Genomic DNA, 144,179 nt, shown 5'->3' with positions numbered 1-144,179 from the left:
AAAAAACGTACTTATTTACAAAAAAATTAACAGAAACAAAGAAAAAATAGTTTTTTTCTAAATTTAGGTCTTTTTTTATTTGTTGCACAAAAAATAAAAATCGCAGAGTTGATCATATACCACCAAAAGAAAGCTCTATTTGTGGGAACAAAATGGTAAAAAATTTGTTTGGGTACAGTGTAGCATGACCGCGCAATTGTCATTCAAATTGCGACAGTGCTGAAAGCTGAAAAATGGCCTGGGCAGGAAGGTGACTAAGTGCCTGGTATTGAAGTGGTTAAAAATCTAAAAATTGTGACAGTCCAGGTGTTGAGTAATTTCTCATATTCATAAGACAGCTCATGTCACTGAAGCGATGTTCCACCGTCAACACACCATGTGATTCCACTCCCTATAGGAATTTCACTCACCGGGCTCCTAATATTGAATCACCTTAGTAAATAAATCCGGCTTTAATCTCAGCAACTAAAGGACATCAGCATGCGATTTCAGTAACGATCAAACCGACAGATGAATGATGTCCTGATCCTGAACATTCCAGAGTGAACACACCCACAATCCTCTTATTCCACTCAAGCATATAGAAGGAAAAGGAATCCTCATAGTGTGAAACTGCAAACTTTTATTGCCCCAAAAACACCCGACCCTCAAGCTATTGCACCTACACAAAATTATATTTATATTTAAAACCGCATACAGGAAAATAATAGACTACTGGTGATAGCCCTGCCTTTGAGAGGTCTGTCCCAGGCACCTTCATTCCAGGACAATACAGTGTCCCGTTGTGGGTCTTGTAGTAGGTAGGATAGGCATGACTCCTGGGTATGCACAATGGCCCCTTCACGTCCGCATTGAGTCAGTGAGGTCACACGCCGACTCGATGGAGGAGACATAAAAGACTGCTACTCGCCGGAGGGTCACTTGTAAACGTGCAAAGATATTGATGGCAAGACTTTATTTCCCTGCTCCCATACATTTATTTTTATGATCCAGATTTTCACGCATCATTCAGTTTGTCTCTTCAACATACTATATTATCATTAACTATCCTTGTTACTAATTAGGTCTATCTTATTTGAGTCACTTTCATTTATTCCAATTTTTTTTCCCATAATATAATTTCCCTGTGTTTCTAACTTTTCATATTACTTTGAGACATAGTCCCATGCACCTATATTTAGGTGACATATCTAATATTGTTAGTTATAATTTAACCAAATTATCTATTGCAACATTTATTATTCTTTTCCTATTCAGATAGCATATATATAATATATTTTTATTCCCTATTACCTCTTTGTTTTTTTTCCCCTTTTTTCATCTTGTTTTATCTATATTTTCTCTTTCTCTGTCTATGTGATTTTTTTTACCCTTTTTTTTAACATTTCAAGTTTATTAACTCAAAAAAAAAAAAAAACTATCGAAAGTTAGCAGTTACAGCAATAGAAACGTAAACTCAGGAATTAGATATGATGGCCATTCCAGGATACATAGTAACATTAATACATTAGAGAAGTGTATTCTTCCTGTGAGCATTATTATCTAACGAATAACTGTGAAGCCTCGATTCAGAACTGCTAATTTCTTTGTGTAATATTGTCTATTTATTTCAGTATTGCTTTATCTCCCATAAGATGAGAGGATAGGTTTAGAGGGGTGATAGAGAGAAGGGGATAAGAAAGATAAAGATCTAGAAAAGTACGGACATATAAAGAAGACTAGGACTAGGCTAGTCCAGTCCAGTGGCTGCATCTTGTCATCCAGAGTAAATAGTTTAACAAGCAAGAGGTCAGGTGCAGTTCCCTTCCATCAGGTCTCGATAAGTTTGTGAGCTTCTGAAAGTAAATCACGGTGTCCACATTGTGTGGTATCTATTTACCAGGTCGTTAGATTGGGCCACCGTTTCCTCCATGTCACATACCTCCCTGATTTTGAGTAGCCATTCCCTGATTGAAGGAACCTTGTTAGATTTCCAGTATAGTGGTACCAGAGCTTTGGCCGCATTTAACAAGTGTCTAGTTAAGGATTTTTTGTATCGCCTTACAGAAAAGGAAGTGACCTGGAGCAAACAGCACGCTGCATCGAGTCTCATGGTTGTTTCAGTTATGGCACTGATCAGGTCTCGCACTGCGTTCCAGAATTGAGCTATCATGGGGCATTGCCACCAAATATGTAGAAGTGTACCGGTTTCTCTCCGGCAGCACCAGCAGATATAAGAAGTTTGAGGGAACCATCTGCGCAGCTTCGCTGGTGTGGTGTACCACTGCTTTAGTAATTTGTAGGAGGTTTCCTGCGTTCTGGTGCTCAGTGAGCATTTATGTGCCAGAATACATGCCTTCTCCCATTGTCTGTCGGAAAGTTCAACCCCAAGTGCCTCTGACCATTTTTCTCTGAGTCTCTCTGTTCGCCTTCCCTCCATACTCCGCAGCCAGGCATATGAAAGAGATGTGTTTTTTGGTATTTGGCTACCCTCCAAGCATACTCTTTCTATGTCTGTTAGATCTCTCACAAAGTGTCCTCTATGTGTTGTCCTGTTGGTGTAACTTCGGATTTGGAGGTAAGTCCAGTAGGTGAAATGAGGCAATGAGTTAACTAATTTGAAATTCGCGAAGTCCAGCATCTGTGCGTTTTGGAAGCAGTGTTTCGCAAGAAGGGGGGTGCGGGGGTTCGAGGACCTGAGGAGTGGTGTCTCCACCCCTGGTGGGAAATCGGGGTTATGGCACAAAGGTGTGAGTGGGCTCAGTGGGGTAGAAAATATTGAGTTTTGGGCCAGCTGGTGAAAAATTATAAGGGTAGTGTTGATTAGAGGGTGTTGTTTTAACGCTTTCGGATATCTGTAATCTGGCACCCAAGGTGAGAATCTCAATGGTATGGAGCTCAGTTCATTCTCCAGAGCTACCCAGTCCTTGATTCCCTCGTGGCAGTGCCAATCGATGACTCTTGCCATGTGTGCAGCTTGGTAGTATTGTTTGTAATCGGGCAAGCCCATCCCTCCATAGTCCTTGGGCTGGGTAAGGAGGGAATGTTTAATACGAGGCCTTTTATGCGGTGATTTTTTTTACCCTTTATCCATTTTCCAGAGTGACGTATTATCAGCCCATCACTCATTTTGTAATCTAAGTTGCCTTCCACCCCATGCTCTGAATACATAGCTTTTAAAGTAAGTATTTTTTTGTTTAGCTGTTTTTTACAGCAATCACCATCCTTATATTCTGATTGTACTCATACACCATTTTTTGTTTATTTAGGCTGGTCAATGTGTGTCCTCTGTGACCATGCAGGACTTCCTCCTATGTGAGACTTTGTTTGTTCCAAGTTGTGGCAGTGGTTAAGTTTTGGTGGACTATACGGCGTGGTAACCTTACCCCATGACCTACCTGACATTGATGGGATTTACAATCATTCCTAATGACGATACTTATAATTGTTATTTAGTTAAATTATTTTCTGTTTTTGTATAGTTTCATGAATTTTACGATTAATTTGTATACTCCCTGATGAAGCTACCAGGCGAAACATGTTGAGATAATATACAAATCTGAAAATATCGCAGTATACTTACAGGCTAATGGTCCTTGTTCCTATTTTTAACTTTATACTCATTAAAATGTATTTGAAATTTATCTTTCTCATCATTATCTATTAATGCACCATTAAAATCCCCTCTTCCCTCCCATCTGATCCAATTCATTTTTTTTGTGTTAAAGCTAAGATAAAATCTTTCCAGCAAAAAGATATAGAACACTTATTAGCCCATATATATATATATATATATATATATATATATATATATATATATATATATATATATATATAAAACAATGATGTTCCTCCTATAAAGCTGCCTTTTTTGCATGTTTTTTTTAGGTTTCAACATGCTAATTGAAATATTTGCATGAAGGGAACACGTATATGTATATATGAAAACATGAAAAAAGAAAGAAGAAAATTACAGGCTTAGTGAAGAGAGAAAAGAGGTGTCAGCATAAAAGGTGTATTTTGCATAGATTCTGTGTAGACACATACACACGCATATATGCATGTATAAATATATGTATATATATATATATATATATATATATATATATATATACGGTATATATATATACGGTATATATATATATATATATACATACACTCCTCTGTGTGAATAGATACCCATTAAAAAGAAAAAAATTTTTTATCTTGCAATATGAAAAGGGACTGGCACTAGCATGCGCACAGGGTGGATTGTGAGAAGAAAACAATCGTTGCTACTTTTTAAGTAAACAATTGTATGCTTTTAGGCTTTTTGTTGTTGTCAAAGAGACTGATGTCACTATGAGGAAAAGGGGGAAGGAAAAATAAGATAAAATACAAATGGGGATGAACATGAATGTCGTCACTCATAAAAATGAGTGACATCCCACTCAAAATTCATGCCCGCTGGTATCCTAGTATTAAAGAAAAAGATCCAATAAACCTCACGTTTGCGCAAGACGATGAATTTATCTCCTCCTCTGATTGGCAAGACGTTTTTTCTACACCTTGGATGGTGAAACATCTTTATGATGTATATTATTCCAGTGTCTGGCCATGTTGGTGTTGTGGTCTTTATGTATGTCGAATAGATGGTCCTTAAGCCGATCACGCAACCTGCGTGTTGTTCGACCTATGTACTGTATATGACATGGCTTACATGTGATAATGTATACCAAATATTTTGTGTTGCGATATATAAAAGGTGTAATTCTTGAGAATTTGTCTGAGGTCATTGCTTGTATAGTATCTCCCTTTTTTGTTTCACATAGTATATGCCTTTAGAACATGTTTACAGCATAGACACCCATTTGATCCACAACAAAAGGTGCCTTTAAATTGCAACCAATGTTGCTGTGGGTGCTTACTTGTATATAGGCTAGGTGACAAAGTTCTACCCAATGTGGGGGCACTGCGTGATACGGTTTTCACTCCTTTAGACAAAATTTCAGCGTAAATGGGGTCATTGGATAAGATTGGTAGGTATTTCAAAACTATATTTTTTATCTTGTTGTACTCACTACTATGGGGGGTAGAAAAAAACAGGGGTTTGGAGAGTAGAATTGGTACGCGATCGATTTCTTTTTCTATTGCTTGTTTTATCTTTCCGTAGATGTTCTCATGGGGTATTTGCAGCAATATTCATAGCTCTATGCAGAATTTTGCTAGGATAACCCCTATCTTTGAAACGTCTAAACATGACCTTTGCTTCATGTCTATAATCCTTGTCTTCACTACAAATCCTCTTTAATCCCAAAAATTGTCCTACAGAGGTTCCTCTTAGGGTATGTTTTGGGTGACTTGAATCACCCCGTGTGTTGCCTGTTATAGGTTTCCTAAAAATCTTTGATGTCACTTTACCATTTTTTCCTTCTAAATGAACATCTAAATAGTTGATGGACATAGAACTGCTGTCGCCAGTAAATTTTAGATTTAGATTGTTGTCATTCAAGTATGACAATCAATCATCCAAACTACCAGCCCTATCAGAGGCTATAAATAGCAGGTCATCTATATAGCGACAGTAAAATAGGGTATCAGTACGACGGGACTATCACATGAAAAGATATGGGACCTCTCTCACCATCCCATATAGAGATTGGCAAGGGAGAAGGTGAACTTAGCTCCCATTGAGGCCCCGCATTTTTGCAGGTAATAGTCACCGCCAAACATGAAGTAATTGTGCGTGAGAAGATATTCTAAACACTGTAAAATGAACTCCTGATAAGATAAAGAATAACCACTATAATTAGACAGGAACAATGACACAGGTATTAGTCCCAAGGAGTGGGGGATGCATGAATAAAGACTTGTAACATCGCATGTCACCCTTCTATATCAATCATCACACTTGAAATCCCTAAGTTTAATTAGGAGGTGTTTAGTGTCCCTCAAGTAACCTGGCAATGCAACCACTAAGGGCTGTAAATGATGATCAATCCATTGGCCTAAACATTTATTAAGTGAACCTATACTGGCTACAATTGGTCTGCCTGTTGGAGGACTACATTCTTTATGAACTTTAGGTAAAAAATGGAAAATAGGTTTGATGGGATGTTCTGGGATGAACATGTTTCTTTCTTTTTTTGAAAAAATGCCGTCTGTGACTCCTCTAACCAATAGTGATGATAATTCTTTGGTAAATGATTGTGTGGGCTCGCCTTTAAGACGTATGTATATTGCACGGTCGGATAACTGGCAAATGGACCCAATCCTATAAGCTTCGCTATCCATAATGACTACTGATCGCCACTTGTCTGCATTTTTAATGACTATGCTGTCATCATCTTTAAGAATTTTTAACGTTATTTTCTCATCTGCAGTGAGATTATCCTGCATGACCTGTGTTGCAGACTTTCGGGAAAGGTAAGTCAAATCCCTCTTGATTAATATCTTTAATAAATCCATATCCTTGCCACGCGAACCTACTGTATAGAAATCTGATTTCAGTTTAAACGGTATACATGATGAAAATCTAGGTTCAGTGTGGCAAGGATCGGATTCAAAAGCTAGTTCTGTTAAATCATTCAATGCACACATGTCAATGAACAAACGTGGAGAAGGAGGAGAGGGAGAAGGAAATTACTCACCGTTGGCCATTGCATCATATGGGGGTACTGACACTTCATAATAATGTTTCCTTAAAGTTAGGGAACGGACAAATTTGTTACCATCCAAAATAGTGCTGAAGGGATCAAAATGGTTATTTGGACAAAAATCAAGTCCTTTTGATAACAGAGTGGCTTCTGCATCTTTCATTTCTTGCTTGGATAAATTGAGAATGTTAGCAGGCTTTACAGCTGTCTGTTCCGCAGGTGATATTTGTTACCGTCGGTGCATTCGGTGGTTCCTGCCCCCTCTCCTTGTCTTCCTCCGCTCTGCTTTTTCTTTTTGCCATAACCTCGGGTTCCCTGTTTAAAGGCTGTGTGATTATTAGTTCCTTGGCGACTTGTTGTCTCAGGTGAGGAGTCAGATGCGGTCCTTGCCTGGTGTTATTGAAAGATTTGCTTTCTGGATCTGAAAAGCTAACCTGTTGCGTGGATGACCAAAGGTGGGTTTTTTCCATGTATAAACAGTGTTGCTGGCGTAATCAACGCAATCTCTATCCATCTTTTCACTTTTTCCAGCAATGACATTGTTTTCTAATTTATTATGTTTTATGCTCATTCTATCATCAAATTCTGAGTATTTGCTGTGGCCTTGTAATTTGGGTAATTCGTGCTGAATTGTAGATATGTCACTCTGTAGTTGTGTCCGTCCATTCTTTTTTCATGCAAAAATAGCTCTGATGTAGGGAATTTTTTGATCCTCAGTTCTCGAGGTATACACTCCATTGTGAGATATTCTTTGAGGGTTTTAATGTCCCAAAAAGTTCAAATTTAATTAGCCATCAGGCTTTCTGCTTTCCGAAAGGACTGTTGTAAAGACATACCTTCACTGTCAGGTGATTGTTGCATGTATGTAGACAGGTCCGATTGCAGGGGATTATCCGATTGGGCTGTAAGTGTCCTGCTAAAACCAACACTAGATGCTGTAGGAACTAGGGTGCATTGATGGGCAGTGAGGCTGCACTGATGGGCAGTGAGGCCGCATTGATGGGCAGTGAGGCTGCATTGATAGGTAGTGAGGCTGCATTGATGGGTAGTGAGGCTGCATTCATTGGCACAGTGAGGCTGCATTCATGGGCACAGTGAGGCTGCATTGATGGACACAGTAATGCTGCATTCACAGGCACAGTAATGCTGCATTCACAGGCACAGTAAAGCTGCATTTGATGGACAGAGGGAGGCTGCATTGATCCTCAGTGTCCTACTGCCTGTCCTACTGTCACTCTGCACCACACCCACTTTTGCTGCAGTGCACGCAGTGCACGCAGTGTGCCATTGGTCACTTCCTCCTTCAAGTGTCCCTCATTCTAAAGTTCAAAAGTTGGGAGTTATGCCTTCTCCACATAGGGACCATGCACTAGAGCTCAATCCCCAAGAGTTCCTCCACTCTTAGTGCCACTTTCGTAATGTACTGTGCTATAATTCCCTATTCAGTGGTGGAATATAAAGTGTTTCAGATCTGAATCCACAAGAATTGCCCATTCATACTTACCTAGGTGGATGCAGCATCGTTCCAATGTTGAATCTGTCCCCCAGCGCCTCTTCACTGAGAACCGAGCCACCTCCAGTGGCTCGGTTCTCACAGAACTCCGAGCGGAGAGCTGCTGATTGTCAATCAGCAGCTTTCCTCTCTGCACCTCGATGCTCACTGGAGCGCTGAGCTGTGGAGGGGCGGGGAGTGGCTGTCTCAGCCTCTCAGCAGCTCGCTGAGAGGCTGAGATGGGCATCAGTCAGATCCACACTTTATTGTCACAATGACACAGTGCCTGTACTGATTACTGTGACTTCAGTGCGCTTTCTGCTAAAAACGGGTCACAGGAGTGCAAAATTAATATAATCCTATATATTCAATACTATGGCCACAGTTGATCCAGGGGAAGGCAAAGAAAACAAGAAAGCTTGATCTAATTTGCTCCAGCAGGGGAACTTTTTTCTTTCTGATCCCGCAAGAAGCAATTGGATGTTCCCTGGATCAACTTTACCTATATATGTTAGTATCCAGTTGTATTATGTGTATCTAGGAACTAATCCAGGCCTTTCTTAAAACAATTTACTGAGCTGGCCAGAACCCCTTCTTGAGGGAGTCTATTCCCCATTTTCACAGTTCTTACTGTAAAGAAGCCTTTCCGTATTTGGAGATGAAATCTCTTTTGTAATACTCTGTAAATGTCCCCATTAGTGTTCCCCCTTACATCAGGTGCCCGCACCAGAGTAAATCATTATATTGTGTGCCCCCTTCAGATTACCCCCATAAATCAGTTGCCCCTGTCAGACTACCCCCTTATATCAGGTGTCCCCATCAGGGTGCACCCTTAAGTAATGTGTTCCCATCAGAGTGCCGTCTTAGGTTTGCCTATCAGAGTGCCCCTTTACATCAGTTGTCCCCATCACAGTGCCACCTTACATCAGGCTTTCCGTTAGAGTGCCCCCTTACATCAGATGTCCCCATCAGAATGGCCCTTAACATAAAATGTACTCATCAGCGTGCCCCTTAACATACAATATGCCCATCAGTGTGCCCCTTAACATAAAATAAGGGGGCATGCTGATGGGCACATTTTATGTTAAGGGGCACACTGGTGGGCACAACATAAACTGTGCACATCAGAGTGAACTGTGACATAAAATGTTCCCCTCAGCCTGCCCCTTAACATAAAATGTACCCATCAGCATGCCCCTTAACAGAAAGTGTGGCCATCAGCGTACTACTATAAATATCAATGAAGTACGCACCCTACATACCTTGAGGGCAGGCGAGGAGCGAGAGCCAGAAGCCGCGAGATAGTCACCAGCAACCAAGCTCAGTCTGAGTTCAGACCACGGACCGTAATTTAATGATGACTACTTTAGATTAACTGTACACTGGTATATGGCAATGCAACAATCATTAGCCCACATTATTACTGGGTTTGAGGCCTGCGGTACTGAAGAACGGCTTCCATTGGAGGGGTGGTGCTTTGCTGTGCACTGGGTTGCACTCTACGGCTACTAAAGGGTGCCCTGCGTGGCTTTTCTGGATACTGGGACGCAGCCATTCTTCAAACATAGTTCCTGTTCTGCCTCAGGAACCTCTCCCTGCACTAATCACTTTCCCTAGCCAGCGGGGCTCTATCCCTGGTCCCCCACCCCAGGCATGCCCTAATGACACAGGAGACCTTATATATAGGTTTCCTAGTCAAGATGGCCAACTGAGGTCTTCAGAGGCTGGAGCCTGTCAATAGGACAGCGGGCTTCTCTGAAACCCTGATGGACTCCACAAGGGGTCCTTTCCCCTTACAGACTCCACTCCATCTGTATTAATGACACAGTGTCCCCTACAGAATGGAGGGCGGAATCTTCACCTGCCTGCACACTGCTCGTCCATAGAAATAGTATGGTGAGTAAGTTTTACCACCCTGGGACAGGGCAGGATCACCAGATTACAGGCTGGATCACCAGGTGAAAACAAACAAAAAAGGACCTTCAAATAGAAAACAAATGCATCCACCACATCTGAGAACCAGTAAGCTGCAATATATTGAATTTTTATTCTGGGCTTTATATACACTTTAATACTTTGAAATCTTTTACTAAATTCCATGGTAACAGTTCATATTGATCCTGTGACATGTAAAAAAAACACCTCTTATCCCATCCCTCACATTCTAGACATTCAGAAGAAAAGGCTAACTATGTCATGTGAGAGTTATGTAGGACATCCCTCTAGAATTCCTGAGATAATTCAGCAGGCATGACCTCTTACTCATCTTTACTTTTATCTCCTTTAATGCATACAATCAGCCTATTGTCTCCTTGCTGGTAACATGAAAATTAGATAATAGACTTATTCTTTATAAGTACTGGATATACTTCATTCTATAGATATCATGCAGAAAAAAGGTGCCATGTATCTTACAAAAAGAAGTCTTTTTTTTTTATAGAAAATGTAAACCTGGCACAGGCACTGTCAATTAACATGATGAACCAAAGATGAAAACAACCAACTAAAGAAATATAAACTCTTCTGGTAAAAGTTAAAGCGTGCATAAAGCCAAAATATGTTTTGCTATTTTTGGATAGAATGTGGAAGTGCTGGGGGCTGCAAAAAAGAGAGAAGCAGAAAAAGAACCACCCTCACACAAACCCAAAGACCTTACAGGATCAAGAACAGAAATAATTCACAAATTCCTTACAGATAATGGCCTCCCCACTCTGAACGACATAGATACACAAGCTTTAAAGGAACCAAAAACAGAACTTGAACTGACTGAAGCTATTAAATCTCTAAAATCAGGGAAAAGCCCAGGACCATATGGCCTCACAGCCCATTACTACAAGACCTTCTCCAACATTCTGATACCACACCTTCTCAAGACACTGAACTCACTAAAGAACCCACATGCTATTACTGAAGACTTGCCCAAACCAAATAAAGAGCCAACAGACTGTACCAATTACAGACCAATCTCCCTGAAAATACATGCAAAAATAATAGCCAATCGACTTAGACCATTATTGAACCAACTAGTAGGACCAGAACAGGTGGGATTCATGCCTGGCAGAGAAGCCAAAGATAATGTAATAAAAGCCATGAATCTCATACATAAAACACACGTAGATAAAAACGAAGGCTTGTTACTATCAACCGATGCGGAGAAAGCCTTCAACCGAATGTCATGGGACTTGTAATTTGCCACATGCTCCCATATCGGACTAAAAACCCACATGATAACTTGGATAAAGACCTTGTACTACAACCCGACAGCACAAATTAAAATAAATGGAACATTATCTGACAAAGTAAAGATTCAAAATGGGACAAGACAGGGATGCCCACTATCGCCCCTACTATTCATTCTCACCTAGAAACCTCTAATTCGCACTGTAAATAAAATACCTGACATTCATGGATTCAATGTCAAAAACAAAATATACAAATGCGCAGCATACGCTGACGATTTATTATTCTTCATATCGCAACCATATATCACCATGCCCAATGTATGTAACGTATTCTCCAAATATAGCTGTATATCAAATTTCAAAATTAATTACCAATAATCCGAAGCACTGAATCTGACACTTCCGGAAACCACACTAAACAACAAAAAAAACAACTGCAAATTCAAATGGGAAACAACATCCCTCACATACTTGGGAGTACAATTAACCCAAAAACTAGATTCAATGTATAAAGCTAACTTTCAACCACTTTTACAAAATATTAACAAAGACATTGAGAAATGGACACTGAAATATTTATAATGGTTTGGTAGGGCGGCCATAATAAAAATGTCAATTCTACCCAGAATACTATACTTTTTTCCAAACAATACCCATACTACTACCCTCAAGTTTCTTTAAATCACTACATACTCTGTTAAGAAAATTCCTTTGGGCCTCCAAAAAACCCAGAATCAGTCTAAACCTACTTACCATGAATAAACAAAATGGAAGCATGGGTTTTCCTAATTTTAAAAATGATTATTTAGCCACACAACTAACTAGAATCATTGATTGGACTTGCCACAAAGAGAATAAAGATTGGGTGGGGCTGGAAAACAACATAGGACCTATCCCGACATCACACACTCCATGAATACCTTGGAAACTCTGCCCAAAACAATTAAAACAACACCCCCTCAAAGGGGCAACACTAAAAAACCTACAAACAATCACTCAGAGACACCCACTCACTTCCTCACTAGGGCCACTAACCCCACTGACATCAAATCCAGATTTTCCTTCGGGAATGGATGGCTCTATACCAGTGACGGCGAACCTTGGCACCCCAGATGTTTTGGAACTACATTTCCCATGATGCTCATTCACTCTGCAGTGTAGGTGAGCATCATGGGAAATGTAGTTCCAAAACATCTGGGGTGCCAAGGTTCGCCATCACTGCTCTATACAATCTCTTTGCAACAGAAGCACACCTCTTCTGGTCACACGCTGTTTAAAGAATAACGAAATTAAGTCTCAATCAGATTTACAAAAAGAGTTAGGACAAACACCCCTACACAACAGGGAATATCAACAAATACACAACTTTATCACAAACATTCAGAGACAAAAGCATTTTTACTAGACCCTTAACACCCTTCGAAACTATATGTTTCATGGCTACCACGACCAAGAACATTTCATTAACCTATACCTCCTATGATTTACAGGAACCGAACAGATACAAAACCTTCTGGGAAGCAACCCTAAACAGATCCTTTACAAGAGATCAATGGCTACAAGCTTGTGTATTTGCTCACAAATGTGCAATCAGTGTGAGTTTGCAAGAAACATCTTTTAAAATCTTAACAAATTGGTACATAACGCCAAACAAATTACACAAATGATTTTCGACAGTTCTTGGAAATTGCTGGCACTGCAACCAGGAAGAAGGTACTCTCTACCATATCTGGTGGGAATGTGGCTTGATTAAACCCTTTTGGATCCAAGTAATCAAGATTATAAAATACATTACAAAAATTTAAATCCATTTAGATGCCGCTTACTGTCTTATAAATATTACCAATTGCACCTTGAGAAAATACAAAAATTCCTTGACCAGATTCTTAAGCAGCAGCAAAAACAGTGATACCGATGCACTGGAGAGACACCACCGCACCCACAATCAAAGTGGCTGGAAGAGATACATCTCCTCAAAGGCATGGGGGAGGTTAGGGCAACAACACAAGGGAATACAGAAAAATTCAATACATTATGGCAGCCGTGGATCATCTTTAAATACTCTGACTCTTATGCCACTTTGACACAGAAATAGACCTTTAACCACTTAATAACCGCCCTATAGCCGAATGACGGCTTTAGGGCGGTTTCTTAACTGTGGGAGGCCGTCATATGACGTCCTCCCAGAATTCCGCTCTCGCGCGCCCCCTGGGGCGCGCACTCGAGAGCATCCGTGACCGCCGGGTCCTGTGGGAGGCCGTCATATGACGTCCTCCCAGAATTCCGCTCTCGCGCGCCCCCTGGGGCGCGCACTCGAGAGCATCCGTGACCGCCGGGTCCACAGGACCCGGCGCATCATGGATCACGGTAAACGGCCGCTCGTCGCGGCCGTTTACCACGTGATCGCTCCGTCAAATGACGGAGTGATCACTTGTAAACAAACCGGCGTCATGTTATGACGCCGGTTCCTCCCTCCCCCTCTCTGTACCGATCGGAACAGCGGAGGGGGAGGAGATCGGTGTCAGCAGCGATGTGGGCTGCATCTGCAGTGCCCACATCGCTGCTCACCGAAAATTAACCCCTCAATTCCCTGCAAATACTCTGCAATACCCTACCATTACTCTGCATTACTCTGCAATACCCTGCAATACCCTGCATTACTCTGCATTACCCTGCATTACCCTGCATTACCCTGCATTACTCTGCATTACTCTGCATTACCCTGCAATACTCTGCAATACTCTGCAATAGTCTGCAATACTCTGCAATACCCTGCCATTACTCTGCATTACTCTGCATTACCCTGCATTACTCTGCAATACCCTGCAATACCCTGCAACACTCTGCAATGCTCTGCAACACTCTGCAATGCTCTGCAACACCCACCAATACCCTGCAACACTCTGCAATGCTCTGCAACACCCGCCAATACCGTGCAACACTCTGCAATGCTCTGCAACACCCTCCAATATCCTGCAATGCTCTGCAACGCTCTGTAACACCCGCCAATACCCTGCAACACTCTGCAATGCTCTGCAACACCCACCAATACCCTGCAACACTCTGCAATGCTCTGCAACACCCGCCAATACCGTGCAACACTCTGCAATGCTCTGCAACACCCTCCAATATCCTGCAATGCTCTGCAACGCAATACTCTGCAACGCCATACTCTGAGATACCCAGCCATACTCTGATATACCCAGCCATACCCAGCCATAGTCGGTGATACCCTGCAATACCCAGCCATAGACACCCCCCCCCCCCTCCCGCCGCCCTCCGGTGCTTCTACCGACTCGCCAATACTATCAAATCCAGAATCTTTTTTTTTTTTTTTTTCAGGCTTCCCAGCTTAGAGGTGAGATGCGGGGTCTTATTGACCCCACATCTCACTGTAAAGAGGACCTGTCATGCCATATTCCTATTACAAGGGATGTTTACATTCCTTGTAATAGGAATAAAAGTGATCAAAAAATTTATTTTTGGGGAAAAAAATGTCAAACTAAAATAAATAAAGTAAAATGAACAATACATATTTTTTTTTTTTTTTAAAGCGCCCCTGTCCCCATGTGCTCGCATGCAGAAGCGAACGCATACGTAAGTCCCGCCCACATATGAAAACGGTGTTCAAACCACACATGTGAGGTATCGCTGCGTACGTTGGAGCGAGAGCAATAATTCTAGCCCTAGACCTCCTCTGTAACTCAAAACATATAACCAGTAAAAAAAAAATTTAATCGTCGCCTATGGGGATTTTTAAGTAGCGACGTTTGGCGCCATTCCACGAGCCTGTGCAATTTTGAAGAGTGACATGTTAGGTATCGATTTACTCGGTGTAACTTCATCTTTCACATTATGCAAAAATTGGGCTAACTTTACTGTGTTTTTTTTTTTTTTTAAGCACAAAACAGTTTTTTTTCCAAAAAAAAGCATTCGAAAAATTGCTGCGCAAATACGACCACCATTGTATTCTCCAGGGTGTTTGCTAAAAAAACATATATAATGTTTTGGGATTCGATGTAATTTTCTAGCAAATAAATGATGATTTTTACATGTAGGAGAGAAATGTCAGAATTGTCCTGGGTGCTCCAGAACGCCTGATGGCGCTCCCTGCATGTTGGGCCTCTGTATGTGGCCGCACTGTGTAAAAGTCTCACACATGTGGTATCGCCGTACACGGGAGTAATAGCAGAATGTGTTTTGGGGTGTAATTTGTGGTATGCATATGCTGTGTGAGAAATAAACTGATAATATGACAATTTTGTGAAAAAAAAAAAAAAAGTAAAAAAATCTTGATTTTGCAAAGAATTGTGGGAAAAAATTACAACTTCAAAAAACTCATCATGCCTCTTACTAAATACCTTGGAATGTCTTCTTTCCAAAAAGGGGTCATTTGGGGGGTATTTGTACTTTTCTGGCATGTTAGGGTCTCAAGAATTGAAATAGGCCGTCGGTACTTCAGGTGTAATCAATTTTCAGATATTGGCACCATAGCTTGTGGACTCTATAACTTTCACAAAGACCAAATAATATCCACCAATTTGTACTTATTTTTACCAAAGATATGTAGTGGTATAAATTTTGGCCAAAATTTATGAAGAAAAAATTACTAATCTGCTAAATTTTATAACAGAAATGAAGAAAAATTCATTTTTTTACAGAATTTTCAGTATTTTTTCTTTTATAGCACAAAAAATAAAAAACCCAGCGGTGATTAAATACCACCAAAAGAAAGCTCCATTTGTGTGAAAAAAAGGACAAAAATTTCATATAGGTCCAGTGTTGCATGACTGAGTAATTGTCATTCAAAATGTGAGAGCACCGAAAGCTGAAAATTGGTCTGGTTATTAAGGGTATTTAAGTGCCCAGTGGTCAAGTGGTTAAAGTATATCGTGAACAATCAATATTTTTCTCCCATTTTTATTTATTCTTCTCTTCTTCTCTTTTCTTTCATTTCTGTTCTATACTTTTAAGGGCACTTCTTAGAGGCACACAATTTAATTCTTCTTTTCAAACTAAAGAATAGATTTTTCTACACAAACCCAGAGTATTTCTAAATAGACCATCGATGTAATGATCGGCTTACCACAAAGCAATTTTGTTGGTTTTACTAGTAATATACTCTACCACTGAACTCAATTATACTTTGTTATATTTTAATATGATACTCCTGTACAAATGTTAGTAATATTGTACAATTGTTATATCTAAGATCCAATAAAAGCTTATTGTTTAAAAAAAAAACCTCTTTCAGGTTTTTTTTGCTGTTTTTTTCGATTGGGAAGATTAACCTTCTCCATTTCTCCTGGGGACCATTGTTTTCAGTACAGAAAATGATGGCAAATCCAACATTTACGGACTTGGAGAGAATATATTTTTTTTTTTGCAAGCTCTTTATTTTCAATTTCAATATCCACCAAACACAGAAAGGTAAAAAGAGATAAGCATATATGACAAAGATGGCAAGCTAAAACTAGCAACACCCCTATGCAACGGGTATACAAATTACAAATGGTAACAACAGGTATCATAGACACATCCAAAGAAGTCTTGGAGGGAATCTTATGCCGTGTACACACGGTCGGACTTTCTGGCAGAAAAAGTCAGATGGAATCATTTCATCGCATATTCCAATCATGTGTGGGCTTCATCTGACTTTTTTTTTCAAAAATTCTGATGGACCTAGAAATAGAACATGTTTTAAATCTTTCATACGGAATCAATTCCTATTGGGAAAACCATTCGTCTGTATGCTATTCCGACGGACCAAAAACTACGCAAGGGCAGCTATTGGCTACTGGCTATTGAACTTATATATGCTTTTTCAATAAATTTTGTACTTTTTCATACATCTGTATGGCCTGGTTTTACCTCCCATGCTCATAAAATCCCTGGGGCTACCTCCTTTTGCAAATCTTCGTATGTGGGATGTGGCATGAGTCTTCCAGACCCGTTTTTATTTGAGGTTTCTCTTAAATAATTTTCCTAGTTATGTAAACTTTAACCACTTGACCACCCTTCCCGACCAGTGGTGCCAACCTACCAGATTGAAATTTACTGACACGAAACCCAAAATTTTCTGGCACAGCCAAGTTTTTACTGGCATTTCCAAAAGTTACAAAATTTCAGCTTTAAGTGCAAATTTCAGTATTTAGGATACAAACAAGTACAATATGCAATTAGCAATGTGAGTTAAGGTAGATATTAAGGCAATAAAAATATTTATTTCTTTATTTACAATATAGTAAGTAGGTAGCTAAGGGACAGGACTCAGGAGGGTAAGAAATTTGAATGGACAGGCACACATACAGTACATGAAAGAGACTCTCACAGTAATGCCCTGTATACACAACCAGTTTTTCCGTCGGAATAAACTCTGAAGGTTTTGCAGAAGGAATTCCGCTGAAACTGTCTTGCATACACACGATCACACCAAAGTCCGATTTTCAAGAACACGGTGACGTACAGCACGTACGACGGGACTAGAAAAAGGAACTTCAATAGCCAGTAGCCAATAGCCTCCGTCTCTTACTTGTTTGGGAGCATGCGTTGTTTTTGGTCCGTCGGAACAGCATACAGACAAGCGGTTTTCCCGATAGGAATTGGTTCCATCGGAAATATTTAGAACATGTTCTATTTCTAGGTCCATCAGAATTTTGAAAAAAAAAAGTCCTATGAGGCATACACGCGATCGGAATATACGATGAAAAGTTCCCGTCTGACTTTTTCTGTCGGACATTCCGCTCATGTGTACAAGGCATGACACTGGCAGCAGTGTGCAGCAGCACATATAATGATGACACCTCAGCGACACGACACCTCAGCGACACGACACGTCCCCTCCTGAGTCACAGTGACAGTCTCTCTCCACGTCACATGGTTCCTTCAGTCCACTCCAGTCCAAACTGCACTGACAGTCCTGCTCCCGACTTGCCTGCAGACCCACACGCTCTGCTCCACTCTGCTTCCTTGCACCATGACATTACAAGACATGCTCAGGCACTGCCTCCATCAGACCCACTGGCACTGCCCAAACACACTGTAGCAGACATTCGGATGGACTTGGCCGGCTCTGGACCAGAACTGCGATTGTGCAGTTCTGAGCCAAGCATCACCGCCATGTTTTTTACTGGCAACCTTTTCCTGTTCTGTTTTTTACTGACGTCATATGATGTCCGGTCAGGATAACACAACCACTTTGCCGACATCATTTTGCTATATGGCGGGCGGCAAGTGTTTAACTGATAATTGCGCTGTACACAAATCAAATTTATGAAGTTTTTTCCCATAAATAGAGTTTTCTTTTGGTGGTATTTGATCTCCTCTGCAGTTTTTATTTTTTGTGCTATAAACAAAAAAGGTCTGACAGTTCAAAAATATTTTTTACTCTCTGCTATAAAATATATCTAGTAAAAATCGAATTGCTTCAAAAAAAAGGGCAATATGTATTCTGCTACATATTTTTGGTAAAAAATCACAATAAGTGCATATTGATTGGTTTGCACAAAACTTATGGCGTCTACAAACGGATGTATACTGGAATTTGTATTTATTTTATAGCGGTGATCAGCGACTTATAGCGGGACTGTGATATTGCGGTGGACATTCAGACACTGACACTTTTGACACTTTTTGGAAACCAGTGACACTAAGGTCTGGTTCACACCTATGCATTTTTTAGTGCGTTTTCAGTTTTGCAGAAAAACACTACAGTCCATTTAACATGGTTTCCTATGTGTCATGTTCACATCTGTGCTGTTCATGGAAAGCGCCAGGGACTTTTTCTGGTTTTTGTTTCCATAGACTTCAATGGATCAAAAATGTGTATTGAAAAAATGCAAAATGCACCTAGGATATGCAAACATGAGTTAACCCTTTGTAGTGGTGTTACTTTATATCCCATAGTGCTTTACAGACCCTCATTCTTTAGATACGCCAGAACCAACATGAACCCCTTTGAATAACTCAAGACCAGGCCGAAGAACGATTAATGTAACTTTACTGAACAAATTGCAGCAAAACAGTTCAATATGAACAATGTCCATTTCTTAACCCTAACTACAGTAGTTTGGCTGCCAAGGCATTCCTCCATGAGGTGAGAGTCCATCTTGGCATTCTCCATGGCTTGGTTCTCTCTGAAAGTCCTGATGTCTTCAGCAGACTGCAAAAGGTAGCAGTCCAGATACACGAGCAGAACAGGACCAACAAAATTGGCTAGGAACTGATCCCGGTTCAAGGTCCCACCAAAGAGTGATCCACTTCAGTGCAACACTACATCTCTCTATCTGTGGCCCCCATCTGTCCTTTGACCAGTCTCCAAAGAAGAGCTCTTGGGACGCACCCCCTCAAGCTTAAATATCCCACCTATGGGATGCTGCATGGGTCAAATGGCCAACGCACCACAGCAAGGTAACCCCAACTATTCCAAGAGCAACTTCCAAACACAGTGCACCATTAATGCAATTGATACCTGCCTACTTGCATGGTAGACATGTGCGCCATCAATAAATTTGTTTTGTTTCGTTCCGTTCTGTTTTCGTATTAGAATTAATTCGTATTTCGTAATGTCTGAAATTTTGTACGAAATACGAATTTTAGTTAGGTTCCTTAACTTTTCATAACAATTACAAATGTTCGTTATGATGAACCATCCCTGTGCTGACTTCCTGGGTTTTTAACTTTTAGGTTTGTTAACTTTTCGTAACAATTACGAATGTTCATTAGGAATTTGGAGCCAAAATTCGTAAACGAAATTTCGTATTTCGTACACAATTCGGAAGCATAGCAATTCGTATTTCGGATCCTTTCAAATGTACGAATTTACAGAAATTTGTACGAATTTTCATTTCGTACGAAACTAATCGCACATGTCTACTTGCTGGCTGAACACACACACAAAAAAAAATAATAATAATAACAGTGTATGGCCAGCTTTGTTCTCAGTCCTGGTCTGAGACATGCTGCTCTCTATGCTGTAGACTGCAGACCAGCTGAGCGTTAAAAATATAAAGTGATGATGGCTTTGAAAAAGCATTAAGAAAAGTTTTTTTTTGTAAATTGCTTGGTGTCCCTAAAGTACTACCCTTTAACTGTTGTCAACTATCCACAACTGTTCCTAAATCTTACCCATACAACAATTGTAGCCATGAAGCAAAACAGAACATTGATCATTTATGATGAGCACAGTCCAGTAACCCATAGCAGCAGGTTTTAGATATCAGTAAACAACCAAGCACTGATGGTAGCAGGTTACTGAACTTACTCTTTGACTTACTAAATGTATCACGTTTCAGTTTCAGGCAACCAATACAATCATTATTTCAGGTACTTGGATACACAGGACCCTGCACCCTTTACACTTGTTTATCTTGAAAGAAGAAGGGTTTCCATATTCTGAAGGTTATTCCTAAGGTTGGGTGATGGATTATAGATATATAGTTCTTTATCTATATAGATAATGCACAGGAATGCATAAAAGCATGATATGGATTGAAAGGCTTGCAAATATCGGGGGAATTTCCGGAATGAGGCTGATCCCTTGGGTGGTGAATTCAGAATAGGTGGAATGAAAGGAAGTTAAGGGTCAATTCACACTGGTCTTTCTTTGTGCGTTGCAATAATACTGAGGTGCTCATGTGCCCTGTGTTAAGGTCATCAATTCATTTGAATGGGCTGCCAATGCACCAAAAATCAAACATGCAATATTTTTTGAAGGCAATGCACCGTAAAGCATGTGTAGCACTACCCCCGCAGGAGCCGCTGAATAGCTGCCTAGGGGTTTTTTCCTAGTAATTGCCAGGTACACGGTTCTGGTCACTCATCAGACTCATTGGGGGGGGGGGGGGGGGGGGGTCTAGGGGTATCTGTATGCTTTTTGATGCTTTAATGAAAACTTGAATTTGAAAAGGTGGAGGGTAATTCTAGGATAATCCAGTAACTTCTAGCAACAAACTTTCCTCTTTGGGATGATGTGAGCATGAATTCTTGCTTGCAGTAAATAATGGACTGAGCTTATCAGGAACACTATAATGGGGCATTCCCTTTAGGTAGAACTGGCACTATTAAAAGAGATTTAGCAGCTGCAGTAATGTGAGCAAAAGTCTTTGTACAAGTAGTTAATGAACTGAGCTCTTCAGGACACCACAGACAATGTCCCCTGTGAATAACACTGGCTCTTGCATCAGAGGGATGGCAACAGCAGAGAGTCTCGAGGATCTCTCACACCAGTACTCACTACTGTCCGTGGATAATCGGTTGCCTCCTTCCAACATCTTCCAGACACTTTCTCAGTGGTACCAGACTAGATCTCCTGATGAAAAAAATCCCTCAGTTTCAACAACTTTCAGTAGAAATGGCCCCAGCTAGCCTAGCTGGATCTCTGATAAATCGCAGACATGTGACAGGCTTTCCTAGGGGAAAAACAGCCCCCATCACCCCCCTCAGGATGTGATTTCCTCCTCAGGGACAAGACCCCCTCTGCTCTAAGTCTCAGAGTATTTATACACACTCCCAGCCCCCATCTGGGCACTGTCCGGGCTGGCTCAGCGCTTCCTTCTCTGAGCTGGCCTCTCAGCTGTCGGCTAATTGACAGCTCTCATCTCTCTCCACAGTTACCCAGCTGTTCCTGATCCTGCTCGTCTGACTTGCCTACTTAAAGCGGTCCAGCTCACTTCATCTCTGCCTTCGCCTTGGTCACATCACAAGAAACCATCTCCTGCGTTCCTGTTTAAGACTGGCTTTGCTGACATCCCTTCTGAATCCTTATCCTGCTTGCTGTTCCTCTACTTGGTTCTCTGACTTCTGGCCTGGCTGATTACCCAATCTGGTTACTGAACTCTGGCTATGCTTTGACTATGCTTACTCTATTTACCTTTTTATCTTTATTAATAAACAAGTGTGATTTTATTGTACTTCTTTCTCAGTCTGCAAAAATCTACACGGGTGCCACGGGTTACATGCTTGACGGCCATCAGAAGGTTCATTCAGTGGGCAGTAAAAGTGATATACCTTCCATGCCTGTGTTTGCTAGACCACGTGTCTGTGGTCAGATGTATCTTGGCACCGACACTGTGTGCCAGAGATACATTCACTTGCCACTGAACATGGCCATATAGCTCTGGGATGCCCTTCTGTGAGAAATACTTCCTTCCTGGGACCTTCCATTGTGGTGTTCCAATGGCCACAAATGTTCGAAAGGCCTCCGAGTCCACCAGTTTATATGGCAGTAGTTGGCGGGCTATCAGTTCTGACAAGCCAGCCATCAACCGTTGGGCAAGAGTGTTATCCAGCGTCATAATTTTTTTATGCTCGAAGATTTGGCCCACGGAAGCCTGCCTTTTTGAAGAAAAACATGAGGACGGCATGTTGGAAGGTAGAGTGAAGGACAATTGTGAGGAGAGAGGAGAAGGAGAAGTAGAAGATGAGGCTGGACGGTGAGAGCCTGGAGTGTGGCTTTGTGGGTTCCGTTGCTCCCACTGGGCTCGGTGTTGGCAGCTCATGTGCCTTCTTAAAGCGGTCATCCCTAGGTGAGTGTTGGGCTTACCGTGACTTATGCTTTGACTGCAAAGATTGCAGAAGGCAACACTATTGTCAGCAGCGGACACGTTAAAAAAAAGCCCACACTGCGGAGCCATGTGCTGGCGTCCTGGGAGCACCAGATGTGACCGTACATGGTTGATGCCTCGCTCCTGATACATTAGCAGTCTGCTTTGTCCCTCCTGTGCAATGTAAGTTCTTCCTGCTTCTCCTCCCTATCTGCTGGTCCATGTCTCCCTCTGAACTCCCCTCCTCTTCCTCTCTTGTGAGCACCCACGTGACATCACTAGACACGTTATCATCGATGTCACCTTCCCCACCGCTATAATTAGAGATCTCGGAGTAGGTACCTCCTCTTCCTGATCCAATGCCAAGAGTGGCTGCGCATCGGAAATGTCTTGATATGGATCGGAAAATAGTTCCTGTGACTCAAGCAGAAGGTATATGGTGGTGGTGGTGGTGGTAGTGTCTTTGGGGGTGCACACAGCAGAGAGGGAAGAAGAGGGTGCAGATCGAGAGGATGATGAGGGTGCAGAAGAGTAAGGCTGAGTGAGCCACTCAACCAAGTCTGGTGTGTCCTTTGACGTAATCGCACGCACCTTCTGCAAGTTGCCACTTTGGCTCAAGCCTGTTGATCCTGCCCTACCCCTACCACCCCTGCGGAAGGGCCTGCCTCTTCCTCTGCCTGTCATTTTTTAAATGACCCTGTGACAAAAGTCTCTAGAGAAGTGCAATATGTATGTGGAAGAAGGTATATAACACCCCGCTTCAATCTGTCGTTTTGGGGGCCACTGGTCTATCACACCAGTTATAATACTTTTTTTTTATTGTGTTTGTCACTCTTTGTAGTATCGCTGCAGAACCGCTCAGCAGTCACAATGCTGCACAGTGGAAATGCACTATACTATGCTTTCTATATGTGCAAGTATTTTATACGTGTATTACACACCTATATACTGCTCACCAAATAGTACACCTATGCCTGTCCTTAAAAGGACCTTTGTGGACCTAGTAGCTAGTGATTTGCAGACTGTCCCTCAGTCCCTACACTGATAGAAGACTGCTGCAGAATAGGGCAGCAGTCAGCAGCAGTGCAACACAACCCTATATATTGTACACCTATACCAGTCCTTACAAGGACCTTTGTGGACCTAGTAGCTAGTGATTTGCAGACTGTACCTCAGTCCCTACACTGATAAAAGACTGCTGCAGAATAGGGCAGCAGTCAGCAGCAGTGCAACACAACCCTATATATTGTACACCTATACCAGTCCTTACAAGGACCTTTGTGGACCTAGTAGCTAGTGATTTGCAGACTGTACCTCAGTCCCTACACTGATAAAAGACTGCTGCAGAAACCAGCAGTTATCTGCAGCACAGCCCTGCACCAGCAACCTATATATTGTACACCTATACCAGTCCTTGAAATGACCTTTGTGGACCTAATAGTAATAGCTAGCTAGTGATTAAACTGACTGTCCCTGCTGCACACAGCATCCTTTCCCTACACTGACAAAAGAAAGCTGCAATCACCAGCACAGCAATGCACTGAACCCTATATACTGTACTACACCTATACCAGTCCTTAAAAGGACTTTTGTGGACCTAATAGCTAGCGATTTGTGTCACTACATTCTGTCCCTGCTCCATATAGCGTCCTGTCCCTACACTGACATAAGACAGAATGTAAAACGGCTGCCAGATCAGGTCTATTTATAAGGTAGGGGGTATGTCCAATTGTCCATGTGCTGAAATGTCTCAATGGGCTGTCCTATACCCCATGATGGATGTGTCATCATGGGTCAAAGTTCTTTCACACTGTAAATACATATGTCCGCGGGGCGAACAGCGTTAATAGTCCCCCAATCGGATGAATCGCGAATACGCAAAATTTGCCGCGAACCGACCGCCGGGCAAACAGTTCGGCCATCCCTACAGGTGTATACTGTGCAGAAGGCACACAAAACCCACTTTAACTACGGCGGATGCCTGTATTACAGAAACAGAACAACACCAGCAATAAGGGGTAGCTTCAGGTGTATACTGTGCAGGAGGCACACAACACCCACTTTAACTGCTGCAGATGCCTGTATTACAGAAACAGAACAACACCAGCAATAAGGGGTAGCTTCAGGTGTATACTGTGGAGGAGGCACACTTCACCCACTTTAACTGCTGCAGATGCCTGTATTACAGAAACAGAACAACACCAGCAATAAGGGGTAGCTTCAGGTGTATACTGTGTAGGAGGCACAAAACACCCACTGTAACTGCTGCAGATGCCTGTATTACAGAAACAGAACAACATCAGCAATAAGGGGTAACTTCGGGTGTATACTGTGCAGGAGGCACACAACACCTACTTTAACTGCTGCAGATGCCTGTATTACAGAAACAGAACAACACGAGCAATAAGGGGTAGCTTCAGGTGTATACTGTGCAGAAGGCACACAACACCCACTTTAACTGCTGCAGATGCCTGTATTACAGAAACAGAACAACACAAGCAATAAGGAGTAGCTTCAGGTGTATACTGTGCAGGAGACACACAACACCCACTTTAACTGCTGCAGATGCCTGCATTACAGAAACAGAACAACACCAGCAATAAGGGGTAGCTTCAGGTGTATACTGTGCAGGAGGCACATAACACCCACTTTAAATGCTGTAGATGCCTGTATTACAGAAACAGAACAACACCAGCAATAAGGGATTATTTCAGGTGTATACTGTGCAGGAGGCACACAACACCCACTTTAACTGCTGCAGATGCCTGTATTACAGAAACAGAACACCAGCAATAAGGGGTATCTTGAGGTGTATACTGTGCAGAAGGCACACAATACCCACTCTAACTTCTGAAGATGTCTGTATTACAGAAACAGAACACCAGCAATAAAGGGTAGCTTCAGGTTTATACTGTGCAGGAGGCACACAACACCCACTGAACAAGCGCTTGGTTCCCAAGCAGCAAAGACACTGTCCCTGCCTATCGTGCTCTTTCACTGACTGCCGCAACACACTACACAAGGCTGCCGTGCTGGCGGACTTATATAGTGTGGGGCGTGTACTAAACCCCCCTGAACTATAATTGGCCACAGGCATCCTGCCTGTGGCCAATTATGGCTCTCCTCGCTGCCGGCGCTGTGATTGGCCAAGCATGCGGGGTCACAGTGCATGCTTGGCCAATCATGAGCGATGGCGCAGTGCATTTTGGGCCGTGAGCGCCACACGAATATGGCGCGAACGGCCCACAAAGTTCTGGATTCGCCGAACAAGCGAACACCGGGCTCATCCCTACTTATGGGTATCATTTTAACCTCTCTCTGTAGTCCTGGATGAAGGGGTACATGTTGACTTTTCTATATTATCTTGTTGCCATTATTTGAATCATTAAAGACTTCGGACTTTCAAGACTTTTGTTTGGCGCTCTCATTGAACTGACTACAAGTATAATAATAGCCAGCACACTCAGGACACTTCTGATTCCAAAATACATTTCTCAAGAGACAAGAAATCAAATCAGCACACATAATGAAAATCATCACTGAAAAGACAGTGCAGCAGAACTGCACTCTTGTCACTTGGGTTAACGCAATCTCTCTTAGGTCATCATATACTGAAAGTCAGTCAGCCACATGACAAATACTCACAATTTGCAATACTACATTATGAAACACAGTGTGACCCTACTACTGGTTAAAGTTCACACACAGTATGCCTTTTCATGTGTTATCAATGATCATGGATTTTCCTACGCTGCCATTGTCGTGAATGGAACATAGAATGTGTGTCAATGCCTCTCAAAAATGGACAATGCCCCATAATGCAGTGCAGTGTTGGGGCGCCATAGAAAAATCATAAATAAGCACATGTCAATAAGCCCAAAAAACATGCGCATAGGTCTGAATTGGTTCTAACTGTTGCTGCATGTAAACTGCTGAAGTATTGCTTTCAAACATACACTATAATGTCAAAGGTATTGGGATGCCTGCTTTTACACGCACATGAACTTACAGTAAATGGTATCCCAGTCGTATGCCGCATACAGACGATTTTTACATTCCGACAACAAAACCGTGGATTTTTTTCTGACGGATGTTGGCTCAAACTTGTCTTGTATACACACAGTCACACAAATGTTTTTGGAAATTCCGATCGCCAACAGCCCGCTTACATTCAACACGTATGACGAGCCAAGAAAAATTAAGTTCAATAGCCAGTGCGGCTCTTCTGCTTGATTCCTAACATGCATGGACTTTTGTATGGTCGAAATTGTGTACACATGATCGGAATTTCCGACAACAATTTTGTTGTTGGAAAATTTGAGAGCCAGCTCTCAAAGATTCGTTGTCGGAAATTCTAACAGAAAATGTCCGATGGAGCATACACACGGTCAGAATTTCCGACAACAAGCTCACATCGAACACTTATTGTCGGAAATTCTGATTGTGTGTATGCGACATTCGTCCGTAGGGTTCAGTATTAAGTTGGCCCACTCTCTGCAGCTATAACAGCTTCAAATCTTCTGGGAAGGCCGTCCACAAGGTTTAGGAGTGTGTCTATGGGAATGTTTGACCATTCTTCCAGAAGCACCTTTTTTGAGGTCAGGCACTGATGTTGGAGGAGAAGGCAATCTCCACTCTAATTCATCCCAAAGGTGTTCTATCAGGTTTAGGTCAGGACTCTGTGTAGGCCAGTCAAGTTCCTCCACCCCAAACTCGCTCGTCCATGTCTTTATGGACCTTGCTTTGTGCACTGGTCCAAATTATTTGGTGGAGGGGGGATTATGGTGTGGGGTTGTTTTTCAGGGGTTGGGTTTGGCCCCTTAGTTCCAGTGAAGGGAACTCTTAAGGCGTCAATATATCAAGGTATTTTGGGCAATTTCATGCTCCTAACTTTGTGGGAACAGTTTGGGGATGGCCCCTTCCTGTTCCAACATGACTGCAGACCAGTGCACAAAGTAAGGTCCATAAAGACACGGATGAGTGAGTTTCAGATGGAACATAGGCGTGCACAGCCTATTGCATTAGGGTGTGCACCTCAAAGCTTAAACACGCGCAGGATTATATATACTGATGGTGTCAACAGAGCAGTGAATGGTGTCAGGGCAGAGATTGGTGTCAGTAGAGCCGTGAACTCTATCAGTAGTTTTTATTTTTATTATTAAATTTTTTACTATTTTTACATTGTTATCTTTTTTTATTATTTAAAAAAAAAATTTTTTTAGCAGCTGTTAGGGGTTCTTTGCTGAAATGTAGCTGCTGATTTTTAATATTAGGGTCCGACCAATTCTTCAATCGGCTATCGGGTGCTGGCGTCGCCATCTTGACTAAGGGAAACTGGCAGTGAAGCCTTGTGGCTTCACAGCTGGTTTCCTACTGGTCATGTCCGATTCGTGCTGCACTTGTGAATGGGCCAGCTGGGGGGGGGGGGGGGGGGAGACAAGCGGAGCTTACCCTTACCCTTACGTAAAGCTCCACTTTAAGTAGGTAAGATAAAAAAAAATTGAGATAAAATTTCAACTGATGAGCAATATTAACAGAAATAATTTTAGGAAAAAAAACATTATTTCTAAAACCAAGGCTGAAATTACGTTTCTGTAGCTAAATGTTAAATCTGTAAATAGAAAAAAAAATCCAGTTTCATAGTCAAATTTACTCACATTGGTTCATTTGTTTAATTTGTTCCTTGAACTGTCACAAAACTATGTCCTGGAGATCATCCTGAATAGTCATAGCTGATAGGCCACCAAAACTAAGTAGAAAGGCCAAGCAGATAATAAGAGGAGTTACTTATTAATCTCACTCATCCAATAAAACTGGATTGTAAGATTTCCCTACAGACAAAGCAGCAAACGCCTAGACGGACTACATTACCCTGACCAACATGGGCAACTTCCATGTAAGACCTTTAAATACATATACATTTTGTTATTGCTATTGTTGTGGTCACTATCTTTATATTTTACCATTATATGTACTTTTAACCTCTGAAAAATCTTAGTGTCTCTTTATATGTGAATGATTTAAATTTCTGTTTGGTTATGTATCATATTCATTACTTAATTGGGTAGCACTCTTGCCTTTGTGCAGATGTGTTTTAGGACCATGGCATATTTGAAGTTAGCTGTCATGTCTCTCCTCTACTCATCATTATGATATGGCCTATTGATGGTATGAGGACCACTCTCTATCTTATATTATAAGCATTTATTTATATATTTTTTCCATCATTTTTATTGTTTTCTGGATAATTTGTACAAGCAAGAGGTTATTATATAGCATGTGTCAAATAACACTTATATTGCCATTTGGTTGTTAACTTCAAAGGGGTGTCTGCAGGGTCTACAGAGTGCCCACGGATTTACTTTTACCCAATTAAGCTGTTATATGGCAGATGGGTTGTGCTTGGATAGTCTTAGCCCTTGTACACACGATCGGAGATTCCGACGGAATGTGTCCTATCGGACCGCTTTGTCGGATATTCCGACTGTATGTGGTCTGCATCGGACTGTTTCCGTCGGAATATCCGATGGACCAAGTTTTCCAACTTGCCGGTAAAATTTTCAGACAAAATGCTCCTATCGGACATACTCCGATCATGTGTAGAGAATTCCGATCGGACAAAGTGCCACGCATGCTCAGATCAAATTCCTAGACCAAAGCTATTGGCTACTAGCCTGAACGTAGTCCCGTCGTAACGAAATAACGTCATCACATTATGTACAATCGGATTTTCCGACAACTTAGTCCGACCGTGTGTATGCAATATCACTTCCGGACCTCTTCCGGAATTAATCAGTCGGAATTACTCAGATGGATTTTGTTGTCGGAATCTCCGACCGTGTGTACAAGGCTTACAGGCCAAAATATTAATGTATACCCACTTGAGATACTATTGTGAAAGTGAAATCTCTCCTTTATCCTTCCTCTGTCTATCTATACAATCCATATATGATATCATAAGCAAAGTTCATACAAAGCAACAATGGCTTTTCATGGAATTTTTTTATGTTTAATCTATGTTTATAGATAAGTTTTAACATATAATGTAAGAGACCGGAGCAAGACATATCCAAAAAAAAAAGACCAATATCTATGCATTGACAAAAGCATGTCATTTTTGCAAAACATAGAAATTGAACATGTAAAAAAATTCTATCCAGTTCAACTATTTCAATGTGCAGTGCCTTGAAAAAGTATTCATACCCCTTGAAATGTTCGACATATTATGTTACAACAAAAAACTGTGTTTTATTGGGATTTTATGTGATAGACAAAAACAAAGTGGCACATAATTGTGAAGTGGAAGGAAAATGATAAATGGTTTTCAAAATATTTTACAAATAAATATCTGAAAAGTGGGGCATGCATTTGTATTCAGCCCCCTTTACTCCGATACCCTTAACTAAAATCTAGCGGAATCATTTGCACTTAGAAATCACTGAATTAGTAAATAGAGTCCACCTGTGTGTAATTTAATATTGGTATAAATACAGCTATTCTGCAAATCCCTCAGAGATTTGTTAGAGAACCATAGTGAACAAACAGCATCATGAATGCCATGGAACACACCAAACAGGTCAGGGATAAAGTTGTAGAGATGTTTAAAGCAGGGTTTAGGTTAAAAAAAATATCCCAAGCTTTGAACATCTCACGGAACAGTGTTCAATTTATCATCTGCAAATGGAAAGAGTATGGCACAACTGCAAACCTATCAAGACCTGGCCGTCCACCTAAACCGACAGGCTGGGCAAGGAGAGCATTAATCAGAGAAGCAGCCAAGAGGCCCATGGTAACTCTGGAGGAGCTGCAGAGATCCACAGCTCAGGTGGGAGAATCTGTCCACAGGACAACTATTAGTCGTGCATTGCACAAATCTGGCCTTTATGGAAGAGTGGCAAGAACAAAACCATTGTTGAAAGAAAGCCATAAGAAGTGCCGTTTGCATTTGAGGAGAAACCATGTGGTGGACACAGCAAACATGTAGAAGAAGGTGCTCTGGTCAGATGAGACCAGAATTGAAATTTGTGGCCTAAAAGCAAAACACTATGTTTGGCCGAAAACTAACACTGCACATCACCCTGAACACCCCATACCCACCTTGGAACATGGTGGTGGCAGCATCATGTTGTTGGAATGCTTTTCTTCAGCAGGGACAGGGAGGCTGGTCAGAGTTGATGGGAAGATGGATTGAGCCAAATACAGGGAAATCTTAGCAGAAAACCTGTTACAATCTGCAAAAGACTTAAGACTGGGGCGGAGGTTCAAACTACAGCAGTACAACGATCCTAAACATACAGCTACCATGGAATGGTTTTGTTTAAAGCATATTCATGTGTTAGAATGCCTCAGTCAAAGTCCAGACCTAAATCCAATTGAGAATCTGTGGCAAGACTTGAAAATTGCTGTTCACAGACGCTCTCCATCTAAGTACTAGACATGGGCGCCGTCAATAAATTTGTTTTGTTCTGTTCCATTACGCTTCATATTAAAATTAATTCGTACTTCGTATTTCGTGTCCGAAATTCAATTTCAATTTGTACGAAATACGAATTGTCATTAGGTTCGTTAACTTGTACGAACGTTCTTTACAATGAATTTAAAGGCAAAAATATACCTCAATATGACAGTCGATGCTGATGGAAGTTTGGGTTTTATCCGAAATACGAAATTCCGTTGAAGAATTTCTTATCCGAGATACGAATTTTCGTTAGATGAGGGGCTCCCACCATCCCTGTGCTGTGCTGACTATCTCCTGGGGATTCGTAAACAAAAGTTCGTATTTCGTACAAAATTCAAACGCATGGCAATTCGTATTTCAGATCCTCCCAAACGTACGAATTTAGGGAAATTCGTACGAATTTGAGATTCGTACGAAACGAATCGCACATGTCTACTAAGTACGCAATCATGGAAGATAGCTGAATGGTCGCAGTTCGAATATACACCTATTGTGGCAAAAACAGTGTCTAAAAATCCAAAGCTGTCACATCATGGCTGAAGTTGTTATCTAAGCTTGAGCTATTTTGCAAAGAAGAATGGGTAAAAAAAGACAGGAGCTGTAATTGACGTAAAGGGCGGTTCTACAAAGTATTGACTCAAGGGGGCGGAATACAAATAAACCCCCCACACTTTTCACATATTTATTTGTAAAAAAATGTTGAAAACCATTTATCATTTTCCTTCCACTTCACAATTATGTGCCACTTTGTGTTGGTCTATCACATAAAATCCCCAAAAATACATTTATGTTTTTGGTTGTAGCATGACAAAATGTGGAAAATGTCAAGGGGTATGAATACTTTTTTCAAGGCACTGTATGTCTGAAATATCCTATTTCATGGAATTGTTTTAATCAACAGCAGCAAGGACCTTTATGAAGCTTGTAAAAATTAACAGATAAATAGATTTTGGCACATTGTAAATGGACGCTAAAACATTTATATGATTTATTTGTTGGTGTGATAGTATTTATTGCCATGATAATGTAGTTTTTATTACTGTAATTTTAGGACTATGAGCTGCAGATTAGGGTTATTTTTTGAGGGTAGGTTTAGATTTCCTCTAGGGCAGCCCATAGATGATTTTTTTTTTTTTTCATTCAACTAGCAGGTTGAAAAAAAAAAAAAACATGATTCCCCCATCCACATCGAATGTGCGGATGGGGGAATCACGTTTTTTTTTTTTTTTTTTTTTCGTTCAACCTGCTAGTTGAATGAGATTCCTCCTGCTGTGTCTTTGTAGCCTGACAGAGAGGAGATTTGCCCGCCATCAGAATACAGAATACACTGCAATAGCTAGCAGTGCTCATTGAGTGGGAATTTTCAAAGATTGTAAATCGACTGCTGTACAACCAGCCTGCCCATGCATGGATTGAAACTTGACTGGTCCCTGCTGAACCGGCTGAATTTTGATCTATGTATGGCTGGCTTAAGAAATTAGGTATTCAGTTGACAGTGTATGGTGAACGCTTGTACTAATTCTATTCATAGTTACATAGTCTGGTTGAAAAAATACCCAATTTCATCTAGTTCATTCAGTATACTAATTCCTTTTTTTTTTTTACATGGCTTTTACATGGCTTTTTCAAGATTTTTTACCTCCTCACTTATATGTAGATGAAGCTGTCTGCCTAAAGTGACAGCAACGGGGCTTGGACCAAGCTTCAACACTGTGGGGGAGTGCATACAAAATGTTATTTTTTCTATAATTCACTGATATACACACACCACTAAAAATACGACTAAAACTAAAACAATTCAGATGGCTAAAATAGGAATTAAACTAAAATGGCATTTTATCAAATGACATAAATACGACTAATGCCGCGTACACACGATTGGACTTAATCCGGCGGACAATCCGACAGACTTTGCAGCTGAGGTCCAGCGGACTTTCAAGCGAACGGACTTGGCCACACACGATCACTCCAAAAGTCCGACGGATTCGAACGTGATGACGTAGAATAAGGAAGTTCATAGCCAGTAGCCAATAGCTGCCCTAGCGTCGGTTTTAGTCCACCGGACTAGCAAACAAACAAACGGATTGTCCGCTAAAAGCCGAGTCCAGGGGACAATTTTGAAGCCAGTCTTATTTCTAAGTCTGCCGGACTTTTGGGAAGAAAAAGTCTGCTGGAGCCCACACACAATCGAATTGTCCAGCTAAGGCCCCTTTCACACTGAGGCGCTTCTAAACTGCCAGTAAAACATTTGAAGAGCTTTACATCCATTTCAATGGAGAGGGACATTTTTTCACCGCTCTGCCAGTGGACTGCCCCAGTGCGAAAGCATTCATTGATTTTAATAGAAATGGTTTTTCTTGAGCTTTTCAGGCACTTTTTTAGCGTGAAAGCACCTGAAAATGGGTCTAAATCGAAATTTGACGTCAAAATGTACACTGCACTACCACATAAGAATAAGCCCTTGTACACACGGTCGGAGAATCCGTCGGAATGTGTCCTATAGGACCGTGTTGTCGGATAATCCGACTGTGTGTGGTATGCATCGGACTGATTCCGTCGGAATATCCGTCGGACCCAATTTTCCAACTTGTTGGAAATATTTTCCGACCATCTGGTTCGATTGGACATACTCCGATCATGTGTAGAGAATTTTGATCAGACCAAGTACCACACATGCTCAGATCAAATTCCTACATCAAAGCTATTGGCTACTAGCCTGAACGTAGTCCCATCGTAACGAAATTACGTCATCACGTTCTGAATGATCGGATTTTTCGACAACTTTGTCCGACCGTGTGTATGCAACAGTTTCCGACAAGATCCGACGGGCAAAATCCGACGGACAAAATCCGACGGATTTGGTTGTCGAAATCTCCGACCGTGTGTACAGGGACTAAGACCCCTTTCACTCTGAGGCGCTTTTCTGGTGCTTTCACGCTAAAAAAATGCCTGAAAAGCTCACGAAAAACCATTTAAATTAAAATCAATGAATGCTTTCACACTGGGGCAGTGCGCTGGTAGGGTGGTGAAAAAATGCCCCTCTCCATTGAAATTAATGGAAAGCTCTACAAAAGCGCCTGAAAAGCTCTTCAAAAGCGCTCAGTGTTTTACTGGAAGTTTAGAAGTGCCTCAGTGTGAAAGGGGCCTTAGTAGGGGGCATCTATTAAGCTGCGGAAGGAAAAAATTATAAGAAAAGGGCTTTTCTTAGGCCCCATTGACATTGGGGCGGGAGCGGCGTCGGCGGTAAAATTGCACTATTTTTAGCACTGTAGTGCCTGCAAAGCTCCCCAGTGTGAAAGGGGCCTTATTTTTCTTAAAATGTAATGCTGGTAATTTAGATAATATGTGCAATGGCATTACAGCCAATAGAGTTTTTATTTTTTTATTTTAAGGTTGCCCTTCTCTTAGTTAGAAAGCAATATTTTTGTTCATGAAATTTGGTTTTATTTATAAAGACATTATATATCACAAAGGCTAAATCTGTGTCTGTAGTGCACGTTCAAACTTTAATACCATATACCATAAATAATAATATTAGATATATAGTAACATTAGATTTTTACTCCAGGAGTATATAATGAGTTTGACAGTTCAACAGAAATGCTTAAATAATGCATTACAATTTAACTAAACCCATTAGATTTTAGTCAACGAAAATGTAGGAGATATCAGTCGACTAAAATGTACTGGAGATCATAGTCAAATAAAATATGACTAATGCCGCGTACACACGGTCGAACTGTTTGACGTACTTAGTCCGTTGAAACACATTTCAGCGGACAATCCGCTCGTGTGTGGGCTTCAGCGGACTTTTTCAGCGTGCAGTCCGGAGTACTAAGATTTTCGGTTTTTCCAAAAATCTGTCCGTCGTACTTTGGTTTCAGCGGACAATACGGTCGTCAGTATGCTAGTTCGACGGACTAAGAATGGCGCATGCCCAGAAAGGATTTACACAGCGGAAGGGTGCTTTGCTGTGTCTTGGACTTCCTATTTCTAGTCCCATTGTACGTGCTGTACACGTCATCGCGCAAGCTTTCGACGGACTGTTTGTGTATCCGTGTGTGGTCAAGTCCGTTCAGTGGAAAGTACGACGGATTGTCCGTCGGATTGTATGACGGACTAAGTACGTCAAACAGTTCGACCGTGTGTACGCGGCATAAAACTAAAACAGTTCAGAAGACTAAAATATGAGTAAAAATGGCATTTTAGTCAAAGACTATGACTAATGACCTGTACACAAGGTCGGGCTTTCCGATGACAAAATCCATCAGATTTTTTCCGACGGATTTTGGCCCAAACTTGTCTTGCATAAACACGGTCACACAAAGTTGTCGAAAAATCAGATCATTCAGAACAATGTGACGTAAACCACGTACGACGGGAGTATAAAGAGGCCAGTAGCCAATAGTTTTCGTCTCATAATTTATTCTGAGCATGCCTGGCACTTTGTGCATCGGAATTGTATACAAACGATTGGAATTTAAATGATTGGATTTTGTTGTCAGAAAATTTTTGATCCAGATCTCAAACTTTGTGTGTCGGAAATTCCAACGCAAAAAGTCAAATGGAGCCCACACACGATCGGAATTTCCAACAGCACAGTCCAATCACACGTTTTCCGTCAGAAAGTCCGACCGTGTGTACAGGGCATAAAACTAAATCAAAATTTGAAGTGAGCTCTGGATATACCTTCACATTTTACATACATTGATATACTGTTAGGCTGATATTGGCTGTCGTGCACAGCTGCACTCGATTTTGCACTCTCCAGTTTTAGTAAATTAACCTCCATGTCTTCTCCTGGACTACTGTATGTCTTTGCATTAAAGCTGCCCTTTTGGGGCAGGGCTTTGTGTTTTCATGCCAACTTCAGTACAACCAGCCTGCCCATAGATGGATCAAAATTCAACTTTGGAAAAGCCAAACAAAATGTTAAATAAATGTTGTACAGTGGTATACACGTACCAGTAGCTGCAGAAACCAGTCTTGAACCCTGCCAGTTTTTCACCTCTGTGCCTCATTGTGGATTTAGTTTTCTAGATAAGTTGCAGGAGGCTCTCTAGCAACAGACAGGGGCTTAGGCCAGTGTAACAAGTTTCAGGTAAAGTTCAGTAATAGTGGTGGTTCCAAATCTATGTGTCATAACATATGATGTGTGTCAAGGCAGAACAGGTGATGTGCCACCTGTTTATTACATACCAACCATTTGCATTGACTGTTCCAGTTCTAATATCTTTGCTTTGCTGGCATGCAGAATGTGATAGGAGGATGAGCCTCCAATCTTTTTCTCTTTGCCATCCAGTCCACTTGGGTTACTGCCATGCTTAATGCTGGTGGAGTATGAAGTTCACATGGGTTACTGCCATGCTTGATGCTGGTGGAGTATGACATCCAAATGGGTTACTGCCATGTTTGATGCTGGTGGAGTATGAAGTCCACATTGGGTTACTGCCATGCTTGATGCTGGTGGAGTATGACGTCCACATGGGTTACTGCCATGTTTGATGCTGGTGGAGTATGAAGTCCACATGGGTTAGTTTCATAGTTAGTTAGGTTGAATAAAGACACCAGTCCATCCAGTTCAACCTGAGTGAGTGTCTACAATTGTCCCTATCCCTATACATTGCACACTCATGTCGGTCCCAACCCTCAAGAAGCCCACAATCCAAGGTCCCCATTCATACACTAGGGCCAATTTTGGACAGAAGCCAATTAACCTACCTGCATGTCTTTGGATGGTGGGAGGAAACTGGAGTACCCGGAGGAAACCCACGCAGGCACAGGGAGAACATGCAAACTCCAGGCAGGTAGTGTCATGGTTGGGATTTGAACCAGCGACCCTTCTTACTGCTAGGTGAGAGTGCTAACCACTACACCACTGTACTGCCTGTGGTTACGTCCATGTTTGATGCCGGTAGAGTATGAAGTCCACATGGGTTACTGCCATGTTTGATGCTGGTGAAGTAGGAAGTCCACATGGGTTACTGCTATGTTTGATGCTGGTAGAGTAGGAAGTCCACATGGGTTACTGCCATGTTTGATGCTGGTGGTGTAGGAAGTCCACATGGGTTACTGTCATGCTTGATACTGGTGGAGTATAAAGTCTACATGGGTTACTACCATGCTTGATGCTAGTGGAATATGAAGTCCACATATTTCCCCCCTATGTGGAGGGATCTATACTAGATTCTATCATGCCCTCTACCTCTACCCTGTTTATTCCCCCTCTGTCCCAAATCAGATATGGGGGCTGTACAATAGCATGAATGTGAACTTAAAGTGGAACTGCGGATAGGCTATGGACATTCAAATATTTGCATATTTTTAACAAGTAGTAGATTAGCTTTAAACAAGCCATCCCTGACCTCTGTACCTGCAACGGCTACAGAAATTAATCCTCACAATAGCAACAGAAGCTATTTGGTTTTACTGCCACTGTAATAAGGGCCAACCCATTTATGGCTTCAATTATTAGATAACATAAATCTTTGATCAATGAGGGAGTGCACTTGATCAGATACCAGACACATATCAGAGGGCAAAACAGATGGGATGCATAGGGGTTTATTTACTAAAGCTGGAGAGTTCAGCTTCTCACTTCTACATAGAAACCAGCCAACTTCCAGGTTTTAGTACCAAAGCTTAATTTTTGGGGGATTTGGTATTAAGGAAAATTGAACAGTATTTGTGCTAGGAATGGGAATTGGGTGGGATTTGTGCTTGGAGGGGGGATTTGGAGTGGAGGGGGTAGAGGATGTGCACTCGGTGGGAAAATCTGAGGGGTAGAAAATTTGTGCTAGGAGGGGTGATGGGGGGGGGGGGGCATTTGCATTGGGAGGTTGGGGGGGGGGTGAAGTGCACAGATCTATGCTGGGAGGTTAGAAAAACTGCTGCACACATTCTGCATTCAAACTGGCATTACCCACCCGAAAAAGGTGCAGGAGCCTCTTTGGTACAATTGTCACACTTAGGGCAGCCCATTCAGTTGAATGGTCTTCCTTATGCTGTTGCGTAAAAAAAACGCTAAACAAAGTGCAACGCACAGATGTGAATGAGGCCTAATGCAGAAGTGAAAGAACAAAAGGATGAAACATGAGCTTGGCCTGTATATGTACGAAGTAACAAAAAGAAAAGTTTGTGCAGTACTGTAGTTCTCTTTTGTTGAACAAAATCAAATATAACTTTACTTTTGTGTAACAATTCAGTTTTCACCAATATAATAATTTTCCTTTTTTTTTCCCCCCTGTCTTCTGATTGAGATGAGTTTACCCTATTGTCCATTATTATCTGTAAAAAAAAAAAAAAAAATCAAGTTATTTCAAAGCTTGCAATCTAGATGGGTCAGTAACATATTGTTTCTGCCAATAAGCACAGCCACCAGCCGCCAGCAAGGATTATACTAGTTATCTATTAATAATATCCATATTGTGTCGGGTGAGATAAATGGTAGAGAAGTATGCTACTGACCACACAGAGAGACCAGACCTCAATGTTGATTCATTACTCATGTTTGCATAAGATTAGCCCATTATGTTCATTATTCTATAAACACTGAGTTCTATGTTAACTATGTAGCCTGCGATAACTACATCAAGCTGACACCGAGGAGTATCGTTCTCTACAGGTTATATTTTTCAAGTGGAAATCAGGAATAGTTTCACTGGCTCTGTTACCCTGTTTCCCCCAAAAAAAGACCTAGCGTGATTGTTGGTGATGGCTGCAATATAAACCCTACCCCCCAAATAAGCTCTAGTTAAAGTCCTTGTAGGTCTTATTTTCAGGGTAGGGCTTATTTTCAGGGAAACAGGTTAGGGCTTATTTGGGGGTAGGGCTTATATTGCAGCCATCACCGACAATCACGCTAGGTCTTATTTTCGGGGAAACAGGGTATGTATTCTGTTGGTTGGACAGCATGGTAAGACTTGGCTGTTATGCCACGTACAGACGATCTGACATTGTGACAACAAAACCGTGGATTTTTTTTACGACTGATGTTGGCTCAAACTTGTCTTGCATACACACGGTCACACAAATGTTGACGGAAATTACAGTGGTCTGCGTTCCACTTATAATTACACGGTGGAGACGATGACGGTCATTTAAAAAAATTCCAAAGCATGATGTTTTTAACTTTCTGGTGAGTGTGAACCCCTAGTGGGAGTAACGCACGGTTTGAGGATCTCTGGTGTGAGGTGCACTTCAACAAATTCCACATTTATACCACCACCTGTGTCTTTTGGACTGGCTATCACCCTCTGTTATACATCTTTTCTCATATGTGAATATTGTATGAAAGGTGGTCATAACAATAAATGACAGTAGCGTTGCTCTGGTATATACAGGGTACCTATTAAGACATTTACTATTTTTTATTTATACAATTTACGAATTTAAGCAGCTGCTATATTTTTATATGTTTTAGAGTTGAAGGTTCCATAAGCACCGGGGTAGTGGATGTAGGCCTGGTTTCACTTTTTATATATACTATAATAAGGCTTACCAGTAGGTATTGGAAATACATATCTCCTAAACCTACACGGTTTAGGAGATATTTACCATATATGCTTGTGCCGACATCATCGGCGCATGCGCACTATAAAAAGGGCACGGTCATGCTGTTTCTATAGGGCCCCCGTGCCGTGACCATCGGCTCCCGCGCGCATGCACGGCAGTGACGTAACACGACACTTGCCAGTTACAGAGCCGGAATTCGCAGCCGCGGAAGGAAGAGAGGACATTGTGGACATTGCGGGCTTCGTTTTGCAGGTACGTTGCACATAATGGGCTAGTAGCCCATTATGCTTTTACTTTGCAGGGGAATAAAGAGGATGTAAAACCCATCAGGTTTTACTTCCTCTTTAAGAGATGAGGCTGTTGACACAGTTCACTGTAAGAAGGCAAAAGTGCCTTCTTTCAATGACCTAGGCTGAAGCGGATGTAGCCACATGGAAAAAATTCTGCCTAGCAGGGAGCAAATGGTTAAATCAGTTCAGCAACCTGAAGGCAGTGGTCACAATGGTAAATTAAGGTTGCCAGTATGCAGCATTAATGGGCACTGGTGTATTTGTCTCTGCTAGAGTCCAGTGCTGAAGAACATTTCCAACCTTGGAAAACCTATGGAGAAAAAGTATGGAGATTCTTGCACTGCAAGTCCTCGGGTACAACATGTCAGAGCCTCCCCCAATCTGATTACTAATGAGGGAATAATCAAGAAGCAGCAGGAGAGGTGGAGGAACCACACATCCACACATTGAAGGGAACAGAATCAGGAAGATCCTTGCACTGCAGGCCCTCAGTTACACCTCCCTCTCCAGCATGGAGAACAGTGAGGACCTCCCAACTTTCTGAGATGTGAATGAGGGACACCTATTAGCAAAAATATGTAGGCATAGGACACACCCCTGCCACAGCCCCTTAAAGGAAAACTATACAAAAAAAATATTAGTTAAACCCACAAGTGCTTTTTTTGCCACTACAATTCCGTTATATTGGTTTTCAAATGTACAAATGCAACAATTTAGAAATTAAATGAAATGTTTAGCACTGGGAAACAGTTTTTGAAAGATAAAAAAGTGCATTTTATATACAACTATATGAAAAAATGAGGGACAAATGAGGAGAAAAGAGTCACAGAGGGACTTTGTTCCAAATCAGGGACAGTTGGGAGCTATGGTGTGGAGCACAAAAGTGACATCACTCACTCCAAATCTGTTTATACTAGAAGTCAGAGCCACAATGGCTTAGATGATCACTGTAATGGAGGTCAGAAATATTGGATTTTTTGTGTCCTTTTGTCTTATGAAATTTATAGCCTGTAGTCCAAATGCAGTTTGTAAGGCAGTCAACTTATCTGCATAATTTGGTTTGTGAGTTCCTGTGTTCCACGGGGGGGCATATAGGGCTGCACTTATTATGTAGCACATGCATTATTATATACTGTGGCAGGAAAGAGCCAGACACATGTGCACCACCGATGCAGCAGGGCTCGGGTGCAAACACGCACGAGTGCTCCCATAGGATGCAGCATCCCTTGGGGGCACTGGGCAGAGGAGAGGGGGGACCTGAAAAGAGGAGCTTTGTGGCCACTCTATGCAATTCCATTGCCCTTGCAGGCAAGTATAGACATGTTTGTTATTAATCAATTTTTTTACATTTACCTTTACAATCACTTTTAAAACAGTACCATGTTACATGTTATATTAATTCCTATTTTTTCCTTTTCTTTAGCCAACCATTCGGACCCATCATGATTTTGATGCAGAACGTGATGCTAAAAAAATCTACAAGGCCTGTAAAGGGATGGGTAAGTGTAGTCAATGGCTTTCTTGGCTTCCTGCACTGAATTCTGAGAGCCAGGGCTTTTTTTCTCAGCTGGAACTTGATAGAACTCAGTTCCACCACCTCTGGCTCAAGCCCTCTGCTCCATGCTCATCACCAGGGCAGGACTTAGGGTGGTGGGGGCCCCTGGGCTTGAGTCACTTTCGGGCCCTACCTTCTATACATTACCGTATTTATAGGCGTATAACACGCGCCCCAAGTTTAGGAGGGAAGTTTAAGGAAAAAAAACTTACATTTAAATGCCCATCAATGCAGCCTTATCAGTGTCCATCTGCAGCCTTGTCAGTGTAGCCTTGTCATTTGCAGCCTTGTCATTTGCAGCCTTGCCCCAGTGTCATTTGCAGCCTTTTTATTGCAGTCTTGAAGTTTAAAAATGGCGCCGCCGAGATACAGAGTCCTCTGTATCTCGGCAGCTCTTGGGTCCTCTCGCAGTCCCAAGCGGGGCTGAGAGTAGCCATGTGTACTCGGCTCAGCTCACAGTCACGCCCAGTCCCTGTGTTATGTCCATCATAGGGCAGGACTGGGCGTGACTGTGAGTAGAGCAGAGCTGAGTACACTCGGCTATGTATCTCGGCGGGGCCCCCTATTGGCCCATGGGCTTGAGCCCAATCAAGCCCAATGTTAAGTCCTGCCCTGCTCATCACTATCACTTGTAAACACGGACGTCTCTCAACTAGATCTGGCTGAGTGCTTCTACTTAAAAAGGCAACAAAAGGAAGATATGGGGAAGATGGTGGAGCTTTTAAGGAGGTGGGAGAAGATGGGGGTAGTGTGGGGGGGGGGGTTGCATGCAGAGGGCAGGCACGGTGTCGCCTCCTCACACCTGATTTAAACCTCTAATTGCACTATTACCGTGTCACAAACGTGTGCATTACATGGCAATCATGGGTTTAAATCAGGTGGTGAGAAGGCAACATATTGCCTCCTCACCACCTATCAACACACACTTGGATCGCTTTTCAGAAGGGCAGCACTTGTATGAGCCCTTAGTTGCATTCAGCAGCGGCACCTTAGGGCTCCTTCACACGTAAAGTTGGGGGTGGTAAAACAGCAGGATATAATTGAAGTCTATGGCTAAGCACAGGAAACCCGAAAGCTGCAGGTAAACTGCACTGCACCCATAGTGTGGGGTAAACGGCATTTGTGTAAAAGCAGCGCCATACTATTATGCCTGGTGTAATGCTTCACACTGAAACTGAATATCTTTTATTTCCTGCTGCTGGCACCACTTTGGAGACAGCTACCTGGCATAGAAGGTGGAGTTCAGTTGGTAAAACTCTGCATAGGACAGGATCCAGCACTACAGAGCAGCCATCTGCTTATGTGGCTCTTGCCACATACACATGACTGTTTTTTCCGTCAGAATAAACTCTGGCGATTTTTCCGACGGAGTTCCGCTGAAACGGTTTTGCCTACACACGATCACACCAAAGTCCGATTGTCTAGAACGGGGTGACGTACGACGGGACTAGAAAAAGGAAGTTCAATAGCCAGTAGCCAATAGCTGCCCTTGCGTCGTATTTGGTCCGTCGGAACAGCATACAGACGAACGGTTTTCCCGATAGGAATTGATTCTGTTGGGAAGATTTAAAACATGTTCTATTTCTAGGTCCGTCAGAATTTTCGAAAAAAAAAGACAGCTGAAGCCCACACACGATTGCAATATCCGATGAAATGATTCAGTCTGACTTTTTCTGCCAGAAAGTCCGACCGTGTGTACGCAGCATTAAACTTTCAAATAATGCAAACTTTTTTTATTTCAGGTATTCTCTGTATTCCTCAAAATTTTCTAATTAAAATGTTTTGTCTGCCATCACAGGAACTGATGAAAAAGCCATTATTGAAGTGCTGGCAAATAGGTCCTCAGAACAGCGGCAGGAAGTTAAGCAGAAATACAAGGCAATGTATGGAAAGGTAGAGTAACTGTCTTTTACAGTATACTGGAGATATTATTGTTCAGAGTTATCTTGAAAGATGTGTAGCACGACCCCCTTGGGGACTGCTTGGATTTACCTGCTCATTTGCACCACCATGGCCCTGTAAACATTCCAACCCACCTGACACTCTGGGTTCAGACATCTTTGCACCACCTTAAAGTAATAAGTCAAACAACTCAATGTGTTTATATTCTATCAACGTTTACTGGAATAACTCAAAGAAGATATTGTTACACAGAGGAGGTAATAGATCCACTGAGCTTTGGATTACAGTCCTAGCTCAACAGAAGAATTTCTCTGCAATATTACAAGATAAGACAATTTAGCAATAACAGTATATTATATACATGTATGTACAATGGAGTACCACTTGAACATGACCTGAATGGATAAGCAAGTGTTAAGCATTCATTCAGGTTATGCCCTGTACACACGACCGGACTTTCTAGCAGACTAGGTCTGACAGACTTCCCGACGGACTTCCGGGGGAGTTCCGACGGACTTTCCGAAAAGAACGGCCTTGCCTACACATGACTGGACTTTTCGACAGACTAGGTCTGCCTGTCTTCCCGACGGACTTCCGACGGAGTTACAGCGGACTTCCAAATGAACGGACTTGCCCACACACGGACTAAAGTCCGTTCATTTTGAACATGATGAGTTAAGATGGGACTAGAAAAGGAAGTCAATCTCTTTTATTGGCGAGATTGACAACTTGCGAGCCCCGTCGCCTGGTATGGATTTTAAGGGGAACCCCCTACGCTGAAAAAACATGGGAGTCACCCCAAGGTCCATACCAGACCCTTATCCTAGCACGCAGCACGGCTTCTCAGGAAAAGGGGTGGGGACGAGCGAGCGCCCCCCCCCCCCCACCGTAACAGGCCGCATGCCCTCAACATGGGGGGTGGAAGCTTTGGGGAAGGAGGCACCCTGCGGGCCCCCCACCCCAAAGCACCTTGTCCCCATGTTGATGAGGACAAGGGCCTCTTCCCGACAACCCCGGCCGTGGGTTGTCGGGGTCTGCGGGCGGGGGGCTTATGGGAATCCGGGAGCCCCCTTTAATAAGCAGGCCCCCAGATCCCGGCCCCCCACCCTATGTGAATAAGTATGGGGTACATTGTACCCCTACCCATTCACCTGGGGGAAAAAAAGTCAATAAAAAAAAACACACTAGACGGGTTTTTAAAGTAGTTTATTACGCAGCTCCGGGGTTTTTCCATCTTCGGGGGTCTCTTCTGACTCCTCCGCTCTCTCCGGCCTCTTTTCCCACTCTCCGGCCTTCTCTACCGGTCTCTGGTTCTTCTCCCGCTCTCCGGCCTCTTCTCCTGGGCTCCTCCGCTATCTTCTGCTCTTTTGCCGCTCTTTCGCTAGCGTTGCCCCGGTCTCTTCTGTCGTCTTCTTCCCTCTTCTCTTCTTCCAATGTTGACATGACGCTCTCTCCCGCTGTAATGCTGTGTACACGGTGCACAACTATTTATATAGGCATGCTCTGGGTCTATTTTTGGACAAAGGGTGTTCGCCGTGAACTTGCTAAGCATACACATGGCAGGACTTTTTCAGCCAACTTTCCACCTTTGGTCAACTTCTGTATTGTTAACTTATCTTTTGCATTGGTTCTGAGCATGCGTGTTTGTACTTTGTACAAAAGTCCTATGGTTTTCTGTACACACGATCGGCCTTTGCTCCATCTGATTTTTGTTGTCGGAAAGTTTGTCCGTTCGCACAGCCAACAAAAGTTTGTCCGAAGGAGCATACACACGGTTGGATGTTGCCTTAAAACAGCTAATTTGCATGTTTGTTGTCAAAAGTCAGATCGTGTATATGGGCCTTTACATAGCCCATTTTGAATAAGCGCCTAACACACTTGAAAGCATGAAGAAATAGGCCCTGCATGATTTTCTTTATAGCATTTATAGCAAATGCATCTGTGTGTTGTGGTTTGCTATAAAGCAGGTGCATAGCAGTGCACTGTAGATAAACAATGGGGTGCAATGACCTTTAAATGGCAATGCACACCAATACTGCATTACCATGCGTTGTATTGTCATTACACATGTTATAATGTGTTCTGTTTTGAATGAGCCTTTCAAGTGACTGTCATAAGAAAAGTATGGAGACTGTAATTGCTGCCCCTATTGAAAATTCTAGTTGCCTTGCTGGGTGTGGCTTAAATTCTTTCAAACCAGAGGCCCAGAAGTGCTGTAAATAATCAGACTTTTGCCCCGTGCACACAATCGGATTTTCCGACAACAAATGTTGGATGTGAGCTTGTTGGCTGAAAGTCCGACCGTGTGTATGCTCCATCGAACATCTGTTGTTGGACTTTCCGCCAACAAATGTTGGCTAGCGTGTTCTCAAATTTTCCGCCAACAAAACTTTGTTGTCGGAATTTCCGATCGTGTGTACACAAGTCTGACGCACACAAGTTCATGCATGCTCAGAATCAAGCAGAAGGAGCCGCACTGGCTATTGAACTTCCTTTTTCTCGGCTCTTTGTATGTCATGTATGTCACCGCATTCCCACGTTCGTAATTGTTGGCCAACATTTGTGTGACCGTGTGTATGCAAGACAAGTTTGAGCCAACATCCTTCGAACAAAAATCCACGGTTTTGTTGGTAGAAATGGGGCATAAGTCACTTTAATGTAGAGATTTGCAGTCTGGCCATTAAATGGAGCTCTCAGTGTTATCTGTAAAGGCCCATACACACGATCAGACTTTTTGACAACAAACATGCAAATCAGCTGTTTTGGAGCAACATCCGACCGTGTGTACGCTCCATCGGACAAACTTTTTTGATTTTCATCGGACTTTTGTTGGCTGTGCGAACGGACAAACTTTCTGGCAACAAAAGTCCAATGGAGCAAAGTCTGATCGTGTGTACAGAAAACCATAGGACTTTTGTACAAAGTACAAACAGGCATGCTCAGAACCAATGCAAAAGATCAGACAACAATACAGAAGTTGACCAAAGGTGGCGGTAAAGAGCAGAAAAACCACATGATTTGGTGAAAGTTGGCTGAAAAAGTCCTGCTGTGTGTATGCAATACAAGTTCAGGGCTGACGCCCTTTGTACAAAAATCCAAGGGAAAGTTTGTACAAAGTCCTATCGTGTGTATGAGGCTTCAGCCTGTGTTTACAACTGTAAAGCCTCATACACACGATAGGACTTTGTACAAACTTTCCCTTGGATTTTTGTACAAAGGGCGTCGGCCCTGAACTTGAATTGCATACACACAGCAGGACTTTTTCAGCCAACTTTCACGAAACCATGTGGTTTTTCTGCTCTTTACCGCCACCTTTGGTCAACTTCTGTATTGTTGTCTGATCTTTTGCATTGGTTCTGAGCATGCCTGTTTGTACTTTGTACAAAAGTCCTATGGTTTTCTGTACACACGATCAGACTTTGCTCCATCAGACTTTTGTTGCCAGAAAGTTTGTCCGTTCGCACAGCCAACAAAAGTCCGATGAAAACCAAAAAAGTTTGTCCGATGGAGCGTACACACAGTCGGATGTTGCTCCAAAACAGCTAATTTGCATGTTTGTTGTCAAAAAGTCTGATCGTGTGTATGGGCCTTAAGAGAATAGGTACAGGAACTGCCCCCTTCTGAATCATCCCTTGTCCTTGCCCCCTACCCACCTCTAAACAACAACCCTTGGTTCCACCCCCTACCCCCCTCCCAATACCACCCTTTTTAGAGAATACAGAACCAAATATCATTTTTTGGTGCTAAATAATTTGTATGGAATTTGTTATTGATAACAATAAAAGCAGTAAATAGATCCCCCCACACAACAATAGACTCCCCCAGCAACAATTGACTCCACCAAAGCAACAATAGATTCCTTGCAGTATGAATATATCCCACCACAGCAACAATAGACCCCACACAACAATAGACTCCACACAACAATAGACCCCACACACAGCAACAATAGACCCTTCACAGAGCAACATTAGACCCCCCCTCCCACACAGAAACAATAGACCCTCACACAAAAACAGATCCCCACCAGTAACAATAGATCCCCCAGAAGCCTGCATCAATAGACCCTTCAGCACACCCCTTGCTATTACATAAATTCAGTGCTGGAGGTGCTAAAACAACGTTCCCCTGCGTTCCTGTTGAAAAAAAAGTCCTGATACATACGCAACAAAATTCAACAAGACACAGGCTGGGTAGGGAGATTTTTTTAAATAGCCCAACATATACAAGCAACAATAACATACACAGTATATATATGAGGCAGGACCTGCTGATGGAGGGGAGCTCTGGATTATGCAGCATGGTAAACAAAGAAGGGGATGATCCGCAATCCCATCCAAAGACATAACAAAGGCCACAAGAGGACGTGCAAAAAGAGCTAGTATGCCAGTATGCACAGTAAACAGATAAAGCAATAAAAAAGGAGAAAAGAGAAGATACGAAGAGAAGATAGAATGGGAATAAGAAAAGGAAAAAGAGGAGAAATCCCAGGAGCCAAGGGAGTAGAAAGATCAAGTTTACAAAACACTTTAAAATCAATATTACAAAAATGAATTCTGGTTTTAAGAAGTTTAATAGATTTGTGTTTTAAAGTGGTCTGATAATAGAAATATTAAAACCTTCTTATATTGCTATGTACATGTCAGGTTGATTTTCCTTCACATCCCATTTAGGTGACATCGGAAGAAGCAAGGCTTAATGTGAGGAATAATAAGCCTTAAAATGGTGGTCATTGGAAAAAGCATAATTTCATTGGTGGTCAGAGGAAAGAATGCCCCCCTTACAGACAATAAGATCAATGGTGTCATTTGGTCTGGCAAATGACAGTGGCCCCATAACTATGCAGGCACCATTAGATGGGAGGTCAATCTGCCATTGTTCAAGAAACCCGTAGCGACCTCAGGGAAAAGCCTGGTGGGGAATGATTGCTCTAGAGCAGGTGTCTCCAAATTGCAGCCCGAGGCTCAGATGTAGCCCTTTGCTAGCCTTTATCTGGCCCTTGGGCCACAATTCCTCCCACTGATATGAGGCACTATTTCTTCCACCGATATCAATGATGGGTAGGGATGAGCTTCGTGTTCGAGTCGAACGTACGTTCGACTCGAACATTGGCTGTTCGTGCGTTCGGCGAATTCCGAACGTTTTGGCCGTTCGCGTCAAAATTCGAGTGACGCGCGCGCGGACCATAATGCACTGCGTTGGCGCAGTGCATTGCTGCCCGATGATTGGCCAAGCATGCACTGTGACTGTGATGCTTGGCCAATCGCAGCGCCGGCAGCGAGGAGAGCCATGATTGGCCACAGGCATCCTGCCTGTGGCCAATCATAGCTCAGGCTGTGTAGTGCACGCCCCACACTATATAAGGCCGCCTTTGAGGCGGCTTCGTGTAGTGTGTTACTTAGCATCTGAAGCAGTGGGTGTTCTGTGTACCTTCAACACAGTACACACCAATCGTTTTTGGCTGATTTCCTATCTTGCTGCTGTGTAGTGGTTGTTGTCTGTGCCCTGACTGCAGTATACACCACTATATTCACCTCACCTATATAGCTAGTGATCTAGCTTTAACCACTTAACAACTGCCCATTGCCGATTAACGGCTTCAGGGCGGTTGTTTAACTCTGAGAGGCCGTTAATTAACGGCCTCCCAGAATTCTGCTCTCGCGTGCCCCGAGGTGTGCGCACTCGAGAGCATCCGTGACCGCCGGGTCCACAGGACCCGGCGCATCACGGATCACGGTAAACGGCCGCTCATAGCGGCCGTTTACCACGTGATTGCTCCGTCAAATGACGGAGTGATCACTTGCAAACAAACCGGCGTCATGTTATGACGCCGGTTCCTCCCTCCCCTCTCTGTACCGATCGGTACAGCGGAGGGGAAAGAGATCGGTGTCAGCAGCGATGTGGGCTGCATCTGCAGTGCCCACATCGCTGCTCACCGAATTTAACCCCTCAATTCCCTGCCAATACTCTGCAATACCAGTGCATACTCTGCAGTACCCTGCCATTACTCTGCAGTACCCCGCCATTACTCTGCAGTACCCCGCCATTACTCTGCAGTGCAGTACCCTGCCATTACTCTGCAGTACCCTGCCATTACTCTGCAGTACCCCCCATTACTCTGCAGTAACCCCCATTACTCTGCAGTAACCCCCATTACTCTGCAGTACCCCCCAATACTCTGCAGTACCCCCAATACTCTGCAGTACCCTGCCATTACTCTGTAGTACCCCCCAATACTCTGCAGTACCCTGCTATTACTCTGTAGTACCCCGCCAATACCCCGCCAATACTCTGTAATACCCTGCCATAAATTGCCATACCCAGCCATACTCAGAGATACCCAGCCATACTCGGTGATACCCTGAAATACCCAGCCATAGACGCCCCCCACCCCTCACCGCCCTCCGGTGCTTCTACCAACTCGCCAGTACGATCAAAGCCAGAATCTTTTTTTTATTTTTTATTTCAGGCTTCCCAGCCTAGAGGTGAGATGTGGGGTCATATTGACCCCCCATATTTCACTGTAAAGAGGACCTGTCACCCCATATTCCTATTACAAGGGATGTTTACATTTCTTGTAATAGGAATAAAAGTGATCAAAAATATATTTTTGGGGAAAAAAATGTCAAACTAAAATAAATAAAGTAAAATGAACAATAAAAAAATAAAATAAAAATTAAAGCGCCCATGTCCCCATGTGCTCGCATGTGCCACACATGTGAGGTATCGCCGAGAATGTTAGAGCGAGAGCAATAATTCTAGTCCTAGACCTCCTCTGCAACTCAAAACATGTAACCAGTAAAAAAAAAATTAAAGCGTAGCCTATGGGGATTTTTTAAGTAGCGACGTTTGGCGCCATTCCACGGGCATGTGCAATTTTGAAGAGTGACATGTTTGATATCTATTTACTCAGCATAACTTCATCTTTCACTTTATGCAAACATTGGGCTAACAAGTGGTTAATAATAGAGCTTGCAGTCAGTAGTGTTAGGAGATAGTGCGTGCTGTCTGCGTGCTCTGTACCCAGTACATACCGCTATAATATAGGGCAGGCCCCTACTTTCAAACATCCAACTTACAAACATCTCCTACTTGCAAACGCAAGGAGACAGCAGCAAGTGAGATGAAAAAAGATGGACGACAAAACAAATTATACAGGGCTGATAACCCTTCCCTATGTTTTCCAAAAAGCTTAAAGATAGTTTTTTTGACTGGAGCTACACTTTAAAAATGTACCGGTTGAAAATGACAAACAGATTGAACTTAACACAACAAACCTACACAGTCCCTGTCTTGTTTGCACCGCCTGTATACTGCTGTTCTGAGTATATAGGGCCTGGGGGCCACACGCATTTCCTTTTTTTAATATGGGTACAGGGTTCCCCTTAATATGCGTACAAGACCCAAATAGGCTGGTAATGGGCAGGGAGGGCTACCCATGCCATGTTTCTCAATGATTTTCAACCATATTGCAGGAACCAGATATAACATTAAAACCGCAAGCAGTTTTAAATGGTGTTATTTCCGTTTAATGTCATTTTGTGCAGGGACTGTTCTAAACACGGGAAACACGTGGCACTTCACAGGCATACTACAGACACCCCCCAGGCACCATATTTAAAGGAATATTTCACTTTTTTTTTTTCACTTTAATCGTCATTAAAATCAGTGCTCCCGCCAAAACGGCAGTTTTTAAAACTTTTTTTTGCAGTGACCCATGTCCCCTAAGGCAGGAGGCAGGTCCCCAAACCCTTTTTAGGACACTATCTTGCATATTAGCCGTTAAAATTAGCACTTTCCAATTCGAACGTTCGAGTCCCATAGACTTCAATGGGGTTCTAACGTTCGTACCGAACGCGGGGGTCGTTCGCAAGTTCTGGTGCGAACCGAACCGGGGGGTGTTCGGCTCATCCCTAATGATGGGATACTATTCCTCCTACTAATAGGGGCACTACTCCTCCTCCTATTGACCACCAACCCTGAGGCCATATTTATTCTCACTAATGTCAGGCCTGGGACATTTTCTACCCCCACTGGCCATAATCCAGCTCTCCTAAAGTGTGAAGGACAATAAGCTGGCCCTCTGTTTGAAAAGTTTGGAGATTCCTGCTCTAGAGAATAAATCTCCCTATTTGAATGATCATAAAAATATAGCAACTCACTGAATACCTTAGATATTACCTGTAGATTTTGTTTGAAATAATTTTTGATTTTCTAGGAATTAGAAAATGTGTTGAAGAGTGAATTGAGTGGAAACTTTGAGAAGACCGCCCTGGCACTGCTGGACCGGCCTTGTGAGTTTGACGCTAGAGAGCTGAGAAAAGCAATGAAGGGGGCTGGAACAAAGGAGTCTGTGCTGGTTCAAATCCTGTGTACAAGGAACAACCAGGTACGGTATGGACCCAACTACTACCATCTTCCCAGGACCTTTGTCAAAGAGCTTGTTTTAATAGGCAAAAGTGTCAGGCTTTCAAGTGCATTCTGTTTATGTTTGAGATTAGTTTACTATGTGCCCTGAAAAAATGCCAGTCACCACACTAGAATGAACGAGTCCTAAGTCCATTTAAAATATGTCCATCTAAGACTGCCCAATTTCCCTGCAGAATGAACAGCACTGGCACCATGTTAAAGGAAGAGAAAAATAAAAGATCTTCTGGCAGGATCAACACATAATAAATATTTAACTAAAACTATTATAATAAAACTATGTTAGAGGGGGACCTCTAATCATCCATTGGAGACACCAAATAATCCCTGGAATGATTAACCCCTTACATTCTGACCTAACCTACCCCAGTCTACTATTTATCCTTATAATATTTATCCTGTTAGGGTTTAGTCCAGACAGGTTCATTCCAACACGCAGAGAAATGCGCTGCCCTTTAGCAGACATCTGTCACCAAATCGCAGCACAATGCTGAGACTTCTTTTCCATGTTTCTCGCTTGTTGGTCAGCCCGCTGTCCTACAAGTAATGTGAAAAACATGCAGAAATGATCCAGTGCTTGGTCGAACTTTAGTCGTATGGATTTTACTCAACATTCATAATCACTGCAGTTGCATTTCGTTTTATTTATGTAATACAGGTATTTATATTGCACCTATAAAAACCAAACACAGGAGGGCGCCCCCATCTAGGTGTAGCGATTTATTTAAAAAAATATAAAAGACAATAAAATGCACTCACTAGTTAAAAGTAGATCAAGGCCTGTCATAAACCCATATAGACCTCTATAGGATCACCGTGAGGCTGCAGCCATCTGCAGCCATCTTGCTACTTCTCTAAGCTGTTGCTTATGTTCCAGCATGAAGCCTGACAGCTGTACTTCCCTCAATAACTCTGCTTCAGCTTCACCACGGTGATCCTATGGAGGTCTATTTGGGTTTATAACAAGCCTTGATCCACTTTTAACTAGTGAGTGCATTTTTATTGTCTTTTATATTTTTTTAAATAAATCGCTACACCTAGATGGAGGCGCCCTCTTGTGTTTAGTTTTTATATGTGCATTAGAATCTCAAGACCTAATCTGAGAGGAGCTGCATCCACTTCACCTGGTGTTACTTACCACTCTCCTGGCCCTCTTATGTGCCCCATTAAATGACAGTTTGGTTCTAGTCTGCACAATAGCTTATTCATTTTCTTTGGTATTTATAGACCATGAACAATTTTGGCAGTACATTACATTACAGTACATTACATTAACATTAGTCCCTGTCCTCAAGGAGCTTACAATCACACATGCATACTCACAAGCACACATATAGTAGGGCCAATCTAAACATACCTAGTGGTGGTCCGCTCTTTAGGGGCGCTGCCCCCCCTAATTCGTGCGCCCGGCCCCAATCATTGTGCAGGTCGCTGGACGCATGGATTTCAATGAGAGTTCTTTTTTGGAAGCACGTGATTAGAGCCTATATGGCTTCAAAAAGGGTGGGCTCACTTGTGGGACATTAGCGAATTCATTTTCTCCAATGTTTTCCTGCTTCTCCTCCCAGACAATTAGGGGGTCCTGAGCCCCGATTGGCCAGGGAGTCCTAGGACTTCCAGCCAATCGGGTCTCAGAACCCACTCCCTGTTCAGCCGGAAGGTCAAGCAATGGCCCTGGCTCTTCCCTCCGCAACCTCCTCCCCACACTTCTTCCACAGCACAAGGTAAGGCCATGGATCGCTGCCTTTCTGATCGTTCAATCGAGCACTTGGGGGGGTGCAAGTGGATCGCCGCCTTCCTGATCGAGTAAGTGTCGGGGGGATTAAATTTAAGCAAGTGACAGGGATTTAGTGCGAGTTTCGGGGGACAGGGGGGATTTATTGCGAGTGTTGGGGGGTTATGCAAGTGAGAGGGCCAGGTTTGTTTGCTGCTCCCCTCAAAATTTCAAGCACCAGCCGCAACCGAACAGAAGTCAATTAACCTATTAGCATGTCTTTTTTTAGATCATCTTCAAGTTTTGAATATGTTACTCTTTCTCGTTTTTACAGCAAATACGCAACATAAAAGCAGCCTACAAAAAGCGTAAGTACAATTTTCTTTTAAAATTTTAAATGACAGCAATTCTATTTTTTTTTCATATTTGACACATTTTTTTATTTTTCCTTAGTGTTCGACAGAGACTTGGAGGACGATGTAAAAAGTGATACCAGCGGATACTTCAAGAAGATTTTGGTGTCACTGCTGCAGGTAAGTTATACCAAACCATTTCAACATGGCAGAAAACTGCCAGCATGTAGGAATGTTTCTGTGACTAGCATTAGAAAAAGTCTTTGCTCCTAAAGTGAATCTTGGGTGGCCCAAACTTTTCTATGTTAACAATAGTCCAGGCACATTATGGTTCCTACATCTTCCATGATCATAAGGAACTCCTTGGATTCTAGGCTAGGGCTATTAATGGGGTCTTAACTTTTACTCTAGCCAGGATTAAGCCCTACTGCTTGGTGCTAAGCTCCATTCATTAACCTAAAGCTTAGTACATATGGGCCAAATGTTGGGGAACATCGGCCTTTTCAATAAAAACAGGCCGTCATTCGGCCTGTGTGTATGGCAGTTGGTCCATCAGAAGCCGGCCATTCGTCTGGCTTCTGTCAGACGAGCATGCTAGAAAACCATCAGACGACCGGCTCTCGATCAGAAATCTCAGCCAATTGCCAAGAGCACTGACCGGAGTGTTCTGGGGGGGGGGGGCACCTCCCTGTTAGAACACAATAGAACAGCAGGAGATTTTGCTGTACTAACATTGGGTTGTTGGAGCTGCCAGGATTTTTTTTTCGTTGAACCTGCTGGGTTGAACGAAAAAATAAATAAATGGTAAGTACTAGGCTTAGCACAGTTAAATGACAGTTAAATTATAGGGGTGGGACTTAGTGTTAAGAGGAGGTAGGACTTAAAGCCCAACTTCCAGGAAACATGAAAATGTTACCTTGCGGTTGGGCTGCACCCACACTACAAGGGTTAGTTGCTCATTTAGGTCTAGGGGTCATAGAGAAGATTTACTTTCCGAACCCTTCATGCTGCTAGATCAGTCCCCACAGTGTCTTCTCTCCCATACTCCATCGATCTAAGGTCCTGACATCATCAAGACCAATGCAATGACCATAGTCCTACATTGGACCTGATGATAGCAAGGGACAGTCCAGTATAGGGGAGTGCTGTCTGCCGAAGCAGCAGAGAATATTTTTATTATTCCCTAGACAGAAACAAGAAGTTAAACCTTCCAATGTGGGTATATCCCCATTGCAAGGTAACATTTTCAGATTTCACTGAGCTTGGGTTTAATGCAACTTGATAAGACTTAATAGGCTGTAATTTTATTTGCTATTTAGTCCACACAGAGATGGAACGTCTCCCTCCTCTCCCTCATATAGCTCCAAATCAGGTTTTAAGTCAGGAAACTCAGAAAAACTCAAGACCTTCCTCTTTTAGCAGATGATCAAAGCTCGCCACAGCGCCTAGAGGCGATTCAGTTCGCATTGTGCGCTATATAAGTATTTCATTCATTCATTCAGGGGCAGTCAGAAAATGATCAGCTGGAAGCACTTTGTATTACATTTCTATTTCTAACAAAGATTTTCCATTGAATTTGGAAAAATATTCTGTACATAAGCTTATTAGTTACATACATATTTAATCATACAATTGACTACAAACCATTCTAATTTCCCTTAAAACAAAAACTGTGTGTGCAGAATTTTGCAGCATGTTTTACCTGAATAAATTATTCTGTGGTTTGTATCATTGACAATCTCAATAAAGACAAGAATAGGGAAAGAAATTCTATTAAAAACATCCCTCCAGACAGATGAGTCAGGTCCCTTTGCCTGTATTATAAGGGATATTTTCTTTCCTTTATTCTCAGGATTTCAGTCTCAATACCTAAATTAGCTGTGGTTAGATTTGTCGGCAATGTCACTGTTTTGGTAAGAGAGGCGGTAAATGCGCACTAGGGAACGTATAATCTTGGTGATGTGAATTAAATGTTTTTGAAGCTAAATTTGCTGTGAACTCCGTGAACTCCTCTTGCTAAATTCTTAGATATTTTTTCTGTGCAGTGAAATGGGGAATAAAATGCAAATTAAACATTCGATTTTGAGAAAGAGGAGTGTGGAGATGACATGCAGCACAACAACTTGACTACCTGCTTCTAGAAGTGGTATTAGCATTTGGACTATGCAGGAAACCATGGCAGAAGATTACCTCTCCAATAATGTTGAATGGGAAATGGACTGTGCATCCTGGCACACGCCACTAGGTCTAGACCCCAGCATTGTGCCTTGTGGAATTCAGGATGGCTGGTTGGGCCTTTACTTTGCCAATTTTCTAGTAGTGTCAACCACTTTTGACCAGCTATTGATCATAAAAATTACCAATTGAATAAAGGAAACCTACCACTATCAGTTTCTATTTCTTGCAATTTAGGCAACAGGATTTCTTTAATCATCATAGGCTTTTTACTCCAAAAAAAAAGTAAAGTAAAGGTAAAAAGAGACAGGAGAACCCAATAATATTATTATTGTACAGTATTTATATAGTGCCTACAGTTTGCGCAGAGCTTTACAGCGTTAGGGCAGACAGTACAGTTACAATACATTTCAATACAGGAGTAATCAGAGGGCCTTGCTCGTATTGGGTACTTTACATATGGGTAGGTTGCAATAAACCATTGGAATGGTATGCAACCTGACTTCAAGCCTGTGGAGAATATATCTGTCTCTAATGCCGCGTACACGCGACTGGACTTTTCGGCAGACTAGGTCCGACGGTCTTCCCGATGGACTTTTCAGCGGAGTTCCGACGGACTTTCCGAATGAACGGACTTGGCCACACACAATCACACTAAAGTCCGACGGATTCGAACGTGATGACGTACGACCAGACTAGAATAAGGACGTTCATAGCCAGTAGCCAATAGCTGCCCTAGCGTCGGTTTTCGTCCGTCGGACTAGCATACAGACAAACTGATTTTTCGACTGGACTCGAGACCGTGGGAAAGATTTGAAACATGTTTTAAATCTAAAGTCCGTCTGATTTTTAGACAGCAAAGGTCCAATGAAGCCCACACACGATTGAATTGTCCAGCAGATTCGTTCCGTCTGACCTTTGCTGTTGAAAAGTCCGGTCGTGTGTACACGTCATAAGCAGACCTTTGTCCTTGTTTGTGGTCCACAATTGAGAGAACCAAACCTTTGTCTCTCTACTTGGACTTTGTATAGGATGATTGATGTAGTAGTGAAGGAAGTGTCTGAAAACACCTTTATGTTTATGAGGCATCTGCTATCATTAAGTTTTCATGTAGGAGAGAGAAGGCCGGAGGGTGGTTGTCTTCAAAAAAGGTTTAAAGTCCTTTTATATGTAACAACCTCCCAGGCCTGATGGTGACCTCCAGAGTCAGGGAATGCTGACATCCTTCCTTGTAGAGTGGGTTAACAGGCATGGTGGGTGTAATGCAAGATGAAATGATGGGATAAAGTCACTTTTTGAATGCAAACAAGAGATTTATTGTCTCTTAACAAGAACTGTGGGAGAGCGAGTTAGGGCCAGGACACCCTTAGGTAGATGCAATGGTAATTGGCTGATTCACTATAGGAAGACAGCTATACAGGGAAAGGCCTCCAGCCGGATGCAATATATGTATAGGTAGGACCGCTGTCTCCTATGTCAACTGAACTTGAAACACTGAAGATAGTCGTACGTAACTCTTAGTAACACAGAATAGTTCTTCTCTTATCTCACAGAATCCCACTCTAGGTCTTCACTCACTGAGCTCCTAGTCTCTCACTAGACTTCCAGATCCCAGTCATCACTGGATCTCCTGAGCTCTTCCAAAGCTAAAACCGCTGTATACTCCTCAAGCATCACCCCGGCTAACCCGCTAGATCCCTGGCTTGGCACTCATTGAAGCTTTCCCACTTCTTCACTGTCCCCGGCTGGTGAGAAGACTGCTCAGGTGCTTGCTCAAGCTTACTAACAGTACTCTCCTGTAATAAGGTGGATGGTCCCTTAGTGGCAACTGCTTCCCCTTTACCTCCAACCAAGACTGGTTCCCGGGATTGGCTTCTGGCCTAGCAACCCGGGGTGACATAACACACGTCCACTCAGACAGCCACCTGGGTGACACAGAACCCCCTGATCACCTGACTCTACCCAAATTATTAGGCTCTTCCAGCAGGCCAAGGAACTAAAGAAACCCCTGCCAATTGGCTGAGACACCCCATCCATTCATAATCTGACCTTGCTATGCCCCTGTTGATCTAATGTCATCAGCCACAGTGCCATCTAGTGACAGAAGAGAAAAGGTGCAGCAATTCCAGAATTAGAGAGGAATCAGTGGCTCTTCTAACAATTAGCCAGGACAATTACTACACGGCAAACTAAATTTGTTAGAAATCCTGCCTAAACACCAGGGTGCTACATATAATTGTCCATTTTGTTTCTTGGTAGGCAAATCGGGATGAAGGTCTAGAAATTAATGAAAAACGTGCTGGCGAGGATGCCCAAAGGTTATATGAAGTAAGTAATAACTTTATGTCTCTGAAATGACAGTGTTACACTATGAATATATTCCATTTAAAGAAAAAATTCTGAAAACATACTAATCAAGCAATCCAGTTCCCTCCTGCTCGCTGTTTATCTGTTACAATTTTTTTTTTGTATGCTTTTTTGCCTCTAAATACCTTTAAAATTATTTTATTGTGACAGTCACATGATTTAGATAACTCAACCATCCAACTATGCTGCTGTAGCAGAAAGAGGGAATGCAACACAGTACTGCCATACTACATGTCCCAAAAGGCACTGTGATTGCAACAATGTTGGAAGTGGGTGGAGGTATTGTGCATGGACTTGGCAAGGCAACATTTTTCCTGAGTGATGCTCTAGTTTGTGTGATACCTCACACAAACTACTTGTGGTCAAAGCAAATTGATGATCCCCCGCCCCCCATAGTCCAGAGGATTAGGGGATGCATTCTCAATAGCCCAGCCAGGCATGCACCAGACGAGCTATTGTAGTCATCACACAGCTCAGAACTTAAAGTGTATCTCAAGCCAAAAAATTTATTGTTTTCATTTTGAATGGGAGTAGGCAATAGTTAATACACCTGTCAGGTATTTTTGCCATCTGTGTCGTATTAAGAAGATTTCTCTTCGGTGGCCGGATGGAGGTGGGAGTGAGTGAGTGAGAGTGTGAGTAATGCCCGTGCTCCCTGCCTCCGCCTGCCTCCCTGCCTCCGCCATGAGATCCGAGGTATTTGAGCTACTTTCCTCTGATGAGGCTTCGTTTTGAGCGGCTGACTTCGGAGATCGTATGCCATCTCCCCCCTCCCTACCTGCCGGGACCGTCGGAAAAGCCGGGGAAGTGTCGAGAGCCGCCGAGACTACCCGAATAGCGGTCTCGAGGCAGGCTCGGGTTATCGCGAGATCTTGGAGAGAAGATTCGAATGCTCCCATCCGATACTGCACGAGGACACAGTAAGGAGACCCGAACGCTTTCATCCGACGCCGCACGAGGGTACAGTAAGGAGGTCCGAACGCTCCCATCCGACGCTGCACGAGGATACAGCAAGGAGGTCCGAACGCTTTCATCCGACGCCGCAAGAGGATACAGCAAGGAGGTCCGGCGATCGATTCGGACTGGGACGATACTATCGTTGGAACCCGGTAGAGTATATCACCGGGTTTTTGATAAATGGAACCGCTTTCCCTAGTATCCCTAGAGCCTTGAGGCACCTTGAGGTATGCTGTGTATGCTGGGTATGTTGTAAAGCCCAGCAGGGCTTGCTGGAAGCTATTAAAGGGAAAAAACAGAGAAGGGGGGAAGAGAGAGAAGAGGAAGGGAAAAGAGGGAGAGAGAAGGAAAAAACTTGGACAAAATCCTGTATGCTTAAGAGCCCTGAAGATGGTAACTGTAAGCTTATAAAAAAAATTTTTGCTAGCACGGCAGCAAATTGGCGCTCCTTGTCCTGACGGATGGCTTGCCACCCACCCCCCCTACTGCTTTGGGATGTATTGCTAGTTGTGCCTTTAGCAACAAGCGTAACAAGGGTATTTCCTTTGCTGGAAAGTCTTGGGGAGACACGTTACTTCCCATTGGCTTAAGGTCTTCTCCCCCCTTTTTTTTTTTTTCTTTCTTTTCCTTTTTTTTTTGTTGGTTTGTAAGTATTGCTATGCTCAGCAAAAGAGCTGTGGAGGACATGTCACAAGGGGAGGGGAACCAAAAGACACGTGCTGCTAAGGAAAAATTACACCAAGCCTCTGCGGCCTCAAAACTTGAACGGTTTGCACATGCAACTTCACCAGGCAGGAAAACACAACCTTACCCATCAGCAGGCCAGCCTAAGGCCCAGGGGACATTGGGGGATAGGAGAAGTGCGGGTAATGTGGCAATAGACCCTGGTACTTTACCTATACCTCCTGGAGGGGGGGGTGGCGAGCTACCCCAAGGGGAGAATAATAAATCCCAAAAACCTGCAGGGAGTGGTGAGCCTACTCTACGAGAGATTCTGTCGGCGGTTAATGAGTGTAAAACTTCTATCTTGGGCCTGGACAGCCAATTAAAAAATATTCAAAATGAACTGCACTCTGTGAGCCAACTATTAAGCAATACCATTGATAGAACAAATGCCCTAGAGGGAAGATTAAGTATGGTGGAAGACGAACTATCCCCCCTGCAGGAAAAAATTGCTTCACTCCGGAAACAAATTGTCGCACAAGCATCTAAAATTGACGACATGGACAACAAAAGTCGCAGGAATAACGTGCGACTAATTGGCCTTCCAGAGGGAAGCGAGGGCTCTAATCCTATAATCTTCTTGGAGAACTGGTTTAAGGAATTACTGGGAGGTGTCTCCTTCTCTTCGCTCTCTTGCATTGAAAAAGCCTACAGAGTCCCTGTTAGATCGTATCTGGCAGAGGGACGCTGTAGGCCAATGATATTGAAATTTATTAATTATAACGATCGAATGATTTTGATGCAGAGAGTTAGGGGATTGGGAGACATCTTCTATAGAGGGACTAGAGTGTCATTTTACCCAGATTTCTCATCGGACTTGCAGAAACAGAGAGCGGAGTTTGTACCTGTTAAGCGCATCTTGCAAAAGTACAAGATAACCTACGCTTTACTGTATCCAGCCCGACTCCGGGTGTCCGCCCTGGACTCAACACTATTTTTTAGCTCTCCAATGGAGGCTATGAACTGGCTGGAGGAACATAAAGGGTCTCTTTAAGTGGCATTTAGAGTCACTCTGTATTATCTTTTGTATTAGCTTTTGGAGGGGGGTAGGGGTGGGTCCCCCCCCCAGAATTTTTTATTTTTTTTTGGGTTCTGGCTGTTTTGCTCTGCTTTGTACTGTTTTTGCCACAGGTTATTAATGGTTGAAGAGGTGGGGAACGGGAGGGGGATGAGTAGGGGGGTATAATGTATCAACAGGAATGGGGATTAATGCGCCACAGGTTATTGTGTATTATATGTGAATTACACTGTGTATAAGTATATGTAAGGTGTATCCACAGTTGGGGTGCGAGGGTGGGGGGGTGGGTGTGAGGGAATGCATATAAAAATTGAGTATAAATATTATTGGTAATATTTTGTTTATGAATGTATATTAACGAACAAGAGGGGAAGGTATAATGCCACTGTCTGCTACTTGAGAGAAGAGGGACAACGATATAACAAAGGGCGTAGGGTAAGCACTATGGGTTATGGAGCACTATGACACTATTAGGACAAATTAAATATTATTTTACACAGGATGCGGCAAATGAGGTTCTATAGCGGAGCTGGGAGGAAGAGACTTGAGGGGGGGGGGTGAGAGTAGTGGGGATAAGGTTATACTTTGGGGGTATATACTATTATGGCCATTGAATTCTTGAAGCCTTGTCAGCATCTCCCCCTCCCCTCTCCCCCCCCCCTTTTTTTTTTTTTTTTCTCTTTCTTCCTTCCCTTTCTCTCCTTCGGGACATAATTGGTGCCATGGAGGGATTATAATCCCACCTTGAATCTATGTTAAATGGGCATGGTAGGATTGTCTGGGGGGGTGGGGAGCACGGGTATTTTTGAATGGGGTGAGATCATACTGGCTACAGTCGAGACCCCTAGGGGTTGCTCTGATGGGCAGGGTTGGGAGGGAGGGGGGAGGGGGCTCAGTTTTCGAACACGTGCTGTTGACATTAGGGTGGTGACGGGGAGCAGGTTGAGATGGGGGGCGGTGCTGGGGGGAGGATGCGGCTCCCTCCCCCCCCATCCCCCCCATTACATGGATATAGTAACTACTGGAACTAATGGGTAGGTGGAACATAACCTCATGGAATGTGAGGGGCCTGGGAGATCCTAAGAAGAGGGGGTCCGTGATGTTGGAGATGGAGAGGAAGGGACCCGGTTTGGTTTTCCTACAGGAAACCCATTTAACTCCAACCACGGCCCCCCATTTACACAATCGGAATCTTCAAGCACACTATCACTCTTTTTATTCATCATATTCTCATGGTGTGAGTGTACTAGTCTGGAAGGGAATAGACTTTTTATGTAAAGAGTCTCAGATCGATAGGGAGGGGAGATTTGTTTTTCTGCACTGCTTGATTGATGGGCAAGAATATGTCTTGGCCAATATTTATATACCTCCCCCCTTCAAGCTAGAGGTTATGTACAAATTCCTTGTGTTTAGCTTGGGTAAACCAGGGGTCCCATGGATTATAGCCGGAGATTTTAATGAAACTATAGATAAGAGTCTCAACAGATTTCCTTGCCCAGGGGGGAATAGAACGGGCCGGCTACACGAATTCCTATTGGAAGTTGGATTAAGTGATATTTGGCGAATACGACATCCCGAGGACAGGCAGTACTCTTGCTTCTCTAGCACCCACCAGACGTTATCGAGAATAGACATGGGTTTGGGAAATAAAGCGGCATCAGGGGTGGTGGTAGACATAGAATATGGGGCACGCGGGATTTCAGATCATTCCCCCTTAGTTATAACCTTGTGTTCGGGAGAGAGCGCCCCACAGAGAGAGTGGAAAATAAATCCTGCTTGGCTGGAGCTAATTGATAGCTCCAACCTCCTAGGGGCACAGATAGGGGAATTTCTCCAAATCAATAGAGGGACAGCGGCTCCCGGATTTGTTTGGGACTCCCTTAAAGCCTTTCTCAAAGGTATACTTATACAAAAAATTGCAATATCTAAAAAGGAAGCGCGGGAGCAAGAGGAAGGAATTAGAAATGTTATCCAGGCTGAGAGAGTGTTTGTGGAGGACCCAACGCCAGGGAAGCAACAGGCCTGGGTGGACTGCCAGCAAATATATAGAATGGCCCTTTTAAAGAAGGCAGCGCATCTTCCAACGTCAACGTTATTTTGGTGAAGGAGAAAGGGTGGGTCGAGTTCTTTCCTTATTGGTACAATCCAATGGTCCCTCCACAGTAATACAAGCAATTAAAGCACAGAATGGAGACCTGGTCTCCAGGCCCCCTGAGATTATGAAGGTACTTAGCGATTATTATAGAAATCTATATAAATCAACTACACAGGAATATAGACACCTGGCCATTAATTTTTTACATCAAGCAGCGATTCCCATGCTTTCAGATCAGGATAAACTGAATTTGGATCTCCCACTTACGTTGGAAGAATTAAAAAGTGCAATGATTAGTATGCCTAATTATAAATCACCTGGCCCTGATGGCCTCCCAGTAGAAGTTTATAAACGCTATAGCGAACAGCTGATGCCGGCATTGTTGGAGACATTAAATCACGCACTAGAAGCGGGAAAGCTTCCTGCCTCAATGTTAGAGGCCAATATTACATTAATCTTAAAGGAGGGGAAGGATCAACAGGAGGTCTCGTCATACCGGCCGATATCCCTGTTATGCTCAGATGTAAAAATCTTGGCCAAAGCCCTAGCAACTCGCTTAAACAACTATATTCATAAGTTAATACATCCAGACCAGTCTGGGTTTATCCCGGGCAGAACAACTAGCACTAACATTAGGAGGGTCTTCCTAAACTTACAAATACCCAGAGACAATGAAAGCCCAGGTGCCATATTGGCCCTGGATGCTACTAAAGCCTTTGACAGTCTGGAGTGGGGTTACCTTTGGGGTGTATTGGAACGTTTTGGCTTCGGCCCGTTATTTATTCAATGGGTAAAGTTGCTCTATGGGGGGCCCAGGGCAAAGATTAAAATGGGGACTAGATTCTCCGATACATTTCATTTAGAAAGGGGTACGAGACAGGGGTGTCCGCTTTCTCCCCTCCTGTTCGTGCTGGCTATGGAGCCCCTGGCAGTGCTGGCGAGATCGCGCCCGGACATCCAGGGGTTCCGGCGTGGACCGGAGGAGGAGAAAGTGGCCCTATTTGCAGATGACGTTTTGTTTTTTATCGGTGACACGGACGCTACTCTAATTAATGTAGTGCAGCTGATGGAGGAATTTGGGCCTGGTCATCAATTGGAGCAAATCAGCCCTTATGCCACTGTCGGGACCAGGAGATTTAATGCCATCGTCAGTTTTGGGATTAGAAGTGGTGCCTAAGCTAAAATATTTGGGTATTTGGATTCCTAGAGATATAAATCAGTACATTATGGAGAACTTGGTACCATTACTGGCGAAGCTGGAACAAAAGGTTAACAGCTGGTGTCGCCTCCCTCTGTCTGTGGCAGGCCGCTGTAATTTAGTTAAAATGATTTGGCAGCCACAGATCCTATATATCCTTCATAACTCCCCAATCTGGATCAACCAGAAGTGGTTTACCAGATTGGAGGTACTGATTCGTGAATTGATATGGGGGAAGAGACAGCCTCGTATTCGCTTGCAGACACTGCAGTTGTCTGCAGGAAAAGGAGGAGTAGCGATACCACATCCAAGAACATACTTCCTGTCAGCCCAACTCCAGCATTTTACTGGGGCTGGGCTTGGAGGAGGTGGTAGCCCAAACCATAAATTGATGATCGACAAAGCACATCATAAAACTTTAGTTGAGGTTCTGGAGGCCAACTCATTTGCATGCAAATGTCCTACCAACGTATTGGCGAGGAAGGTATGGCAGACAGTCAAGCAACTCCTAGACTATGAGGGAGTAACTGAGTACACGCCCCTATGGAACAACAGAGACCTGGCTGAATTAAACAGTATAGGTAAATCACTGGAGTGGGAGAGAAGAGGGATTAGTAGGTTAGTCCATCTCTACCAAGGGAATTCTATGAAATCTTTTGAGGCTCTTCGGCAGGAATTTGGCATTTAGAATAAAACGTTCTACACCTACCTGCAAGTGAGGCATGGGATACAAGCACAGTATAGCACACTTACCATTGAGAGGACAAAGTCCCCCCTACTTCAGGAACTCCTTGAACGAAGGCAAACAAAGGGCCAGATTTCTAAGCTATACATAAAACTTAAGGACAAAGTGTTGAAAGGAGAGGGACCTGATAAGAGTAGAAGGGGATGGGCGGTAGATCTGGGACCACTTAAGCAAGAGCAATGGGACGAGACCCTAGCACAGGGGAACCTGGTATCTATCTCTCCATCACAGCGTATGTCCCATAAGCTCTTTATATATAGGGCATACTACACCCCTAAAAAAATGTGGAAAATAAATAGAAAATCCAACGGCAACTGCCCCAGATGTGGGGCATTAGGGGACCTTCTCCATATGGTATGGAAATGCCCAAAATTATATCAGTACTGGATAGAAATTGTACATAGAATTAATAGGATTTTCAACGCCGCCCTAAAACCAGAAGCTAAGACTTGTCTGCTAGGGATTATGGAAGGGGGTAGAGTATCTGCTGTAACAAAGATATCTATACTGAGGTGCTTATACCAAGCCAGGCGACTAATTGCGTTGAACTGGCAGGCAAAAAGCCCCCCAGTATTACAAGCATGGGTAAACGCCATGAACTCTACAATTTGGTGTGAACGAACAATGTTTGTTAGACAAAATAATATAAAAAAATTTAGGGCACTTTGGAACCCATGGTTGAGGGATATTGGCTACCCCCTGGATGAGACAGAGGATGATAAGACTTAGTGAGTACTTACTTGGCTTGGGCTCGGCGTAGGTTGAGGACTCTTCGGTGTTCTCTATTACTGCTCCCGAAGTGATCTGTCATTCGCCCGCTGGTCGGCCTGAATTGGTCAGGCCTGCGTCAGCAACACGTGTTCTCAGAATGGGGTATTGGGGGGGGGGGTGGTTTAGTAAGTGGTGTAGGGATAATCAGTTTGTTATTATATGGTTACTAGTGATGGCCGAACGGTTCGCCCGGCGGTCGTTTCGCGGCGAATTTCCGACATTCGCGGTCCGCACGTTCGAACGCCTTTTTCCGTCGTTCGCCGCGGCGGACTTACGTGTTTAATGTATACAAGAACTTTAACCTTTGGTGACACGTTTATCATGTGATACAGGACAGCCAATTGAGACATGACAGCACATGGACACTTGTACATTCCCCCTAACCTATAAATACACCCGATCCGGTGGCCATTTTACATTCTTTCTTCTGTTACGATAGGGACAGGTTCCTGTGTGGAGTAGGGAGAGATAAACCACTAGCTATTTGGTACACAAAAGTTCTTTTCAGGACTGGTATAGGTGTTAGGTGTTGATAGGTTTGCTGTGCTGCTGATTCTTGCAGCAGCCTGAGTGTCTTTTGTTAGTTTAGAGAAAGGGAAAGGACGGTGTATGCTACAGGGACAGCCAGATTAGTCTTTCATCATCATCATCATCATCATCATCATTAGCTGTTACTATCAAGGTCCACAAAAGAGCTGTTCCAGTAACCACTAATCGTTCTCTTTTTTTGCCAATTTGTATAGGGACAGGAAGGAAGCAGTGTTGTCAGGCAGTGAGGGTAATTTTAAAGACTTGCTGTTATTATTAGTTCCACAAAGGTTCTTTTCAGGACTGGTATCAGTGGTACAGTAATAGGCTTGTACATGTATAATATTCTTTCTTCCAAATATAGAAAGGATATTATACTTGACTGCTGCCCTTCTGCTGCAGTCTGCTAAACATTCACAACTCACTTGTTCCACAAAAGTTCTTATAAGGACTGGTAACTTGGTATAGGGTGCTACGGTACATAGGCTTGAGTGCGGTACAGTCTGCTGTTCTGTAAGGACCGCTATCGGTCCACAATAGATAGGGTTGACGTGCACCACTGCTGACCGCTGCCCTATACTGCAGCAGTCCTTCAGCGGTATAGGGACTGACGTACAGTCTGCTAATCACTAACACACAACCTGCTTGTTCCACAAAAGTTCTTATAAGGACTGGTAACTTGGTATAGGGTGCTACGGTACATAGGCTTGAGTGCGGTACAGTCTGCTGTTCTGTAAGGACCGCTATCGGTCCACAATAGATAGGGTTGACGTGCACCACTGCTGACCGCTGCCCTATACTGCAGCAGTCCTTCAGCGGTATAGGGACTGACGTACAGTCTGCTAATCACTAACACACAACCTGCTTGTTCCACAAAAGTTCTTATAAGGACTGGTAACTTGGTATAGGGTGCTACGGTACATAGGCTTGAGTGCGGTACAGTCTGCTGTTCTGTAAGGACCGCTATCGGTCCACAATAGATAGGGTTGACGTGCACCACTGCTGACCGCTGCCCTATACTGCAGCAGTCCTTCAGCGGTATAGGGACTGACGTACAGTCTGCTAATCACTAACACACAACCTGCTTGTTCCACAAAAGTTCTTATAAGGACTGGTAACTTGGTATAGGGTGCTACGGTACATAGGCTTGAGTGCGGTACAGTCTGCTGTTCTGTAAGGACCGCTATCGGTCCACAATAGATAGGGTTGACGTGCACCACTGCTGACCGCTGCCCTATACTGCAGCAGTCCTTCAGCGGTATAGGGACTGACGTACAGTCTGCTAATCACTAACACACAACCTGCTTGTTCCACAAAAGTTCTTATAAGGACTGGTAACTTGGTATAGGGTGCTACGGTACATAGGCTTGAGTGCGGTACAGTCTGCTGTTCTGTAAGGACCGCTATCGGTCCACAATAGATAGGGTTGACGTGCACCACTGCTGACCGCTGCCCTATACTGCAGCAGTCCTTCAGCGGTATAGGGACTGACGTACAGTCTGCTAAACACTAATACACAACCTGCTTGGTCCACAAAAGTTCTTATAAGGACTGGTAACTTGGTATAGGGTGCTACGGTACATAGGCTTGAGTGCGGTACAGTCTGCTGTTCTGTAAGGACCGCTATCGGTCCACAATAGATAGGGTTGACGTGCACCACTGCTGACCGCTGCCCTATACTGCAGCAGTCCTTCAGCGGTATAGGGACTGACGTACAGTCTGCTAAACACTAATACACAACCTGCTTGGTCCACAAAAGTTCTTATAAGGACTGGTAACTTGGTATAGGGTGCTACGGTACATAGGCTTGAGTGCGGTACAGTCTGCTGTTCTGTAAGGACCGCTATCGGTCCACAATAGATAGGGTTGACGTGCACCACTGCTGACCGCTCACCTATACTGCAGCAGTCCTTCAGCGGTATAGGGACTGACGTACAGTCTGCTAATCACTAACACACAACCTGCTTGTTCCACAAAAGTTCTTATAAGGACTGGTAACTTGGTATAGGGTGCTACGGTACATAGGCTTGAGTGCGGTACAGTCTGCTGTTCTGTAAGGACCGCTATAGGTCCACAATAGATAGGGTTGACGTGCACCACTGCTGACCGCTGCCCTATACCGCAGCAGTCCTTCAGCGGTATAGGGACTGACGTACAGTCTGCTAAACACTAATACACAACCTGCTTGGTCCACAAAAGTTCTTATAAGGACTGGTAACTTGGTATAGGGTGCTACGGTACATAGGCTTGAGTGCGGTACAGTCTGCTGTTCTGTAAGGACCGCTATCGGTCCACAATAGATAGGGTTGACGTGCACCACTGCTGACCGCTGCCCTATACTGCAGCAGTCCTTCAGCGGTATAGGGACTGACGTACAGTCTGCTAAACACTAATACACAACCTGCTTGGTCCACAAAAGTTCTTATAAGGACTGGTAACTTGGTATAGGGTGCTACGGTACATAGGCTTGAGTGCGGTACAGTCTGCTGTTCTGTAAGGACCGCTATAGGTCCACAATAGATAGGGTTGACGTGCACCACTGCTGACCGCTCACCTATACTGCAGCAGTCCTTCAGCGGTATAGGGACTGACGTACAGTCTGCTAATCACTAACACACAACCTGCTTGTTCCACAAAAGTTCTTATAAGGACTGGTAACTTGGTATAGGGTGCTACGGTACATAGGCTTGAGTGCGGTACAGTCTGCTGTTCTGTAAGGACCGCTATCGGTCCACAATAGATAGGGTTGACGTGCACCACTGCTGACCGCTGCCCTATACTGCAGCAGTCCTTCAGCGGTATAGGGACTGACGTACAGTCTGCTAATCACTAACACACAACCTGCTTGTTCCACAAAAGTTCTTATAAGGACTGGTAACTTGGTATAGGGTGCTACGGTACATAGGCTTGAGTGCGGTACAGTCTGCTGTTCTGTAAGGACCGCTATCGGTCCACAATAGATAGGGTTGACGTGCACCACTGCTGACCGCTGCCCTATACTGCAGCAGTCCTTCAGCGGTATAGGGACTGACGTACAGTCTGCTAAACACTAATACACAACCTGCTTGGTCCACAAAAGTTCTTATAAGGACTGGTAACTTGGTATAGGGTGCTACGGTACATAGGCTTGAGTGCGGTACAGTCTGCTGTTCTGTAAGGACCGCTATCGGTCCACAATAGATAGGGTTGACGTGCACCACTGCTGACCGCTGCCCTATACTGCAGCAGTCCTTCAGCGGTATAGGGACTGACGTACAGTCTGCTAAACACTAATACACAACCTGCTTGGTCCACAAAAGTTCTTATAAGGACTGGTAACTTGGTATAGGGTGCTACGGTACATAGGCTTGAGTGCGGTACAGTCTGCTGTTCTGTAAGGACCGCTATCGGTCCACAATAGATAGGGTTGACGTGCACCACTGCTGACCGCTCACCTATACTGCAGCAGTCCTTCAGCGGTATAGGGACTGACGTACAGTCTGCTAATCACTAACACACAACCTGCTTGTTCCACAAAAGTTCTTATAAGGACTGGTAACTTGGTATAGGGTGCTACGGTACATAGGCTTGAGTGCGGTACAGTCTGCTGTTCTGTAAGGACCGCTATAGGTCCACAATAGATAGGGTTGACGTGCACCACTGCTGACCGCTCACCTATACTGCAGCAGTCCTTCAGCGGTATAGGGACTAAGAGTTTTGTCACAGGGTCATTTAAAAAATGACATGCAGAGGAAGAGGCAGGCCCTTCCGCAGGGGTGGTAGGGGTAGGGCAGGAGCAACAGGCTTGAGCCAAAGTGGGAAGTTGCAGAAGGTGCGTTCAATTACTTTAAAGGATGCACCAGACTTGGTTGAGTGGCTCGCTCAGCCTTACTCTTCTGCACCCTCCTCATCCTCTCGATCTGCACCCTCTTCTTCACTCTCTGCTATGTGCACCCCCAAAGACACTACCACCAACAACACGACCACCACCACCACCACCACCACATACCTTCCGCTTGAGTCACTGGAATTATTTTCCGATCCATATCAAGAGGACATTTCTGATGCGCAGCCACTCTTGGTATTGGATCAGGAAGAGGAGGTAGCAACAAGCGCTACTCAGCAGTCTGACGCCAGTACCCAGATCAGCCCAAGGAGGAGGTTGGTCCCCGGTGTTGCTGCCTACTCCGAGATCTCTACTTATAGCGGTGGGGAAGGTGACGTTGATGATGACGTGTCTAGTGATGTCACGTGGGTGCCCACAAGAGAGGAAGAGGAGGGGAGTTCAGAGGGAGATATGGACCAGCAGATAGGGAGGAGAAGCAGCAATGACTTACATTGCACAGCAGGGACAAAGCAGACTGCAAATGTATCAGGAGCGAGTCATCGACCATGTACGGTCACATCTGGCGCTCCCAGGACACCGGCACATGGCTCCGCAGTGTGGGCTTTTTTTAACGTGTCCGCTGCTGACAATAGCGTTGCCATCTGCAATCTTTGCAGTCAACGCGTTAGTCGCGGTAAGCCCAATACTCACCTAGGGACGACCGCCTTAAGAAGGCACATGAGCAGCCATCACCGAGCCCAGTGGGAGCAACGGAACACACAAAGCCACACTGCAGGCTCTCACCGTCCAGCCTCGTCTTCTACTTCTCCTTCTCCTCTCTCCTCACAATTGTCCTCCACTCCACCTTCCATCACGCCAAGCTCACATTTTTCTGCAAAAAGGCAGGCTTCCGTGGGCCTAATGTTTGAGCGTAAAAAAATGATGATGCCGGATAACCCTCTTGCCCAACGGTTGGCGGCTGGCTTGTCAGAACTCATAGCCCGCCAACTACTGCCATATAAACTGGTGGACTCGGAGGCCTTTCGCAAATTTGTGGCCATTGGAACACCACAATGGAAGGTCCCAGGAAGGAAGTATTTCTCAGAGAAGGGCATCCCAGAGCTATATGGCCATGTTCAGCGGCAAGTGAATGTATCTCTGGCACACAGTGTCGGTGCCAAGATACATCTGACCACAGACACGTGGTCTAGCAAACACGGGCAGGGAAGGTATATCAGTTTTACTGCCCACTGGGTGAACCTTCTGACGGCCGTCAAGCATGTAACCCGTGGCACCCGTGTAGATTTGGTTTTACCGCCACGGATTGCATGCAGGCCTGACTCTTCTTCTCCTCCTCCTACTCCATCCTCCTCCCTCTCCTCCTCAGCTGCCTCCTCCTTTTCCGCTGCTAGCGTCTCTTCCACTGCACCGCCCAAGCTCCCCAGAACCTATTCCACATGCCAGGTGAGACGTTGCCATGCCGTGCTGCGTCTGTTGTGCCTGGAAGCAAAGAGCCACACTGGCCCGGCACTCCTTTCAGCTTTGCGTTCACAGGCAGATGAGTGGCTAACACCGCTCAATTTGACAGTTGGTAAAGTGGTGTGTGACAACGGTGCCAATCTGCTTAGCGCATTGAAACAGGGCAAAATCACGCACGTGCCGTGCATGGCACACGTCTTAAACTTGGTCGTGCAGCGATTCCTTGTCAAATACCCTGGGGTCCAGGACATCTTGCGGCAGGCAAGGAAAATCTCGGCCCATTTCAGAAGATCTTACACGGCCATGGCTCGCCTTGCTGACATTCAGCGGCGACACCATCTGCCGGTCAGACGTCTTATTTGCGATTGCCCGACGCGATGGAACTCAACCTTCTATATGCTTGATAGGCTGCTCCAGCAGAAACGTGCAGTTAACGTCTACCTGTATGAACTCTGCGAAAGAAACGGTTCTGGGGAGCTGGGTTTTTTTTCACCGCGCCAGTGGCTGCTCATGCGCGACACATGCAGACTTCTGCGGCCATTTGAGGAGATCACCAAACTGGTCAGTCGCAGCCATGGCGCCATCAGTGACATGGTACCTTATGCCTTCTTTCTGGAGCGTGCATTGCGTCGTGTCATTGATCAGGCTGTGGAGGAGCAGGAGCGGGAAGATGAGGAAGTCGCAATGCTGGATGAATTCCCAGGGGGGGCTACTCTATCTGAGACAAGTCAACAACAGGAGTCTGATGAGGAGTCAGAGGAGGATGGTGCCGGGGCGGATGAGCAGGAGCAAGAAGAGCATGCTTTAAACCTTTCTGGGATCCCTGTTGTGCGAGGATGGGGAGAGGAGAATGAAGAGGACGACATTATCCTGGATGATGAGCAGGAGCCAGGCCACCACACCGCTTCCACTTTAGTGCAAATGGGGGCCTTCATGCTCCAGTGTTTTAATAGGGACCCCCGTATAAAAAGCATGAGGGTCAAGGACCAGTACTGGGTGGCAACGTACTTAGACCCCCGGTACAAACACAAAATGGCGGAAATGTTACCGCCGTCGCAGAGGGCTGTCAGAATGCAGCACTTCCAGGCCTTGCTTCGAGAAATGCTGCATTCTGCTTTTGCGTGCGCTGGCAGAGGAGCAATTCCCACTCCCAGAGAAGGATTTGCGGGTACCAATCCAACAGCGCCTGCAAGAAGAGGCCGGTTTGAAGATGTGTTGGTGACTTCGGATATGAGGTCATTCTTTCAGCCGACCCATCGACAGGTGTCATCCGGATCCAGCATCAGGGAACGCCTAGACCGTCAGGTGTCCGACTACATTGGGTTAACGGCCGATGTGGACGCTCTGAGGAGTGATGAACCCCTAGACTACTGGGTGGGCAGGCTTGACCTCTGGCCAGAGCTTGCCCAATTTGCAATCGAACTGTTGGCTTGCCCCTCATCCAGTGTCCTGTCCGAAAGGACGTTCAGCGCAGCAGGGGGGATTGTGACCGATAAGCGTACTCGCCTAGCTCACCACAGTGTTAACTACCTCACATTTCTAAAAATGAATGAGGCATGGATCTCGGAGGAATTCAACACATGTGACCAGTAGACCATGTATATGTCTATAAACTATTTTTTTAATCAAGCACACAGACCTTCTTAATTCATTTGGCTCACTTCCTTGACCCAAAAAAGCACACCGTACTATATGCCCCTACCCTCCTCTTTGAAGAGGTTGAGCGGTGTCATATTTCTACTGGGGCTGCTTATGATATCCCTGTGCTGTGCTGACTTCCTCCTGGGGGTTCTTATTATGAAGGGATCACACTATCCCTGTGCTGTGCTGACTTCCTCCTGGGGGTTCTTATTATGAGGGGATCACACCATCCCTGTGCTGTGCTGACTTCCTCCTGGGGCTGCTTACGGTGCTGCTGTCAGTGCTGTATGTCACGGTGCTGCTGTCAGCGCTGTATGTCACGGTGCTGCTGTCAGCGCTGTATGTCACGGTGCTGCTGTCAGCGCTGTATGTCACGGTGCTGCTGTCAGCGCTGTATGTCACGGTGCTGCTGTCAGCGCTGTATGTCACGGTGCTGCTGTCAGCGCTGTATGTCACGGTGCTGCTGTCAGCGCTGTATGTCACGGTGCTGCTGTCAGCGCTGTATGTCACGGTGCTGCTGTCAGCGCTGTATGTCACGGTGCTGCTGTCAGCGCTGTATGTCACGGTGCTGCTGTCAGCGCTGTATGTCACGGTGCTGCTGTCAGCGCTGTATGTCACGGTGCTGCTGTCAGTGCTCTGTATTACGGTGCTGCTGTCAGATGCCTCTATCACGGTGCATGTGTCATTCCGGTATGTCACGCTGCTGGTGATCATCTCCTGCACCCTCTTCTTTGCCTACCCTGGTCCCTGACCTTCCCTCTCCTCCATTGCCTTCATTAGCTCCATAGTCCTGAATTGTTAGAACAATTTCCCAAATAAAATAAAAATGCTTGTAGTTATCGATCCCAAATTCACCTCATACATGTATTATGTCATTGTCCAGATGGTGGGACTACGTTTTACCCCCTAATAATTACCACGTGGCCGCAAATTCGACATGAAGGTTTGCAAAGTTCGCCTCCCATTGAAGTCAATGGGGCCCGCGGCGAACGTTCGGTTTCGCGAACGTTTGGGTCCGTTCGCATTTCGCGTTCGCGAAACGTCCCGTCGGAAGTTCGTCCATCACTAATGGTTACATTTGTGTATTTTGGTGAATTTTACGATGGTAGAATCTGTACTTCTTCTTGTTTTATATGTCAATTTTTTGTAACTATGTCTATGTTATATCATGGAAAAAAAAGAAAAAAGAGAGAAAAAAGTGAAAAGATCCTTTTCAATAAAGAGTAATTAAATTAAAAAAAAGAAGATTTCTCTTCACTTCCTGTCACATAGACATGAATGAGAGTAATTCTCTCCAAAGTGAGGGAAATCGTGTCGTGGACAGATGTCATCTGAATAAGTCTCCCCATTGGAAGACTTCCCTTCTATTCCTGTTTTGTAATGACAACTCAAAATTTCCCATTACTTTTAGTCCTAGTGAAAATTGTCACCAGGACAAATAGAATTTGTGAATCTTCTTAGCTGGGACACAAATATCCAAAACTTAAAAAAAAAGTTTTGATTTTAGGTACCCTTTAAAAAGCCCCATTAAAGAGCAGAGGGTTTGGGGTGCACAGTGGTGTGGAGAAGTTGGGTGCAATGAAGAACAATGTTATTGTGTAACCAGGATTGCATGCACTTATCAAAGAGAAACTGACAAAGTAAGGCTAGAGTTGGAATAATAGTTATCTATTGGTGGTCAACTTGGGGAATGTAGAGGACCTCAAGTGTGGCTCCCAACATCCAAAGGGCCACAGTACAATTTGTACCTAAACTAAAGAAAGCAGATAAAGAAACAGATACACATGTTGAATTTTGTACAGATAAGAGCATTCCATGTGTTGGAACAGAAAGCATTGGCTTATCACTATGATCTTTTAGTTTGCTCTCTTGTAAACAATGTGTTTACTTATTTTGCTTTAATCTATTTAGGTTACTTTGTGTTATAAACAAGGAAGCTCAGACTTCTGCAGTGCATTAATGTGCTTTTACTAAACAGATTGTACAGCATTTTTACTTAGCACAAGCTATGTTGTACACCACAGAAAACGGGTCTGCTTCAATTGAGCTTTAGATCAAATCCAGGTCAAGCCCCCAAAATGTTTGCTTGTTGTTTATTAAGGTCATGTTGCAATAAAACCAAGGAAGCTTAGACCTCTGTTATGTTTTAATACTTTTAATAAACAGAAATGCCACACATAACTGCAGGATACACAATTCATAGCATGCAATGTATAACAAAATCTGCCTACAATATGCAAAAGCTGACTATATTCCTATCAAATAAGCATGCACAATATGTATGCAATAAATATACTAAACAGCTACTCAACTTTGCGATGGAATCTTCATCATCATTCTTTGCTCAGAGTCCAACAGCTTTCCCAAAAGTCCTCCAACTTCCAGCACACATGTTGCTCCTTTGTGTTCTCAAAATAACTCTGTCCTTTGTCTGGCCACATGCCTGTTCAAAGTTCACCCCCTCGCCCTTATTTCCTCTACATCATATCCTGTAAAGAGCCTACTGTGCTTTGCTCATGCACCAGTCCAACTGGTTAATTTGCCTATCAATAGGGGAAGCCTTAGCTTCTTAAAACAGCACATGGTCTTAAAATCTAACAAATAAACATGCTATAAAATCAAAAAAAAATATCCATAGCAACAAATCAGTACAAAACAGTAGAACAAGAAAAAAACAAAATCAGTAAAATTGGGAAATTCTCGAAAGATGGGAAAGGCTGAATTTTTTGAAAATATTTTAATAAGGATAATGTCAATGAGACTTCAGGGAAACCATATTTTCTGTTAACTTTGTTTAACTCAGGAAAAGGCTAAAGCAAGTACAATACATCTGTTATATATATTTTGATCCATATGCCTTATTTATTTCAGATTTTTTTATGCTCACATGTATATGTGGAGCCCAGTATTGATAGATTGCAGAAAACTGAGGAAGAATTGCACCATTAAGACTTTTCTAGAGATGCTGAATATTTTCTTTATTAGTCAAGTAATGTTACTGTCATCCATTGACTTCACAATAAGAAGCTCTTCCTCAAATTCCCTCTTCTCAAGTCCCATTTTAGGTCACATTGTCCGAATATTGCTAACATCAAATTGCAATGGCTTAGTCAATAAAACCATAAAGGCTGTCTTTTTAGCTAAAAAAAGAAAACACACCCTGAGCTCTTATATCATATAAATGTATTATGAGGGATCCAACTCCTCCAGGCTGGCATCAGAGTTTAAAATATCTTTAAGAGGGGAATTTGTGCAATACTTTGTTTCAGGGTCCAGGGACAGGCTGAGGAAGGAAAGGCACCAGCCTTGTGCACCATGCTTTGTGAGGTGCATCCTCTGCATCTCCCATCCTTCTATTGCACTATGCAGGATTGAGCTGTCAATCTGTCAAAACTTCATTGTTTATATTCTACGAAAATATTGGGTAAAATATTGTGTGCACCAAAAAGAACCTTCTGGTTATTTTTACTTATTTTTTACAAAATATATGCGTTTCAATATGCATGTGACATAAAAAAATTGAACTGCTACTATTTGTTCCTCCAGGGTCTCTGGTTTTAAAAAAATGTTGAATAATCTTTAGGCTTAAAATAATTTAACATGTGTGCATAAAGATGCAAAAAACAGCCCTGGCAGTGAAAAGGTTAAAATATATGTTTATTATTATTTTTAGTTTTGGAATGAATGTGGAAGACTTAGCTCTCTTGTCAGGTTGGAGCCCTTGTCTGTTTTTACTGCTGTCTGGGGCTCATTTCCTGTCCTGCTGACAATGTTTTGCCAGACGGAAGTGAGAGAAAATCTCTAACAGAGACAGAAATTAGAAGAATTTTTTTCCTGGGGACAGCAGTAACTAATGAAGAGTTCAGAGGTCAGTAGTATATAATGCAGAGTGCAGGGGTTAGCAGTAAATAATGCAGACTGCAGGGGTCAGGAGTTAGTAACTCAGGGTTAAGAGTCCAGTATAGTAAATAATGCAGCATTCAGAAGTCAGTAGCAAGTAATGCAGTGTACAGAGGCCAGCCATAGGCAATGCAGAGTGCAGGGATCAGGAGTAAGTAATGCAGAGTTCAGAGGTTAATAGTATGAAATGCAGAGTACAGAGGTCAGTAGTATGAAATGCAGAGTACAGGGGTCAATAGCAAGTAATACAGAATTCAGAGCTCAGTAGTATGTAAAGCAAAGTGAAGGAGCCAAGACTATGTAACACAGAGTTCAGAGGTCAACAGTAGGCAACGCAGAGTACAGGGTCAGGAGTAAATAATACAGAATGCAGAGGTCATTATTATGTAATACAGAATGAAGGGTTAGAAGTACAGTATGTAACATGGAAGGAAAAAGGAGAAGAGTACGACAGAAAACAAGATGGATAGATAGCATCAGTGGCAGCCCACCCATTAGTGGTGCGTGGCGTCCCTCCATCTATGCGTCCGGCCCTCTGATCTACATACAGGACTGGACTATGGATTCCAATGGTGGGGGGGAGGGGTTGAAGCACGTGATTAGAGCCAGAGGCTCTAATAAGCTTTAAAAAAGGGTGGACATGGGTCCCACCCAGTTGTGCGACAATAGCAAATGAATATTCACTATTTTGACACTAAATCTCCTCCCTGCCAATCAGGAAGTGAGTCGTGAGACCCATTTCCTGATTGGCCAAAGTGTCAGGCGATCCTATTGGACACCTAACTCCTGGGAAGAGGAGACGCACGGCGGAAACCACCGACCCAGATGGGGTCTGCCTTGTTGGAGGAGAGGACACTGGAGCCGCTGCCCGCAACCCGCCACCTAGATGAGGTAAGTGCCAGACACAGACAGCGAGCAGGGAGATTGGGTAGTTTCGCCGCCGCCACCCCCACCCCCCACCAAAACAAAACCCAGAGTCAGACACGACTAAACGATTGAACAGCAACAACAATGTAACACAGAGTTCAGATGTCAGCAGTAAGTAATGCAGAGTTCTGGGGTCAATAGTAAATAACATACAGGGGTCAGTAGTAAGAAATGTGATCTACCTTTTGCATGACAATTAACCAGTAGATCACGATGGGCCAGTTGCCTACCCCTACCCCCCCCCATTTGCTAACAAGTTGGGATGCATGTTGCAAGTCAATAAAAAATAACCTATAGAAAAAAAAATTTGCAAGTAAGTATTTAAAATACTTGTTTTTTTTTTTTGCTTTTACCTGCAATATTTTAAGTTGATGACAGGGTATCTTTAAAAATTCACTGTGTTGTCATTTTCTAGATCTATAGGTTTACCGCTATTATAGACACACACATTTATCATTATTATAGGCAATCAACTTTAAAAAAAAAAAAAAAAAAACAACTGGGGTTATTTCATTTATTATGCACTAAATTTCATTGGAAATATAATAATCTGAATGTTCTGGATGTGATAAAGTTTAACTACCGGTAATAGAAATAGAATGTGTTTATAATTTCTCTGTTAGCATCTAATTTGTTTTTTTAGGCTGGACAGGATCGATGGGGTACTGATGAATCAGAGTTCAATGTTATCTTGGCAACAAGGAACTACATGCAGCTTAGAGCCACATTTAAAGCATATGAGATTGTAAGTATTGAGTAAGCGTAGGTAAACCACCTGTCCACCCATGGTATGTTGTAACAAAAAGGCATGTTTTTTTTATTATTTTGAGTAAGATAGTTTGAAATGCAAAGGGACACCACGTATTAAATTTAAAATGCATCCATGGGCAGGGTAATTTTACTATCTTTAGATATGTTAAATCCTTACCTCTGCTGTAAAGTAATTTTCTGCAGGTTTTCACCCAAGAAATGTAAAAGAGTTTCTTTAGGTTGTCCAGAATAGTAGACATGTGTACTGCCAAAAAATGTGTTAGTTTTCGTTCCATTCGTTTTTTTTTTTTTTTTTCGTTTTTTGGGTCATTCATCATGATCGCAATTAGTAAATTGGTACAGTTGTAAATTCGTACATTTGTACATTCACACATTCGTACATTCTTATATTCGTGAATTCGTAAATTCATAAATTTGTAAATTCCTACATTCGTAAATTAGAAAATTTGTATATTCGTAAATTCGTGCTTTCGTACATTCGGAAATTAGAAAATTTGGAAATCTGGAAATTCGAAATTCAAAAATGCAAAAACCCAAAAATTTTAAAATCTGAAATAGTAACTATTAAATTGTAGGTATTGTAATTTCCTTTCAAATTTGGCTGTTAGTGAGCTTAATGAATGCGAATTTATCCAAAATAACAAATGCTGCATCTAAACAAATTGAACGGAACAAATTAATAATAAATAATAATAATAAAAAGTTCTTATTATTATTATTGTTATTCATTATTATTAACTCCTTAAATTCCATTCGTTTGGATATGGCATTCATTATTTTGGATAATTTGTAACTTCGAATAAATTTGTATTTCTAATGCCGTGTACACATGATCGGACTATCCAGCAGACTTGGTCCGGCGGACCAGAGTCCGTCGGACAATCCGCCCGTGTGTGGGCTCCGGCAGACTTTTTCTTTCCAAAAGTCCGGCGGACTCGGCGGACTCGGCAGTCTGGTGGACAATCCGCCCCCCCTCCTGAGGGCACGCAGCCTGGTATGGCTCAGGAGGGGGGGGGGGCGCTCGCTTGTGCCCACACCCACACTGTGTGTTCGGATAAGGGTCTGCTATGGACTTTGGGGGGGACCGTTTTTTGCATAGGGGCTCCCCTTTAAATCCATACCAGGCGACGGGGCTAGCGAGGTGTCAATCTCGCCGATGGAGGCGGCGACATTCACTTCCTTCGCTAGTCCTGGCTACCTGGAGCCACGTTCAAAATTAATGAACTTTTCACCATGTGTGGGCAAGTCCGTTCATTTCAAAAGTCCTGCGGACTCCCGCCAGAAAAGTCCGGTCGTGTGTGGGCAGGTCCGCTCGTTTGTAAAATCCAGCGGATCTCAGCTGCAAACTTTGGCGGTTTGTCCGCCGGATTAAGTAAGCCGGCTAGTCCGATCGTGTGTACGCGGCATTATGTTCACTAACAGCCAAATTTGAAAGGAAATTCAAATACCTATAATTTAATAGTTAGTAATAGTTAAGTTATTAGTAGCTAATTATTATTTCAGCTTTCCAAATTTCCAAATTTACTAATTTACAAATGTACGAATGTACGAATGTGCAAATGTATGAATTTACGAATGTACGAATTTACAAATTTTTGTACATTCGAATTTACTAATATTCGGAAAAATTTGTTAAACGGGTTTTTGTTAATTCGGATATTTCCGAATTAACGAATTTGTTAAAAAATTAATTTGAAACTAAACGAATTGCACATGTCTACAGAATAGTACAGTTTCTGCTTTACTTCATCCCACTCTAGACAAGTGCTGTAAGTCTCATAGACAACCCCGCTGGTGTCATGTCTCCACCCGCCATCCATTTGGCATTTCACAGAACACAACACTCATGTCTAGAGAAGGCCAGAAGTACAAGTGGAAATCTGCATGGGACATTAGGAGAGCCGTTTCAAATAGTGACAACGTCACTTTAAATAACTTTGTGGTCCCTTTTGTTTTCTAGCTGCATGGCAAAAACATTGAAGAAGTGATCAAAAGTGAAACATCTGGAAATGTGAAATCAGCTTATCTGACAATAGGTAAGTTCTGTTGACAAAATTTCATAAAATTTTTCTTATATTTGTTAAATCAGTCTAGAGAGAGTAGAAATGGCGAGACATACCATGCTCTTTGGGAAACTTAGACAAATAACCTCTGGAAAGCAGAACAGGCTTCTAGCTATGTGCATTTTATACATGGTAGATCTATTAGGAAATGTCCCACTTGCCTCAAGGTGACCATGCATGAAATTAATTTCAGCCAGGTCCTAAAGAACTAAATCAAATTTAGTCTATTAATGACCCTCTCCACACCCATCCATTTGGCATATTTTAATTGAAAAAAATTAGGGTTGCACCGATACTAGTATCGGTGCCAATACCTAGCATTTGCACGTGTACTTGTACACGTGCCAATGCTCTGACACTTGACCCGATACCTGCATCCTCAGCATAGCAGGGAAGCCTGGGCAGCCTCACAAATGATTGGTACGGGCAGTTACAAGCACCAATCTCCCTGTATACCTTTTAATAAAGCAGCTGACAGTCGCTTCTCCTCCTCTCCCTCCCGCGGCTTATTGAAAGGTATACAGGGAGATCGGTGTTTGTAACTGCCTGCACAAATCATCCCAATTGTCCCCTGTGTCCTCCTGGGGCTCCCGAGTCCTCCTTCTGGTCCTCCACCGGCTCCCTGGGTCTGCTCTGGTCCCCCTCTGTGCTCCTCCGGTCTCCCCCTGTGTCCCCCTGCGGCTCCCCAGGTCCTCTGCCAGCTTCCTGGGTCTGCTCTGGTCCCCCTCTGTGCTCCTCCGGTAGCCCCTGTGTCCTTCTATGGCTCACCAGGTCCTCCGCCGGCTTCCTGGATCTGCTCTGGTCCCCCTCTGTGTTCCTCCATTCATTTTCATTGAGGCTGAGAGAAATGGACTGGGGAATCTGTGTCCTCAGTCCCTTTCCCTGTCTCAAAGGGGAGATGTCGGGGTGATATCTCACCAAAGCTCCCCAACAGTGCTGATAAAAAATAAATAAAGAATTGTAATAAAAAAACATTTAAAAGGTTAAATTATAAAAAAAAAATAATAGTAAATTGTAAAAAATTATAAACTAAAAAAAATTGTAAAAAATAAAGTAAAAATAAAAAACGAATGCCTCATCAGTGCTGCATATTAGTGCCACTGTCACTTGACATTAAAAAAAAAGTATCAGTAATCGGTATCGCCGAGTACTTGAAAAAAGTTTCGGTACTTGTACTCGGTCTTAAAAAAGTGGTATCGGTGCAACCCTAAAAAAAATGAAGGTGCTGGGCAGAAAATTGTTGGCCGAACACCACCTGTATACATTCAGATGCAATTGCTATCTGTGTATTTTGACAGTCTGTGGTGCTGGCTGTCATAATACAATAGCCGCAGTGGGAGATTCGTCCATCCACACTATTTAACATGAATAGAGGAATCTTTTTTTTTTTTTTCAGCCCGCATATACACATACACTATAACACCAAAAGTATTGAGACACCTGCCTTTACACGCAAATTAACTTTATTTGCATCCCAGTCTTAGTCTGTAGGGTTCAATATTGAGTTGTCCCACCCATTACAGCTATAACAGCTTCAACTCTTCTGAGAAGGCTGTTCACAAGGTTTAGAAGTGTGTCTATGGGAATGTTTGATCATGCTTTCAGAAGCACATTTGTGAGGTCAGGCACTGAAGTTGGACGAGAAGGCATGGCTCGCAGTCTCCGCTCTAGTTCATCCCAAAGTTGTTCTTTTGGGTTGAGAACAGGACTGTGTACAGGCCAGTCAAGTTCCTCCTCCCAAACTCACTCATCCATGTCTTTGTGGACCTTGCTTTGTGCTCTGGTGCGCAGTCATGTTGGAACAGCAAGGGGCCATCCTCAAACCGTTCCCACAAAGTTGGGAGCATGGAATTGTCCAAAATGTCTTGGTATGCTGTTGCCTTAAGATTTCCCTTCACTGGAACTAAGGGGCCAAGCCCTACCCCAACCCCTAAAAAACAACTCCACACCATAATCCTCCTTCCACCAAATTATTTAGACCGGTGCTCAAAGCAAAAGGTCCATAAAAACATGGATGAACGAATTTTGAGTGGAGTTCTAACCTGCACCAGTTGCACAGCTGTGATGTATACAGGACGATGTCTTTTGGCACACTGACTTAGGACGGTCGGTGCTCCCTGTGACTGTGAGTGCAGCCTTGTGTTGCCATCTGTTGGTGTGTTATAAAACTAGTCTGAAAACTTTTTGATACCACCTCATATTGGCAGCCATAGTGTTACCAGTTGTGGTCTCCTACCCCATTCTAGTGTCTCTCAGCTTCTTGCCCCTATTGTCAGTCATAGTATTACCAGTTATTCCCTTCTACCCCTTTCTAGTGTTTCTTAATAACTCCAACTTCCAACCACTGCTGTTGGCCCTCACTGATTCTATCAGTACTTTTCAGCCTTCTCTCTGTGACCCAGTTCAAACGCTCAGAAGAGGGATTCCCAACACTCTTTGCCCATCAGGCCTCCTTGTACTTGGATTCATATTTCAATCAAAAAGGATATTCACTCATCATTTTTTCTGAAATCTTTCAAAGGTAGTTCGTTACTTCTATGGAAAACTAGGATCAGTTTTTTTGTTATAACCCTTATGCCCCATACACACGGTCGGACATTCCGACAACATAATCCGATCTGACTTTTTCTGTCGGAATTTCCGACCGTGTGTATGGGGCATTAGAAATAAAGATATTTAGGTTTTCATTATCAAATAACATTGTAGCATCTAGCTCAGCGTGAATCCCAGCTCTGTGATTACAGGAACCTGGGAGTATGTGCTCATTGGGTTTTAATGGAGCTTTGACTTTCCTTACCATTAATGGCTACGTTAAATTATTTTTCATTGGAGATCTACATGGGCTTCCCTTGCTTATATCCTTGTGATAATGCCAGTTGCTTGGCTGTGATGTTGCTTCTCTGACTGGAATACTTTATCAGACCCAGATCCAGAACAAATATGCAAATCAGATTTCCACTGCAAGCTTGTTCTAAGTTGACTTAGAAAGCACTGGGTCAGTATGATCCTCTTGCATTTATTCATGGAGGTCAGAAATGGCAGCAGGGATGTACCTAGAGCATTTAGCACCCGGGGCAGATCCTATATCTGGTCCACCCCAGGTGGGCAGGCGGCGTACCGCACGTAGATGTGCTGATGTCAGCGTCAAGTGACGTCACGTGTAGTGCCTCAGTGCACTGAAACCCAGAAGAATCCTCCTCCATCTGCTCTCCCGGGTGGCCAGGCCCCTTCTCCTCTGCAAAAACGGTGCTGACTGACCCGAGGATTGCCATCGGGTGGCTGGTGCCAGACAGGAACACATGTAACTGGCAGCGGCACACTTACTATGTGCTACTGCCAGTGGCGTTACTAGGGTTGGTGTCACCTGGTGCAGTAAAACATGGTGTCACCCCCCCCCCCAAAAAAAGAAGCATTCAGTTGCTGGGCGCTTGCAGAGTGGCCCCATTTACTTAAATGGGTCACGATTGGCAGGCGGTAGCAACCACCAAAAGCAAAAGGGGGTTTAAATCTTACTGCGGCATGTGTACACCTTTGGCTGCTGCCTCAGGGGGTAGGGATTGGGGGTGTTAAAACTGAGACTCAACCACAGCGTTTTAAGCTCGCCCAGTTTTATGTGTGAACAAGCTCTAAGGGTGCCACTGCCGAATGGAACTGAGGGCTCATTCACAAGTGCAGCAGGCACTGCTGCTCCTCTGAAAAGTGATCTGACTGTGTTTGACAGGTGGTGAGGAGGAGATATGTTGCTTCCTCACCACTTGATTTAAACCCATGATTGCCGTGCAATGAATGCGATTGCGACATGGTAGTACAGCAGTTAAAATCAGGTGCGGCGACACTGTGTCTGGTGATCTTTGACTTCCCCCGTCTTGTTCAAGTAGATTTCCATCTCTTTGAGTTTGTCTACACTAGCCCTAACCTTTCCCCGCTCTAGAAAAAAAAGAAAAAATTTTGGTTGGAGTTTGGCTTTAGCACTGGAACAGAACATACACCAAGCATTAGCGGGCTTGGGTACAAGGTGCAGTGACATGTGAGTCATACATCGATATTACACTTCTCAGGAATTCCTGCCCTCTGCCTGACCGAGAGCTTTCTCTGGAAATTCCCAGAGGATTTCCACTCATGTAAATAAATATAATTATCCAGTTATGAGAGAATAAAAATAATTCATACTCATGATGACATGCTTTGGGCTGCAGCAACCACAGCATCAAAGAGCGTAACGGTGCAAGTAGCAGCCCGCATGGCTGCTGTGTGCCCGGGGGTGGAAGGGGGACATATTAGGAGGTTCTTGATGCAAACTAAGTAAAGTAAATCTATGCATGTGGAGATAACAGAAATCCTGTATTGTATCCACTTGACCTCTGAAGATTTACCCCCCTCCCACCCTTCATGACCAGGGCATTTTTTGCATTACGGCACTGCATTACTTTAACTGACAATTGCGCGGTCCTGCAGCGGTGTACACAAATAAAATGTAAATCCCTTTTCCCCACAAATAGAGCTTTCTTTTGATGGTATTTGATCACCACTGTTTTATTTTATTTTTATTTTTTGCACTATAAATAGTGCACCTCCCCCCCATCAATGCGTCTGGCCCCCTAATCTACATGTGGGGTGACGGACACATGGATTTCCATGTTTTTTTTAAGCACATGATTAGAGCCTGGGGCTCTAATTGCCTTAAAAAAGGGTGGGCTCAGGGTGCAGAGCACTGCGCCCCGAGCCCACCCACTTGTGTGACAATAGCGAATAAATGTTCACTTTTGTCTTCCTCATTCTCCTCCCGGCCAATCGTGAAACCCTTATTGGCCAGGGAGTCTTAGGACCTCGTAATGCAGTCTTAGGACTCCCTGGCCAATCTTGTCACTTCCTGTTCCTGTTCGGCCGGAAAGAGAATGTCTCTCTGTGCTCGCTGGGAGAATCGGTCTGAGTGGCCCTGACTCTTCCTTACTCATGCCTCCATAAGGTAAGGTATCTCTGATTGGCACATTCACATTCCTGAAGGGGGGGTGGGGAATTGCCACCGTCCGTCTCCCGTGGGGGGTGGGGGGATGATCACTGCCATCCGCCTCCTGCAGGGGGGGTGGTTTAAGTTTGTCGCCTCCCCAAATTTTTTTTCTCAAATTTGAGGAAATAAAAAACAATATTTTTTACTTTCTGCCACAAAACACATAAAACATATCCAATAAAAAATAAATAAAAAAATTAAATGTCTTCATAAATTTAGGCCAATATGTATTCTGCTACATATTTTTGGTAAAAAAAAAAAAAAAGAAGCTCAATAAGCATATATTGATTGGTTTTTGCAAATGTTATAGCATCTACAAACTATGGTATATATGCTGGAATTTTTATTTATATATTTTTTTTCATAATGTGTATAAATTGTAAGCAACGCTAATAAATAATGAAAAATATAAATTCATAAACCTAAATCCATTAACATACTTAAAGTGCAAACGTGCAAAAGTGATTGTGCAAAAAAAAAAAAAACAGCCTGTAAATAAAAGAAGCCCATCTAACATTTCGTTTTTAATAAAAAAGTAGTAAAATATACCTTCACATGACATGTATTCATTCAGATAGGAACTCCGGCAAGCTGTTGACTCATGTAAAGCCGCAAGCGGTGGCAAACCGTGCATGATTTTGTCACCTACAAGCCACCTCCAACGCGTTTCATCATCAGTGATGTCTTTGGGGGATGTGCTGAACTATATTTTTTATACTAGTAATAGCAGCGATCAGAGACTTATAGTGGGACTGCGATATTGCGGCGGACAATCGGACACTAACTGACACTTTTAACAGGGAGGAACATAGAATCCATCCCTTCCCCCGGTCAGAACAGAACTCTGCCTTGTTTTTGAGTTTCTGTCGGGTGATCGCCAGGTCCCGGGGGACATTGAGTGCCCAACACCCCCAGATCAGCATCTACTGCTACCCTGAAGCACTAAAACTGCTATAGGATGGTCAGCAAGTGGTTAACAATTGCAGAGGTTGCTGTTAACACTGATCCTATACCCAGTGTAACATTTCCCAATAATTGTAGCTGACGTCATACATACAGGATGAGACTTGAGAATTCTTATTGCTAGTCCCCCTTGTAGACTGTACAGTAGGGAGAATCTGTAAAACTGTCTTCACAGTGTGATTTATTATGCTCATAGATAGCTCAGTCATCCCAGCCAGCACTTAAACTAACCCTGTATGTCTAATATAATATTTCCCATGCTGTAAAATCCCAGGGCGTCTTCTCAGCTAAGAACTGACAAGACAGCTGGTTTTAGTTCTGCAAAAAATCCACACTTTAAAGGCATTTGTATCAGTCCCCTTTCACAAGGGTGGCCTGATCAGGTCCACCTTTCAGTTTTACACCATGGTGGTCCTTGATTTGAATCCTGGTCGGGAGACTATCTGCTTGCATGGGTTTCCTTTAGACAAGTGCAGTTTGTGTCATTCTGAATTAAAATACGGACATTTTTTTTTTTATTTGGAAATTCGGATGTATCAGAATTTCCAGATTACAATAGTAACGAATTTAAATATATCCAAAATAACGAATCAAAATTTCGGACAAAATTTTTTGTTTTTGAATTGAATTCGAATAGTTTTTGAATCAAATTTGAATACTTTCAAATCAGATTTGAATTTCCAAACAGAATAAAATAGAATAGAAAGTAAATGAATAGAATGTTTAGGTGTAGTGTTTACCACTACACCTAATTGGATTACAGTTCCTACAGCTTCTACGTACCGGTGAAGAACATCAGTTCTGGAATGTGGACTTTATTGCCATTCCTGATAAAAGGACCCCTCCTTATATTATCATTTTTAAAACTTCTCCCCCTCCTTATGATAGCAGTATAGGCCGGCCAGATTCCATTTCTCTCATGCCGCGTGCACACGATCGGAATTCTGGCCAGAAAAAGACAGATGAGAGCTTTGCATTGGAAAATGCGACCGTGTGTAGGCGCCATCAGAATTTAGCTGAATTCAGCCAAAAATTGAGAGCATGTTCTCAATTTTCCCGATGTAAAAACTTTCTATTGGTAATTCCGATCGTGTGTATGCAATTCCGACACGCCAAAAATCACGCATGCTCAGATTCAACTACGAGACAGAAGCTATTTGCTACTGGCTATTGAACTTCCTTTTTCTAGTCACGTCGTACGTGTTGTACGTCACCGCGTTATAAACGATCGGAATTTGATGTGACCATGTGTAGGCAAGACAGCTTGAGCCGAATTCCGTCCGATCGTGTGTACGTTAGAGTGTCAGTACAGTTGGTTAACATCCTTTTGGGAAATAACCCTATTTCTCAAGGAAGTGTTTATACAGTATTGTCTTTATTAATATCGTCTTGTGCCTTTTTGGAGGAATTCTTTTGCTGGCTTTGGTGCTGTTGCCAAAACTCAGCAGATCTATAACCTCCCCATCCCTTTTTGTAAAAAGTTTCTACTTTATTGGTTCCAGTAAAATATTCTTAGAACCTAGATACGCAAAGTGTCTGATTTATTACTACATGGTTAGTAAGGCTGAATAAAGACACAAGTCCATCCAGTTCAACTTGAGTGAGTATGGGTGCATGTCTACAATTGCCCCTAACCCTGTGCATTGCACACTCATATCAGTCCCTACCCTCAATACAAGGTCCCCATTCATATACTAGGGCCAATTTTGGACAGAGGCCAATTAACCTACCAGCATGTCTTTGGAGTGTGGGAGGAAACCGGAGTACCCGGAGGAAACCCACGTAGGCACAGGGAGAACATGCAAACTCCATGCAGGTGGTGTCGTGGTTGGGATTTGAACCAGCAGACCCTTTTTACTGCTAGGTGAGAGTGTGATCCACTACACCACTGTGCCGCGACTATGCCTCTATGCCACTGTGCTGCCATACAAGGATGTCTGAACCCAGAGTGTCAGCTGGGTTGAAATGTTTACTAGGTCACGGCCATGCAGATGAGCAGGTAATTCTAAGCAGTCTTCTAGGGGGCGGTGCTACACCTGGATGAGAATGGCTGCCCTAGACAAGGCCGGCGCTACCACTAGGCAAACTAGGCTACCGCCCAGGGCACTCAGCCACTGGTGTTCCTACTCTCTTCTCTCTGCAGCAAGCAACTAAGTCTCAGCATCAGCAGGCAGCTGCTGCTCCATTCGCACATAGTGTCAGAGGCGCAGCAGAGGCAGAGGACTGTGTCCGGGTCCCAACTGAATGGAAGTAAGCAAACATTAGTTGATGGGGCACTGGTAGGCTGCATTGATGGGCGCTGGTGAGGCTGCATTTGATGGGCACTGGTGAGGCTTCATTTGATGGCCGCTGGTGAGGCAGCCGTTGATGAGCGCTGGTGAGGCTGCATTTGATGGGCGCTGGTGAGGCTGCATTTGATGGGCGCTGGCGAGGCTGCATTTGATAGGCACTGGTAGGCTGCATTGATGGGCGCTGGTAGGCTGCATTGATGGGCGCTTGTGAGGCTGCATTGATGGGCGCTTGTGAGGCTGCATTGATGGGAGCTTGTGAGGCTGCATTGATGGGCGCTTGTGACGCTGCATTGATGGGCGCTTGTGACACTGCATTGATGAGCGCTGGTGGGGCTGCATTTGATGTGCCCTGGTCGGTTGCATTTGATGGGCACTTCATTAAAAAGGTGGGGTATACATGGGCAAGGCAAAGGGGGTGGAATCAGGGGTAGAGCCAAGGGGGGTGGCGAAATGAGGTTTAGCCTAGGGTGTCAAAAATCCTTGCACCAGCCCTGGCCCTAGTGTATGTGAGATAGGGACATTGGATTGTAAACATATGACTGCTAAGTGGGAGAGTCTGCCTTCCCTCTAACCACCTGATTAACCTCAGTGCTGCAGCTCTGGCATCCCTTTACCCTTAAGACTTAATTGACACGGGCAGTAAAAGGGCAAAAACATGTTCATTTACGTTTTTACAAATAACCCCTGACCACCCACCTACAAAATAACAGCTGCTCAGGTCTTTTCACACTGCTGTGTTCGCAATACTTTGTCCTGCGTTGTGGTAAATTTAACTCGGCATGTCATGCTTGGAAGTGGTGCCACTTGCCACATGAGCAAATTGAAATCAGTGAGACCATGCCATAACCATGTGTCAATTGCAGGTGTTGCAATGCAAAATCTCCCTTGATATTGGCAAAAAACAGTAATTCAGGCGGTGGCAGTGTTGCCTGCAAACCACCACTTAATCACCTCTGAAAAGTGACGCACCACAGATTGCTTTTTAATGGGGCAGTAAACTCGCCACCTGTGTGAATGAGGCCCAAGGATACATTTGTTGCTTGCAGTGTGAAGAACTCTTTATAACCGTGACAAACTAGACACCTTTTTGTATACTGATGTGTTAATAAGCCAGCTATGTATGTGTTCTCTTTGCAGTACAATGCACTAAGGATTGTCAAGCCTACTTTGCCAAGAAACTTTACAAAGCCATGAAGGGGGCGGGGACAGATGAGGACGCACTAATCCGAATTGTGGTCACCAGGGCAGAGGTAAGTGTCCATACATTATGTGCACATATGTAAGTGATCTCACATGCCATTCATAGTATTTATAACAGTGACAAAATTCATAAAGCAACCAGATGCAACAAATCTTTACAATATTGACCAAATTGTTGACTTTGAGGCCATATAGATTAATCATTTTCTTTGTAAGGGAACACATTTTTTGAATGCTTAGGTGTGCGTTTATGAAACTGCGATCGGGCCTCCTTTTACACATCATGGCCCTTTACCACATACGAAGTTCTCAGAGGGATTCCACTTATTAACATTTGCACTTCTCTGGATGAGAAGAAAAGTAAATGGAACATATAGTGCCTTGAAAAAGTATTCATACCCCTTGAATTTTTCCACATTTTTCCATGTTACAACCAAAAAGGTAAATGTATTTTATTGGGATTTTATGTGATAGACCAACACAAAGTGGCACATAATTGTGAAGTGGAAGGGAAATGATAAATGTTTTTCATAATTTTTTACAAATAAATATGTGAAAAGTGTGGTGTGCATTTGTATTCAGTCCCCTTTACTCTGATACCCCCCAACTAAAATCTAGTGGAAACAATTGCCTTCAGAAGTCACCTGATTAGTACATAGAGTCCACCTGTGTGTTATTTAATCTCAGTATAAATACAGCAGTTTTGTGAAGCCCTCAGAGGTTTGTTAGAGAGCCTTAGTGAACAAACAGCATCATGAAGACCAAGGAACACACCAGACAGGTCAGGGATAAAGTTGTGGAGAAGTTTAAAGCAGGGTTAGGTTATAAAAAAAAAAAAAACAAGCTTTGAACATCTCACGGAGCACTGTTCAATTCATCATTTGAAAATGGAAAGAGTATGGCACAACTGCAAACCTACCAGGACATGGCCGTCCACCTAAACTGACCAGGCCGAGGAAGGAGAGCATTAATCAGAGAAGCAGCCAAGAGGCTCATGGTAACTCTGGAGGAGCTGCAGAGATTCACAGCTCAGATAGGAGAATCTGTCCACAGGACAACTATTAGTCGTGTGCTTCACAAATCTGCCCTTTATGGAAAAGTGGCAAGAAGAAAGCCATTGTTGAAAGAAAGCCATAAGAAGTGCTGTTTGCAGTTTGTGAGAAGCCATGTGGGGGACACAGCAAATATACGGGAGAAGGTGCTCTGATTAGATGAGACCAAAATTGACTTTTTGGTCTAAAAGCAAAATGCTATGTGTGGCGGAAAACTAACACTGCGCATCACCCTGAACATACCATCCCCACCGTGAAACATGTTGAAGGCAGCATCATGTTGTGGGGATGATTTTCTTCAGCAGGGACACAGAAGCTGGTCAGAGTTGATGGAAAGATGGATGGAGCCAAATACAGAGCAATCTTAGAAGAAAACCTGTTAGGTTCTGCAAAAGACTGGAGACTGGGGCGGAGGTTCACCTTCCAGCAGGACAACGACCCTAAACATACAGCCAGAGCTACAATGGAATGGTTTAGATCAAAGCATATAAAATGTAAAAAATGGACCCTCGCGCCACTAAGTGCTAAACGTGAAAATTTATCTAAGTACGTGTAAAAAATTGAAAATATACCAATACACAATATAAGTGAAATAACCAGTGAAGTGATACAAAAGTGCAAGTGCTACTAAATAATACAAAATGCAGCGGGACAAAATAGTAAACACAAACTATCGCATCAAAATGAATAAAATAAAGAGTCCTGCGCAAATCGTGGCACTGAAAAAATTGACGATGAATATAAAAATATAAAAAATAAAAACAGTCAATAAAAAATCAAAAAATAAACACACCGATGAGTGAAGGTATAAAGTGGAAAACAAGAGAAAGAACGGGACCAAATGTTCCAAAATATATAAATCCAGGCTCTCAGAACTCTCACCTCAAGATGAAATATTCAGACAAATGAAAATAACCCCAAAAACTTCTCCTTTGCTTCTTTGTATACAATAACCAAGGAATTGCAGATAAAGCATGTAGTATACACTTCTGCCACTAGAGGGCCATTTCCAGCTCTTGAATGTAATACTGCAGCTATGGACTTGTATTTCCGTGGTATGGAACTTGAAAAGAACACAGAGGAGAGGGGGAAAGGGGGAGAGAGAGGGGACTCCAATCGTGTAGTGGTTTCAATAAATGAACAAATTTATTAAGAGATAAAAATGGACTCTCACATTTAAAAGAAAAAATTCAAACAGATAGAGTAAGATGGAGATCTGGCGTCTTCTGCCAGTCTTACGCTACTTCCGGTTTGTCCTACGGCCACTCCCTACGCGTTACGTCATACCACGTGACTTCTTCATGGGGATCGATGATTCCTTGGTTATTGTATACAAAGATCAAAGCATATTCATGTGTTAGAATGGCCCAGTCAAAGTCCAGACTTAAATCCAATTACCGTATATACTCGAGTATAAGCCGAGATTTTCAGCCTCTTTTTTGAGGCTGAAAGTGCCCCCCTCGGCTTATACTCGAGTCATCGCTGTCTGCCCGCTCGATCAGCGTGTCGAGCAGACAGACAGCGGCCATTCTATAATTCAAAAGCCGCGCCTCCGGCTCCGCCTTCGCCTGTGATAGGCGGAACACTGAATTTCCCAGCAGCCTGTGTTCCGCCTATCACGGACATCGTATCATCCTCGTACTACGGACGAGGATGATACGATGTCCGTGATAGGCGGAACACAGGCTGCTGGGAAATTCAGTGTTCCGCCTATCACAGGCGAAGGCGGAGGCGCGGCTTTTGAATTTTACAATGGCCGCCGAGGCGCCGACGAAGAGGGCACGGGACGGAGGCAAGGCAAGGCACGGCACGGGACGGGACGGGACGGGACGGAGGCAAGGCAAGGCACGACACGGGACGGAGGCAAGGCACGGCACGGGACGGAGGCAAGGAGGCAAGGCACGGGACGGAGGCTCGGGACAAAGGCTCGGGACACAGGTAGGCTGGACACACACACACACACACACACACACACACACACACACACACACACACACACACACACACACACACACGGATGGATGGATGGAGACACACACACACACAGGGATGGATGGATACACACACACACAGGGATGGATGGATGGATGGAGACACACACACACAGGGATGGATGGATGGATGGATGGAGACACACACACACAGGGATGGATGGATGGATGGACACACACACACACAGGGATGGATGGACGGACACACAGGGATGGACAGACACACAGGGATGGACGGACACACAGGGATGGACGGACACACAGGGATGGACGGACACACACACAGGGATGGACAGGCATGTCTCACCCTCGGCTTATACACGAGTCAATAAGTTTGCCAGTTTTTTTGGGGGTAAATTGGGGGCCTCGGCTTATATTCGGGTCGGCCTATACTCGAGTATATACGGTAAGAATCTGTGGCAAGACTTGAAAATTGCTGTTCACAGACGCTCTCCATCCAATCTGACAGAGCTTGAGCTATTTTGCAAAGAAGAATGGGCAAAAATGTGACTCTCTAGATGTGCAAAGCTTGTAGAGACATCCCCAAAAAGACTTGCAGCTGTAATTGCAATACAAATGCACGTCACACTTTTCACATATTTATTTGTAAAAAAAACTTTTGAAAACCATTTATCATTTTCCTTCCACTTCACAATTATGTTCCACTTTTGTTGTGCTATCACAGAAAATGCCAATAAAATACATTTACGTTTTTGGTTGTAACAGGACCAAACGTAGAAAATTTTAAGGGGTATGAATACTTTTTTCAAGGCACTGTATGATGAATGGCCGTGTCATGCAGTATAAGTGAGATTTGAGCTCATGATCTTCCGAGAAATGTGAAATGTAAAAATCGATAAAATAGCAATTAAAAGTAAAATTAGACAATACGTAATTGTGTTTTTATATTGATCAAGACATTCTTGTGACACTTGATACCGAGTTTATTCGTATTGCCAGAAATGCAATCCTCCGAGAAGATGTGTTTATAGAATTCTTTAGTGTCTTACGTTATTTCTTGAGAGAACACAAGAGGGCACCAGGAGTACAATTATTTTAACATAGAGGATTTGAGCGTAGAGAAAAAATGAGTGCACTTTTAGACAGTGGGGGAGATTTACTAAAACTGGTGCATACAGAATTTGGTGCAGTAATGCATAATTACCAACCAGCTTCTGAGTTTAGGGCTCACACCAATGCGATGACAGACATCACATGTGATGTGCACCGCATTGCTGTGCACATCGCATGCGATGTCATTAAAAAATACAAAGGGTGCAGCGCAAATGGAAAGTCCACAAATATTGGTCACGTATGGCTATGTGAAAGCAGGAGAACATATAAAGGGAAGACACCACGTGGTGAGACAGCTCTACTCTTGTATGTGACCACTCCTTCCACCAATAGAAATAAACTCTTACCAGCTGGGATGGACCTCTGAAAACTCAGATGGTCAAACATGTAGATTCACACTCATGGTGTGCAGGAGCCTCACTGGTTGACTTCCCACGTATGGATAGAGAGAACCTTCAGATCCAATCAGTCAGGTGTGGCCGACTTCTGATGTATGCCCAACAATTTCACTCCAGGTGTATATGGGCAGGTATGTATAGGCAGGAAAGAAATCCAAGAAAAAACTCCAGCCAGGGAAAGAATAAAAAAACGATCTAAGTGTAGCTTAAAAAAGATTGTTTTATTAAGATTCACACTTAAATAAAAAATGAATAAAAGATAATTAGCAAAAAAATTCCACTGTAAAAGTCCACAGTTGTATATAACTAATACAGTGTCTCTTTGTTAGTACTGATTACCGCCACAAGATGCCAGTGTGGCAGCATGTACAATGCCAAAAACAGGGCACACTGCGGAGGAAAATAAACAAACAAAGCAGGACTAGACGGCGGGTGACGTCCGCAAAAAGCTCCTCCCCCTGTACGTACGTTACGTCCTATCAGGACTTCGTCAGCGGTGGGTGGAGCTAAACGGCGTCACCCTTCGCGATGTCTGTGCGATGGGAATTCAAGCATACAGCTTGCATGGCTGAAATCAAATCACATTCGGGCCAAAATGGTGCAGGACCCTTTTATTGGTACGCACTGGAATCGGATCGCAAGGGTGTTCAGACCCATGCAATCCGGTTCTTGGCCGATTTTACAGTTCGCACGGCGCTTTGCGAATCAAATTGGGGGTATCATTAACTTTACATTGAAACCCGCGGCGGTTCACAGAGAGCAGTGTGAACTGCCTGTGAGTCAGATGCAATGCGGGAACTCGCACAGGAATAGCGCCGGTTCCCACATTGCACCAGTGTGAACCGAGCCTTATTGTCAAAGCCTAATTAAACAAGTTAGAAGCTGATTGGTTACAATGCACAGCTGCACCAGGTTATGTGTGCACCAGTTTTAGTAAATCGTGCCCAATGCCTCCCAAACTTTACGTACCCCATTCTCCCTAGGTGCATACATACCTTCATCCAGTGGAAATAGACACGGCATGCAATCTTCTGGCCATGATGTGCTGTCAGTCCCCATAGACTTCTAGGACCATATGTACCATGCCATGCCTCTCCCCTGAGAAATAAAATTAATTCTAACCATTGGGCACAATTGAGGGCTTGATGTCTAAGCAACCTATCACTAGTGTGGTCCAGCTTTGCTCAAACTTTTTAACATGGAAGAACCGTTGAAATAACTTTCTGGTCTGATAATAATTAGTTTATCAACAGCACATGGTATATTAGTGTGATGTTTATTGGGAAGGATTGTCCTTACATTTGAAAGATCATTGGTTACTCATCTAAGAGGCAGAAATTTCTCATTGCTCAAGGAATCTGTAATATGCTATGAAGGAAACTTTGCGTTCCACAGAACCCTGGTTGACCAAGGTTGGCCAAGTCCTATGCAGATTATGACTATCAGTAAGTTTGTATTTACGTAGGATTTTTAAGGGGCTCCAGCTGCAAATAAGTGAGGCAAAGGGGCTAGGTAAAGGACATCAATCAGAGTAACCTTTTCTGAAGTTTGAAACCCAAGGTTGATCAGCCCAGCTGGAAAGTAAAAACAATATTCTTTTGTCCAATAAAAAAAATGCAAGACAGTTTAAAATAAATGCTTATTTGAAGAACATATTATTTTTCGATATCCAGAGGACAATGTGTTTTGAATACCCAGAAAATGGTCTTTTTTGGATATCTAGAAGATCATGTTTTTAGTATATCAGAGAGGGGAATGTGTTTTTTATATATTCAGAGGTCAGAGTTTTTTGCATATCCAGAGGACTTGTTTTTAGGATATCCAGATATGCAGAGGAGCGTGTCTTCTGGATATCCAGGTGATCATATTTTTTTTGATATCCAGAGAAAACTGAAAATTGTATCAAATACTTACCGTAATTTTCCTTTCCTGGCATTAAACTAGTGATAGAGCTCCGTCTCTTGACCACTCCCTTAGGACAAGTGAATAGCATAAGAAAATAACTAGTTAGCCGCCCCCCCATTGTTTGTAACAAGCTATATACCGAAAGATACAGGGTGGGCCTGTATGCTGCTATGGTTTGGTGTCAAGAAAGGAAAATTACGGTAACTATTTGATGCAATTTTTCCTTTTCCTGATGCCAATATGGCAACATACTAGTGATAAATAACTAGTTGACAGGGTGGGTTCTACTTGTCAAACCAATCTTCTAATTAGAAACTGACAGAGGACAAAATAGTCCTTCCTACAAAGTCCCCTGATAATGGGCCTACTCCATAAAGTCTGAGTAGGTATGCTGGGATGACCATGATACCTCTCTACAGATGGACACCATAGATGCTCTTGAATGTGCTGCCTATGAGGCTTCAACCTCTTTGGTAGAGTGCGGCGGCGCTGCTGACGGAGGCTCGCCATCCCTTGTCCTATATGCGCAACCAAGCCTGCTAGATTCCCGGCAGTAACCTCTTTTCCTTGATGATTTCCAGCTAGAATGACAAAAGGTTTATTAGCCAACCTGAAAGGAACAATTGTGGACAGGTACTTCTTTAAAGTTCTGAAAATGATCAGTTTGTGTGACTTTCCTGTGTGATGTTCTGGAAAGTTATCCAATGTCCAGATGTCTGTTAAATAGAGGGCTGTTGCTACATTTGAGGCAAGATGATCTACAAGACCCAACTCTACTCCTTCTGGAAAGAAAACATTTTTTTTTAAGCTCCAAGAGCTTGAATCTCAGACAACCTTCTGCTTAAAGTTTTTTGCAGTAGATACTGCCTTGTAGGTAATGGCCTGGACCGAACACTGCTCTGTTGGAACAAATGGTTGAACTGACATGAGGTCCAGCAATACCAATAGATCGCTTTTCCTTGGTGACCAAATCCTCACAACTACCTTCAAAAGTTGTGCAAAATGAAAGATTCTAGGCCTATTTAAATTTGTTATTGCCGATATAGCTGACACTTGCAAGCTCAATGAAGATAGGCTAATGTCCAATATGGCCTAGAGGAAGTCTAGAACAGCTGTCACTGGAGGGGCAGTAGGATCAATGTCTCGCTCTACCGAGAAAATGCAAACTTGTTCCAGATTTAGGCATAGATGTTGTAAGTAGAGTGCCTTCTCACACACAACAAGGTAAAGATCACTCTGGAGTGAATCTGGAGCAACCTGAGTTGCCCATCATTTTTCTAGCACCCCTGCTTCCAGCCCCAGTCTGCGAATGTTGTGGAGGGGAAATGTCTTCTGTATCCTGAAATGAAAGGGCAGGGAAAATCGAGGGCTTCCTGGCCCATATGGAGGATTGGCTATGATAACCATGTTCTCCCTTGACAGACTCAAGAAGAAGCTCATTACGAGAGATATTGGGGGAAAAATATATAAGCTAGATTGCAGCCCCAAGGAGAGACCAAAGTATCTGCCCCCTGCACCTTGGGGTGCGGAAATAAGGTTAGACATACCCAAAGTTTGTGATTACTGTGGGAAGCGAAGAGGTCTGTCTGTGGTAGGCCTCACCTGTGGACCAGCTCAGAGAAGACCTGGGAGGTAGACCCATTTATTGTGTTCTGGGAAGCTTGCACAATAGTTGGTCTGCCTGTGTGTTCAAAGATCCACTGGGTGGTAAGCTGCTTCCGGAATTTGCTGGTGATCTTTCATCCCAGACGTTATGGGTTTCACCTCTCTCAATAGCATATTGCTGCGAGTTCCTCCCTGGAGCTGAATATAGGAAACAGCTGTCCTGTTGATCAACTGCAAGGAGACTGGTCTTCCCTTGATTCTGTGTAGCAAGGCCAAAGTGCTAAAAGGTATGTTTGAACTTACAGCGCAATCAAGACTACCCTCCTTGGCTGGGAATCTCTGCTTGCCTTGACCGACAGTTCCACACAGTGTACCACCTTCCAGGCTGTCTTGCAGACATGATTCATAACAATTATCCAGTCTATCGGTTCTAATGTGTCTTTCCATCACCGTGGAATGCTATTCATACTGAGTAACACTGTTATTAACTGTGCTAGATCCTGTTTCCTACCTTGCACTAAGAATCCTAGTTGAAACTTGTGCAAGTGCCCATGCGCCGAAGAAATCATTGGTATGTATGACAACCTTCTTCTGAGATGACTGAGGCACTGAGAAGCCATCAAACAAGCAGAAGCATCTATCCTCAGAATTCTGTTCCTGACTGTCACCCTTTCTCTGATGGAAGCCAAACAGAGGAACTAGCAGAGCACCCCCAGGTACACTAACCGTTGGGTTGGAGAAAGTTGACTTTGCTTGTTTTTTTTCCGGAAGTTGATAACCCAGCCATATCTCCAGGGTATATATGAGGACCTCTTGGTGCAACAGTAATTGTTCCAGTCCTCTGGATAGAAGATGAATGACGTCCAGGTAGCGGCAAACCTGTTCCTGAGTGAAGCTGACATGGCACTGAGACCCTTGCAAACATTCTCAGAGATATTTATAGGCCAAAAGGTAGGTTGTTAAAGTGGAGATGCATCTAACCGATCACCACACCTACTTGGAAAGATAGAAAAAAAATTGGGATGTGAGGATAGGCATCCTGACGATCCAGCAGTAGCATCCAGCCTTCTGGTTGTACTGTTTGCATAGACTCTATCTTAAAGATCTCTAAGAGGCCCAAAAAGGTTCAACCTCTCCTGATCTGCAACTGGATGCTGGCCACCGTCCCCTGTGAACTACAAACAGGATTGGGTAGAAAACATGCAATCTTTCCTGTCAATGGGACCGGGACGAGGACCCTCTGAGTCTGAAGTGTCTGTAAGTATTGTAGCAGCCCACCCACTTTTGCGGTGGATTTGGCAGCTTTGTGGGAGAAAAATGGTCTGGAGGAGAAGCAGTGGATTTCAGTGATCCTATATCCGCACTCTGACAGGGATAAAACCTGTAAAGACAATCAAATGAGAAGCTCTCTCCAGCCATCCCTCTGAAATCCCTTCCATAAATCGAGAAGGGATTGTCATTTTGAAGAAAGGGTAAATTTGAGTTTGTCTCATTACCCATGTAATGGCCTGCATAACCACCTGGATACACTGTCCCATGAAGGAAAAAAACTGGAACCAAGCAGCTCCAGATCTTCCGCTGATGAAGAGGAGCTACTATTATCTGCAGGCTGCCCACTCGCCAGAACTGATCGGTTGAGCGCAACATGCCAAGGTGCCAGGTTGCTCTTCTTGTAAAAACTAGGAGGGGGCTGCCTGGCCGGGATAATTGAAGTGAGTTCAAAATAGAATCTCGCACTATAAATAATAAAGACATTTGGGGGTACCTGTTAACTGTAAACTCCTCGGGGCAGTCTTTACTCACGAACGTATTTGGTACAGGCACTGCACCACAGGCTATACAGGACTCTTCCTTGGTACTTTTTCCCTTGAGTGGGTGCAGCATCTAGAGCTACGCTTTTCCGAAGACCGTCCACCTTTCCCTGGATATTTGAGAGCATGAGCATGCGGGGCTGAAAAAACACAAAGCAAAGCATAAGGAGGCACTTTTCCTGCAAACTTACCAACATGTTGGTCCCGTACCTTTGAATTTGATGGTCTTTTTGCATAAGCGGTGACTGACTCAAGCCTTGAGGACAAATAGGACAGCCAGCTGAAATGAGTATAGCCAGAAAGGAAAATAGCACTAGAGAGAGAAGGGCTTTTGACCTGAGAGGGAGAGGAGAAATAAAATATGCCTTCATAAAAAACTGAAAATAAAAAAATACATTTTTTTGTTTTGTTTTTTAACCAGAAATAAATTCCTATATATACACATTTCTCTCTTTTTTTTTTCATAAACCAAAAGAAATAAATAAATTAATATAAATGTGTTTCTCGGTTTTTATTTTTGGTGTCCTACCTGTTAAAAAGCAGTAGGGTCTCCAAGAGAACTCTTGCTGGCAAGAGGGAGCTTTTGCCCAAAAGCAAGGTGGCGGTCGGAACTCCCAATGGCCGACACAGCCTGATGATGTCATCCAGGGTGCCCTGGCCAAAGTAAAATGGGCGGCCATTCTTTCCCTATAGGGAGGCCTGGGACACCCCAGGCAGTGTGGTCTAGATCCCCCACATGGGCAAACAAGAGGGGAGCCGAACACTAACAAACATGGAGACATGGGAGGCACTCAAAAGAGAAATAGACCAAGGTAAGGGAGAACACATATGAAGATATTGTTTTTAGCATATCCAGGGTAGAGTATTTTTAGGATATCCAGAAGAGTGAGATTTTTGGATATTCAGAGGACCATATTTTTTGGGGGGATATCCAGAGGACTGTGTTTTTTGGATAGCCGTAAGAGCTTGTTTTTTTGGTTATCCAAAATAGCATGTTTTTTGGATATTCAGAGGAGCGTCTTTTTTGCATATCCAGAGAAGTGTGTTTTTTTATAATCGTTTTTAATGGATTAAAATAAAGGATTTTGTTTTATATTTGAGCAACTTGTGGTTTCATTCTTGACAACATGGAGGAGCATACAGATCGTACATCCTGGTTCTTTTGCCAATAAAGGCATATGAAGAGTCAGCCGGTTTGGACATCCAACTATTTCTTTAATATGGTTATATTTTCAGCCCTTTTAAGTTAACTTCCAACTACAGAATAGGAGATTATGAAAGAAACACTTTTTAAAAATATTTATGCCAGAGTATAGCTCTGCTTTAGATTTGTATCTAAGAGAATTTTTTTTAGTTTTTCAGTAACTCTTATTAAAAAAAAAGAAAAGGACAGTAAAGTAAAACAGTAGTCTTTTATTTATAGTATATTACCTTACTAATCTTCCTGTCTGGAAAGTTTTTACAATGAATGTGGCCCAATTTCACTCAATGAGAGCAATACCATTTGGAGTTTGTATGGTAGTTGAACACTTTGAATCATCTTCCAGTTTCAAGCAAAATAAAACCTGAGATTGCAGTGGAAATCAATAGAAGGTTAAAAGGAATTTTTTATCTCCCTTCTGGTTTCAATCACTGGGTTACTACCGTAGAACACTAGATAACAGTTGAAACCATGGGTTCCCAATTGTTATCGTTGAAATCTAATGGAAAAGCTTTGACAAGGCCAATAAATTTGCCAACTTGCTAGTCCATGGACCAGGCGTGACCTGGCTGAAAATGATAGACTAAAGGTGCATTGTATAATATCCAATAGACATAAGATAACAATTTTGCCATATGATGCTTTATTTGAGGACAAACACACATCAAAGATTTCTGCAGAGCCTTGATTTGTGGAAACAATTGCACTATCCTTTCTTCAAGTTCTAGCAATCTCTAATTCTTACAAAAATGATTTTATTCCCTTCAGATTGATCTTGAAACCATCAAACAAAAATACTTAGAGTTGTACAAGAAGAGCTTGGCGGATGCTATTAAATCAGACACATCTGGAGATTTCGGCAAACTACTGATAGCTCTGCTGCATTAAAGAGAAACCAGAAGATGTCAAATTTGTTCCTTCAGACTACGGAGATGGTACATGTTCATGATATGTGTTGATAGAACCCATTATACATGTTTATGATATGTTTTGATAGAACCCATTATACATGTTTATGATATGTGTTGATAGAACGCTTGGTACATGTTTATGATATGTGTTGATAGCACCCTTGGTACATGTTTATTATATGTGTTTAAAGAACCCATGGTGCATGTTCATGATAAGTGTTGATAGAACCTATGTTTGCTACAAACCTTTTACTCGATGCTAAAACTGGAACATTTAACTACTATATTTTAGAACCAAATAAAGGTTTTGAACAATTTTGGTGCTGTTTTTTATTATAGTTTATAATTTTGCTTTTAAATATAATAAGTAAAGCAACATATAACCAGCTGCGGATCTTTTGTATAGAAGGAACTTTGGGTGTACCTTGTACGCCGTGGTCTACTTCCCTCACTACAGCCAATATACCTGGCTCAATCACCACAACAGCGGGGTCCTGTTCACTGTTACAGCAGCACAAACAGTGGTTCATGTGTAAATGAAGGCTACAAACAATATTTTTAGGCTTAATTACAACAAAAAATGTTTGCCGTTTGTTATATTTCAAGCATTAGCATTAAGGTTAGGCGAAATAATTAAAGTTAGAGCAGCTTTAGAACTTGACCTGGAAAAAGTATATAGGTTACGCCAGGAATGCTCAACCTGTGGTCTATGGGCCACATGTGGCTCGTAGAGCTGTCTGATGTGGCCCACAACCTCAAACCTATGGGAACCCGTACAACCTCCTTCGGGTACACGCCTCTCTGCTGAATGATTGTCAGTCCTCCATAATCATGGCAGCTGTCATACACAAGCCGCTATTGTGGTCAGACCTTCGCTCTTCTCTTTCTTTCCTAAAACCCAGACACGGGTAGAGGAGCCTTTAGTCTAGTGAAATACATCTAGTGTCATCCATACAGGGGTTCTGAAGGTGGATTCTCAAAGTTGTGTTATTCTGTGTTAGAACTGCATTATGTGTAATTTTATCTTTGCTCAATAAAGAAATGTATTGCACTACTGGGGCATGCGCTTCCCTGGTCTGTTGTGTTTTATATTGTCCACGGTCTTTGTTTTGGCAATTCAAGGGAAGGCTGCAAAGATCCTGATATAGTGAGGGCCGCAAAACTGGTTTTGAGCTTTTTTGGGCTGGTCACACCTGAGAGAGTGGGATTAATAGTGATCTGGTTAATAAAAAATTTGATTTTTGTGATTGTAATTAAACACTGGGTAAACATCCAATGGACATTGTACCAAAACATAGAAAAAAAAAAGGGACTTTGGAGGTGCTAATTACCACACATTTATTTAAAATACAACAATTAATTTTATTCATTCTGGTTAAAAGATTTCTCTTTAAAATCAATCATAAATGGATTTTATTCCATAATAATAGACTGAGTTTACATATTCCATGCTACAGCAGATACCATAATCTCAACATGTTTCAACAAGTTTACGGCTTCTTCAGGAGTATATATAGCAAACTGGGCTGTATAGCAAGCGGTCTATAAGGAAATATATACATAGTAAGAATTTAAACATAACAATATAGTAGTAACATACAGCATCATTTTTACATACTGTACACGTTTTTATTGCACATATATCATAATGCTGGTTGCACGTTTAACACTGCCACAAGTACCTACCTATTAGAATAATGTTATAAAGGAGTATAGTCTGTATTTATATCGGAATCTGGAACCAACGTGCTGATGAGTACAGGGATTGGTCCCATGGGATATGATGATCCTGATTGTTGTTTCAAATCTCCATTATGCTATGCAAAATCGAAATTCTGAACCATTTCTTTTTTGATGTGGCCCACGACCGGTTGCCAAATCACTTAAGAGGCCTGCCATCTTCAAAAGGTTGAGCATCCCTGGGTTAGGCCCTCTGACCTCACTCAGCAATGGAGGCTCCCCTTGTTCCTTTCGGTAAATTTTTTTTAAAAGTGTAAATCTAATCAAAATTTATTTTTACATTTGAATAGAGAGGGGAAAGGTTAGAAGATTTGTTTATTTTTACTGCTATCCAGGGCTCCAGTACAGAGGTATCCCCACATTCACCATGGTGTCAATGGTCAAAACTCTCTATAAAGAAGCCCTAAAGAGCAATAAATACCCAACAGGTGTTCCTTCCGTATTTAAACTTAAAAAGTTTTGTCTGGAGTCTTTTGAATAGTTCTGGTTTCTGAATCCACTGCTCTTTGCGTCACATAAACACAGCTCCGTGTTTACTGATCTCTCCTGGTAGAGTCATTAAAGGACGGAGATCAAGATGTTTCTCTAGCGAGGACAAATCCCCGTCTCTATAAACACCTGCTAGAACAACAAGGCCCCGGAGAGGGGCTCACCTCACCGCCAAGGACCAGTCACATGTGACAATACTGAGAATAACACGGGCACATGGCTAATATTAGTATCAGCTCGCCTGTCAAACTGTAGCACAGAGAGTTTAGGAGCTGAATTCAGAGTAAACACAGTTACTGGAAGACAAGTGGAGAGGCGTGAACATGGCGTCTCTGCGCTACTGAAGAGCAGAAGCTAATGAGACTGCATAGAGGAAGCATTTATCAAGGTACATCGTGTCTGTGCTATATAGTTACATCGGTCTATTTGTACTACAAGGTTTGTCTCTGTTTTATGTTAGAGGTCCATTTAAAGTTTACTTCATGCATATTAAGGCTTCAAAGGTTTCAAAGGCAAACTATGATGTATATCCATAACAAATTATGTTATTCTGATTTTCCCATGCTTGCTGTACTGTATTTACATACAGATTGTAGGTTGCATGGCATTTGATGGACTCAATCTTTGCAAACTATTGTTGAGATAAAATCTAGAGGGTGAATTGTTTTTAGTCAGTCAGACCTGCCTGGTAGACTTCACTGAGAAGAAAGAACAGTAAAGCTGGTCATATACCAGTAGAATTTCCTTCAAAATGTAGTTTTCATAATATTCCATCGATTTCTTGATTATTAATAGGATCAAATCAATGATCACAAACTAGAAAAATTAAAGGAGAAAAATTAAAAAATTTTCTCGAATAAGCAAACAAAAATTCCAAATGTGAATGTGGTTTTTGTTCGGGAGCAGTACTTTTTTGTAATGCGCATGTGCACCTTGAAAAGTCTAAGCCCTTGTACACACAGTCAGAGATTCCAACAACCAAATCCGTCGGATTTTGTCCTTCGGATTTTGTCCAACGGATCTTGTCTGAAACTGTTGCATACACACGGTCGGACAAAGTAGTCGGAAAATCCGATCTTTCAGAACATGATGACGTAATTTCGTTACGATGGGACTACGTTCAGGCTAGTAGCCAATAGCTTTGATGTAGGAATTTGATCTGAGCATGCGTGGCACTTTGTCCGATCGGAATTCTCTACACATGATCGGAGTATGTCCGATTGGAGCATTTTGTCGGAAAATATTTCCGTCAAGTTGGAAAATTTGGTTCGACGGATATTCCGATGGAAACAGTCCGATGCAGACCACACACAGTCGGAATATCCGACAAAACGCTCCGATCGGACACATTCCGTCGGAATCTCCGATCGTGTGTACAAGGGCTAACTCTGAACTTGAAACACTGGTATGGTAATTGAACACAATTTTTGCAGGGTTTTCCTACAGTGTGGGGTTTATTTACTAAAACTGGAGAGTGCAAAATCTGGTGCAGCTGTGCATGGTAACAATCAGATTCCATTTTTTTTGTCATAGCTTAGCCACTTCAATACCAAGCACTTTCACCCCATTCCTGCCCAGGACAATTTTAAGCTTTCAGCGCTGTCACACTTTGAAAGACACTTGCGCAGTCACGTAACACTGTACCCAAACTTAGTTTTTATCATTTTGTTCACACAACAAGAGCTTTGTTTTGGTGGTATTTAATCACCACTGGGTTTTACATTTTTTGCTAAATAAACGAACACTTACATTTTTTGAATAAAATGCGTTTTCTTTGTTTTGTTAATTCTGTCTAATTGTTTTTCTAAAAAATGTAGGCCAAAATGTATTCTGCTACACCTCTTTGGGGAAAATAACCAAAATCAGTCTATATTATTTAGTCTGTAGGAAAGTCCACAATGGTTCACAATATGGTATATATCTGCAAATTGATCAATCCTGATGTACTGACGGCCTATCTCATTTCACGAGGACCTAAAATACCAGGATGGTAAAAATATCCCCCAAATTTTTTTTTAACACATTATGATTGCTTATAGCAGTGCATTATATTGCTATAAGCAAGCATTTTATTCATTCTGATTCATTCAGACTGTTTTGTTGTGATTAGCGGTAATTGGTCAAAGCTAATCACATGGTACAGATGGGCTGTGATTGGCCCTGTCTGTACCATGTGATTACATTGACCAACCACAGCTACCAACACAATTATACACGATGGATGACATGAAAGCAAGCCATCCATTGTTTACAACGGTCATGTGACCTGTTGTGATTGGTCACAGCGGTCACATGGTGTCGGCAGTGAGCTGGTACACTGATCAGAGATCAGCTGTGTCCCATGAACACAGCCAGTGACAGATCGTGCTACTACATGGCCCTGCGAGTGGCACTTTCTGAAAGGACGTCTTTTGACATCCACTCAAAATGGTAAAGCCACCACCTGGCCATCATTCTGCTATAGGCCAGGCAGAAGGTGTTAATTGAATAAGCTGAAGTCAAAAGTTGATTAGCTACAATGCACAACTACACCAGGTTTTGCACTCTCCAGTTTTAGTAAATAAACCCTATTATGTGTCCAATTCATAATGGTGCTATCAAATGCTCTGGTGAGTGATATCTCTGAATTAGCTTACAAATGTTTAAATGAAATTCTGCTAGTGTTTGGCCAGCTTAAAGCAGCAGGAAACAGATCCTGCATAATGAGTACATTTGGATCCCCCATGTAAAAATATAAGAAGTTTGAGATTATTTAGGTAAGATGAGCTTATTCACACAGGTGGTCAGCCCCATGCAGCAGCCATAGTGAAACGTGTTATGCAGGCCATACATGGGTTGAATTCCGAACAATGATGATGCCACCATTGATTTTGAAGTTCGACCAACCAAGCCTTCAATTTCACCTTATGTTGCTACAGAAAAGAATTTTCGTGGCCGATAATCTTCTTTCCTTTCCAGGAATTTTCTTTTCTTTCTGGGAATTTCCTTTTCTTGTGATCATGCGCATTTCATTTTTGATTATATTTTTCACACGATTCTACCATCATTGATTAGAAAATCGTTTGTTTTTCCAAAAATTTCCAACATGTCCGATCACTCAAATTCGATGGCCGCATGAAAATGGGCTGTTGCTGCAGCCCACTAATGGTGCGGAATTCAAATGAAAATTCTTAGATAAGATTTTTGAAAGAAAATTCTTTCAATATTTGGCCCATGTATGGCCGACCTTTGGGGAGGAAGCACCAGGTGGTCTGTGCATCAGACATTCTGATAGCTCTGAACATTGGTTTTTAAAATGGTTAATGGCTTCCTTTCTTACTTAAAGAGGAAGCAAACACTGATGAGTTTACTTCCCCTTTCATTCCATGCAAAGGCAAAGCATAATGGACTACTATGCATCGCATAGTAGTCCATTATGTGTCACTTACCTGACACAGGAGCCAGCGATGTCACCGCTGTCCCCTGTAGTCCGGCACATCCATCTTTATCAGTGGGGTCTCGCTGCTCCGCCGCTGTCAAATATCACCTAGAAATGAACTACAAGCTTCCTGTTGCATTGCAGGCACCCTCCGATTTGACTTCACTGTGTGTGTTTTCTTAAAAAATAAGGCGAATGAGACATTTTTGGCACCACAGGTCCAGGATACTTGAAAGGAGTCATTTAAAACCCAATGCACTCTTAAAAACCAACAAAAACTCCCTTGTGTTTGCCGAATTAAAGTAGCCAATGACACCAGCTTTTGGGGTGCCTCGTCACAGCAGCAATGACAATTTAATGCACAATGGGGGCTCTCTCATATATAACTATGGGGAGCTATGTGTCCACCATGATGGAATCCAGTCACAGGTCACCTCAATGGAACACTGTGGCTTCACAACACAGATATTTAGGTATACACACGGTCAGATTTTCCGATGGAAAATTTTCGATGGGAGCTTTTTGTTGGAAATTCCAACCATGTGTAGGCTCCATTGGACATTTTCCATCACACAAAATTTGAGATCTGAATCTCAAATTTTCCAACAACAAAATCCGTTGTCGGAAATTCTGATCGTGTGTACACAATTTTGATGCATAAAGTTCCCCACATGCTTGGAATTAAGCAGAAGTGCCGCACTGGCTATTGAACTTAATTTTTCTCGTCTCGTTGTATGTGTTGTACTTCACCGCGTTCTTGATGTTCACAATTTCTGACCAACTTTGTGTGACCGTGTGTATGCAAGACAAGTTTGAGCCAACATCCGTCGGAAAAAAAATCCATGGATTTTGTTGTTGGAATGTCCGATCAATGTCCAATCCATTTTGTAGTGTAATTTGGAAATTATGACCTGTCCCATGTTTTTTTCCATTCTACAGCATTGAAAGGGTTCATAGAAGTCTTCACACATGTAGAATCGTGTTTTAACACAATTATAACACACGTTGGAAATGCAAATAAAATGCAGCTAAAAAACTTTGGGTCTTACAGAATACTTGTTGTAAAAACAAGGGTCAAGGCTGTTGCTACCAGGCCCCTGTTCCAGAACAGTATGGGTTGGACCTTCTATGCCCTTTATTGCCCCTCATACTTAAAAAGAAAAACTTCACCCTCCCAATGCAAATTTCAGTCTGCTTCCCCACTTAAAGCTGGTGCTTTGTTATGTGGGTTAATATACTTCAAAGCCAAGGGGATCCAGCACTGTACATTGTCATTTTTAAAAATGCGGGGGGGGGGGGTGAGATTGGTGGAAAAGGTCCCTTTTGAGTGACGCTCCACTTTAAAGCAAAATAGACAGCATTGGGCACACAGGGGTTAACACAATAAAATCTCTGAGCATAAGCACTTGGGAAAGTGTCCCCAAAACTGGTTCCTTACTCTGGATTAGTTCTTATTACAGCACCCCTCTGCTTATGCCCTCTATATGTAGCTAAGCCATGTGTTTTTACTGCCCTCAACTGCACCTGTAGACAAGGCCTATGGGGCAGTACAGTCTGTAGATGGTCAGGAGGAGGCTTGGTTGCTGCTCCGAATGAAAATAAAAAATAAATAAAAAGGAGCAATTAAATGCCTGCCAGACCCACTATCTGCCAATAGAACTTAACTAAAAAGTGCATTCTATGCATCCAAAAATATAGAAAATATACCAAATCCAATCATTATTTAACCAAAATAATGTCAAAGCAATAACTCCAAGGTCAATAATAAATAACACGTTATCTCCTCCGAATCCGCAACATGGCTGGTTGACAAACGGCCGTTCAGAAACTACCGTATATACTCGAGTATAAGCCGAGATTTTCAGCCTCTTTTTTGAGGCTGAAAGTGCCCCCCTCGGCTTATACTCGAGTCATCGCTGTCTGCCCGCTCGATCAGCGTGTCGAGCAGACAGACAGCGGCCATTCTATTCAAAAGCCGCGCCTCCGGCTCCGCCTTCGCCTGTGATAGGCGGAACACTGAATTTCCCAGCAGCCTGTGTTCCGCCTATCACGGACATCGTATCATCCTCGTACTACGGACGAGGATGATACGACGTCTGTGATAGGCGGAACACAGGCTGCTGGGAAATTCAGTGTTCCGCCTATCACAGGCGAAGGCGGCGGCGCAGCTTTTGAACTTTACAATGGCCGCCGACGAAGAGGGCACGGGACGGAGGCAAGGGAAGGCACGGCACGGGACGGGACGGGACGGCGGCGGCAAGGCACGGCACGACACGGGACGGATGCAAGGAGGCAAGTCACGGCACGGGACGGAGGCAAGGAGGCAAGGCACGGGACGGAGGCTCGGGACAAAGGTAGGCTGGACACACACACACACACACACACACACACACACACACACACACACACACACACACGGATGGAGACACACACAGGGATGGATGGATGGATGGATGGAGACACACACACACACAGGGATGGATGGATGGATGGATGGAGACACACACACACAGGGATGGATGGATGGATGGATGGAGACACACACACACAGGGATGGATGGATGGATGGACACACACACACACAATGAAAAGTAAGTTCTCCCAATGTTTAGAAAAGTGTAATGCCGATTGGAAATTCAGCCAGCAAAAGACCGATGAGAGCTTTTCATCAGAAAATGTGACCGTGTGTAGGCTCCATCAGACTTTTGCTGGCAAATTCCAGCTAGCAAAAATTTGAGAGCATGTTCTCAATTTTTCCGATGGATTGTCTGTAGCAATTCCGACGTGGAAAATTCCTAGGCATGCTTGGAAACAATTTGACGCATGCTCGGAAGCATTGAACTTAATTTTCTCGGCTTGTCATAGTGTTGTACATCACCGGGTTCTTGACTGTCGGAATTTGGTGTGACCGTGTGTAGGCAACACAAGCTTGAGTGGAATTCCATCGAAATTCCGTCAGGAAAACCATCAGAGCTTTTTGCGGCCATAATTCCGATCGTGTGTACGTGGCATAAGAAACAGGTCAACACTTGAAGATGGATGGGTAAATGTGAATTTCACAACTTTAAAGTTAAGAGTTTAAAATAAACTTTTCATAAATTGCCTCACAAAATATTTTACTGCAGTCATAATGTTAGGCAAATTAGAGAAATACATAACCTAGTAAAAGGAAGTGGATATTTGTTTTACAGCCAATGAAAGTGTACATAAACCAGTTTTGTAGACATTTTAATCCATTGCTTGCCACCGTATTTTTTTTGTAGCAAGAGCTCTAGACCAGAGTTTCTCAACTCATAGTATGCGTACCCCTGGAGGTACGTGCACCAAGGGCGGGGGGTACACCCAGTGCTGTGTCGCACAGCCACCTCCCACACACATACCTCCCCAACATTTTGAGATGGGAATGAGGGACACCTACTAACAAACATATGTAGGCATAGAACACGCCCTCTGCCACACCCCCTTAAAGGAGAATTAACCAAAAAAGGTTAATTAAATCCACAAGGACTTTCTTTTTACCATTACTATTCATTTATATTGGCTTTTAAAATGTACAGATGTAGCAATTTAAAAATTGGATGAAAGGTTTAACACTGGGAAACACTTTCTGAAAGATAAAAAGTGCATTTTATATACAACTAAATGGATCAGACCAAAATGAGGGACAAATGAGGGGGAAAGAGGAACATTGCTCCAAATCAGGGACAGTTGGGAGCTATGCCCACACATACAGTCCTCGGCGGCTTGCTGTAGCATGGCACTTATGGGCAGAATGGGGCATACTTGACTGGGTGGCTGGAGGCAGTAGCGTATCAATGGGGGGGGGGCCCGTCAGGCTGGCGGAAACTGCCCAGGGTCCTGTTATTGTAATGGAGCTCATCGTGCTGCCCGCAAGATGTTTCTCCCAGCCAGGACTGACATGAATGGGGTTAGTAGGCGGCCCCATGTCCTCCCATCACCTGGCTTCTCCTCCTCTCCAGCATTCCTCAGATCTCCTGCTATGTGTGAAGAACCCGTCCGGATGATGCCTGTTGCGGCTCCCTAGTCTCCTCTCAAGTGTGCAATCCTGCACATAGCCAGCACACTGCAGACGTGACTCGGGGTAGCAAGAAACAAGGGACCCTAACAGTAAAAAAAGGTCATATGAGTCATGCCTGTCACTTCCCATCTCCCTGTGTCTGCTCAGGAACTACACATCCCAGCATGCCCAGCCGGACACAGGCTGCTGGAGGTGTCATGGGACTTGTAGCTATGGATTGAATGCTGAGTGTAGGAATGAATGAGGGACCAGGGCACATTCCTGCTGACCTGTTGAGGGCACAGGACCAGTAGCTAATTGTGAATACCCAGCCAATGCTAACTGCTGGAAGTTCTCCTTCATCAGAAGTTAATTGCTCCAATCTGATTTCATCCAGGACAGGCTCTTTACCATGGCTCTTTAACATGTGATCAGCTTTGTCCAATCACAGCTGATTACATGTAAACAATTGCTTGTTATCTGCATTTCCTTTTCACAGCGCTGTCTGTGTCTGAGGAAATTTAAAGGGTAAGTTCATCTTTGTACACTTTTTTTTTTCTAAATTCTAGCTCCACTTTGCACCAATATAGCATTCATGCGAAAATATCAAAGCTTTCCATTAAATCTACAGTCACTTACTTTTCTTGTCTTAATCCATGTTTGCAGACATTTCCATTATAATGTCTTTCTTCCTGATGAGACTTTAGGTCATGACACAGGAAGGAGTTGACCAGCTGATCTCATTAGAACACACCCTGCATCATCCACCCACTTTTTAAATGAAATGCAATCAATCAGTGATCACCCTTCTCACTATATACACAATCAGATTGCATTATGTATAGCCATCTTTATACAGGTACATAGGAGGGAGTGGACAGAAACACTTTTTTAGCGAGGGGGGAGGCGTTCTGAAGCATTTTCATTTATCACACATAGGGCAGCCTATCCACCTTAATAAGCTGCCCTAGACACAGAAATCTCCCCAAAGAAGCTTCAGAACTTTTTTTTTTTAATGGAGCTTGGTGTGTTTTTTACTGTTATTTTTGGAGCAGTGCATTTCTGAAATGCAAGGAAAAGCACAGATGTGAATGGAGCCTCATTGTTCTTGTGTTATTGCACCAATTTCACTTTCAGGCCCCATTCACATCTAGCATAGTGGGATCGCACGTTTTGTGTCTCGTTTTTCCTGTGATACGTATAGGGCAGCCTATTGATTTTAATTTGCTGCACTGTGGTTAATGGGATATTTTGGCGTTTTGTGGGTTTTTTGTTTTTTGCAGCATTTGCTCCTCCTTTTTCACATGCTTCTGTGTTTAATATGCTGTGGGACTGGTAGCGCGGCGATGGCACCTGTGTCCTCCGCGCACGTCTTCTTCCTGTTCTGCTAGGCAGCCAATGGGGTCGCCTCTGCCTTCAGTCAATCAGGTGACATCTGCGCTTCCTGAATGGCTGAGAGGCGGTTCTGTGTTAGCAAAGCAAATATTAATTTGCTTTGCTAACACACCTGGGTGAACTGCAAGCACAATAGATTGCTCTTGCAGTTCACATTTTTTGAAGCCTTTTAGCGTCTATGGCTCTAATCAGGTGCTTCAAACCCCCCTTCCCCGCGGCTGTAATTCAGGCGTCAGGTGTCTGAAATGGGGTCGAACGCCTGAATAGGTAGTGGCTACAGTGCCCATGGATAGATTCATGCAATGTATGAATCTATCCATACTACACAGAGGGGGTGGCTAGAGAGAGGGGGCACCGCCAGTGCACTAGACGTTTGCGATTCGTTTCGTACAAATCAAAAATTCGTACAAATTGCCGGAAATTCGTACATTCATACGAATCCGAAATACAAATTTTTATGCATACAAATTCCTTACAAAATACAAAATTTCGTTTACGAATTTCGGATCCAAATTCATAACGAAAATTCGTAATTGTTACAAAAAGTTAACAAACCTAAAAGTTAAAAACCCAGGAAGTCAGCACAGTACAGGGATGGTGGGAACCCCTCATAATGATAAATTCATCATAATGAAAATTCGTAATTGTTACGAAAAGTTAACAAACCTAAAAGTTAAAACCCCAGGAAGTCAGGACAGGGATGGTGGGAACCCTATGGGGAATTTCTATGCTTACGAATTTTATACGAAACACGAAATTTCGTTAACGAATTTCGGATCCAAATTAACAGAATTGCGACTGGTGTTTTGTTCCCCAATCAGAGGAAGTCAGCACAGCACAGGGATGGTGGGAACCCCTCATAATGGGCACAGCAGGTGTACACTCAGACCCGGGAACTCAGCACAGGGATGGTGGGAACCCCTCATAATGGACACAGCAGGTGTACAGACCTGGGAACTCAGCACAGGGAACATGGGGACCCCTCATAATGATAAATTCATCATAACGAACATTCGTAAATGTTACGAAAAGTTAACAAACCTAAAAGTCAAAAACCCAGGAAGTCAACACAGCACAGGGATGGTGAGAACCCCTCATAATGATAAATTCATCATAACAAATTTTCGTTATTATAACAAAAAGTTAAAAAAGAAAATTCATATTTCATACGAATCCGAATTGAATTTTGTACACGAATTATGAAATACGATTTTTTTTTCATACGAAACGAAACAGAACAAAACAAAACAAATTTTTTGATAGTGCCCATGTATACTGTGTGCCCTTAATGGACGCACCGCCACTGGTTTGTAGTTCATATCAAAGGGCAACCTAGGGTGACAACGATGGCTCCCTCCATAGATACCATAGAGGAGTGACGTGCAGAAGGTCTACAGTAGATAATCGATCACTGATATAGATAATGTACCTATCTGAGTAATAAAACATTATTATTTTGTAATATTTTTTATTATAAAAGTAAAAGAGAGCAGCATAAAACGAGGGCAATATTTGACATCAGTGGCAGCGGGTTCTCCATTTTTTGGGGGGGCACAAAAACACCCCCCCCCCCCCCGCCCTGCCAGGTCTGCACTTACCCCATCCAGGTCGCTGGTGGCTTCAGCAGCTTCCCCGGCTTCAGCAGATTCCCCAGCTTAGGCGTCTTCCCTGGCTTCTCTTCCAGGCCAATCCGGTCTTAAGACCTGCTTCCTGTCCTGATTGGCTGGGAGGAGAAGCAAGAAGACAATAGTGAATGTTGAATCGCTAATGTCACGAGTGGGTGGGCTAAGGGCACAGTGCTCCGTGCCCCAAGCCCAACTTTTTTAACGCCAATTAGAACATCAAGCTCTATTAATGCACTTAAGAATAAAAAAAAGAGCTTATAGAAATCAATGCGTCCAGCATCTCACATGGAGATTAGGGGTCGGCGCATGGAGATTAGGGGGGCAGCGCCCCTGCGCCCCTTATGGACGAGCCGCTGCTGTTTGGCGCTGTTTTTGATAAACTAAAGCAACAATAACTGATTGGATGGATGGAGTAGCAATTCTCAATAAATTCTCAAGGTGTTCATCAGATATTTTGGTTCTAATTTTGCCCTTTGTGTGCTTCATCCTGGAAAATAGTTGCTCACAAATATAGGCACTGCCGAAAACTGATGACATAAATAAGGTTTTTCTTTGGGAAGATATAATTTATAAAAATCCAGTAAAGAGACACTGTCAAATTTTTCTTTGGCCACATGTGTTGGCAAACTGTAAAAACATTTTTACAAAAAATTCCAAAAACATATCAACTTTTTTAAGAAGGTTTTCGATTTTGTGTTGGGCCACATTCATAGCCATCTTGGGCAGCATTTGGCCCGTGGTCTGCAGGATCGACACACGCAACAAAAAACATTTTATCACAAAAGACAAAGATTGTAACCTTGGTCAAGTTTTTAATGCTGTAATTAAAACTGACTTTGAACAAATAATTCATTATTCTAAAATCACCCCTCTCTGCAAATATATTCTATAAATACATTTTAAAAAGATTAGTGGAATTGGTGATGGGGGGGGGGGGGGGGTGTAAAATAAATTTCCCTGGTAGGTTTTGCAGGCTGGATTGATATGTAATAAGACATAAAGGCATAAGATAAGGAAGAGAGGATGGATAGGTGAATCCCAGGTATATCCCAGGTATTTTTCAAGATTGTATAAGGTAGAAAAGTCCTGAGATCAATTTTAGTGAGCAGAAAATGTATTAAATATTGTTTAGAAAAAGCAAATGTGTTTCTTTTTAAAACAGAAAGAAAAATATTAAAATTTGCGTTTTTTTTTCTAGGATGAACGTGAAGCATCTGGCCCACTATGGCTATCCTCACATTCAATGCATTCCACTTCTTACTCTGTGTTAATCAATACTGAAATAAAATCAAAGCATCAATATGGATGGCAATTCTTGTAACTCACTGCTCTTCCATGATAAAGAGCTTTCATGTGACTTACTCAGAGATTTGAACAATTTGAGAGAAGCGGGTTTATTAACAGATGTTATCATTTGCACTGATGATTGTGAGTTTCCATGTCACCGCAACGTGATGGCTTCAAGTAGCCCCTATTTCAAGGCCATGTTCTGCAGCAATTTTAGAGAGAGCATCCAAGAAAAAGTGACTTTATTGGGCATTGATTCAGACACATTTCGCCAGATAATCACATATGTTTACACTGGAGGTATCCTTATCACGGTCAATAATGTGTTCCAGCTCATTCAAGCTGCTTCATTGCTCCAGTACGATAAATTAATAGGAACATGCTTGAAATTCCTCCAGGACCAAATGACTCCTCAAAACTGTTTAAGCATGATTTGTCTTTCTGAGATATTTAGTTTGAAGAGCCTTAAAGAGAAAGCTAGACACATGGCTTTGCAGTGTTTTAAAGAAGTGTCCCTTTCAGAAGACTTGAAGGAGCTCTCTGTGTCAGAATTATTGGACTATCTTGGAGATGATGACCTTTATGGGGAAGAGGAACATGTGTTTGATACCCTAATGTCTTGGATCAGACATGATGTTCAAGGGAGAAAGGGCTACTTGCAAGAACTATTTAAAAAAGTCAGACTTGAATATGTTCATCCAATGTTCCTCTTCCATTTCATTGCAAATGACCCTCTTATTCAGTCATCTATGTTTTGCCGAACCATGTTGGAATCTGCCTGTAGAGTAATTTTTTCTCTAAACTCAAATACTTCCCCAGATGTAAAGCCCATGTGGCACTCCCCACGTCGTTTTTGTCATCAAGAATTCCTTATAAATGTTGGAGGCCGAAAAGACAGTCAGCAGACCACCAGAGATGTTTTGTTGTACAATGAAAGGTCCAACCAGTGGCTTAGATTAGCCAAGCTTCCACTACGTCTGCACAAGGCTACTGCAGTAGGTCTGCACGGTAGTATCTATTTGCTTGGTGGGTTGTCTATGGCCAACAAGGACAAAATAGTTACTTCAGGTGTGTATATTCTTTCTCTCAAATTAAACCAGTGGCGGATAGGAGAACCTATGCTTGTTCCAAGATATTCTCACCAAAGCATTGGATACAGAAACTATATATTTTCAATTGGAGGAATTGGTGAGAAACAGGAACTACTCAACTCAGTGGAAAGGTTTGATAGTATTTATAATACTTGGGAGACAATGGCTAACATGCCAGTTGCCGTCCTTCATCCAGCTGTAGCTGCTAAAGACCAAAGAATCTACCTCTTTGGTGGAGAGGACGTTATGCAAAATCCTGTTCGACTTATACAGGTAAATGATAATCGGACAGAATATTGATGATGTTTGTAAAGGTTTTATTTATTTTTGGTCATGATACAGTTAGCTGTAGCTAGGCACACTCAAAAGAATTTGTTCTATAACAATGTAGACATTTCACCATCAGAAACACACCCAAAACATTTATAGCCATGTAGGTAAATCAGTCACCTTAAAGTGGTTGTAAACCCTTACAAACCACTTTGACCTACAGGTAAGCCTAGATTAAGGCTTACCTGTAGGTCCAAGAAATATCTCCTAAACCTATACGGTTTAGGAGATATTTACCTGAAGACAGCGGCGCGCAGGCACACTGGGCAAGCCACAGATCGCGGCGATATGCTGTGAGTGTCGGCTCCCGTGCGCCAGAGCAGCGAGACCCACCAAGAAGATGGACGCTCGGAACTACAGGGGACAGCGGTGACTTCGCTGGCTCCTGTGTCAGGTAAATGACACATAATGGACTACTATGCGATGCATAGTAGTCCATTATGCTTTACCTTTGCAGGGAGACAAAGAGGAAGTAAACCCATCAGGGTTTACTTCCTCTTTAACGTATAACTAAAGGCAGAACTTTTTTTTGTTATGTTATGGACAGAGTGGAGATGGATTGGAACACCTGTCAGGTTTTATTTCTCTCTGTGCCCCCATTAGGAAGATTAACCCTCTCTATGTGTCCTGTTTACCATTATCATTGAAAATGAAAGGAAAAGAAAATCCTACCTTTTGGGTTGTCCCCAGAAAAGTAATAGAGGGGAAATCTTCCAATGGGGACACTAGTTCAGATGAGCTGGGGGTCCCCAGGGGATTCCCTTTATTTCCAGGGGTTTCCTGTTTTGGCTATGGGAAAGGAAATTAATGCAAATCTCCCCAATGGTCCACAAATGGCAACAAAAATAAACTGACAGGGGTTATAACCCTCCCTTACTCTATCCAAAAAAAATTAAAAATGTTGCTATAGTTCTGCATTTATCCAAGCACCATGGTGTAATGTAATGTGTAATGCTGGATGCTCCCCCCCCCCCCCCCCAGGAGAACTAAAATGCTGTGAGGGGCACATTACAGCTGGACAGCCCCGTGTACAAAGGGCCTAAAGCCAAAACATTTTCAGTGGAAAAGGATTAAAACCTCTGTGAGCATTTGTATTGCTGTCTGGTGCCCCTTTCAGGAAGAAGGTCTCTTTTTATTTGTCCTGATTCGGACCATTGTCTCTTAGATTGAAATTGAGAGAAAAAATAACATTTGAGATGTGACCAGAACAAGAATTAAAGGGGTTGTAAAGGTTAGTTTAACCACTTTCAGACCGGACCAATTTGCTGGTCAAAGACCAGACCACTTTTTGCGATTCGGCACTGCGTCGCTTTAACTGACAATTGCGCGGTCGTGCGCCGTGGCTCCCAAACAAAATTGACGTCCTTTTTTTCCCACACATAGAGCTTTCTTTTGGTGGTATTTGATCACCCCTGCGGTTTTTATTTTTTGCGCTATAAACAAAAATAGAGCGACAATTTTGAAAATAACGCATTATTTTTTACTTTTTGTTATAATAAATATCCCCCAAAAATATATAAAAAAACATTTTTTTCCCTCAGTTTAGGCCGATACGTATTCTTCTACATATTTTTGGTAAAAAAAAAAAAATCGCAATAAGCGATTATTGATTGGTTTGCGCAAAAGTTATAGCGTTTACAAAATAGGGATAGTTTTATAGCATTTTTATTAATAATTTTTTATTATTTTTTTTTCACTAGTAATGGTGGCGATCAGTGATTTTTATTGTGACTGCGACATTGTGGGGGACCCATCGGACATTTTTGACACATTTTTGGGACCATTGTCATTTATACAGTAATCACTGCTATATAAATGCAGTGATTCCTGTGTAAATGACACTGGCAGTGAAGGGGTTAACCAGTGGGCGGCAGTGTAGGGGTTAAGTGTTCCTAGGGGCGTGTTACTAACTGTGGGGGGGTTGGGCTTTCATTTAGTGAACACTGATCTCTGCTCCAATCACATGGAGCAGAGATCAGCGTCACTAGTTGCTAGGCAGAATGGAGAAATGTTGTTTACAACGGCACTTCTCCATTCGGCCACTCCGTGAGACGATCGCGGGGCTGCCCGCGGCGATCGAGTCCGCGGGTCCCGCGACCGGACTCACGGGGGTCCCGACCAGTGCGGGAGCGCGCCGCCGGCGGCGCGCTCCCGATAGCAGGGCGGCAAATTTAAAGGGACGTACATGTCCGTGCCATTCTGTCGACGTACATCGTCGTGCGCTGGTCGGCAAGTGGTTAAAAAATAAAATAAAAACAAACATGTTATACTTACCTATTCTGTGCAAGGGTTTTGCACAAAGTGGCCCCCATCCTCTTCTTCTGGGGTCCCCCAACAGTGCTCTTGGCTCCTCCCCACATCAAGACCCTCAGAGACCCGCATTCCAAGGGGGACACCCATGCGGGTGCTCTCCCATGTCCCGCTGCTGCATTCATTGACACAGACAGCAGGACTCAGCCCTGCCCCCTGGCTCACGTGTCACTGGATTTGATTGACAGCAGCGGGAGCCAATGGCTGCGCTGCTATCAATCTATCCAATGAGGAAACTGAGATAGCGGCTGGAGCTTCTGTGCTTGTCCCTGTCAATGGAACGATCTGGTTTAGGAAAGTAAAAGGGGGCCCTGGGGGGCTGCTGCACTTTGATGCAACTTTGGATAGGGGCAACTTGGATACGACTTTGGCTTTGCCCAGAAATCAAAGGGGATAACATTAAAGTCTAAGGGAACATTTTCCTGACTTTGAAGAAATTTCCTCACACCATTTGTTGTGTCTACAGGACAGGATGTGAAAAAAAATCTCCCCAGTGGGACACAGATGGCATACAAAAAAATCTGGTCAGGGGTTTAATTATTCCTTCACTATCTAAAATGAACAAAGTCTTGGCTTTAGATATATTTAAATTTTGCCCCCATATTACTGCTTTGTGTGGGTGTTTTGCCGTCAGTGCTACAGTGCTAGAACAATATGTACAGTTCATGCATTGCTTCACACATTTATTTGGAGAATAAAAATGGCTAATTAAAATTCTTGGAAGTGAGTAACAATTATTCTCCTGTTGAGGCAAGATCTGAGTGTCCAACCAGCTACCTGCATTCCCCTATACATCCTACACACGTACGCTGAACCCTTCTAATTAAACAGATTAGATGCTGGTAATGAATGTAACTGACAATGGAAAATGTTGAAACGCTGAGTGAGTAAATAAGTGTAGTCCAAGTCTTGCTTGTCTGTTTCTATTCCGGGCACAAAAAAGTTTATTTAGCTGAACTCCAAGCACAAACACTTTAGCTTAACCCTTAGCTGCAAGAGCTGTTTTGGAATTGTTTTTGAACAGGTTTTAAAAACAGGCCTGAAGATTAGTTAAAACCCCCAAATATTATATATTTTATGAAAGCAGACACCCCCTCAAAGTTTCATTCATTCAAAAAAAAAGTTAATTTTAGGTCACATAAATGCAATATATCACCCAATTTCTTTGGTAAGACCTTCAAGATTGGACACGCCCACAAAATGATGATGAATTTCAGTGTTCTATATTTCCAGAGGTGACTTTTTTAAAAGCCCCTACAGGTCATCTGTTTAGAGTTAACCATAAATAATGGCAATAGAAATATTGCTCTCACTCCAGCATGTGTGGCGATATACAGTGGGGAGAGCAAGTATTTGATATACTGTCGATTTTGCAGGTTTTCCTACTTACAAAGCATGTAGAGGTCTGTAATTTTTATCATAGGTACTCTTCAACTGTGGATCTAAAACAAAAATCCAGAAAGTCACATGTATGATTTTTAAGTAATTAATTAGCATTTTATTGCATGACATATGTAGCACTGACCCCCTAAGGAGCTGCTGGTTTGATTTGGGCCTTCACTCTGCGAATAAACCCCACTAACTTGCCTCAGTCCCCTTGACACAGCTGTGGTGCAATACAATACAGTACAATATAATATAACACAATATACCTGTATTGTCCTCTCAGGATCCACTGGCTCCACCTGCTGGGAGAAAATAATACTCCATAAAACGGGGTACTTAACCAAAGTATATTTTACTGTATATATTGATAAACAGGTGATTACAGCAATTGTACTGTCATCCCGACATAGAATGACAGGACAATGAATTTCGATAAAACAGTATATATATATATATATATATATATATATAGGAGCTCCCCCTACTTTTATAGCTATGCGTGAGATCTCACTTAAAGTACTCAGTCTTTAGTCTTCTTGTCTTCACTAGCAATGATAATTCCTTTAGATTTGTAATCCAAGGGTTAAAGTAACCAAAGTTGAGTTAAGGATGATCCTAGTGTTGCTTCCGTAATTATAATACAATACTTAAGATGCGATAGTAAGTGCCTGCCTAGTGTCAGTTACTATACTCCTCTTCCATGGGACTATGGATCCCAGTGAGGCCTGTATATAAGTCTGACTAGGTGCAAAGTTTATAAAACTGTGGGCCGCAACCCGCTCACTAACTGGATTGGAAGCTCGGCATGGTAACTTTGGTCCGGTGTTTGCAGCTTGCTTCTACGTCAGCAGGGTCTGTCACTCCATTCCGATAGGTGGACCTGGTCTTCCGATGCTCAAACGAGTGTCTCTGGATATTCCCAATCCGATCACTGTTTCTGGCACTTCACACAATCGAGCAAAGTTGCGTTCTGCAATAGGCTGCTTCCTCCGGTGAGGCCTCCATACAAATCCTCACAGGCAGGTCATGTGTTCCCAAGAGACCTAAGATGGTCGCTCGGGGTCCTTTTATGTCCTACCCAGCATGCAGTGCAAGAGAGGGTGTCCATGGGTAGGTCACCTGGCATCCTGGGTAAAAAAGGTCAACTCTCAAATGTAAATAACAGTCACTTCCTGTACCAAGTTCAATGCTTTGATAAAGCAAAAATCATTTAAGTTCACTATCAGTGTTTGGCTGCTAGATGACGCCAAACACTAAGCCATAGAAATGTCTATAGACTTCCATTATAAATGCTAATACACATTAATAGACAAGGATACCAGTGCTACACATAAGTATGTGATACATCAGAAAAGAAGAACTTAATATTTGGTACAGAAAACTTTGTATGCAATTACAGAGATCATACGTTTCCTGTAGTTCTTGACCAGGTTTGCACACACTACAGCAGGGATTTTGGCCCACTCCTCCATACAGACCTTCTCCAGATCCTTCAGGTTTTGGGTCTGTCGCTTGGAAATACAGACTTTTAGCTCCCTCCAAAGATTTTCTATTGGGTTTAGGTCTAAAGACTGGCTAAGCCACTGCAGGACCTTGAGCTGCTTCTTACAGAGCCACTCCTTAGTTGCCCTGGCTATGAGTTTCGGGTTGTTGTCATGCTGGAAGACCCAGCCACAACCCATCTTCAATGCTCTTACTGACGGAAGGAGGTTGTTGGCCAAGATCTGACTATACATGGCCTCATCCATCCTTCCCTCAATACGGTGCAGTCGTCCTGTCCCCTTTGCAGAAAGAATGATGTTTCCACCTCCACGCTTCACGGTTGGGATGGTGTTCTTGGGGTTGTACTCATCTTTCTTCTTCCTCCAAACACAGCGATCAGAGTTTAGACCAAAAAGCTCTATTTTTGTCTCATCAGACCACATGACCTTCTCCTATTCCTCCTCTGTATCATCCAGATAGTCATTGGCAAACTTCAGATGGACCTGGACATGCGCTGGCTTGAGCAGGGGGACCTTGCATGTGCTGCAGAATTTGAATCCATGACAGCGTAGTGAGTTACTAATGTTTTTTTTTTTAAACTGTGGTCCCAGCTCTCTTCAGATCATTGATCAGGTCCTGCCGTGTAGTTCTGGGCTGATCCCTCACCTTCCTCATGATCATTAATTCATTGATGCCCCACGAGGAGAGAGATTGACAGTCATCTTGAACTTCTTCCATTTTCTAATAATTGTGCCAACAGTTGTCTTCTCACCAAGCTGCTTGCCTACTGTCCTGTAGCCCATCCCAGCCTTGTGCATGTCTACAATTTTATCCCTGATGTTCTTACACAGCTCTCTGGTCTTGGCCATTGTTGAGAGGTTGGAGTCTGATTGAGTGTGTGGACAGGTGTCTTTTATAAAGATAACGAGTTCAAACAGGTGCAGTTAATACAGGTAATGAGTGGAGAACAGAAGGGCTTCTTAAAGTAAAAGTAACAAGTCTGTGAGAGCCGAAAATTCTTACTGGTTGGTAGGTGATCATATACTTATGTCATGCAACAAAATGCAAATTCATTATTTTAAAATCACACAATGTGATTTTCTGGATTTTTGTTTTAGATTCCGTCTCTTGCAGTTGAAGAGTACCTATGATAAAAATGACAGACCTCTACATCAGAGGTCTCAAACTGGTGGCCCTCCAGCTGTGGCGAAACTACAAGTCCCATGAGGCATTGCAAGGCTGACAGTTACAAGCATGACTCCCACAGGCAGAGGCATGATGGGACTTGTAGTTTTGCAACAACTGGAGGGCCACCAGTTTGAGACCCCTGCTCTACATGCTTTGTAAGTAGGAAAACCTGCAAAATCGGCAGTGTATCAAATACTTGTTCTCCCCACTGTATAACATGTGTAGTGGAAGGGATATTTGCTCTCACTCCAGCATGTGCGGTGATCTATAACATGTGTAGTGGAATGGACATTTTCGTATGTAAGTACCCCTGATGGAGGTTTTTATGCTTGTGTGTGCACGCACAGAGGTGTGGGGAGGGCTCAAACATTTTGGGAGAGATTTAACTTTATTTTTTTACACTTATTTTTTCACTAAAACTTTATATCACATAGGGCAGGGGTCCCCAACCCCCGGGCAGCGGACCAGTACCGGTCCGTGGCCTGTTGTTGACCAGGCCGCCGTCAGAGCAAGAGGTGAGTCCTATCGTGGACCGTGGGACAGTTAGCAGCCTGTGTGTCCTATGTCTATTTTGTCATGTCTCCCGACGGGCTGCTGATGTTAACCTAGTAGCAAGGCAAGGGGTGGGAACGGCTGCAGATCGTGACGTAGAGCAAGCAGGTAATTGCGCGCATGTTAATATAAGTTTGGCAGCTATCGCTTTCTGTTCTGATCTGCAGCTATTAGGCCCATTCCTACCACCTGCCTCACTAATAGGCTAATATCAGCAGCTGGTCAGGAGACATGACAGAATACACACAGGCTGCTAACTGTCCTGTGGTCTGTGACAGAGCTCACCTTCTGCTGAGGCATGAGAGAATACACAGGCTGCAGGAGAAGCAAAGATTAAAATTGGCACTGTGCAAGGAGGACTGTGATTGGAGCGGGGAGGTGGGAGCATGACTGCAGGGAGGACTGTGATGAGGGGGCCATGACTGCAGGGAAGATTGTGATTGGAGGGTGGAGGGGGTGGGAGCATGACTGCAAGGGGGACTGTGATGAGGGGGGCATGACTGCAAGGAGGACTGTGATGAAAGGGGGGAGAGCATGACTGCAGGGAGGACTGGGATAGGGGGCATGACTGCAATGAAGACTGTGATGGGGGGCCATGACTGCAGGGAGGACTGTGATGAGGGGGGGAGAGCATGACTGCAGGGAGGACTGTGATAGGGGGACATGACTGCAATGAAGACTGTGATGGGGGGCCATGACTGCAGGGAGGACTGTGATGAGGGGGGGAGAGCTTGACTGCAGGGAGGACTGTGATAGGGGGCATGACTGCAATGAAGACTGTGATGGGGGGCCATGACTGCAGGGAGGACTGTGATGAGGGGGGCATGACTGCCGGGAAGACTGTGATGGGGGGGGCATGACTGCCTGGAAGACTGTGACGGGGGGGCATGACTGCAATGAAGACTGTGATGGGGGCCATGACTGCAGGGAGGTCTGTGATGAGGGGGGCATGACTGCCGGGAAGACTGTGATGGGGGGGCATGACTGCAATGAAGACTGTGATGGGGGGCCATGACTGCAGTAAAGACTGTGATGAGGGGGGCATGACTGCAGGGAAGACTGTGATGGGGGCCGTGACTGCAGGGAGGACTGTGATGAGGGGGGCTTTACTGCAGAGAGGACTGTGATGGGGTGGGGGGCATGACTGCAGTGAATTTTTATAGCTTGTGGGTACCACGCTTAGGTAAGGCTAGGCTGCTACTTCCCCTAGGAGCTCCACTAATGAAGCACCAAAAATGATGTACACATGTGCAGGGGTGGGTGGTGCTGCCTATCACCTGGAGACAGCTCCATCCAAATTCCCACCTTATGTGGTTCACCCCTGCAGGGGTATGAGAATCTGGTGAGTGTGGAACTGAAGGGGGAGCAGAATGTCACCTCATGCTGTTTACACGGGAATTTGCACAAGTCACTTTGGACTGTCTCATATGCAACTAACACAATAGATTGAATTTATATAATTTATGACTGTTTTGCACAAAAGGCTTTATCCAATTCACTGATGAACTTACAAGATATTTAAGTTTATTTTCAGTTTATTTCTCACCACTTAATGGATTTTTGAATGTTATATGCACTTTTACATATAAGTGTGGAGGTTTAAGTTACCATTTGTATGAGCACTTTAACACTGTTTTTCTAATTTGCACAAACAATTCCCCCGTGATATCAAAGGGGACAGAGAGTGGCACATAATATCACATGTAATCTAATCTCAGCTCGCACCACATAGTGGTCCACTGGCACTTTCAACTGGAATTCATCACTGGAGGTCACTCTCCAGGTGATTTGCAGCGCCTCCCACCGCTGCACATATACACATAATGACTGCAGTGAGACTGTGATGGGGGGGCAATGACCAAAGGGAGGACTGTGATGGGGGTGAGCATGACTGCAGGGAAGACTGTGATAGGGGGCCACCACTGCAGGGAGGACTGTGATGGGGGGCCATGACTGCAGGGAGGACTGAGATGGGGATCCATGACTGCAGGGAGGACTGTGATGGGGGGCATGACTGCAGGGAGGACTGTAATGGGGATGCATGACTGCAACGAAGACTGTGATAGGGATCCATGCCTGCAGGGAGGACTGTGATAGGGATGCATGACTGCAGGAAGGACTGTGATGGGGGCCAGGACTGCAGCGAGGACTGTGATAGGAAGCCATGACTGCAGGGAGGACTGTGATAGGGATCCATGACTGCAGTGAGGATTGTAATGGGGATGCATGACTGCAGCAAGGGCTGTGATGGGGGCCATGACTGCAGGGAGGACTGTAATGGGGGGGCATGACTGCAGGTGGCACTGTGATGTGGTGGGGGGGCAATAACTGCTAGGGGCATTGTGACATAAAGGGGACTGCACTGTAATGATTACAGTCCCCTTTATATCACATGGCTCTTTTACAGTGCAGTTCAGGGGGGTTGTGAAGCTCCATGAAACTGCCCCGCTTTCCCCATACGCTGCTACACCCCCCGCCAGACTCCTGAAAAAAATGGCTACACCAAGAGATACAAATAGGACACATAAGAAGCGTAACATACACTGTACATGTAATGAATTCCTTGTGACAAAAAAATAAAATATGGCTTAATGTACTAAGTTATACCCAATAGGTTTACCACATTGCCAGGAACACGTGGTTCAAGATGGAGACCAGGGTTGTGAAGAATGTCTGTGCTCCAGCGGTGTTAATTGGCGATAAAATTATAATAATTGGAGGTAAGTTCACAAGTTCAATATTTTCATTAGCAATTACAGTATTTACTAATGGGAATACCTACATTACTGAGGTTTGAATTGTAGTTCTACTGGGAAATGTAGATGGTAACGATTAAAGATATATGGTTTCACCCAGTTGCCTGCCTCTAGATTAGACAGTACTGAGATTCTTAAAGGGTCAGTTCACCATGGTCCCCAATTTATTAATTTTTCACACAGTTTTTAAAAAACAAAAAAAAACAAACATGTTATACCTACCGCCTCTGTGCAGTTGGATTTGTACAGAGCAGCCTGGATCCTCCTCTTCTCGGGTCCCTCTTCTGTGAGCCTGGTCCCTCCCTCATATCGAGTGCCCCCACAGTCAGCAGCTTCCTATGGGGGCACTGGAGCCGAGTCACATCTCTGTGTATCCATTCAGACACAGAGCCCCGACCCAGCCCCACCCCTCTTTCCCCCGAATGGCGCTGCTGCTGTGTCTTAGCCAATCAGGAGTGTCCTGGGTGGCTTAGACATTCGTGGACATCGCTGGAGAGAGATGGGGCTCAGGTAGATAATTAGGGGGTGCTGGAGCAGCTGTTACAAACAAAAAGTTTTTTTTATGTTAATGCATAGAATGCAATAACATTAAAAAAAACTTCTGTCTTTACAACCAATTTAAAACCCCAAACCAGCTATATTTTTTTTTTCTAAAAGTAGACACCCTGAAGAATAAAAAGGTGGCAGTCGTAAATTCTTTTGCTGCATGATATTTTAACAACTCATCCGAAGCAGAAACTGTCCCCACCAGCTCTAATACTGAGAACCAAACGATCTAGCACTGCCAACCGCTCGGTTCTCACAGCCCCTTGAGCAGAGAACCGATGACTGTCAGTCATCGCTCTCTGCTCTTTTATGGAAATCAGTATGTACCCAGTTAGGACAACAAAGAAAATACACAGTAATTAAAACATGAACATATGCAACTGCACTAGAGCAAGGGTCTGTGTCAATGGGCTTTGGGCTTGTGTTGGCATCAGTTTGACATCAATTTGAGACCCTTCTGAGATCATCCAATATTCATTAATGGGTGCATATGACTTACAGTTGACCTTCTTTTGATCTGCTTTGATCTGCTTCAAGCAGGATTTGCACTCCCATAGACTTCAAATCAACTTGAAGTGAACAAATGTCCATTGACAGGGGCTTCTAATTTATCATGCAGTAATGTATTCTGTCTCTGTCCTAATAAGAAGGTAGACAGCACATCCTCACCCAAAAGTAGTACTAAAGGCTTGCCATTTTTTTTATGTTAATGCATTCACAGCATTAACCACTTCAATACAGGACACTTAAACACCTTCCTGCCCAGACCAATTTCGAGCTTTCATCGCTGTCGCACTTTGAATGACAATTGCGCGGTCATGCTACACTGTACCCAAATGAAATTTTTATCATTTTTTTCCCACAAATAGAGCTTTCTTTTGGTGGTATTTGATCACCTCTACGGTTTTTATTTTTTGCGCTACAAATAAAAAAATACCGAAAATTTTGAAAAAAAAAATTGTTTTTTTTTGTTTCAGTTTCAAAACTTTGTAAATAAGTACGTTTTCTCCTTCACTGATGGGGCTACACTGATGGGCACTGATAAGGCGGCACTGATGGGCACCAATGTGGCACCAATTAAGTAATTAAGTGGCACTGATAGGCGGCACTGATGGGCGACACGGATGGGCGACACGGGTGGGCGACACGGACGGACACTGATAGGTGGCACAAATTGGCACTGATAGCTGGCACGGATGGGCGGCACGGATGGGCGGCACGGATGGGCATGGATAGGCGGCACAGGTGGGCATGGATAGGCGGCACAGGTGGGCATGGATAGGCGGCACAGGTGGGCACTCAGGCGGCACAGGTGGGCACTCATAGGCGGCACAGATGGGCACTCATAGGCGGCATCGGTGTTATACTATAGTAATGGATGCCAATCAGTGCCAAACAATAATGCATGCCAATCAGTGATGCCCATTGTGGGCACTGATTGGCATCCATTATGGGCACTGATTGGCACCCATTGTGCTGACTGGCATCCCTGGTGGTCTAGGGAGGATTATGACCTTTATTACCTTTTCCCTGGTGGTCTGGTGGCGTCCCTGGTGGTCCAGTGTGGGCATCCTCGGGGGGGCTGTGCTGATAATCGATCAGCACAGACCCCCCCTGTCAGAGGAGAAGCCGATCGGCTCTCCTCTACTCGCGTCTGACAGACGTGAGTGAGGGAAAGCCGATCACCGGCTCTTCCCATTTACACTGTGATCAGCCGTGATTGGACACAGCTGATCACATGGTAAAGAGTCTCCGTCGGAGACTCTTTACCGAGATCGTAGTTGCCGGGTGTCAGACTGACACCCCGCAACAACGATCGCCGCGATGCGCGCCCCGGGGGCGCGCAGCGGCTCATAATCCTGATCACGTCATATGACGTCCGGTCAGGATTATGAAACCACTTTGCCGCCGTCAATTGCCTATAGGGCGGGCGGCAAGTGGTTAAAGTAAAAACTGCTCCAGTACATGTGCTACCCCCATCTCCCTCCCCCCATCCTCGTCACCAACACTGCCTCCAGCTCCAGGATCCGTCAGTGCCATTCTTCGAACGTCCTTGTTCTACAGGATGTGTGCTGGGGCGCACCTCTTTCAAATGCTCATTTCACTTGAAGGGCCTTTGAAACATCAAACACATCCAACGCATGGGGGGGGGGGGGTGAGGGGGTTGGGGCTCCTCCATCTTCAGGGCTTGAACAGTCGATGATAACAAAATCATAACAGAATGCACTAGGGCAGTGATGGTGAACCTTGGCACCCCAGATGTTTTGGAACTACATTTCCCATGATGCTCATGCATGCTTCAGTGTGGTTGAGAATAATGGGAAATGTAGTTCCAAAACATCTGGGGTGCCAAGGTTCACCATCACTGCACTAGGGCATCTATGTTAAAGCACAGTCTATTTGGCTTTAGTAAATCAACCTCATAGGCTCCTGCAACCAGGGCCGGATTAAGAGCATCATGGGCCTGGTACTGAGGATTTTGGAGGGCCGTTTTTATGGTTAATAAATAAAATTAAAACGCAAACAAATTTTTATTAAAACTAATTAGGTATTTTTAACAAACTGCTCATTCACAGTATGTGCAAGAGAACCTGTGCGAATGAGCCCAAATTTTCTGTATTTTTTTTTTAATATTTTTTTTTATTATTATTTGTTGCAATCTTTTATTTTTTACATTCTTATTTTTTTTACAATTTTACTTTTTTATTATTTTTTTTCCAGTGGAGGGCAGTGGATGGTGTAAGTAGTGCAGTGGACAGTGTCAGCATTTTTTTTTTATTATTAAATTTTTTTATCATTTCTTTTTACAATTTCTTTTTTTTATTTAATTTTTTCAAAATGCATTTGGGGCTGACACGGATGGGCGACACGGATGGGCGACACGGACACGGATGGGCGACACGGATGGGCGACATGGCAGTGGACAGCATCAGTAGGGCAATGGTGGTGCCCAAATGGTCAGTCCAACCCTGCTGGGCCTATATTAAAAGGTAGGGGCTTGGAGCTGCAGCTCTAATAGCCCCTACGTTACTCTGGCCCTGCCTGCAACCATCAGTCAAATTTCTGGATAGCGGGTGGAAAACGGGCAAGGCTTGCCTATGGATGCACAGGTTTGGCTCAGGCCCTGGACAAATACATGCATGCATAGGTATCTCCAAAGCACCCAGATAGCTAAAGTAGACACCCACAAACAGGGAGCAGAGGACAGTAGCTTTGGAGCCCCCAGGAGGAAGAGGAAAGTGAAAATTTAAAGGACAGGGGCTGTACATAATAGATGTCTTGACCTCCATATTTAAAATAAAAATAGGGGGGTTAATATCAATTTATTGTGGTAAGCCTAAATCCTGGCTGTTTGTTGCAGGTTACACAAGGAGAATAATTGCCTACGACGTGGCAAAGAATACATTTGTGAAATGCGCAGACATGAAGGACAGAAGGATGCACCACGGAGCGACTGTTATGCAGAATAAAATCTATGTGACGGGAGGCCGGAGCCTGACCATGGACAGCACCATTGAGGACTCTGACTCCTTTGATTGTTATGATCCTGAAACAGACACGTGGACATCAAAGGGGAAACTGCCTAACAAACTGTTTGACCATGGATGTCTCACCCTTCAGTGCATCCCAACCAATTTAAAATAGGCAATGAACACCCAGAACTATGGCCGGTACTACACAAGGACATTAAAGATGGCGTGAGACCATGGCTAGGGATAAAACTCAACCCATCTCTTGAAGCAGCAGAAAGTTCAGCTTGCTAAACTAAAACCCAGCTCCAGCCAAAATGTTTTATCTTGGTTTTAAATAGACCTTGGAAGACATTTCTGCCAAGATTTTCCTGCTGTCTGTGACCCTGTTGGGGTCCCATTCACTGTGACAATGGGATAACAAAATAAGGGGAGCAGTTATAACTGTGACAGGGAGACACAAAAGGTTTCATTAACCTTACAGAGGTTCCAACCCTTCTCTGTTTTCCGAAAAAAAAAATGATTTGTTGCAGCCTGTCCTTTGTGAGCTGCCAGAATATTAAAATCCAGGTGAGTGATCATTGGTGGAGAAGGATGACGAAATGCTCCCTCCGGTCTGTAGCAGACTAATGACATCATTTTCCCTGCCTAGGCACAGTATATGTAGTGGAGGTCAAGAACTTCAAATGATACTGTTACTGTATATTGGGACATGTCAGGAATGACATGTCAATTTGAAGCCCAGCTTGGGGTTCCCCCTCCTCACCCCTTTTTGATGTCTGTGCAAGTAGTATGTTAAGTTTTTTTTTCCTTTACATTTTTTACTTACCATTTTCTGATGTCTTCTGGCCAGTCCTGTGATGTGCTTGGTCCTCTTCCTTTTTGGTCATATCCAGGTGGTGGGCAGTCCTAAATGAGGCAAAGAGTAGCGGTGCCATGATGACGTCAGATCTCCTTTCTGCATCAATACACTGACTACCAGTTGGCACCCTCGGGGGTTAAGCATTGGGGTCCTATCCTCAGTCTGCTGTGTTGGGTGACACTGGGCAACATTTAACCCAACTTCTACACCTTGTGGTGAAAAAGAGGTACTAAAGGAGGACATTTAGATTGAATGTAAGCATTGAAGCCAAAGTTACATTTTTGTTTAAAACATCCAGCGGGAGTTGGACTTTAAAGATTTTTTTGTTTTATACTTAGAGAAGGGGCTTTTCCTTTCAAACACAGTTAAAACATTAGTTTCTGATGTTCTTCCGCACCTATGGGTTCTGTTACTTACCTAAGCTTTGTCTTTTTTCTTTTTTTTCTTTCTGTACATTTTTATGATGAAAATTTCAATAAAAATATATTTGAAATAAAACATCAGTTTCTGCTTCCCAGATGGTACAGTAACAGTTCCCACCTTACTTTGGCCCCCCCACCATATTTAGGGCAACTTGATAACCCTCATTAGGGTTGCTACCTCAAGTCACAAGGACATGTTCCTGAGTTCCCCGGCTTGTTCATATGTGCAGTTATAATGCCCTCTCCCAAAAAAGACAATCCACAATGGATCGTTTTTCAGAGGGCATTTGAGGGGCAGTGAGGAGACAATAGGTTGACCCTCAAAAAGCCATGTGCATTCATTTGAATGGGTCGCAATCAGCGGCGGAACCGCCTACTGAATGCAAATGCTGTTTAACTTTTGTTGCTGCCACGAAGTAGGGCAATGCGGCCATGGCATGGGTACAGCCCTGAGTAATTGCATTGCTCAGTTTAGATTTACAGGTGGGAGGCGTGGTTAAACCTTAGCACAACCACCTGCTTTTACCATCCCTGGCCACCCTGTGTGAACAAGCCTTTCAAGTGTCTCTAACTATGGCTGGACTTAAAGGTATACTGTTTTAAAATGTGCAGTTGAATTCAAATATTCCAGTGTGTCTGTGCATGTATCCCGAATCCTCCATTAGTTGGCACCACCCTCCTCTGCAAATTTGCATGGCATAAATGTGCCAATCTCAAGAACACTCAGATCAGATCCCTTTCAGAAAGCTCCTCATCCCTTTGTGCGAGGTCCTGGAGTAACATACATGAGTGAAGAGGCATGAGATCCTACAGACAGATCAGAGCCCATACAGAACTCAAGTTGTTTTAGTGAGTGATGGAATTCCTTGCTGGAAATCTGATGAACTAGATGCTCTGTTTCAGCCAATAAAATGTCCCCTTTATCATTCTGTATAAAATGGGATTTTTTAGTCCGCTGGATGTCTTATTGGGAAAGCTCCAACTAATTTCCCATCTGCAATAAAGTGCCAAATCCCAGAGTCTGTTCTGTCAGATTTTTCTGCTGTTTGCAAAGGACTTAGATGATATATCCTTCTAATCCTTGATCACTAGGGATAGGCGAATGTGCCTATCCAAGGGTACGGCAAATACTATTGATACGTGGCAAACCTATTGAAACCTAAGTGGGTGTGTGGGGGGTGTCCTATTCAATTCTGATCATTTTTAGGACTAATAAGTTAACTACTTAACTACTGTCTAGAAAAAGGCATGGGAAGCTGGGCACTGCCATGGGGCAGCGCCGTCTTTAATATTGATTGGACCCTGGGCAAAAATGTTCTTGGGCCCCCCCCCCCATGCAATTTCACTCTCCACATGCTCTGAGACATACAATAAATAGCAGCTACACTTAAAATCAGTTTACTGTATCAGAACACGCAGCAAATGTGATTGGTTGCCAGAGGTTACAGCATATCATTACTGCTTAATGACTGGTTGCTAGAGGTTACAGCACACATTACGGCTCACTGATTAGTTGCTAGAGGTCACAGCAAATGATTTCTGCTTGTTAATTGATTGCTAGAGATTACTGTACAGTAATACTGCTCACTGATTGGTTGCTAGAGGTAACAGCACATCATCTCCTCATTGCAGGGGGGCATGATATACATATGAATGCCACCTTTATTTAAATATCAATACTGCCAGCCACAGCTATTTACTTAGTAATGCAGCAGCTATTTACATATGAATGCCGGTTATTTACATGTAAACACAGGGTCTGCAGGTAAGTAATCTGTACACAACAATAGGGCAGAGCTGGACAGCATTAGTAGCAGCACTTCACACTGAGATATTGGGACACAGCACAGGACTAAAATCTCAAGGGACGAGGGAATTTAAACCAGGATAGTTGGCAAGCATGAGACAGCTGCTTTGGGCCCCAAGACAATGACAGGGCCCAGGGCAGCTGCCCCTTTTGTCCTGCCTTAAAGACGGCCCTGCCATGGGGACGTGCACAACGGCAAACTTAAAATAAAGTACATGCAGCTTTGAAGGCAACAATGCAAATACACAAATCCTACAAACAGTGCAGCACTTAAATAAATAATTAGTGAACAGTTAATGGATAATTGGTGAGCAATTAATAACCAAAAAATACACAATAATGGGTTAAGAAATTAATAAATATGTGACTCCAATTAGAAGGAAGAAAGAAGGAAGCAACTAAAAAAGTCCAAAGTGAGAAGTATTCCGCCCCCGTTCACACCTATGCGAATTAGATGTGGCTTACAACGCATCCAATTCGCAGGACATTTTAAAATACATTCATTTGAATGCATCTGGTTCACATATGTGCGTTGCATTTGCACTGCACATTGCACAAAAAAAGTGTGCGTTTTCTCATTGCGGTGCGAATTACAACCCATTATCTCCTATGGGAATGCATCTGATTCGCAGATGCATTCCGTTCTGAACACAAATTCTCTCCTTCTCCTCACTACACCTCCCCCTCCCTGCTCACTGATCCGCAGCTAAAACACAGAGGAACCTCTGAACAACTGATTTTTATCTTTGCAGTGAAACCGGAGCTTCAATTCGCAACGCACATGTGTGAACCCGGGCTCAAACAGTTAATCAGGATGATAGTCCCACATGCCATGATCGAAGCTAGAAATTAAGCAAGGTCCATAAAGACATGAATGAACAAGTTTGGGGTGGAGGAACTTGACCAGTCCTGATCTCAACCGATAGAACAACTTTGGGATAATTTAGAGCGGAGACTGCGAGCCAGGCCTTCTCGTCCAACATCAGTGCCTGACCTCACAAATGCACTTCTGGAATAGTCAAACATTCCCATAGACACATTCAGCCTTCCCAGTAGAGTTGAAGCTGTTATAGCTGCAAAGGCTGGGCCAACTCAATATTGAACCGTACAGACTAATGCGGCGTACAAACGATCAGATTTTCTGACAAGTGTTGGATGTGAGCTTGTTGGTGGAAAGTCCGACCGTGTGTACGCTTCATCGAACATTTGTTGTCAGACTTTCCGTCAACAAATGTTGGCTAGCAGGTTCTCAAATTTTCCGCCAACAAATGTTTGTTGTTGGACTTTCCGATCATGTGTACACAAATCCGTCAGACAAAAGTCCACGCATTGCTCGGAATCAAGTATAAGCCGAAAGCGCTCGGTCTTGTAAAACTAGCATTCGGAGTGGAGATATCACGTACATCTTGTATGTCACTACGTTCGTAATTGTTGGCCAACATTTGTGTGACTGTGTGTATGCAAGACAAGTTGGAGCCAACACCCTTCGAACAAAAATCCACAGTAAAGTCCGATCGTGTGTATGGGGCATAAGACTGGGATGCCATTAAAGTTCATGTGTGTGTAAAGGCAGGCATTCCAATACTTTTGGTAATATAGTGGATGTGACATACTCTAGGACTCATGGATCAGGTGGGAAGGGGAAAGGGATTTTAACGGTGCAATAGCAAATAATGATGAGAAAGATAAATCATTAATACATTTTAATGAGTATAAAGTTAAAAACATGATCAAAGGACCATGGGTCTGTAAATATATTGCGTTTCACAGAATAAGTGGTCAAACAAATAGGTGTACAGTTACAGCAAAATCCCAACATGTTTCACCTGGTAGCTTCATCAGGGGATATACGAATTAGTCGTAAAAATTTATGAAACTATACAGAAACAAAAAATAAACAGAATACATAACAGAGTACAAATATCCAAGTAAGAGTATCATTTTTAGGAGTGAGTGTAAATTACATCAATGTCAGGCTTGGGGTAAGCTTACCACGCCGTATAGTCCACCAAACCTGACCACCTCCTCAGTCTGGTCCTATATAGGAGGAAGTCCTGTGTGGTCACATAATTACAATCAAGATATGGGAGGAGTGATTGCTGTAAAAAAACAACCTCTAGGACTCATGTCTGTATGTTTTTCTGTATATTACATACTATAGTCCACTGCCCTCTGTACATTGTTCTGTATTTTACATACTGTGAAAGGAAGCCAGGAAAATCTATGGGTTGTGTCCACGATGGGAATATATATATTTGTCCCAGGTTTATGCTGTACACTGATTGCTTTTGGGTTTCTGCTGGGTAGGGAGCTTGTTTGGGGCTCAATGAAGGTTAACAAGGTCAGGTGTAACAGATGAAGCACTCAGGGCTCTATAAAACTTCCAGGTTGCTTCAACAAGGTGCTCCACCCTGGAACCAGATTCCTGCGTAGGACTGGGGAGCAGCTTCCTCTGAGTGGTGAGATGTCGGTATGACTAAAAGAAGTTTTTGGGCAGCCGTAGGCTGTTCCAGACCAGGTATATAGGTTCCTGTGTTTTGCAGTTAGATGCCCAAAGTGGCAAGGGTTTATTTTCTGCTTTGTTTTATTTTGTACTGTTTTTGATACCTGCACTCGTAACCACAGACTTGGAAATAAACCACTGTTTTGTTTTCACAAACATCCTGTTGTCTGTCCGTGCCTACTTCACTGTGCCGTCACCCATCCAGGGGGCCCTGCCCACCCTGCTACTGAGCTAATCCCTTACAATACCAAGAGCTTTGCTGTGAGTTATAAATATGGATTTTTCCACTTAGTATGGCGTGCTTTATTTTACATAATTCACACCACTAATCATTCCAAGATTGTCATATTACTAGAACACTCAGTTCGTACTTCTAGGACTCTTTCTTGGATTTCAGAATCCCCCCCCCCCACAAAGGAGGGGGTTGATTGTCTTATTTAAGGAATATTGGCAATGTAGCAGGAAATTTTACTGTAATTCTGACACTGGAAGCTCAGGAAACTGGAGGTTTCAGATACCTTTAACGTTGAGGTGTAATTGCCAACTACTTAAAAGTAAAAATAGTTCCTAACAACGTGGAGGTGTGGGAGAACCCAGTTCTCTCACTCATGTTTTTTAACATAGAGTACAGTATATGTGAATGCGATAAATAAAACATGAAAATATAAAAAAAAAAATTAGTTGTTGATAAAAGTTGTTTTTACTTTAAAGTGGATGTAAACCCAAAGTCATCCTTTCTAAACTACTGCCATAGGGGTTATCTATAAGGATATACATGCCTCCTGCATGTATCTTTACCTGTTAAATGTCTCCCCTCTGTCTGTTATGAGACCCGAAAAACTGCAGATTCTATTTTCTCCTGTGTATTTCTTACACTGAACTTCTGCTATGATCTCTAACATCCAGTGAAAAGACAGGAAAGTAGACACATGACTTCAGCATGCCCAATTATGCTGAGGTGTGGAACATCCAATCCTGGCAGATCAGCGGAAGAAAGGAGTGGGATGGAATTAAAAAATAATGCATGTCTCTTAGGCTAGTGCACAAGATATTTAAATCACCTGTCACTCCCCACAAGGGGGAGGATTTGAGAAAGTTTTTCTCTGTTTGTCAAGATTTATCTCACTGAACAATAAAAGAGGATTGCTCAGAGCTGGATTAACTCTTTGTGGTAAGACTGGGCTCAAATGATAGGAAATCTTATACTCTAAATTATGACATCAAAAAAATAAATCATTTTCGGGTTTACATCCACTTTAACTGTCTGTGTCTCCACTGGGGAATTTCCTGGTTCTTTCTATCCAACTAATTAGGTTGCCAAAGAGACAGAAAATAAGGGGAAATCTACAAATAGCTCTCCCAGGGCAAACTTTATAAAGTGAGGGGTCCCATACTGCCTGCCTGACAGACCCCACCACACCCTACCTTGGGTAAGGATGAGCCAACTATTGGATGAACCAACTATTTGGCCCCTTGTTTTGTGGGAGCTGAATATCATATACAAAAGTGGTATTTGTACCCACTGCAGTATCTCCTCCCCTTGTCAATGGTTCCTAAGGAAGCAGTGGGTGCTGGCACCCACTTCATACTTGGCAACAGCCGATGTCACAGGAACATTGACTTACTTGGGCCCCATGTTGAAGGCATGTGGCCTGGCATGGTTCAAGGAGGGTAAGGTCCTACACTAACCCTTCCCCTCCTTCCTGGCCAGGGATTAAGGGCCTGTTATGAATTTTTAGGGGAACCCCAGACATTTTTTTTGTGGAGGGTTCCCACTTAAAATCTAAGTCTGGTATGCTTTTTTGGGGGTGGGGCTCTATGCAAATCTTTTTCCTGCCATTCCTGCTGTAGGATATTGTACAGAAAAAGTGACACTAAAGCTTCATGTACACTAGAAAACTCGAGTTTAGGAGCACTTGCCGTGTTTTTTTACCAAAGCTCCAAAACTCAACTCCATAAAAGCCATGTACACATTGACTTTTAGGATCGTTTAGGAGCTGCTGCAGTTAGGGGAAGTTTCACCTCCCTCAACCTCCCTCTCCTAAAAGTGAAAGAATCGTTTTCAGGATAGGAATGTTTTGTCCGCTGGCTGCAGAAAAAACGCAAGACACGGCAAAACCATTTGCAGTATCCTGCGGCCATGTGTATATGGAGCCTTACAAAGACAAAAATATTATACAAATTATTATAAACATTTCATTGCCGGCTCCTTTAAAAAAACAACTCAAAGACCCTAAATTAAACAGCTTGCTGCATTTAGCAGGCTAAACCATCACTGAAAGGGAGCCATTCAACCTCCCTGCAACCACGTGCAATGGACATTAGAAACTTAACTTTATACAGAAAAAAAGAAATCTGTTAGCAGTGGAGGGGGAAGGTGGGTGGTCATAGTTCAACCAGCTGAACTTACAAAGGGGCTCCTGAAAGTGTTCAGCTTCAAAATTGTTAAAGGGAATTTAACTTGTGCAAAGGAAAACTGCTTTGGCGCTCATCTAGTTTAAATCCATAAACAGGTTGAAGGCTGCAAAGAACATGTCTATCTTAACTCAGGGACCCTGAATAACTAGGATTCACTGCATTTGAATGAATTATGTTGCCCATTAGTGATGGACGAACTTCCGACGGGATGTTTCGCGAACGCGGACCGCGATGCGGCCGATAGTTCGCGAACCGGAACGATCGTGGCGGGCCCCATTGACTTCAATGGGAGGCGAACTTTGCAAACCTACAGGTCAAATTTGCAGCCACAAAATAATTACTAGCTGTGCAAACATAGTCCCACCACATGGTCAATGACATAACACATGTATGAGGTGAATCTGGGATCGACAACTACAAGCATTCTTTTTTTATATGTGAAATTGTTGTGACAATTCAGGACTGTGGAGCGCATGAAGGCAATGGAGGAGAGGGAAGGTAAGAGTAGGCAAAGAAGAGGGTGCAGGAGATGATCACCAGCAGCGTGACATACAGCAATGACACCTACACCGTGATAGAGTGATCTGACACCAGCACCGTGATAGAGAGCACTGACATCAGCAGCGTGACATACAGCAATGACACCTGCACCGTGATAGAGTGATCTGACACCAGCACCATGATAGAGAGCACTGACATCAGCAGTGTGACATAAAGCACTGACACCAGCACCGTGATATACAGCACTGACACCAGCACCGTGATAGAGAGCACTGACATCAGCAGCGTGACATACATCAATGACACCTGCACCATCATAGAGTGATCTGACACCAGCACCGTGATAGAGAGCACTGACATCAGCAGCGTGACATAAAGCACTGACACGAGCACCGTGATATACAGCACTGACACCAGCACCGTGATATACAGCACTGACACCTGCACCGTGATAGAGTGATCTGACACCAGCACCGTGATAGAGAGCACTGACATCAGCAGCGTGACATAAAGCACTGACACCAGCACCGTGATATACAGCACTGACACCAGCACCGTGATAGAGAGCACTGACATCAGCAGCGTGACATAAAGCACTGACACCAGCACCGTGATATTCATGATATACAGCACTGACACCAGCACCGTGATATACAGCACTGACACCTGCACCGTAAGCAGCCCCAGGAGGAAGTCAGCATAGCACAGGGATGGTGGGAGCCCCTCATAATGAGCATAGCACAGGGATGGTGGGAGCCCCTCATAATATGCACAGCAGAGGTACAGCCCCAGGAGGATGTCAGCACAGCACAGGGATGGTGGGAGCCCCTCATAATAAGCAGCCCCAGAAGGAAGTCAGCACAGTACAGGGATGGTGGGAGCCCCTCATAATAAGCAGCCCCAGTAGAAATATGACACCGCTCAACCTCTTCAAACAGGAGGGTACGGGCATATAGTACGGTGTGCTTTTTTTGGACAAGGAAGTGAGCCAAATGAAGAAAGAAGGTGTGCTCGATTAAAAAAATCGTTTCTAGACATATACATGGTCTACTGGTCACATGTGTTGAATTCCTCTGAGATCCATGCCTCATTCATTTTTAGAAATGTGAGGTAGTTAACACTGTCGTGAGCTAGGCGAGTACGCTTATCGGTCACAATCCCCCCTGCTGCGCTGAATGTCCTTTCGAACAGGACACTGGACGAGGGGCAAGCCAACAGTTCGATTGCAAATTGGGCAAGCTCTGGCCAGAGGTCAAGCCTGCCCACCCAGTAGTCCAGGGGTTCATCACTCCTCAGAGCGTCCACATCGGCCGTTAACCCGATGTAGTGGGATTCCTGACGGTCTAGGCGTTCCCTGATGCTGGATCCGGATCCTGCTTCTCTTCCCTATCTGCTGGTCCATATCTCCCTCTGAACTCCCCTCCTCTTCCTCTCTTGTGGGCACCCACGTGACATCACTAGACACGTCATCATCGACGTCACCTTCCCCACCGCTATAAGTAGAGATCTCGGAGTTGGCAGCAACACCGGGGACCAACCTCCTCCTTGGGCTGATCTGGGTACTGTCGTCAGACTGCTGAGTGGCGGTTGTTGCAACCTCCTCTTCCTGATCTAATGCCAAGAGTGGCTGCGCATCAGAAATGTCTTGATATGGATCGGAAAATAATTCCTGTGACTCAAGCCGAAAGGTATGTGGTGGTGGTGGTGGTGGTGTTGTTGGTGGTAGTGTCTTTGGGGGTGCACATAGCAGAGAGTGAAGAAGAGGGTGCAGATCGAGAGGATGAGGAGGGTGCAGAAGAGTAAGGCTGAGTGAGCCACTCAACCAAGTCTGGTGCGTCCTTTAAAGTAATTGAACGCACCTTCTGCAACTTCCCACTTTGGCCCAAGCCTGTTCCTCCTGCCCTACCCCTACCACCCCTGCGGAAGGGCCTGCCTCTTCCTCTGCCTGTCATTTTTTAAATGACCCTGTGACAAAACTCTCAGTCCCTATACTGATAAAGGACTACTGCAGTATAGGGCAGCAGTCAGCAGTAGTGCACCTCAACCCTATATATTGTGGACCTATACCAGTCCTTAAGGAATAGCAGACTGTACCTCACTCAACCCTATGTACTGTAGTACCCTATACCTTACCAGTCCCTATAAGGACCTTTGTGGAACTAGTAGGTTGTGAATGATTAGCAGACTCTACCTCAGTCCCTATACTGATAAAGGACTGCTGCAGCAGAAGGGCAGCAGTCAGCAGTAGTGCACCTCAACCCTATATATTGTGGACCTATACCAGTCCTTAAGGAATAGCAGACTGTACCTCACTCAACCCTATGTACTGTAGTACCCTATACCTTACCAGTCCTTATAAGGACCTTAGTGGAACTAGTAGGTTATGAATGATTAGCAGACTGTACCTCAGTCCCTATACTGATAAAGGACTGCTGCAGTATAGGGCAGCAGTCAGCAGTAGTGCACCTCAACCCTATATATTGTGGACCTATACCAGTCCTTAAGGAATAGCAGACTGTACCTCACTCAACCCTATGTACTGTAGTACCCTATACCTTACCAGTCCTTATAAGGACCTTTGTGGAACTAGTAGGTTGTGAATGATTAGCAGAATGTACCTCAGTCCCTATACTGATAAAGGACTACTGCAGCAGAAGGGCAGCAGTCAAGTATAATATTCTTTCTATATTTGGAAGAAAGAATATTATACGTGTACAAGCCTATTACCATACCAGTCCTGAAAAGAACCTTTGTGGACCTAATAGTAACAGCTACTGATTAAACTGACTGTCCCTCACTGCCACACACAGCTTCCTGCCTGTCCCTATTTAAACTGACAAAACACAGGCTGCTGGAACAATAACTTGAATAGCACTCAAAACTATATCCTGTATTACTTTACCATACCAGTCCTGAAAAGGACTTTTGTGGACCTAATAGTAACAGCTGATGATTAAACTGACTGTCCCTGCTGCACACAGCGTCCTGTCCCTCTCTCTACACTGACAAAAGACAGGCTGCTGCAACAATCACTAGCACAGCATAGCCTCAAACCTATATCCTGAACTACACCTAACACCTATACCAGTCCTGAAAAGAACTTTTGTGGACCTAATAGCTAGCGATTTGGGTCACTGCAGTCTCTCCCTGCTCCACACAGCAACCTCTCCCTATAGTGACATACGAAAGAATGTAAAATGGCCACCGGATCGGGTCTATTTATAAGTTAGGGGGAATGTCCAAGTGTCCATGTGCTGTAATGTCTCAATTGGCTGTCCTGTACCCCATGATGGATGTGTCATCATAGGTCAAAGTTCTTTTACACTGTAAACACGGAAGTCCGCCGGGCCAACGGCTGCAATAGTCCGCGGATTGGGCGGACGGCGAACAGCCGAAATTCGCCGCGAAACGACCGCCGGGCGAACCGTTCGCCCATCCCTATTGCCCATGCTGGCCATAACCACCAATCAACTTCAAACTGTCATTTCTACCCTCCAGGATTTAAAATTAAAACAAATATTTTAAATGTCATATAAAATAGTATATACATAAAAAATAGATAAAACTTCAAAAAGTCCACAGATTAAATATATATATATATATATATAGCAGTGCTCAATATACAAAATCTTATTCAGATGTTGTTCATATGTGCTCTTGAAAGAATGGTGATAGAGTCCAACACGTGAAAAGAAGAAGAGAGATCGAGACCACCTTCCACCTGGCGGTTTTCCACCTTATGTGCTCTCCAAATACAAGCCCCTCAAGGGGATGCACTCACCAGAAAATCAAGGATATATGAGCCTTCAATATACCAAACCACTAAGTTCTTTGGTCGTGGGAAATCAAGGATATAGGAGCCTTCAAAACATTACATTCTTTTGTCGCTAGATGTCACCATAATGGGGTGGTCCAAAGCTTGCCACCCTGGCAATTCGGACATCTATCCTTAGGTCCTACGCTCTT

The 144,179-nt window shown here is 43.4% G+C and overlaps 2 protein-coding genes and 1 long non-coding RNA gene across 6 annotated transcripts; all 3 read left to right on the top strand.

Annotated features, from left to right (window-relative positions):
- Positions 1-5,810: 5,810 nt before the first annotated feature.
- On the top strand, positions 5,811-12,419 carry LOC143998392 (uncharacterized). The gene is made up of 3 exons (XR_013277902.1): positions 5,811-6,044; positions 6,342-6,384; positions 10,547-12,419. It is a non-coding gene; the product is annotated as an uncharacterized LOC143998392 (long non-coding RNA).
- Positions 12,420-28,574: 16,155 nt separating this feature from the next.
- ANXA13 (annexin A13) lies at positions 28,575-102,934 on the top strand. The gene is made up of 11 exons (XM_077493298.1): positions 28,575-28,727; positions 41,517-41,592; positions 43,447-43,541; positions 51,769-51,939; positions 54,026-54,059; positions 54,145-54,224; positions 58,479-58,547; positions 79,017-79,118; positions 81,105-81,180; positions 90,607-90,719; positions 102,475-102,934. Exons 1-11 carry the CDS (start codon positions 28,713-28,715, stop codon positions 102,592-102,594), a joined length of 951 nt encoding a protein of 316 aa, XP_077349424.1. The 5' UTR covers positions 28,575-28,712; the 3' UTR covers positions 102,595-102,934.
- A 2,098-nt stretch (positions 102,935-105,032) lies between these two features.
- On the top strand, positions 105,033-133,079 carry KLHL38 (kelch like family member 38). Of its 4 annotated transcripts, XM_077493295.1 has the most exons (5): positions 105,045-105,234; positions 111,130-111,307; positions 116,501-117,953; positions 127,543-127,648; positions 131,592-133,079. In XM_077493295.1, exons 3-5 carry the CDS (start codon positions 116,604-116,606, stop codon positions 131,873-131,875), a joined length of 1,740 nt encoding a protein of 579 aa, XP_077349421.1. In that variant the 5' UTR covers positions 105,045-105,234; positions 111,130-111,307; positions 116,501-116,603; the 3' UTR covers positions 131,876-133,079. The 4 variants fall into 4 exon arrangements, with proteins under 4 accessions (XP_077349423.1, XP_077349421.1, XP_077349420.1 ...); XM_077493297.1 differs by lacking the exon at positions 111,130-111,307 and having other exon boundaries at positions 105,033-105,234; positions 127,530-127,648; positions 131,592-131,731; XM_077493294.1 differs by lacking the exon at positions 111,130-111,307 and having other exon boundaries at positions 105,046-105,234.
- Positions 133,080-144,179: the final 11,100 nt, after the last annotated feature.

This window comes from Lithobates pipiens, unplaced genomic scaffold (assembly GCF_037356315.1).
Source record: "Lithobates pipiens isolate NorthernLeopardFrog02 unplaced genomic scaffold, aLitPip1_a1.2 Scaffold_19, whole genome shotgun sequence".
NCBI lineage: Eukaryota > Metazoa > Chordata > Amphibia > Anura > Ranidae > Lithobates > Lithobates pipiens.
This window is presented reverse-complemented; position numbering and strand designations above follow the sequence as displayed.

Coding starts and splice junctions, on each gene's coding strand:
- ANXA13 (XM_077493298.1), top strand. Junction 43,542..51,768: donor ACAAGGCAATGTATGGAAAG/GTAGAGTAACTG, acceptor TTGATTTTCTAG/GAATTAGAAAATGTGTTGAA. Junction 90,720..102,474: donor TTGTGGTCACCAGGGCAGAG/GTAAGTGTCCAT, acceptor TATTCCCTTCAG/ATTGATCTTGAAACCATCAA.
- KLHL38 (XM_077493295.1), top strand. CDS start 116,604: ATGGATGGCAATTCTTGTAACTCACTGCTCTTCCATGATAAAGAGCTT. Junction 117,954..127,542: donor ATCCTGTTCGACTTATACAG/GTAAATGATAAT, acceptor TATACCCAATAG/GTTTACCACATTGCCAGGAA. Junction 127,649..131,591: donor TAAAATTATAATAATTGGAG/GTAAGTTCACAA, acceptor TGTTTGTTGCAG/GTTACACAAGGAGAATAATT.